The 120,629-nt window shown below is 42.1% G+C and overlaps 3 protein-coding genes and 1 long non-coding RNA gene across 10 annotated transcripts; 2 read left to right on the plus strand and 2 right to left on the minus strand.

The window, feature by feature from the left end:
• The first annotated feature begins 4,399 nt into the window (after positions 1-4,399).
• On the plus strand, positions 4,400-50,612 carry kirrel2 (kirre like nephrin family adhesion molecule 2). Of its 4 annotated transcripts, none has more exons than XM_086312135.1 (15): positions 4,400-4,537; positions 39,728-39,883; positions 40,512-40,661; positions 42,598-42,755; positions 44,213-44,363; positions 44,504-44,609; positions 44,854-45,002; positions 45,131-45,258; positions 46,462-46,588; positions 47,036-47,136; positions 47,815-48,013; positions 48,837-48,956; positions 49,149-49,258; positions 49,412-49,501; positions 49,619-50,612. In XM_086312135.1, the coding sequence occupies exons 2-15, from the start codon at positions 39,829-39,831 to the stop codon at positions 50,108-50,110; spliced, it is 2,136 nt and encodes a 711-aa protein (XP_086168261.1). In that variant the 5' UTR covers positions 4,400-4,537; positions 39,728-39,828; the 3' UTR covers positions 50,111-50,612. The 4 variants fall into 4 exon arrangements, with proteins under 4 accessions (XP_086168261.1, XP_086168258.1, XP_086168260.1 ...); XM_086312132.1 differs by lacking the exon at positions 4,400-4,537 and adding an exon at positions 18,265-18,886; XM_086312134.1 differs by lacking the exon at positions 4,400-4,537 and adding an exon at positions 18,265-18,886 and having other exon boundaries at positions 48,837-48,944.
• LOC147319462 (uncharacterized) lies at positions 22,175-24,168 on the minus strand. The gene is made up of 3 exons (XR_015131416.1): positions 23,902-24,168; positions 22,722-22,961; positions 22,175-22,494 (listed from the first exon to the last, which is right to left on the minus strand). It is a non-coding gene; the product is annotated as an uncharacterized LOC147319462 (long non-coding RNA).
• A 1,781-nt stretch (positions 50,613-52,393) lies between the features above and the next one.
• Positions 52,394-73,298, minus strand: st14 (ST14 transmembrane serine protease matriptase). 2 transcript variants are annotated; one of them, XM_086312137.1, is made up of 19 exons: positions 73,009-73,298; positions 65,792-65,936; positions 65,003-65,163; positions 63,292-63,362; positions 62,744-62,913; positions 62,019-62,054; positions 61,346-61,574; positions 59,699-59,838; positions 59,485-59,585; positions 59,028-59,137; positions 58,047-58,177; positions 57,504-57,608; positions 57,254-57,361; positions 56,761-56,874; positions 56,151-56,270; positions 55,516-55,696; positions 54,579-54,847; positions 54,048-54,184; positions 52,394-53,933 (listed from the first exon to the last, which is right to left on the minus strand). In XM_086312137.1, exons 1-19 carry the CDS (start codon positions 73,033-73,035, stop codon positions 53,772-53,774), a joined length of 2,517 nt encoding a protein of 838 aa, XP_086168263.1. In that variant the 5' UTR covers positions 73,036-73,298; the 3' UTR covers positions 52,394-53,771. The 2 variants fall into 2 exon arrangements, with proteins under 2 accessions (XP_086168263.1, XP_086168262.1); XM_086312136.1 differs by having other exon boundaries at positions 54,048-54,187; positions 73,009-73,297.
• A 2,150-nt stretch (positions 73,299-75,448) lies between these two features.
• aplp1 (amyloid beta (A4) precursor-like protein 1) lies at positions 75,449-113,887 on the plus strand. 3 transcript variants are annotated; one of them, XM_086312140.1, is made up of 17 exons: positions 75,449-75,715; positions 102,371-102,550; positions 103,913-104,042; positions 105,565-105,677; positions 106,058-106,251; positions 106,343-106,653; positions 108,322-108,449; positions 109,191-109,265; positions 109,354-109,512; positions 109,681-109,809; positions 110,368-110,467; positions 110,591-110,758; positions 110,856-110,879; positions 110,995-111,053; positions 111,164-111,226; positions 111,328-111,471; positions 113,088-113,887. In XM_086312140.1, the coding sequence occupies exons 1-17, from the start codon at positions 75,650-75,652 to the stop codon at positions 113,187-113,189; spliced, it is 2,145 nt and encodes a 714-aa protein (XP_086168266.1). In that variant the 5' UTR covers positions 75,449-75,649; the 3' UTR covers positions 113,190-113,887. The 3 variants fall into 3 exon arrangements, with proteins under 3 accessions (XP_086168266.1, XP_086168269.1, XP_086168268.1); XM_086312143.1 differs by having other exon boundaries at positions 110,995-111,047; XM_086312142.1 differs by having other exon boundaries at positions 75,450-75,715; positions 113,091-113,887.
• The last annotated feature ends 6,742 nt before the right edge of the window (positions 113,888-120,629 follow it).

Raw genomic sequence — 120,629 nt, forward strand, 5'->3', positions numbered from 1 at the left:
AATATTGCCTGAGCCGGGCCTTTTATCAGCTCAGTTGTACCTGTCTCAGGCTGAGGCCCACCCAGCCACCTTAAACTTTGGAGTATTACTGAGTGTTTATAATTACAGACACACACAAATAAATTAAATTAATGTCAAATTGCAGTGGAATAAGTTTCCTGTGCTAGTCCCTGTAACCGGGACATTGAACCAAATCAGGACCAAGGGCAAAATCTTTAAAAACAGTAAGAGCGAAGGTGCGGATGACTTCATTACCACCATCAATCACCCACGCTCACAGTGACTGTCAGATGTCACCTATTCTCATCTCATTCTTGTCATCTCCTCCCTGCTTGTCGGCTGACTAGCAAATAAGATAACTGGGAGGAAAAAAAAGTAATGTGCCATCTAACGTCACCTTTGAGTTCTGTGGGACGTGTTTTTGTGGCAGTTGTAGAGGGCAGGTTGTGGCGCCCTGACCCATAGTCTCTCCAAAAGGATAATGAGCCCCATGGCTGCCCAAATGAATGGCGTGGGTGGCCAAGGTTCAGCCTGTTTCCCTATAATGAGCTTCCGTCCTTTCAACAATAAGCCACAAGCCTTTTTTTTCCTGCGCTTTTTAATTCCTTCCATAAGAAATATAGACAAAAAGCAGAGTTCAAATATGTAAATAGCCTTGAGCATGATCATGCACACCATTGCGTGGAAAAGTGAGAGTAAACAATAAGAAATGCAACACCAGCTGACATTTTGAGGTCAGCGTCATTCCTCTCTTCATCTCTGGCTCCTCGGCATTCCTGATTAGTTGTAGTGGCTTTGAGGGGGTACAGTCTCACTGCTTGTCCGTGGAGCTAATTAAGAGCGACGCACAAAGCAACAAACAAAACAACATATCAGCTACATTAAATCTCTTCTGAAGGCGCTGAGCAGTACAAACATGCCACTCGCTCAACCTCCCACCCCCCACTCTCAGGTCGTGGTGTGCTTGGCGCTGAGGAGACAGAGAAAGTAGACAGTGCAATGATTTTGGCCATCAAACACATGTCATCTTCCCCGAGTGGGCAGGGAACAGAGGTGGCCGAGGGAGACAGTTTGTCAGCACACTATTGTGTGATGGGTGAATAAACGTAGTGTGTTTGCGTGCACGTGTGCGCTTGTGTGTGTGGCGGGGGCTGAGGGGACCAGATAAGCAGTAGACAGGAGGGAGAGGACAGTCACTCACAGTGCAGGGACTTTTCAAGTGCAAGTCTGTCAAGCATGGATTCCTGTGACAGCCACACTGAACTCCTGGTGAGCTACTATTTCCCCTTCCATGGTCAAGATTACAATGATTGTCCTGACTGCAAAGGCCACCCATAAAGTCACCGAACACAGATGTTTGGCAGTCTGGCTCAAATATCTCTGTCTCTGATGGTATAACATAAATGTGACCTGAGATCAACACATAGAGCTGCGTGAAGCTCACCTGGCTGTCCTGTGGTAAATTATGCAAGCATGCATTTGTGAAGTAAGAAAGTAACAAATGCTGAATTGGTTAATAGTACAAAGACAGAGAGATATTTCACCTGGTGTATTCTATGTCAGTAAAAGCTACTTCTGTTACTCTACAAGTTTGCACTTCGAGATGCAGCCGCAAAGGGATTTGGGTCCTGCTTTAAATGAACAGCTGACCTTTCAACTTGCCAAGCAAATGTGCAAATCGCTACACTATAGAGCCTCACGCATTTTCCCCACGTGTCTTCCGTAAACGAACAACTAACAGATTTATTGGAAACGTAGACTTCACTTGAAAACGTTCACTTGTCTTATGTGAGAGAAAATCATTATCAACCACAGAGGAGAGGACATAAAAGTGCTGAAGGCAGTTCCATTTTTGGGACATGAAGACGCATGTAGAACAGTGATTTTCATACCCTCGTGAATTTAAAACACCTCCCGGTTTCACTTTATTGTTCATTAATTAGCAGCAGAAGCAGGTGTGAACTTTGTCCAGCGGAATGAATAGCGAGTGGCGTTTGCTGCTGATGCAGAGGCATCGGTTTCCACCAAGCACTGCGGGGTCGAGGGAAGGTTTGGAACTTGGCCCTGCAGAGTCTCAAACAGCCCTATAATGACAGCTCTCAGCAAGAGTCTAATTTCATTGAGTCTTTGATGCGACCGCTAATGGCTGCTGACAGAAGCCCCTTTCAGACCTGTACTCGTTTCTGTTAATCCGATGGCATCTCAGTGTGTTGGCTCTCTGAGCACCACGGTGACTTTTTTTCTGCAAAAGTTGCGATGGTGCTCTTAGTAGGTCGGCCTCGGTAACTTTTGCATAAAACTTTCAACACGATGGAAGTCTAAACTGACTGCACGAGACTGGCATGGCACACGTCATCTGTTTAACTGTTAACACTTTACAATACAGCCCGCAACTAAGGGCATAATACAGATACTTAAAGGTACTAGAATAAGGGGGTAAAAAGTTGGGTTTTTATAGGAAACAAAGAAATAATTATACTGTAAGTAAATTTAAGAAATACCTAAGTACTTCTGTTTGGTTTGATTGGTTTGATTTGATTTATTGATTAGCATTCAAATATCTCAGTGAAGACAGAACAAAGATCTACCACAAAGCAAGAAAGCATGAGACAAGGCTAATCAAAAGGTATTGGCTGAAGCATTTGCTTATTACGCCAACCCTTTTAACAAAAGATCTTTTTGCATGCAGCTCCTGTACACAGGGCTCGAAGCAAATAATAAAACAAAGCAAAAACAAAACAAACAAACAAACAAACAAGAGAAAAAAAAACTTTCCACCTTAGATAAGTAACTACATCAAAGCAAAAGAATCAAGAGGGTTTTTTTTTTTTTGCTCTTTTCATTCTTGATTTATATATTTTTCTAATACTTTTTAAACATATTTTTAAACAAGGAAAATGAACTACACCTTTTTAAATCACTGTCATAACTATTCCACAGGTTAACTCCTCTAACAGAAACACATCTCTGCTTTATATTTGTCCTCATCTTGTTTTTTTTTAAAGAAATCTGTTCCCCTTAAGTCATATTGACTCTCTCTGACTTTGAACAGCTTCTGAATACTGGGGCAAAGCAAGTTATTTTGTGCTTTATACATTATCTGTGCCATTTTATATTCAACTAAATCATAAAATTTCAGGGTATTCAGATTAATAAACAAAATGTTAGTTGGTTCTATATAGTTTGATTGATTTATAATTCTTATAGCTCTTTTTTGTAACTTGAAAATAGGAAGAGTGTTCGTTTTATATGCATTACCCCATATCTCCAGACAGTAAGTCATATATGGAAGCAACAGAGTACAATAGAGTGTGTATAATGATTTTTTGTTCAGGACATGCTTTGTTTTATAGAGAATAGCAATGGTTTTTGACATTTTTGTTTTCACATGGTTTATATGAGACTTCCAACTCAGCTTATCATCAATTATCACTCCAAGAAATTTATTTTCGTACACTCTTTCAATTTCAATTCCATTAACCCTTATTTTAGATACATTTTCTGTAAGTAAGTTGTGCATAATTTCTCGGTAATTTAACAGAAAAACAAAAAATATTTCCCAATCTTAGATTTTAAGTACATTGTACTTTTCAGGGCACAAGCAGGCTGGAGTTGCCTATCCATCTCCAAGGAGAAATGCACGATACTGTAAGTAATTTTAAGTATAGTGTAAGTAAACAACTGCAGTTGAATAACAGAAAATCAATCATGCACATTAACAGAGTGTACTACCTTGAAATATTTGTAGGAAAAATATAATCAAATTGCAATTTGAAATGATGTAATTGTATTTTTCCACATTGAAATAGAAGTTATATTTAATTCCAGGGGAATTAAGTCTTTAGTTGCAGGCCATATTATAAAGTGTTACTTTGACCATTTCCGTCTGATGTATTTTGTTAATACTGTATTTTTGCTGTTACTAATCTAGGAGACAGAGCTCTCCGTTTGAGCTGCTACAGAGTGCTACAAACAGAGTGACATATACAAACACCCACAGACACTGCCCTTAGTGGCAATGGCACAGCAAACTAAATTTTCAAAATTGTTGCAATGCATTGGAGCTGGTGCAGACATAAATGCAGCATTAAAGGGAAGCCTGGACTAACATTAATATAATTGACCTGTGTCTGAATCAGAGGAAAAGAAAAGCTCACACCTGGCTTATGTCTTAATCTTTTTACAAACACAGGATATGTGGCTTCTAGGGGTGCAACGATACTCGTATCGATATTGAACCGTTTGATACAGTGCTTTCGGTTCGGTACGCATATGTATGAACAATACAAAATACATTTTTAATTTATTTTATCAACTTTCCTTCTGACGATGCTGTCTGTGTTGAGCGCTCAGTGGATCTGCGCTCGACAGTGCAGCCTAGGCGGAGTAGTCGAACGCAGATTCACTGAGCGCAGGGTAAGCTAGCGAGACAGAAGTTAAGCTCTCCTTGCAACATGGCAAATTGAACCTCCCCCACCCTCATTCAGATCTGGCGTTTGGAATTATTTTGGTTTTCATGTGACGTATGACCCTGAAGGTAAGCGTGTCATGGACTAAAGTAAAACAGTATGTTGGATGTGCCACGCAATGCTCAATTACATGGGTGGGAGCTAGTGTGTTAGCGCAGTTAGCTGTTAACGTGTTGGCCGTCCAGCCCCATGCACGGGTGATCTGCGGTAGCTCGTTAACGGAGATTTGCGTGTTGTGGCGTTAACTCATTTCAACGAGATTTACGCTGACAGCACTAGTGGGAACACAACAAATATGACTGCACATTTACACCGACATCATCCTAGTGCAAAGACAAGTGGAAGCAGACAAAAACAACAAACATGCATGCTACAAACTTTACCCGAGTCATTTAGTTAGACAGCCGTTAGCACATGATTCTCCTTATGGGGACCTGATATGTTTAATATGCTGCTGAGAATATAGCCCAGAAGAAGCGTATAGTATAGCTTTTATTTTGGAAAGAGACATTTCTCTGTAATAAACTCTCTTTTCCAAAGATGAGTGATTCCTCAATCAGATACAGGGCTCGCAAAATCGCCTGTCCAACATCCCGGGGCTAGCGATTTTTCCAGTCGGGCTACCAAAATCTATCTCTGCCCTGCCCGTTGGGCTATCATAGGAAGGAAAAATATATGTCAATGCTTTTGCATTCTTTCGGAAATGTAGCTGGGTAATTATGTCATTGGCATCGGTGAGCCACTGTCAATATGTGACATATTGAAATCGCATTTGAATTTGCGCTTGTTTTTTGCTTTCACTTTGCAATGTGCAACTGTGTATAGAGAGCGACAGCACTGATTGGTGAGTCATGATAATTTGCGCACCAATTCCTCTGACATCGTCTTATCAATCGTTAGCTTACTATGCAAACATGACAAGTGAAGTCTCCCGCAGCAAGCTTAAACATGTGAGAGGTTGATCACTCAGAGAATCACTGAGCGTTATGTGAGTGCGTGTGTAAAAGCAGCAGGTTATATATTGTAGAGGGTCAGGGCTGTTCGGGGTTCTGTTTGTACAGTTATGTTTTGTTTATGTTGCCATAGTGACGCCCTCTCGCTGCGACGGTGTGTCCTTCCGGGGTCAGAGGGCGCCCTGTGTGTTGTTGTTGCTGTGCTGTTGCCGCGCTTAGCAGTTAGCTAGCGGCAGTGTTCTTCTGCAGATGTCAATAAACGGCTGTGCTCCCTGGCTAGCACACGGGAAACAAGACCAAACGATACCTCCGTCTCCTCCTTGTCTGAGCTCGCCACATTGGTGTCAGACGTGGGATGATGGTGGTACCCCATGTTCTGACCCGAGTGACTTTTCCCCCGCCTGTCGTGACCGGCCGGTGCGCCAAAAGAAGGCACCTGGACAATTGCAGGACTTTGTGTGGGGTAATGGGGTCGTCGGGGACGACTGACCCCTTAGGTGGGGGCTATGTAGCGGGTCAGGGCTGTTCGGGGTTCTGTTTGTACAGTTATGTTTTGTTTATGTTGCCATAGTGACGGGTGACGCCCTCTCGCTGCGACGGTGTGTCCTTCCGGTGTCAGAGGGCGCCCTGTGTGTTGTTGTTGTTGCTGTGCTGTTGCCACGCTTAGCAGTTAGCTAGCGGCAGTGTTCTTCTGCAGATGTCAATAAACGGCTGTGCTCCCTGACTAGCTCACGGGACGCAAGACCAAACGACACCTCCGTCTCCTCCTTGTCTGAGCTCGCCACAATATTTTAGTTCTGCTGAGCCAAATAAGACAGGTCAGGGTGAAGAAGTGACAGCCAAAGAAAAGCTTACCACAAAACGAAAAAGTTATGACAAATCAGACTATAAGGCAAAAAGAAAGTGCAGCTTTATGGTTTCATGGACAAAAGAATTTCTGTGGCTGCAATATGACAAGCGAAATAACCAGGGCTGCTCATAAGTGGTCCGCAGGTGCGCATTCGCTGTCAAAATAAAAAACGCGCACAAGATGATAAGTTGCAAGGCGTGTTTGCATACATAAGATTTTCAGGAGGAGGACAGACATTTGTTTAGAACTCTTAAAGATGTCGAAGAAGCAAGCTCCTTTAAGCAATTACTGTGATGTTCCTCCACCTCCAAAGAAATGTCAGAAGGAGTCCAAACCACAAAAGAAGCACGTATTCTCGGAAAAGTAGTTGCAGGAGGTGAGCTGGCTTCAAACAAATGATGAACGCACAGAGATGTGGTGCGGAATGTGCCGTGAAAATTTAATAAATGACAAATTAAAAAGGCATGAACAATTTTTTTGTATCGAAAAAATATCAAACCGTGACACCAAAGTATCGAACCGAACCGAACCGTGAATTTTGTGTATTGTTGCACCCCTAGTGGCTTCATAAGTCTGTTTAAATAATGCTGTTATTTTATTCATTCATTTCATAGGTTAGTTGTTATTTAATGTTCCTCTCATCTTCATTGAGTTGGTTTGGAAAAAGCAACGTTTGCGTTATGAGATTGACCCTGTCGAGCGCACAAATTATAATGCAGGCAAACTTGAGTGCGTTCCAGGAAAAATTCTTGTTGCTGTTTAGGGCGTTTTCCAAAACAAGCTGACTTTGGTGAGTTGCAACTGAATACTTACGCAGTCTTGAAAGTGATAAGCAACTATCACTACTTCATAAGATGACCAGATTTCTCATCTGGACTTAAATCCAGTCAGATGTAGTCATAATCACAGGCAGGAGTATTTCCTCATACTCGGCTCTTTCTTTATTAAGAATAAATGTAATCTGACTTCTGATAATTTACTGAGTTCCCGTTAACGTGAATGAAGAAACGGAGCTTATTTGTCAGTGATCCAACAAAGATGACTCAAGCTAACAAAAGTTTTTATGTCACCATGTACTGTCATTGTTTCTTTGCCTTCAAGGTATCCAAAAGATACAGGGCTGTCTGACTTTGTGCTAGACATCTATGTTGTTTAAAAGTTGTGGCATCTGACACATCATGCTGCACGTCAGCCACAGAAAGCACAATCCATCACGGCATGCCTGGATCCATAAAAATGCAAACAGCCACGTGTTTGCATATTCAGACAAATATGGTAGTGGAGTGTTGCACACACCCTAATTCTCAGAGCAGGATGTTTGCTTATATCTTGCCTAGCCTACTTGAGCTGTGACCTGGTCAGCCAAACATAATATTTGCCATGTGGCAGTCAAAACAGGTTTGACTCTTCATTCGGGCTGTTCCATGCACATTGAGTTAACAGGTTTCAGGTGTAGTGAGGGCATGTCAACTGAAGAATGCAGTAATCAGTCATATTTCACTCCAGGCACGCTTGGGCTAAACCACAACCTACCGTCATCTTCCCTCTCCTCTACATTTCCTCTTTGCTTTGTCTGTGTCTCTTGAGCACATAGTGCGGGAAACGCTTAATGAATCAGACAAGCTGTTCACATGGACAATAATGAGCAGGTTTTGGTTGAGGGGAACCACAATTTCTGCTTTCCACTAAAGTGCTTGAGTTAGTGTTACAACAATAATGAATGGTACCATGGGGATCTCTGTTTAATATACTCTTATTAATAAGGCAGTACTGCACCAGACTTGCATACTGTACATTGGCAAATACAATCGCTATCTTGCTAAGATTTCCAGGAATACAAAGCTAAATCACTGTTTAGGAATTCCTCCTGACAGCCTAAATTAGATTATTCAGTGTAAACAATGAAAAAGAATATATGTAGCAATAAGCCACTTTAGAAGGCTTTGATGTATTCATGGATAATTTGCCATATCCCCCACCCCCCTGCAGTTGCCCTCAGGACAACGTTTAACTGATATAAATCAGCTTTACTGCAACTGGTCAAATTTTCCTTATTCACATCACAGAGCTTTCAAGTGATCATCTATCAGCAAAACTAATCTATTTTCCTCTCAAAAGGGGCCCTTTTTCATTTCAATTCATGGATCCACTTAATTTGAGCACGACCTTTTTTTTTAATACAACACATATTATGTGGAACAGTTGTACCCTTGAGCAATGTACTTTACCTGCATTTCACTGGTTCAAAGCTGCGCTTTGCAAATGGGTTCCAGAATTTAATAACACTAATATTTACATAAGGTCTCAATTGCTGCTAATTCTTTTATTCCCCATCACGTGTGACAATTCCTCACACTATTCTTTAGCTTTTGACAGACAGTAGAGTACAACCTTCGCCTGTAACCCCCTGCCACCCACCCACCATTGTAAAGTATAGTGTAATTAAGTCGCATTGGTAATTGGGGTGTGTCTTGACTAAGGCCTGGGTGGCAAGGGCATGATAAACTTCCTCTAAGGCCCTTATTTTCTAAAAACAGCTCTAATCATGGTGAGGATGTGGCCTTACGCACAGACTAACAGTGAAAGTACAGAGCACACAAGAGCTGAGGATGTGTTTAAGACAAGGATGAAAAATGCAATCAGGAAATACTGGAAGGAAGGCAACTGCAGAGAGCAAGTGGCCAGCTAATAATAGAGCTGATAACAGAGCAGTGTAACCCAAACAGTATGCAGACTAACTCCTCTAAATCTGGTCTTGCAGGAAAATGAGTTAATGATTTGCACGACTCTGGCAATCCCCATGAGCTGAAAATGCAGACGCAATGAAATATAACCAATATTTCATACATCTTAGGGGCCGACACCACCACTGCCACCACCCCCACCCCTGCTTTTAAATATGTAGCTTACAACAAGATTAGACGATTTGAATAACAGCTAATTCAGTTTTATATTGTAAAATGATCAAACACATTAAAGTTGTGTGATTTCAATGTGCGCAAATACATTTAGCATTTTGCTGTTTTCTAACCCCAGCAGTCTTCCAATGCAGCCTCCACTGAAAATCATCATTTGTTATTTCCTGCGCTAGGCGAGATCAGGGGACTAACAGGAAGGCTTTGTGGTAAATCAAACCTCCTTTTTTTTGTATCAAAACAACCTTTTCTTCATTCTCAAAAACAATCTGCTAGGCTGCTCTATCTCCCAAGCTGTCCCCAGTAACAGATGCTTATTCTTAGCCTATCGAGAAGAAACGAGGGGATCAGGTGAAAGAAACCAGTTCTCCCAGATGTGTCAAATCAAAACAAGGGCCGTGTTTGTAATGGCAGGGGTCTGGTTCTCTTCTTATGTAGTCTTTTCTGAGCGATCCAGTCTCTTATTCAATCAGGAAACAAGCAAATTTGATGTGCAGCTATATAGTTAACGTTGCAGTAGACAATCTCACGGAGATGTAGCTGAAATGTGTTTATTTACATGCCATATTTCATCAAGTTGATTTGCTAGTACTGACCTGTCTGTTGAAAACAGTGGGGGTGGTAGGCTCCTTTAGTCGGATGGAAAAGATCTATCGACCCTCAAGGCAGCTGAGGTGCACTGGTAGATCTTTAGCTCCCTTTCTTGGCCAGTCTTTAGGCCTGAACACAAGGGACCTTTGTGTTTCTCTCTCCTTTCGCTGGCAGCTGTGGGCTAAGCACTCATCCATAGATCTACACATTTGCAATTTTGAAGAAGTAGAAGCAACACCCATCATTTTCCCTCTCTTCTTCCTTTTTTTCTTACCCTTAATTCTAGAAATGTTGGAACGGTGAGCATAAATGGGGGGGAAGTTAATTACTTTACTGTGTTTTTACTTCTGACACACTGCTTCTCCTTTCCAAGAACAAGGAAAAAGACATAGAAGAATAGAAACAGTCAAGCAATGATGGACAGTGAGAGTTAATCAAATAATATGCTGAAATCCAATGGATTCACTTTACATTATATCTACAACGGATGTGAGTGGTTTTTACAATCCAGGGAAACTAAGATACATATTTTTGCTTACAGTGAGCAGAATTTGGTATTGATTTAGAGCATGTGGGCATTAACTTAAAGGCTTTTTAGGCTTAAGTGGAGGATGTATGGATGCCGTGGTATACTTTGTTTATATCTTCCCCCATATTTATACCGGACCGTGAAAGTACTTTGAACAAGTATGCCAAACCATTCCAGATGTTGTATTTGAAATCCTGTCATCTCTACTTAGTGTAAAAGTTCAGGGACTCCATTTAGAGTAAAAGCCCCCTTAAACAAGGCGGTTTTGCAGAGCATTTGGTGGGATCAGCAGTCTTTGATCCGCTCTTCCTCCTCCCTAGCTGTTGGCTCCCCTGACCTTTTTGCAAACCTGATGTGACGTTCATCTTTTTGGAGCGAAGACAATTTGACAAATAAGTGATGACCATCCACATTTTTAATTTAGGAGTATGATGAAAAATTAACCGTGGCCAACTCAAGACCTTGATTTTTAAACAGGTCCACCTGTCTTTCCTGCATTACCTTTTCCTCCCTCTTCACGAGACCTTCACCAGTCAGACATTTTGGGCCTGATCTGTATTGGACTTATGGAGAATTCCTCTGAGTAGACCGAGGATGAATCAGCCCTAACTGCAACGCACTTGATCTAAACAGAGTGACAAGCTGCAGTGTCATCTGTTATTAATTAATTCAATCAATGAAATCAAATAGAATGCTGTTTTAAATGGAAGATACACACTAAGGTGCATATCACATGGCTTCAGGAAGTATTGATACTTAAAGCCCAGGCATGCTGCAATAAAATGAGTCACTACCTGGCTTAAGACATTTTGGATCCAGTCTGACTCAAGCACTGCATTGAGTTTCTCAGTGGCAACAGGACCTCTAGTGAGCTCTATTCTCTGCCATCAATCTATTTCGCCTTGTCTCAGCTCTTCCTTTGCACCCCGCTTTTGCTCATCTTTTCCTCCAGTATCATTACCCCCACCCCGTCCCCTCCCCCTGCCCCATAACTAATCCTTAAAATGCCTCTCACATAAAATGTGGGTCTGGCATAAGGCTGCTAGGAACGGGGTGAGAGAGAGGAGATTGGAGGAAGATTCTCAAGTTGTAACAACCTCAGTGGCAAAAAGGATGCTCCGCAGACCCTGTTTCCTTTCCTCATTTGGGACTTATTCCATTATATTCCTTTGTCATCCCCTACTCAGCATAATAACTCCTGAAAGGTAGATAACTATTAATAGAGTTCGCACGGCACTGCAGTCATATGGATTGTCCCGCAGCGCTGTGACTAAGTAGAACTGATGTCTCCTGTGACAAGCGCTCATGTTGCTGTCATCCAGGACGTGCAGGCACTCTGCATACATTACTGACTGCTGGCTTCCCCCTCTCTGTCCCCCCTTTTTGGATGGCACCACAGCTGTCCCAAAGTGAATCCCAAATGAGAGGATCTGTCAGGGTTTGTTTGCTGCAGGCCTTGATTTGATGCTATTACTCTGCAGATGGAGAGGCTGGCTCGGTCTGCGGGAGCCGAGAGCTGCTGGTGGACACCGCTTGCCTCGGGCTTGGCCTGGTGGCACCGAAGCACATTTTGAACAAACAGAGCTGAAACTGATATGGAGAGTAAAACAGTTTTTAAGTCCCCCTAAAATAACAACCTCCTCTGATTCTACAACACACCCTCGTGTTTGTGTTCCATAGGCCAAATGACTAAATCTTTCTCTTATCTTTCTCTCATATTCCCCCTTCAGCCAGATGTTCCTCATTCATTTTTCTCAGACGCAGCTGCATGTGTAAATAATCCATGATTTCTCCTGTTGGACGAGTGGACTGGGGCGTATTGTGTGTCTGGTTAAGTAAGCAGTCTCTTCTTTTTGTACCCAGTGTGTGTGCTTGTTTTTTGACTTTAAAGCAACATTCTTAGCTTTTCATGGGTTCTGAGAGCAACAGACAGTCTGTGTCAAGACGATGAGGTCAATCTCAAGCCCTGACAGACCTTAAGCTGAAAGTGCTTTGCTACCTGTTCAAGGCAGATTTCCCACTGCCAGACCAGCGGAGGCTTGCCATATCACCCGTTTTTGTATAAGGCCCCCGGAGAATGTTTTTCTTCTCTGTGGCTACCATCAACTGCAACAACTGAGAGAAAGACTGACAGCCGACCCGCCGAGGAGGTGTGCAGGCAAGTCGACCAGAACAATAACAAAACTGGAGTCAGAGGCAGAAAGGGGGAGAGGACAGACCCTAATAATGGCCAGGCCGTGGCTTGACATGCTATGAAAAGTGACAGTGGACGAGTCATCCATTATTTATAGCAGTGCAGAGCTTGGTTATTTATTTTTTTTCAGCAGCATGAGCAGCAAGGGATCATGGCACAAAACAAGCAGCCAGTCGTGGCCTATTGATGTGATTGTCAGCAGACAGCGAGGCAAGTCCAGTGACGAGGGAACTGTGACTGCAGCCGTGGCCTCGTATGGACGGTGCGTCCAGGACGGGATTCACCTTGACTAATGCCGACTCTGTTTCCATCCCTCACGTTGTCATAGATACGTGGAGTCGGTGTCAACAGTAGGCTGCTCAAAACAATCCGGCTGCTTATGTTAAACTTGACATTTTAATTGCATAACGCAATGTTAAGTGCAGCATTAGAACATAAATGTATATGTTAGATTTTTATTGAGCTAAGTGCATTAATGCTTTGACAGCTTACGATGTATTCACTCCTCCGACCTACTGCGCAGCAACTCATTGTGGAATGGTCTCCAAATCATCGTGGGCTGTTGATAGGGCCAACAATCAACTGACACATTTATCAGTGAATGGCAGAATTGCTGATGTCAGTGTGAGACCGGAGTGACTAAATCTATGTGTATGGATTAGCAGATGTGTTCAATAGTTCTGTCCGGGCGACTGAATCACTATCGTTGTCTCAGCTATTTATCGGAGCTGAGCGGAGAGGAGTGTGCCTGGACTTGGCTTACGGCAGTAGAAATGAGGAGAGATGCCACGGACACCATCAGGGCTTTTCTGGCACACAAGAACGCGCCATGACATCAGGAACAGATGTTGCACATGGTGAGGCCCATCAAGGGACAACAACTCTGCATCAGTCTATGAATATTTTAGACAGCTTACTGCTGTACTTATCAGCGAAAACACACTCATGCCGGGCAAGGACCCAGCCGGTCTGATCTTAAATTCGGGCGATGCTGCAACGACTTTAGTGAAGAAGTGGGGGAAAAATGCACGATAGGTTGACGAAGTGCTGGCTTGCGAAAAGAGGACGAAGAAATTGTGCAAGCACGCATGAGATGGAAACAAAGCCCTCTTCATCCCGGGTCAAACAATGGCGATTCTGTCAAAGCTTTGCTGCTTATTTATCTAGTGTAATATCAGACCGTAGATCTTTTCAATATATGTGTAGATACTGAGGTCAACATCCACATTCCTGTAATCCACACCCTTTTCTAAGCACAGCATGGGCCAGAAGCCTCAACCTCTCCTTGACCCCTGAGGAAAAGAATCCCTCAACCTTATCCCCGGAGAGACTTTCATTACAGACAAAAACAGAATCCATGGGTGGCCAGAGTCATATTCTGATATTAGGGCAGAGGACATGGATTTGATATGAGCCTGGAAATAGTCCTGTAGACTTCAGAGTGAGCCCCGGGTTACATGTTGAGCTTTAATGGACCTCCTCCTGCTCATCAATCACGCGGAAGGAAAATGCTTAATTGCAGATTTCAGACCGATGCAGTAGCCTGACATCATCCTAGCGGAATGGGAGAGAGGAGACAGGTTTTGAATTGCTTGTGAGCCGTGCAGATGGATACCACTTCCTAGTAAAGGTAAATGTCCTCATGAATTATGAGCTTGTAGCGGCATTTAGAGTTATGGTTGACACAGATCAGCTCAACATTCAATATCACAATTACAGTAAGAGCTGGTGTAATGTTTCTCATATGGATAGTAGCATAAACCTTAGACCAGGAACTGAATCACTGCAATATGGACATACACCACAGTATATAGAGCAAGATGTTAATCGCTCTGTATTTCATGACTCAGGTAGGGGAAAATGATTAGTTTGTGTTTGAACTTTTCATATTTTTATAGAAAACGTTTTTATAGCACCAGCGCAATATGTGTTTTCATTGAAAACCACGCAGAGTTTTTCCAGAAGAACAGAAGATTTTGAAGCAAAACACAACTCGCATTCCTCGGCTTTCAGCTCGAGCCGCTCAGAGTTCAGTTTTGATAGAGAAATGTCTTCTTTTCCTCTGGTAGCAATGATGAGGATGATTTTTATTCTCCTTAATATTCATTCGAGATAAACAAATGTTTTGTGTCAGTATGAATGCATTTTCCCCCCACTTGAGCGTTAGCCACTCTCCAGCCAGACAAAAGAGAACGCAAGGGATTGTAATTTTAAAGTGCAACTCCATTCGCCATGACTGACATCTCTCTCTCTCTTTTTTTTAATTGACCCCAGGTCAAATAGGGACTGGGATAATATTTTGTTAAATTATTCTCATTTCCCTGTGAATCACATTTCCATATATCTCCACTTCATGCCTTATTTATTACCTCCCTACAATTACCATGCAAACGATGTCTTAACTGTCACCCCTTTCTCCCTCTGAACAGTTTAGTAAATATCAAACCATATTTATTATTAATAAACCCACAGCTGAAAACCCCCTTTTTATTTATAAATTATTCACAGGCTCAAAAGCTCGGGGAGCAAGGGCGCCCTCCATTTGATGCCACGGAGGCCAATATAATTAAGACTATTGGCTCGAACTGATGCTGATGCAAGTATCATCTGTTTTGCCCTCATCTATCTGTCCATCTGTGCGAGCCATAGGAAATCATACATTTCAATCACAGCAGCATGCCTGGTGACAGACTTTGCACAATGGATGTTGATTTTATTATCACAGCACAACTGGTGGAGACACCCTGCTGTTTTACAGCTCACCCTAACCCTGCCTTCAGTCACTCCATGACGGTTTAACACATGCTCACTATGGCCCAGCAAACACACACTATGTGTTGTGTGTGTGTGTTATTGATGAATGATTTCCTTTGATTATCCTTCCTATACTCAACCTGATTTGCACACTGACACAAGTACAATAACCAAGTATCTGTGTGTGTGTGTGTGTGTGTGTGTGTGTGTGTGTGTGTGTGTGTGTGTGTGTGTGTGTGTGTGTGTGTGTGTGTGTGTGTGTGTGTGTGTGTGCTCATTTACCCATGTGCTCAGTCACTCTAACCTGGGTTGGCTTCCCAGCTGTGCAAGCTGTTTTTTCCATCAACATGTGTTTACTGGCAGGGGACCCTTATGTTTGCATTACAGGGAGGCAATAAACAGGAAGGCCAGCCCCAGGGTTTTAAAACTACTGTTTGGGGAGGGGGGCACCCTCATGAGGCGTGAGCCCTAATCACCGCGTGGTTCACTGTTTAATTAAATGCAATGCTAAATGTCAAAAAGAGAGATTCTTATTTTTGCTGTTGATGCTTTTTTATTTCATTATTTATTTTATTTGTTTATTTATTTAGGAACACATCAACACATGCTGAAGTCCTCTGTGTCCAAGTCTGCACACTTTGATGAATTTTTCACAGTGTTATGGTGCTTCAACCACCTGGATGTGCTAACAGGGCACATGTATTTATGTGTCTGTGTGTGTGCACACTCACACATGTGTGTGTCTCTAAAGGGTGGATGTGTTAACATTAAATTCATTCTTTGCATGTGTGAAAGACTGATTAACCAGATGACTCCGAGGCCTATTATTTTGGTTAATCAATAGATCCTTGAATAACTAATGAACAACATCAAAGAACAAGCCTACAAACAGCCACAGGCAAGTGATAGACTGCAGTGTTTTCATCTCTTTATAGAAGCCTTAGCGTTTGTTGAAATATGATAATGATTCTGTTCTCTTCTGTTCTCTTTGGTGCCCACTACATGACGCTGAACAATAACTAACTGAAAAAACTTCCATGAACTTATGCTACCTGACTAACTAAAAATCCAGTTGTCATTGTAACTGAAATAATAGTGACACATGGCTGGGGTAAAAGTCATCAGTTGTGTGGGAGAAAGTGAGTACATAAAAGACAAAAGGCTCATCAACTAAACTAGTTTACTCTTCTGAAACAGCAGCTGATGGTTTCCGCTATTATTTCATCTGTGTTGGGGGTTTATGTGTCAAGTGATCATTATACAGATTGTCCAAACATCTTTAACTGATTCTTCATACCCATTCTCATTAACTTCTAAATATGTTTCATAATGGAAGGCAGGGATTGATTTGGGTGCTAAATTTGGCCCTTGTCTGACCAAAATAGGAGAGTTGCTGTGTAACTTCACTGAGAGGAAGGAAGATTTTGTGCATATTTAAAATGAAGCCAGTCTTTGGATTTTCCTTCTCACATTGAAATGTTGTCTGTGGCATATAAAGCATTACCATAGCTAATGAATAAATGACGAAGATACAGTTATTGTTTGAAGAAAAATTACATAAATTTGAGTTTAAATTCATTTACTGTAATTAACCACATTTTTTGGAAAGTTGAGTTCACTTTCACCAGCCAGGGTCGATTACTGCTAGACCTGCTGAATTAAGAAAACCCATGAATAGATCCTGTCTGGCGAGGTGAAGTGGCCAAAAGATGTCAGAAAGCAACACATGATGGCCAGTGAATGATGGTGAGAGTCGTTATCCATAAATGGAGAAAACCTGGAATGGTGGTGAACCTTCCCAGGAGTGACCAACCTACACAAATTACTCAAAGAAGGCCACAACAGAATCTAGAACAACATTTACAGAACTGCAGGCCTCATCTGCCTCAGAGTTCATGATTCACCAATAAGAAAGAGACTGAGCAAAAATGGCATCCATGGGAGAGTCCAAGGAGAAAATCACTGCTGACCAAAAAGAGCATAAAGACTCATCTCGCATTTGCAAAACAACATCTTGATCATCCACAAGGCCTTTGGGGAAACATTGTGTGGACTGACGAGACAAAAACTGAACTTTTTGAAAGGTTTGAGTCCCGTTACATCTGGCATAAAATTAAGACAGCATTTCATAAATTTCATACCAACAGTCAAACATGGTGGTGGTAGTGTGATGGTCAGAGACTGCTGAACAACTTGTTATAATTGATGAAACCATGAATTCTGCTCTAAACCAGAAAACCCTGAAGCAGGTTTTGGAGTGGCCTAGTCAAAGTCCAGACTTGCATCCAATGGAAATGATTTGGCATGACCTTAAGCAGGCTGTTCATGCTTGAAAATCCTCCAACGGGCTGAATTAAAACAATTCTGCAAAGAAGAGTGGGCCAAAATTCCTCCACAGTGGTGTGAAAGACTCATTGCCAGCTTACACGAACACTTGATTGAGGTTCTTGTTGCCAAGTGTGGCAGCACCAGTTATTAGGCTTAGGGGGCAATTACATTTTCACACAGAGCCAGGTGGGTTTTAATATTTCTTTTGCTTATGTCATGTAAGCATCATGTTAAAACTGCAGTTTGAATTTGCTAAGATTTGCTTTGTCTAATATCAAAATTTCTTTAACGATCTGAAACATTCAAACGTGACAAATATACAACAACAAAAAAACACACACACACACAAACTTTGAAATGAGGAAGGGGCAAGTGCTTTTGTGCTGTGTATGATTTGGAAAAAGAAACTAATGGCAACAGCAAGAATCTGCATTTTCCCCTACAGGACAGGGAGCACATTGCTTTTCCAGCATCCTATTCTGTGGATTCATATTATTCAAGCGTTTTTTCACCCAAAGCTGTTAGAGCAGTCATTTAACTGTGAATAAGTTTTTTAAATGCCCTCCTCGTGATGCCTGCTCAGCCAATCACAGTCCCTTAGGGGCGGGGGTCCCCCCCCCGGCAAGCATCTGAGGAAGAAGGGGCTCCTCAGGCTCAGCTTCTGCCAGATTTGGCTACCCAGTACCACCACCAGATGACTGTCAGTGCGCATTTCCAATTGGCAGGAGGGAGAGTAAACCGAGGAGACCGATCGGGGAAGAGTGTGTATGAGAGAGAGAGAGAAGCGGGAGTGAGTGTGTTATAGAGGGAACAGAGTGAGAGACTCCAGCGGAGGGGCGAGAGGTAACTTCACCGAGGTTATCACTGCGCACTGTCGAGGAGGAGTGATCGCTTTTTTTCGCGCAGCATGCTGAAGCAGGTTACAAAGTGGACTCTGGATGAACCTTCTGATTGAAACGCCCGATTCTCTAATGGACTGCTGGAGAGCACAGTGAGGCGAGAGCTGTGCCACAGTGGCAAGGAACGGAGACTGGGAAAGAAGCTGATGCAGAGGGGAAAGTTACCAACTGTGGAGATGTATTGCTAACTGCGAGTTTACTGACTGCTCGGACCATTCTGAGTCGTTTCTTTAAACTGGATGCTATTGTAGACGAATCTCCGGTGATCCCGAGCCCGGTGCCGCGGTGGACCATAACCAGCTCAGTCGCATAGACGGAGCGAGACTCTTTCCATAGAATACAATCAGCGGCAAGAGCAACTAAAATGTCTTCGTTATACCTCATCTTTTGCGTGATGGTCACAGGTAAGATACTCTTTTGTTTGCTATCATTTAACCACCCGGGTCCTTATTAACGGGGAAGGATGGACCGCGCTCCGTGCTGGCGCGCTGCGTCAAGCCATTCAGTGCGCTGCTGTAGTAGTGTGGGCATCTGATCTGCTGCAATGCTACATTTCACTGCTGTTAATTGCCGGTAAATGTTTAATTAGTTCTGAAAGAGTGATTACATCAGGAGGTTTCTCTGTCTGCGAGCAGTCCTTGATGAGAAATGGCACTGCGTAAGTGAGATTTGCAGTGATTTTTGCCCCCCTGATCTTATTCAAACATCGGAAGCCTGAGCGAAGTGAGCTTTCTTGTTTTGAATGGAAAGGCTCCGAATCATTGTACGAGGGTGCACAGACGGAAAGTTTCACTTATTTGATTTCTTAAATCTGGGGACCGGTTGCGCCTGACCGCAGTGTTTCTCCACACGCGAGTGTCTTTTAAATAAGATGCTTTTTTGTTGTTGTTGTTTTTTTTTTAACGAGGCTCGTCAAGAATGCGCATTTAAGCAGGTGATAACAGAACAATTAAAGCTGGGTATGAGACAGCTCATTGCAGCTCCCTGCATCTTTTTTTTTGCCCTGAAGTTGGCCGGTGTTGCACACGCTGCATTCCCTTAAACAAAAAGAAAAAGAATGGGGGAAAACACAAAAGCCAGAGGGGGTTTCTGCTGAGCTGACAGGATTGCGTCTAAAGTTTCTTTTCCTTTCATGTGGTGCGTAAACGGGCAAAAACGGACACGGTGTATCTTCCAACGGGGACTGCACGGTCTCCCGAGGACACGCATTTGAGATGGTAAGAGTGAGAGCGGGGAAGAGGGGGAGGCAGCGAGAAAGCAAAGGGGCAGAGAATGAGGGAGACACAAACTAGAGAGGGAGAGCATTTGTTTTTCTTGAGACGGGCAGACATAATGCACCTGTTTCCCCCCACCCTCTCTCTCCTACACAAACACCACCACCACCCCCTGTTGCTTTTTTATTGGCAGAACAGAGTTTATGAGTGATTATAACAAAGTCTGCTCATTGTGCCCCAGACCTTCCAGTATCGAGATTTCAAAATGCTTTAATTTTGAAGGAATTGTGAGGAGAAAGAATGTTTTTGATGCACGTCTTGTTTTGAAAATGCGACTTGTCAGCTTTTGTTTTCCCTCCACACTTCAACGTTGTAACTTATTATTAGTTATCCTGTAATAGAATTAACAGAACGATGCCGAAAACAGATGTGTTTTTAGGCTTAAATGCAATTATTACGAAACAAAAACAAACAAAAAAAAAAAGCAAGCAGGCTTTCTGAACAGCTGCTACAATTTATTTGACTCGTTTTGTGCTGCTCTTGTTGTAGAAAAGACGCTTTCGGCAATTAACACTGAGCAACTGTTGACTTATCAGCATTTTTCAGCGTCGATAAACTAGAGCGCGGTATTAACACTTTGGGATGAGGAAAAATAATAATTAAATTTGAATGCAAGAGAATAGACAACAACCTCGCACTAAACACAGATGTTTTCCAGGGTAAGTGGAGGAAGAGGATCGTGGGGAGGCAGAAAAGATAGCATAATGAAATTGAAATCCTTTAGGCTTTATTGTATTTTCACCTCAGACAGACTTTCACCAAAAGCCCAAGCATGCCCAATGGCCATGTGTTGTGCGTACATCTTTACCTTCAGCATGGTTTTGTCATCATTCAAGGCTCCGGGGAGGAATGTGAAACGAGTAAACCTCCACTCCCTGATAGACTAACAACAGCTGGATGAAAAGGAGCAGTAGCCAGACAGTGGCATATTTTCCGGACCCCAACACGCACACACTCACTCTCCCCCCTTTCACACTCAAGCACACAAATAATGAAAATGGTAACAGCTGCCCTAATTAGAACCTAAGAGACCCTAGACCTCATTTATTGTGTCAGTCTTATAAAGAGTCACAGATGCTCAAAATTCTTTGCACTCATAAATGTATTTTGTGGTATCCAAATTTGGCTCCAACACATGGCCTCACTTTGAAATTAATGTATGGCATATTGCATACATTTTGTAAGTATGTAGTCTGTACTACAACACAGATAATTTACTTTCCCGGATAGTCCCCTGGGCTCCCACAGGAATTGGATTCCACACTGAATCAGTATTCCGAGTAATCTTCAGTGAGCTCTTCTTTGGAACCTTTTGCTTTGGGTCGCTTGCGTCTCATCGGGCCAAGTTCAAAGGCTGTGAGCTAAGATTACAAGTTTCTCTCCATTCCTCTTAAGTCGTGTCGCCACTCATGTTTCACTATAGTGTGGCAGTGTGAAAATTTTCCACCTTGCTTCTTCTCACAGCATTTTTTTTTTATTTTTTACTTTTTGCCCGGTCGCAGAATGTGTGACTGTGGAACACGGGGACAGGAGAGCGTATCTGCTTAATGGGCCGCAGGCAGATGGGAGACTTTCACCGACGGTTGAAAGCCTGTTCGCATTCATACCTCATACAGACACAAACATAGAAATAAACTCAAGCAGAGAAAGTGATAAATGCAGCCCCAGCTCCCTCCTCCCCGCATTACCAGCCTGGGTTTTCCCATTACCAGATTTGTCTTTAAAATATAGAGTACAACGATGCTTGAGGATGCAGTGACAACATGGCCTGGGAGGTTTTGTTTTAGGGAGCTGCGCATATTTTATGAACTGCTGTTTTGCTGCTCTTTGAATTCTTTCGGAGGGGAGTCAGACTGAAGACAAAGTTGGGGGTGGAAGATGGAAGGAGAGTCTTAAAGGAGGCGTAAGACTTGGATGTGTCACCAGTGTCTTGATGATTAAGCGGACAAGCAGCGGGTAAACACAGAAGAAGACCGCTGAGCATTGTTAACCTTTCCCTGTCTTGTTAGTCTTGTCTCTGTCGCACAAACACACACAGAAACAAACCAATGCGCTCTCTTTCTGCCTCCGTTTTACCTCCTCTCCTTGTATCATGCGCCTTTCTTTTCTTTTCCTCTGTGATAAAAAAGATCGGAGATAAAGTAAGAGAGACTAAGTGCCAGAAAGTTTGGGGGTAAGAACTGTAGCCAGCCAGGGAGGAGTGTAAGATATGAGGTTCACCAAGTGCAGACACAGCAGAATCTGAATGCAGCTGACTCTTGAACAGAAGTGCCTTGCAAAATTTGTGAGACAAAGTCAGGGCAAAGATAGATAACATGTGGTCAACTCGACGTTCAGTCCGTGTTGCTCGTTTTTAACGCTGTATCTGAAATTTCTAGAAACTAAACACAAAACGAAAGATTCACATATGCTTTTTTTATATTTTAAACTTTATCCCAACATGTGCATTTTAAGAGTTTTGTCAAGATTACTGTAGGTGACTGGACTGGATGAATAGTTTTAGAGCAAGGCATCCAGTTTTTCTTTTTTACAAATGATGTGGTCATGCAAACACACACACGCACAGGCACACCCGAGCCGGCAGTAATGAATGTCCAAAATCTGCAAGAAAGACCTGTTATTTCCTTTCATCCTGAAGACCCGTCATGCACACGAGGCATTGTCTTTCTGCTCTTCTTCACATCCTCTGAGCCCCCCTTCCTGCACACTCACTTGCAGCATTTTTACGGAAGGAGAAACTGGAATGAGAAAGGAAACAATGGGGCTTCATAATGTTGCTCATCTCTAATCAGCTTTGCCATGTGGGTAAACACAGATAAAGAACTTGGCAGTGTGTCCCGAGGCTTTGTTATCAGCTGTTAGCAACTTAAGTGGATGTGCGCACTGGTATGGCTCAACACAGGAAGCCCAAGTAGCCAGGTAGCAAACTGTTGATGACATTTGGCTTCTTTGTTATTATTTTTACCTCGTCCCACCCATCCTCCTTTTGTCTTCACTCTCTCCTTGTGTCTGTCTCTGCACATCCTCAGCGTGTCTTCCTCTGAGGTGGTTTGAGGAGCCGGAAAGGATATGACAGGGAACAGGACAATGGGAGCTTCCTGCCATTTTCCTAGAGTCTTCTTCCCCAGTTGTGACTCTTCGGGGCTGTGTTGTGAGCATACACACGGGCGGGGGACGGCACAAATTTGTTGACTCTTTCATTCTTCTGTACAAACACAGTAATGGAAAGAATAGAGAGAGGAAGAAAGTGGGATTAATTCTGTGCATGTCATTAGAACAGGCCCCCAAGGGAAAGAGTTGAATTTATACAGTAGCAGCTATTTTAAGAAAGACTTGTATTGCATTTATCTCCTCCCTAAAAATGCAAGTGTCACTTCCTTTTGCAGAGATATATCGCCATTTCAAAAGACCTTAAGCCCAGAAACCAACATACAACAGATGCACTAGACCACACATTCATTTTTATTTTCCAATCAATTCTTGCCCTGCAAGACAAGAATTTCATATCTCCTGCCGAGACGCAGAAACCAACAGCAAATTGAAATTTATCTTCTGCGTTGCAGCAATATCTGTTCCTGTGTTATCTTCACCAGCCGCTTTCCTTAACCTTGTATTAAAGATAGCTTTATTGGAGTAGAATTCTGGCAGCTGGGAAGAGTTTCAGGAAAAAAAAAAAAGTTCAGTTGGGAATCCCATCAGACAACATTTATTTAGCACTACATGCAGATTTATTTTACTTCTATTTTTACTCTCTTTGCATAAACTATGATCGGCAGTGGCACTTGATTAGAAGGAGATGTGAAATATTCAGCAGAGTGCACTAGGGCTTCTATGGCGTGTGCACATCATCCAGAAATGAATCACAAGGATCTCACGGAAGCAACACCCTGAACACACTCGCGCACCCACAGAGGTCAAGGGCGCACGCTGGGGCTGTGGATGATGAGCCGAGATGAGTGTTTGGCATCTTCAGGGCTGTGTGCTCTTTCTGGAGCGATTAGTCAAAGTCCAACTGTCTAATTAATGATGCTCCAGCTCTCAGGACATGTCACCTCCTTAACCAGCTACGGGTGAAAAACACATTCAAGGAAACAAGAAACTGTCTGCCTGCTGCTCATTTTATTAGATATGGAAAGAGTGTGTACCCTTGTGGGAATAAATATTCCAACTACTTGTTCCTTGAAGAAGTCCATGCTCACTCCTTATTCTCATTTTCATCTCTTCACCCTGTCAGTTGAAACTGCCTGGAACGCCGTGGCTAATATTGTGTTGGTGACTCAACCATTAACCAAAATAGTGGGTTGGTTGTGGCTTGCCCTCGTCTTCCTCTGCACAATGATTGTCCTGTGCTGCTGCTGCTGCTGTTGTTCTTCCTATTGTTGGAAGAGACTGTGTGAAGGATTGGAGAAAGTGTAGCCATGTCTTTTATTTACATTTCTTCTGCAGAGAATTTCAGACAGGGCTGAGAAACTCTCGCTGGGAGGTCTGCGAGAGAAGGCAACCAATTTGCTATCAACTGAGGGATGTCAGTCAAAGCGTATTGATCAAGCCTTTAACTGCAGCTCCCTCAATGGCAAAACATGTTAATGTTATCGAGCTGTGTTGAGACGTGAGTAGCAGCGAAGTGTGTGTGTGGGTGGGTGGGAGGGAGGGTGTTTGGTAGAGGTGGGTGGCAGTTAACTGGTTGAGGGGTGTGTCTCTCCCTTTCTCTCTCCTGAAGTCTGCTTTTGGCGTAAGAAAGCTGATGCAAAAACAACAATGGGCTCAGCATGAGAATAGGGGGAGGAAGAGAAAGGGAGAGGAGGGAGGCAGAGGGGGTCAAAGGGATTTACTGCCAGGAGCCTAGAATTTCAGGTAATGGATATGCTTGTTTCAGTGGAAACCAAACCTGCTGTTTTTCTTTGAGCATGGCAGAGGTGAAAAAACAAAAAAAGAAAAGTTGTAACTGACTGCAAGTCCGAGGGGGATTAATAGCACCTCAGGCTAAACATTAGATCTCAAGTGTACACTTGAATGCAAAGAAAGTGATTGTGTGCATACCTGTGTTTGGGTGTGTGTGTGTGTGAGAGAGAGAGCTGGAGGTGGGCTGGGTGGGGGGAAGCAGGTGTGCGAGAGAGAAGTAAGGGAGGCGTATGCTGGAAAGAAGCTTTTCTGCCACATTCCTGCGAAGCAGCATCAGCGAGGAGGGCAAGAACACATGGCTAAGTGCTTCCCAAGCTGGCTGAGGTAAACCTAACACCCCTCCTGGAGGAAGCAGCCCAACCATTGTTCCAGCACATTGCACCCGTCTGACTGAGGCATCCTAGTGCTGTGCAGATCCCAGGGGGCTGGAAAGAGAACGAAGCAGAGGAGGAGGAGGAGAGGGACTGATTGTTCCCTGCTCAGACTATCCACAGATGGGGCTATGGCACAGGATGCTTGCTGTTTGCTTTAGAGTCCCAAGCGTTTGCTTTGCAGTCATGGTGTACAGAATGCTCTTGGGGATAGAGGAGAAGAGAGTTCTTGCGGAGACAACAGCAGGGGAAGGGAAAGAGACAAGGCAAGAGGGAGAGAAAGAAAGGTATAGGGGAAAAAAGGGAGCCTGCTTAATATGATGTCAGTGTGAATATAGTGTCATTGCCAAGAAGGGAAGACGGATGATACAGCCATACAGTGATCGGGTAGTTGGGCGAAAGAGTGCTCAAGTCCTCCCCTGTATCCAAACAGAGACATATAGAGCCGAAGATAATGGAGAAGGGAGGGAGAGTAAAGGGAGTGATTGAGGAAGAGGAAAAAAGGAAGGGATGAGATGCAGGGAACCCAGGCTGCATCCATCATGTGGTTTGGTGCAGAAGCCATTTGTACCTATTGTTCTCTATAATTTGTTTTCTCAGAGCCTGCAATGGGAGGGGTGAAGGGGAGACACAAAGCTATGGCAGCCATTTATTTTTGCACTAATTGCATAAGTGAGACAGCATAATTAGACATATAGCTAAACAGACAATAGGCCGAGATATTCGCAGACGGAGATAGACAGGGAGGTGTAGATAGATCCGAATAGATGAGAGGCCTGGCGCTCTCCATTTCAAATTCAAGAGTACGAGAGAACATGTTAAACGCAGTAAAGGGGATGGAGAGGGATAAAGGGAAAGGAAAAGGGAGAGTAAAGGAGGTGGGCATATAGAAGGGATGAAAGATAAGAGGGGGGGAGGGAGAGAAAAGCCCTCTTCACAGACTGCACTTTGAGGTGCGGCCCAGTGCTGCCGGAATAGTCACCTCATTTAATACACCTGCTCAGCGGGGAGGGGAGGGAAAAGTATAAGGAGGTGTTGTAAAGGAAAAGAGAGAAAGGGCACAAGAGAAGAGAGGGAAGAGGAAACAGATCTCATCTCAGATTCTTCAGATCAAAGGCAGAGAGTGGCTACAGAAGGCTGTTTGTTGTGGCTTGTTTGGGAGGGTCTCTGTCTCTGTGGGGTCATGGGTTCACCTGGTCTGCTATTTTGTTCAGGCAGCATTACGCTGCAGCACAGCCACACACCGAACGCCTTGCAGGCTACTTCATCACCTGAACGATTGTTTTTAAGAGACTTTTTTCTGTTCTTTTTTTCACGAAGCGATCAAGCAGGAGGAACACTGATTAGCAGATGGAGGCTGCCGGCTTCAGAGGACAGAGAAGTTAAAAATTTGTTAAAACTATCACAGTTTAGGAAGAAAAATAAAAGTAGCAATGTTTTCAGCTGACTGGACTGTGATTCCAGCAGATTTCGCTATGTTAGATTCTCTTTGTGTGCTAATGGAGTCGTGCATCTGCCAGGTCCTTGTGTAGGCGGTGCATGGGTGTGCTGAACATGTCATGTAGCCTTTTAGGACTGTAGTACAGGGAAAGATAAATAGGCCCTTAATGAAGCCGCACAATCACAGGCAAGTTAAAAAAACTAAGCGAAGATTGAGGGGCAGTCAGGCCTGATTGGAGGGCTATTGAAGCCGGTCAAGAGAAGCTCTTGCGTCGTCACACTATAGATTAGCCACTCACTCCACTATAGACCTCAGCCTAACTACCCTTCTTTCTCTAAAGCAGTCCTCTGACACTCTATAGTGGCTCAAGTCAACTCCATGATTGTTCTGGGGGAGTTCTTTAAAGGCCAATTTAAACTCAGTTCTTTGTTTAACTCCCCAGGAACTCAAGCTGGGACATATTGTATTGGCCGTGTGTGTTTGTGTGCGACTGAGTGTGTCTGTGCCCCTTTGTGGCTTAGATTTGGTGGTGTTTTTCTGTTTTTTGTGTGTCTGTGCGTGTGTGTGTGTGTGTGTGAGCCGTCTTTGAGCATGTGATGTTTAGTTAAAAAAGAAATGGGTGTATCTCGGAACTGGCAGAGACTAGTTTTGTGGGTGAAAGAGGGTGCATGAGAGAAATCAATGGCCCAATTCAACCTATTACAGCCATGACTGTTGCTGTAATGGTGTGGAAATGGACAGTAGTCATGTGGATCCCTTTTATATCTCCGGGCTTAGATCACAAGTGAAGCTGTGATTCATTTCCTCCCAGCTTTGATTTAAAAAAAAAAAAAAAGTACTCTGAGTATTTCAAAGAGTCCCTCACATGATGGTGAGAAAGAAAAAGAAATATCCCTTCGTTTTTGTGAAATGGTGGAAACCTCTTTTTCTGCCAGGTTTGCCGAAGGACAAACACAACACTGGGCTGCAATTTTTTTCCTCAACAAATAATGGCTCTTCCAAACTTCTCTCCTTTCAGCTGTTGCCTCTTTGATCCCAGGTAGCATGTTAACAAGCAATGCCTTCATGGAGTACCCTGAACATCAGTATGTGTATTCACATTAAGGTGTGAGAGTGTGTGCATGCGTTTGCACATGTATGGCTTCAAAGTTTGTGCGGATTTTCACACCAATTAACAAATTGCTTTATATGTTCGCTGAGGTGACGATAGCCTGTCTCCTGTGGGGTGCTGGATTATTTTTTTTTGCCCACTTCAGTGTTAACTCAAGGTGGGCTGAACCTTCTTTCACACTAACTCATTAATGATACCGGTCTAATTAGTGCCTGTGGCTCCAGACAGGGGGCCCCTGGAGGACACATCACCATTGTGAGCTGGCCTAATCAGGAGACCACTCAAAAGACCGAGGACCCACTGCACCAGTGAGAAAGTTCACACATATAGAGAGACCTGCCTGGACTCGCACTCAAATTAACGTGCTGGTTCACTGGGGTAGGAGAGTATAAAAAAAAAGTGGTTATATTTTCAGACTTCTGACCATTGAGGATAGGCTATTTGCTCATTCCCATTTAGCGCCCTCTCTCCCTCTGGTAGTGCTCCTCCTGAGGGCGATGCAGAAATATGATTTAGCTCTCCTTCATCTCTTCATCCCTCTTTTTCACTCCAGATAATTCAATCTGTTTAATATCAAATAATCTCTCACAATTTTTCACCTTTTTTTCACGTTTTAACCTTATCGCTCAAACAGCTACCTCAGGGAGCTGGGCCTCGTTCCACTGTGTTAAAAAAAAAAGGGGGGGGGGGGGGGGTGAGGATGGGGAGCAGAGAGGAAGAGGTAGCCCAGGAAAAGAAGGATGGCAAATAGCTCTCCAAGGAGTGCTTTTAAATGCCTCTGTTTGCCATTCTCATGGGCCATATGTGAAAGAGTGGGCAAATAGATTCAAAGATAGGAGAATACTAAAAAGGAGACAGCGATACCGGGAACGATAAAGGGAAAGACAGAAACAATCTACAAGAATTTAGTGGAGAGTAGGTGATGTGAGTTGTGGAACTTGAGGTTTGGGTCCCTAACTTGTGTCCCACAGCACTTAACATGCCCCTGGCCATCTCTCCTGGCAGTTAATTAGAATCCAATAAGGTTGCCGCCTGTTGGTCATTGTTCCTCCACTGTGTTTACCCTTTCCAGAGGCTCCATTCGCTGCTTAATCTGCCGAGAAGCTGAATGTCAATAGGTGAGGCCAAGACTCCAGAGCCCTGCGAGAGAGGGAGAGATGAAGCTAAAAGGAGGGGAAGGAATGAGAATCAGGGGGAGTGAGGGGAAGAGGTCATTATTCTCGTTCCCCTCAATATTGTTCTCTGACGTTCCATTTCTGTTGAAACCCCATCCAGCCTCCCCCCCATCTCTCTCTCTTGCATCTCCTCTCTTCTTCTATTCTTCTCACTTCTAATCCGTCCTCTTGATTGTTCTAAGCTGCTTTCAGCCCCTGGGAGGGTGGGGGGCTTTGGAGTCTGTTTTAATTAAGATTTAAAAGACGACTCCCTCAAGAAGGGAGATTTAAGAGCAGGATAGACTAAGCATAGTAAATAAGCAAAGGTAGGACAGATTGTAGAGATGTCTCAGCAAATATCAGAAATCAGTAAAAGGAGAATGTGAAAAAGCTATTATTTAACACGCGGGACACGCCCATACATTAATGCAAAAACAGGCAGACACTGAGGCATTTGGATGGATAAGCCAAATTGGATTTTTTTTTTTGTAATCACACGGCACAATCTATATAGATTGATCTAAACTTCCTGTGATTCATACCATATCCTGTGAGGGTGATATGGGATCAGTGGTAACCAGCAGGCAAGCCGAGGGAGTTATCTCCACACTCTATCCAATGATCGATCATCTCACACGATGGGCTTAAGAGCCTGTAACGCCTCACTTGTTTATCAGAACCTAGAACTAGAATGTTTTCCATAGATACAATGCATGAAAGGGAGGAGAGAGCTCAGGGGGGCATGTTTTAAAGCTAAAAATTTTTATTTGTAGCATAATCAGATATGGTTCGAAGCTAAACTGATTTTTCTTTGCATTACATTTGGGTATTAGTGTTGCACCTTGCAAACATAAGAGATACTCCAGATTAGCTTACTAGGTGCAGCCTGCAGGAGGCAGGAGACGAGACACCCGCTTGCCTGCTGTGTGTTCTTCTGACTGTTAACCGCACTATACTCACATCAGCTCAACTGGCCATCAAACAGACTTTACACCATCGATCTGGCGGGACCGTATAATGCTTCAACTTCACGGGACAGCTGCGTCCCTCGGATGCAGCGTCATCATCAGTGTCTAGAAAAGTTCTGAGGTGCAGTTGGATGCGTGAAAAGGCCGGGCACTTAACAGTCACATCACACCGTGACAAAAGGAGATTTCTCTCCAGAAGCCTGGCCACCAGAGATACCAGCTTTGCTTTACTTTTACCATGCAAACAGCGTGTTACAAAGTGTTATGCTGAGGAGCGGTGCGTGTCACTGCAGCCCAAGAGCAGGCATGCGTTACATGTTTGGTAAAACAGTCACATAACAGCGCATCTGCCTCAACTGCAAACTGCGCATTCTTAAGGGTGAGTAAAAGCAGCTAAGAAAACACACCCCAAGACAAAACACACAATGAAGTGTTTAACTTCATCAAACCACAGACTTCGGTGCAGCCGGTAAGGTGTTAAAGGCCAGGCTAGGGTCGAGAGCCTGACCCATGGCATTCTCTGCTGTGATACATCCCAACACACAGCCACCATATGTCCGGGTTTCACAGTCAATGAGCCAACCCACCCACTGTGACAAAGGCCCATTCACACCCAGTTGACTCTAAGGAAATCTGCAATGCCATGGTATGATTAGGACAGAATGCAGCACTGGCGCAGACCTCGGCCGTTAGAGAAAAACAATAGACTAGAACAAACGCAGAAATAAAAGGACTGTTAGGGAAGAAGGGGTACCTAGACAAAGAACTTTAAAAAGTACTTTGAGCGGATAAACGTAAGTATGATCTTGCCCTCAGCCTACTACAGCTCCATCACTTGCCTCCATCAAAGCCCCCTGAGACTCTCCCCGGCACACTCTGCCTCCGTCACTCACAACTCTCTTAATAAGGCCAGCAGTAAACGGCAAGAAAAATATGCAGGGATGAAAGATCCTTCTCTCATGTTCTCGCTTTGAGGATGTGTTTCCGGGTGTCAGGGGAAGGTGGAGAAATGCAGCTTTAGAGTAATGCTGCATTTTAATAGAAACAATAAACTGCTTATAAAATATTATTTTGTGTCCCATATCCTGTTGTGTGTAGCAACAGCTCTGGGAACTTTTTTTTTTTTGGGGGGGGGCAGACATGAAAAAGCCACCTAGGAGAAAACCTCATGCCAAAGAATAAAGAGTGCAGAGCTCCTGGGGGAGAGATATATCTCACATATATTCTTTCATCGCAGCGATTAATATCTAGGAAAAAAAGGTCAGACTTGAAACGGTCCAGTATATCACAGTTACATTTGGAGGCGGCATTTCATACATCAATCCCTGCTGTGATGTCTCATCAGCCTGGTCACACTGGGGAGACCCACACCGTAGATTATCAAAGATTGATGGGGTGTCCTAGTTAAAGATAGGGGAGGAGAGATGACTGGTTAGTGGCAGGAACTATACCGTGATCTTTTTCAGAGGTGATGATTGGAGGGCTCGCATGGCAATGCCCAGTGCAAACATCATCACCACATCTGACTTGTGTAGGGCTTTACCGCCGTAACCCAGAGACCTGACCACGGGGGAAACTTGCAGAGGTAGCAGTTTGGAGGAAGGAGGGGAGGGGGTCGCTGCTCCTATGCGAGGCATTGCTGTCTGACTCGGGAAGCTCAAATGAAGCTCTAAACTTTGCATTTCCTCCCTTCCACTTCCATCCTCATTATCATCCCCCTCTTTATCAGAAGACCCAACAAACTGACAGAACAAACAGGCAGATTATCCCAAATCCTTTTTCTCTCTCTCTCTCTAACACACAGCCTCAAAATCTCTTATCCACTGTTCACTGTCATACTACCCATTTCTTGTTCCGAGTGCTTGCTTAATAATTAATTGATTAATTAGTTCGCTCATTAATCATTTATTCATTAATCATGGCCTGATTTTTCTAGAGGAAGTGGTGCAATCTGAAAAAAAAAAACCCTGACTTCACATTTCACTCTAATTATGCTCCTTTTACTAATCAACGCTTAAGAAATGGAGTTTCAGGAAATTAGTTTTCCCCTTCCCTTCTTTTCCTCAGCACAAAGCAGAATGTATTGAGGTCGGCAGGTAACATCCCCCCCCACCCTCTCACTTTCTCGTGTTCTGGAAGCTCTTAGTCATCAGGAATTTTAAAGGAATGTTTCAAGTAACGGGCAATCTGATGAACAGAATATAAAATTGATGTTAAATTAAAACTCGCACTTTCATCTCCTCTGGATGAGGAAGAAAAAAAAAAAGAGTAGGAATTCTGGTCGCGGACTATCCTGAGACAGTGATTAATACGCGGCAATTTGAAGGCTGTTTGTAAGAACAGAGAGGTGGCAGCATTGTGAATCACACACTTATTCTCTTCACCGGATCCACGGGTCTCCCGGGAGAGGAGGTAATTTGTTTAATCGCTAAGAGTTATGTTCTCCGGACAGAGAGATGGGAAGATAGGATCGTTCAGAAATATGCTCCGCAACGTGGCGTGAGCGCGAGAGGGGGAGCGCAGAGAAATATTGTGAACAGGTTTAATTAGGAGTGTTTGTGTGCCTTTGTGTTCCTGTTGGATGCAGAGTTCACTACAGAGCTCAGCTGCTTTCTCTGAAGAGGCTCTTGTCAGCTGCTGACAAAAAAGAATTATGCATCAAATTAAAGAGAGCTCCACTGAAATGGAGGCAAGTCGGGCATTAACCTCTAAGCTTTAAAAAGCACACATATTAAGCAACACTAATGAGACTCTCACTGAGCTGCCTGTGTTTTATATTCAAACACACGCAAAAGTGCGGCTTTGACTTGCAGTGTGCCATTGCAGCTTCTCAATGAGGTTGTCTTTTTTATTTATCTCACCAGCAGCAAACACTGCGTAAGTGAACAATAGCGTAGATGGCCCCTTTACCGTAATAAGATGCACACATTTACAACATTACCACCCTCATTAAAAAATAATAATAATAAAGGGGAAAAAAAGTATTAATTATGAAACGCACTACTTCCTATCGCGAAGAGCCGAGGGGGTTTCCACTGGGCTCAATTAAGAAGAGCAGGCCGCAAATCCCTTGACTAAATTAATTGATACCCCAGAGCATTAGAGCCAGAGTCCCAGTACCGAATCTGTGCAGAGAATCCCTTTGTTTTCATTTCCACTGCATGTTTTTAAAGCAAGATATCGTGGCAATTTTCACATTATCTCTTCATTGTTTTATGGATTTTAATGTGTCATTTATTGATAGATTTGTTTTGTTTGCTTGTTTTATGGCGGCAGCTGAGATTGAAAAGATTTGCAATTTTTTTCCTACCCCCCCCCCCCGACTCCTGTCTCATCTTTGAGCTGCCTCACTGCCACATGTTGTGAACCGCTGCTATTTTATCCACCATGTCAGCTGTTATGCACACACTAAACCGCGGCTTTTGCAAGCAGCGCAAGAAGTTAATGATGTAAAAGCACAGTGAATTATATTGAAAGCCCTTCCATCCAAACACTGGCGAAAATTGTGGGGTGGGGCGGGGCGGGGGGGGGGGGGGGGGGGTAGACAGAGAGAGAAATTGGGATATGACAGAAAGAAAGAGAGAGAGAGAGAGCAAAGACCAAAGAGGGGGTTGGTGACGTGCGGGGGGGGGGGGGCCAGAGGAGGGCTGGAACTGTGACACAGATCCCGCCAGCAGCTGTCTTGTGTTGGAAACACCAGGGGGTAAGCAGGAGCGCAATGACAAGACTAGCTCAATCAACATCTTGTCAACATTGCTGGCTGATGTGTACAGACAATTTCATACCACTGCCACTGACTCCCTCCCCTTTTTCTCTCCTTTTTATATGGCTTTTTTATTTCCTGTCCTCCTGCCAGCCAGCCAGTCACTTACTATCTGTCTGTATGGAGTCAGCTCTCAGCTCCCCTAGCTCTCGGCTTCAGTGTAGGGGAGCTGTTTAAAAAAGCTGTGTTGGAATTATACTCAGAGAGATGCTTTTGCCCACTAGAAACCCTAAAGATATGGGCCTCTGACACTGAGTGCGCATCAATGTGCTCATGTGAGTGGCAAGTGTGAGAAGACAGTATAAGAATGAGTGTATTTATGGCACATTGTCGGGCACTGCAGCACACTGACTGTGCGAACCATTCATGTGCATTCACACGCTGACTATGTCACATCAGCACTCTTGGGTTCTTACCCAGCCTCCCCTTTTCTTCCCTCACTCCTTCCTCTCCCCGTATGCATACCACTCTATTACACTATCCACTGCATCTGTTAGCAGCTACCCAGGGAGAACCTCGGCTGCTGCTCACCCATGCGATCAGCCTCACTGCTGCCCTGATGTGTGCAGCGCCCTATTCCAGCAGGGGAAAAAACCTCATGGTGACAGCCTCGGAGACAGACTGATTACAGCATTCCATCAATCCCCTCTCAGGCTCCCTCCTTTGCAATTGGAAGCTGACAGGAGCCCACTTTTTCCATTTTTACCTTACCTCAGTTTTTTCTGATCTTTCTAAAATATAGTACCTCTTTTTTTTGCTCTTGTTCCCCCCCTACTCTGCTTTCTTGAGTGTTGTGTTGACAAGCTGACACAAACCCCTGTGATTTTCACACCAGGGATGCAGAGAGAGAGAGAAAAGGGACAGGGGAAGGGGATACAGGATAGAGTAGAGGAAGGGATGGGGAGGGAAAGTGCAAGGGAGAGTCTGGTAAGAGATGACAGCTGACACAGAGTCTGGAAAAGCAGAGTGGTGGCAGGAAGAGCGACGGAGAAAGCAAATCAACAATTAGTAGCACCTTATAGAACTCGCGAGGTTGGGGGGCTGGTAAGTATTGATTTCAGGTATCACGGTTCACTGAGTGTGGTCGTAAAGGTGATGAGCAGAGGAATGAGGGGATTGGGCTGGATTGTGAATGGATGCAGGGATGGGAGAGAATGCCCGCGGTTGGGGTTTCGGCAGAACACCAGGAGGGGGTTGGGTGGATGAGCGGGTCCACTCTCTAAAAAGGGGCCTAGGTCTGAGCCAAGATTTTCACAATGGAATAAAGGCTGAAAGGGGAGGCTAGGAGGATTAAACTCCAGCAAAACAGCTCTTAAAAAGCTGTTAGGCTGCAATTTGGGCACAAAAAAAGCAAAATGGGAGAGAAGATAGTGAGAGTGGGCGGTTGGGAGTGCAGATGAAATGCAATGTGGGAAAGAAAAGATGGAAGAGATGCTCGGTTACATTAAGGTAGGCTAGATGCAGACATCTGCAGAGGCACAGGGTGAAGCTGTTTGCAACAGTTAAAGAAAAATACAGAGGTGCTCACCCATATAGTGTGTGTGATGGGGCGGGTGGCCATACTGCCATGGGCTGGTGGGTGGTATCTGTTGTTAGCGTGTTTTAAGCCCCTTAGAAGTTCTGTGAGAGTCACGGAAATGAGCTTAGTAGCCAGATCAAACATAAGATGGGTGCCGTGTCCCCTTTGGGACATACTGTTTGGTTCAGCTACTACTCAGCATTACTCTCTGTTTATATGCACACACAAGCACACACACACACAGGAAAAGGAAGACAAAAGAGGCTGACTCAAAACAAAGGGATAATAATTCCATACAGAGAGAAATGGAGCTCCCATTTTCCAGCCCGATTTAGAAGCCTTATCTAGACAAGGCACAATGGATGGCATTTGGAGAAAGTGGTTGTTTATTCCAAGCTTGACACTTTTTTGCCAATTGCCTTGTTTTGTAATGTTTTTTGTCTGCTTTGCTTCCTCATTTTCTCATCTCTGGCTCTTATTGTGGGAAAACTCACACCAGCTGGGCTCGGGAGTCTTTGCCGTTAGCATAGGGCTGAAATGCAAGTAGATATCAGGTGCTATTTCTTTTTTTTCTTTTTTTTTAGCATTTTGAATTATTACTGCACAGAGCAAATTGTCCAGTCAAGTTGAGAGCACTTACATTTATAGACCCCACAGGACTGGATGTTGTACTCTTCGTACTGGATGGGAATGAGGACATGGCATAAAATCGGAACTAAAATAAGAACTCTTTGCAAACACTGCCATCAGCAGCTGAGTGTCATCGTAAAACATAGGAAAATGAACAGAGTGGAGTAGCTGATGTTATTTTAGTTTTCATTTGAAGGTTCCAACTTATGCACTTAAATTGACTTTTGTGCCCTCAGATGCTCAGATCATATATTTATTATTAAAGTTTTTTTTATTTTTAAAAAAATCTTGCTTCTGTAGCCCAGAGGGACTCCCTCATTGATAATGCATTTCTTATCCCCTAGCCTTCACCTTATCCATCACAATAAATGAATGCCTAATCCTAATGGCAGCGTTATACTTTCCACTTTACCAAGTACGAGAGTTATCTTGGGTCCTACTGGTGCAAATTCTGTCATGAGGGCTGAATGCAAGACTCCACAGGGGGTGTCCAAGCGTCCTTGAGTTTGTTGTGACCGCAGCGTGTCTACACAGAAACTACAGTACAGCAGCAACAACAACGCTTTCGGACCATGACACTCGTCTGGGTGTTCGCAGTTATCCACGTAACCTTAACTGATGCTATCCCTGAACCTAAAACCAAGTATTAAGCCTCAAAAAGCAGTCCATACCTCTGGGGACCTTGATTTTTGTTCCCACAGGTTTGTGTGCAGTCAGGTTAAAGTCCCCACCGGGATAAATGCACACGAGACACACTCACGTACATACGCACGCGCGCTCGCACACGCAGAATGACTACTTCAATCTATTTCTATCAAGGCAGATGTCCAGTGGAGGACGGATCATTGCCGACATCTGTCCATCCCTTCCTGATCCTTCCTGATGCGAGCGCATCCCCTATCAGTTCAGATGAAGGAGAGAGAGCAAGCAGTTCCAGGGTCAACGCAAAGCTCTTTAATAGGTTTCGCCCAAGTCGGGGAGGCTGTTTTGCACTTAACACCAACCATGTGACAGAAACAGCAAAGTCACTGTGTCAAAGTAACTGCTAAATGTGCCCTCCAGTGCCTGACAAGATGCTTACCCTATTAACGCAGCCCCAACCTCCACACTCATTCACACACTGAGATGAAACGGCAGACATAAACATACATAGCCCAAACACACACTCAGCGTCAGGCGGAAATGCACGCACACACAGACACACATAAACTTAGCCCCATGTGCATCCAGCGGTGTGAAATGATATTCCATTTTGAGAAATCCGGATTAAAATGTATCTGGCCAAATGTGTTTTTGACCTTGTTACTAGGGGACGGAAAAGCAGTCACGCGCACACATATACGCACAGCAAGGTGAGAAAGAGCGAATATTGCATTTTTGGTGTCAGTGTAACATTTAAGCACGCAACGTGTTGTATAACTAATCTACTCTGCACATATTTACCTGCGTAGCAATCGAGACAACGCGATAAATAAACTCACATCCTCTGCAGAAATGTTGGAATTTCAAGGGGATTCAAGTCTTTCTTTACGAATGCGATTCAACTGCAGCCAATAGACGAGCTCCCCATTTTTAGTCTGCTGAAAATCACCGAAAACTATTTGTGTGTTTTCGTTTGTGTACACGCATGTGTGTATGTGACACTGCAGCACACCAAGAACAAGCCTCCTCACACCCACAGCTCCCTACTTCTTCTGACTGCTTCTCCTCCACTACTTCTTTGTCTGGTTGCGTTCCTCCCTCTCTCCCCGTCAGAAATGTATTCATGTAATTAAGCTGCTAATACACCGTCAAAGAATTGTCTAATTCAGCAAGGAGGAATTAAAGGAATCTGGCATGAGTCATTAGCCAGTCGAGATGTTCTGTTGAGCATTTTCAATAAGGGATCTGGAGAGCAATGAATCACTCATATGGCGTGAAGACATTCTCTACAGCACATGCTCCGTACTCTATATTTGTACGGCTGCATATGCGTGAGTGTGTGTGCGTATGGTGTTAATTGCCATTTGTGAGCATGAGAAATTGTACGTGGGCGAGGTAAAGAGAAGCAATTCAATGCATGTAATCCATCTAAACAATCAACCAATGCAGTGAACTATTACCCATTGTAAACATTTAGATACTCTGGGCAAGATACTTAATTACAATCAATGTTTGTACTGTTGCAAGTACAAAGAGGAAAATCCCCCAACTCGCTTTGCAATGGGAGGAAAATGAAAACGCTCAATAGCTCATAACGGCAGAATGTAAGGGACAGGCGGGCAGACTGTTAAAACAGCATTTTTTTGAAGGTATGACTGGAAAATGCCAGCCTTCGGTAAATGCCTAATGGCCTTCACTCGAAGACGTTTCACTTCTTATTGACGCTCTCAAATTGGCCTCTTTTGATCCCCAGTGCGTGCCACACATACAGCAGTCTACCTGTTTGCACCCACAGCTCAATCGGCTTTTAAAGCTCTTTCATAAAAATGATGTACAGGGAGACGATACTGGAGAGCCGACATGCATTGTTCTCTGATCTTTCTTTTTTCTTCTTTTTTTACATCTCGACTCGATCTATTAACACCTCGTTTGGCCCAGATGGAGAGTAACAGACAATGGGAGCATGTGAAAATGGGTTTCGAGGCAGTTGTCGAGAGCCACAACGGTCTAAAGTGTTGAGCGCTCATGTTCCTGATGAGCTCACTGTTTGGCGGCTTTAATCGTTCTGTTGGATGACAGAGGCAGGAGGGTGCAAAGGGGTGAGGGAGGCGAAGGGTAGGGTGCAGTCCTGAGATGAAGTGGTTAATTGAGTGCAGGATAAACAGTGCCAACAACCACGGAAGCCCCTCAACACACCACCCCTTCAGAAAAGAAAAACTAGAAAGAATGGAGGGTAAAAGAAGGGGAGGATGGGGGGGGGGGGGGTAGAGAAAATCCCAGCTACCCTCTGGGGGGAAAGCTGCTATTGAAAAGCTATTAAACTTGCATTTAGCAGGATTGATTAGAAATGAAGAGGCCTATTAAAAGAGAGGGACAAGAGGACAATGGCGTGTCTCTGGCCGCCGTATGTTGCCCTCCTTTCAGTGGCTTTCTTCATGTTGGGAGGGAGGGGGGATCCTGTCTGTTTAAGCGTTCCCACCAAGAGAAGCAGTTCGGGGTGGGGGGAGTGGGGGCTTAGCACTGCCTGAATAGAACCCTCTTTATCTTCCACTGTCCCCCTTCCCTTCCATTCTCCACCGAGCAACAAAGAGAGGAGAATGAGGGAAGGTTTTTTAAGTCCTCTTCCCAGCTCACACAGACATCCTACTTAGATAACCAACCAACTGCCTTTCTCCCTCTCACCTCCTGCCTTCCCTTACGAATTAGTTCCCTCTGGAGTGCTGCCGTCTTCCCCCCCTGCCAGTGGGGTTTGTAATACACAATCTTAAGCATAGTGGCACAAACTGTAGGAGCTGCGAATCCGTATTCACGCTGTGTTTCTGCATGCGTGTGAAGGCAAGCCAGCCAATCCGGGGAGACTTTGACTTAAACACAGCAGCGAAACGGCGACAGCGGTGGCGGCAGTTGTCTCCGCTGACTTTCAGCAAGCTCGAATGAACGGGTCCCCAGGGAACTTTAATGGAGTTTTGATTGTTTAACATCCATTTTTACAAAAAGCACATTGAAGGAGTGGCTGCGTTTTCTCTCCACAAGCGTGTTTGCTTCATGTCAGTGAGCATGTAACCATATGGTCTTGGGAAAGAGTTAAATAAGTTACGAGTAACAGCTGACTCTTCCTCTTAGAAGACGCATTTGTAGTGGGGGAACAAATAATATTTTCACGCATGTCCATTTCTCCCACCAAGTGCTGTGGTAACAGGAGAGTAAGCTGAGCAGTTCGTGTCAGTCTGCTTTTTTTTAAATAGTTGCATTATTTCGTCAAAGCCCTTACAGAGAAAGTTTCACTTTCCTCGTCATGCGTCTCTGCTGGCACTGCAGAAATCTACTGTGATCACATTTTCTGAATTTAATACATCGAGATTTTATAGCCATATTGTGACTCCGTATGAATTTGCAGTTTGCCATCAAGGAAAAGGTCAATTTAAAGATTTTAGTTGTTCACGTTGTCTCCTTTTTATTTTTTCTTCCAGCAGCCACCCAAGCAGCCTACTTCTCCCAGCAGCCCCAGGACCAGGTGGTTGTATCCGGTCAGTCGGTGACCTTGCCTTGTGTCATCGTGGGTTACCGTGGAATGGTACAGTGGACCAAAGATGGCCTGGCACTGGGAGGAGAGAGAGATCTACCAGGTATTATCACTGGCTTCTTCTCTCCAGCCCCCTCCTTTTTCTTCTCCTGCCCTCTCTGTGTTTAGTGCTCTCTCTGTCTCTGTCTGTCCTGCTGCAATTAATGCCAGGCCTCATTAGAAATCAAGTCTCTCTCTGTCAACCTTTGGGGTTTTACACAAATGAATGGTGAGTGAACAATGTACTGCAGACAGGTCAGCTACTGCTGCACGCACCGAACTTTAATTTGTTGTTTAGCATTTTAACTCTTGTAAGAAGGTGGATAATCAATTGGCTTTTGCCACACATTGACATTTAAATGTGTGGCTGACTAGCATAAAGGCGAAGAAGCTTCCTCTTGACCTTAGCCACCCCATCTTCAGTGTGCCTGTATTTAAAGGACAGTCTTCCCATGCAGCAGCCTTCTCACGTGTTGCATCTCTAGGCTCACGCTGCTCTGCTAACACAACGGCTCAATGCCTGGCCCTGTGAGGTGCTGCTTGCTTTCATTTGTGTCTTAAAGAGCCTTGCCACGTTTCTTTTGGCTTTGTTCGGGACACAAGTCTGTTCATTTTATAGTCCTTTCATTATGTGTTTGTTGTTGGTTGGTTTGTTTGTCTCTGACTCTATTCTCTGTGCTGGCTTCACGCAGGCTGGACACGCTATTCCTTAATGGGCGACCCGCTATCAGGCGAGCACAGCTTGCAGATCGATTCAGCAGAGTTGGCGGATGACGCGGTGTATGAGTGTCAGGCTACACAGGCAGCGCTTCGCTCCCACCGTGCCAAGCTCACTGTACTAGGTAAGATACACAGCTCACGCATGATCCTCACAGTCGGCCCTTGTGCCAAGGCCTGCAGGCTGGCAGTGCATGGGAAAAATCAGGGGAGTGTCTTCATCGCAGAGCATAAAAGCTTGCAGACAACTACCCTAATAATACATGTTCATCCCCTGAAATGAATCACCTTCAAAACACAACATTAAATGTCTTAAACTTCATAGTTTGTTTGGGTTTGTTTTTTTTCAATCAGCGCTTATAGATAACGTTATCTGTACAGTTTCCAAGTGGAAAACATGCCTTGAAAGCATAATTCAAACCAAATAAGACTCAACCATGAGAAGAAGAGGAAAAAAAAAAGAAACGCCAGCATTCTTAGTCGCGATAATCAAGACTCTCGACGTCTAGGGTAATGTGATTGCTGCAGTCACAAATGACTTGCGTAGTCGCTTGAAAGTCTGCATAGTTAGCACATTTTATAGTGAGCCACAACATTTGTCAACCGCACGGCGGTTTTTACATTAACGTGATGTGAGTGATCTACTTCTTCACACAGACCTTCAGAGGTGGGGTGAGGTGGAGCGGAGTGGGTTAGGGATGGGGGAGTACGGGGAGGAGGAGGAGGGGGGCCGGATCTTTTGGGAATTGGAGTTGACATAGTACTGCTGGCATCTGGTGGCATGAAAAGGAATATCACTCTATAAATTAGCCCTGTCAATTGCCCATAAATGGACCTGCAAGGCAAGCATTTTTCATCAAGAAAGGAAAACTCAAAGGGAACAATTATAGAGATCTGTTGCTGCAGCTTATGTGAACATTTCTCCACAAAGACCCTGCTGTCACTGAATCCATCCGTTGCGTGGAGGTGTCTGTTCAAAGTCACTGAGGCAGAGTGACAAGTGGTGCAGATAGCGCAACAATGGGAGGGCAAATTGAGTGGTAGGTAGAAACATTTCAGTTAAATGAACAGAATCTGAGGACTCACCCGAGCTCATCTGCCCACCTTTATCTGTCTCGTGTCACCGCCAAAAGCTGCGCAGCGTAGCACAAAGCAGTGCGGTCGCCACATGCCCACACACATCCAGAGAGTGTGTGTGGAGGCAGTCATGAAAACTTGATAAAACTGCCTCTTCAACATTAAATGCACTCTCGAAAGACCAAGGCCAACACCGTGGCTGGTGCTTCATGAACATTATGTGCATTTCATAAACACATAAATGAAATCAGATGCATTGCTCATGTTTTTGTGTGGACATGAGGAGGGAGCGTGCGCCTAACTTGTGAGTGTATGTGTGTGTCTGTGTGTGCGTAAATCAATGTGGCCAGATGAGACCAAAGCAATCCTGCACAGTCAAAGGAGTCAACGGTGGGAGTGCAGTCAGGGGAATCGGCATGGAAATTAAAATCACCTAGCACTCGGATTCCATTAGTGTCCGTGCCGCGGCAGCGGAAGGACCTCTGACAATTCAGATACACACAGTGAAATTGGTTCGGTAGAGGGTGCAAGAAAGGCCAGCACAAACCCCATGTTTACGCCTTCCCTTATTGGTTGGGGAGATAGACGCCTTCATCAGGGGTGGCACGCTTGGCTTGACAGTGGTGCGTGCGAAACCATGCAAATAAATGAACAAATAAGCAATTCAGTTGAAACATCACTCTGCAACAGTAAGAGCAAATAGAGCAATAATGCTAGCCCCAAGAAAGGAAATAAATAAGTTTGAGTGTGTGTGTGCTTTTTTTTTCTTTCACCAAATGACAACAGCTCTCGGCCTTTTCTCCTGTCTGAAACTACACCTTGTTAAATAGACACTTGGCAATAAGAAGGTATTGTTATATATTGACGATGGGCTAAGAGCAACAGCAAGCTCAATATCAGTAATGCGTCTTTGCGGTTCTGCGCTCGCCCGGAGCTGCAATGAGTCTTTTTGTCTTGAGCTGTATGTTTGTTTCTGCATTACAGTTCCTCCCTCTGACCCTGTGGTGGAAGGCGGCCCCGTTGTACGTCTCAAGGCCCACACACCGCACAACCTCACCTGCAGAGCCTCGGGAGCCAAACCTGCTGCTGAAATCACCTGGTACAGAGATGGAGAAGTCATGGAAACTGCAATTTATTCCAAGGTACAGTGAGAACAGATCCGTGTTTTGCATTATCATTCAATCACCACACACCTACACAATATTACAAACTGTAACAGCGGGCAGAAATAAATGCAAAGCTATTCAAAAAACAGAAATATTTTCTCTCGGGGTATAATACTATCTTTTTCCTCATTTCTGTTTGGATGCTTTTTTCTCCATCTATCTTTCACGGTATCTCACACTTTCTTTTTCCATCGCCACCCTTTCCTCACAAGATTTGTTCTCTTACCCTCTGCAGTCCCCCTTCCGCATCCACTCATTCCTGACCCCCCCCCCCCCCCCCCTACCCACCCCACCCCTTCCACCCTAGCTTCTCTCCCCTCCCTACACCACCTCACCCCACACCACCTCAGCCCTCTTCACTCCCTCCCCTTTTTTTGCTCACTAATGCAGCCACACTACAGCATAACTGGAGCATGCCAAAGCTCAGACAGGCATGAGTGTTTCATACAGTAGAGTTTCTGCAAAGAAGAAATCACCCACAACAATTGTAAAAACACAATGGGGATGCGCCAGAGCGTAAACCAGCCGCGGCTGGGAAAGTGTCACATTTTTCATGCTCTCTGACCACGCTAAACGATGCTAAACGCCACATTTAAGGAGGCGAGAGCCCACAGTGAGGAGGGAAGGAAGCGGGCTACAGGGGGAGAGAGAGGAGATGAGATGAGATGTGAGGAATGTGGAGGAGAGGAATAGAAAGGGGTGGAGGGGAGTGAAGACAGAGCAAAGTGTTGTTAATAGCTTTGTGAAAATAAAAAAAAAGAAAGAACAAGAGAATTTCCAACGTTTAGGAGTGAAACTGGGGGTAGGCTGTGCTCTGTCCAAGTGAGGGCTGGCGACAGGGAGGGATGTGATTTGATCTAGCATAAAAATGCTTTTGGTGTGTCTGGCTTAGAAAATGGAAGACCTGTTCCATTGATCTGGCTGTCCAGGAAAAAGGTTCGGCTCACCCCTGCTCTTTTCCAATGATGTGTGACACCCCTCCCTCGCTGTCACCAACCAAAAAAAAAGGACACGCAGGCAGCTCAGCTTTCACTTTCTTTTTTGTTGTTGTTTTTTTTCTTATGTATGAGGAAGAGAGGAAGAAAGTGAGAGAGCAGTGAGCCATATCCTCAGAATCTGCACCTTTCCTCACTTAGGCGTATTGATTTCTGTGAGCAGTAAATAGATTTAAAAGATGATGACAAACAAGGAGCGCTGACTGGGAACACTCTCAGAAATGTGGGAACAGCACAATATCCCCTGCTGCATCATAAAATATATGATTTAAGTGCCATGCCAAGGAACAGGATGGCAATTTTTAATGCTTCACGCATGGAAAAAAATAAAATAAGACTGGCAGTGTGTAAATGGTGAAGTCGCTAATGACATGCAACTTTGTTGTGTGACGCTGAGCTGATTTTTACTCACCTCTTTGTTTTTGTCCTTCTTCATAGTCCCTAATGGAGGATAGGAAGAGGGAAACAGCTGTCAGTATGCTTCCAATCATTCCAGAGGACAGTGACACCGGACGCACCTACACCTGCAGGGTTGTTAACCCAGCTGCCCCTGCTGGACGACAGACATCAGTCACTATCAATGTCCAGCGTGAGTCCAGCATCCACCTGCCTACAAACACTCTGAAATTATCAACGTGCAGCATGCAGTCACCAGTGTTCTGTGGAGACCAATGAATGCTTTTGCAAAGTCATGCATGTCAGTGACATGAATGTTTCTGCTTCTCACAGACCCCCCTTCAGTGACTCTGTCAGTCCAGCCTCAGACTGTAACAGAGGGAGCCAAGGTTCTCTTCATCTGCTCTGCCTCAGCCAATCCTGAAATCACTGGATACAGGTATCTGTCTTTTCTGTGTCCACTCTAAACCTCTGCGTTGCACTGAGACATAAAAGCCTAATAAAATGAATTTTATAAGCTGCAAAAATGTTATAAACTGAGACAAAAAGATGCCAAGTAGACTCCGTGGATTAAATGGGCTGTTTGATTGGCACAAGCCACAAATCGGCTAACAGCCACTTTGATACGCATCGCACCGTTCCTTACCAGAACTAATGGAGCTGTGATCATTCATTTGTTCCAGGTGGTCGAAAGGAGGAGTCCCCATCTCCGAAGCAAATGGGGATAGCCTTGAGGTGACAGTGGACTACTCCTACTTCACAGACCCCGTCTCCTGTGAGGTGTCCAACTCTGTGGGCAGCACCAATGTCAGCACTCTGGTTGATGTCCAGTGTAAGTTTAACTGAAGGCAAACACTGTACGCGGTGTGGTCTGTGTTTTCAGATATTGAAGGTAGAGCAGCTTTTTTAAAAAAGTCTCTTACTGATTCTAACTGGCCGCCTGCATTGCTTCCCTTCTAGTTGGCCCCAGACTGCTGTCGGAGCCGAAGCCCATGACAGTGGATACAGGCATGGATGCAGCCTTCACTTGTGCGTGGACTGGAAACCCTCCTCTGACCCTGGCTTGGACCAAGCAAGGCTCCAGTGTGGTAAGGCAACAACAACAAAAGAAAAAGCCAGTCACCAGCATATTTTCTTGACGCTAAAGCTTCAGCACCACACCTCAGCACCATTCCTCCGGAGAGAAACATTCACACATGGCCTTGAGGCATGAATCCCTCACACTTTTTCCCACACTTCCTTTTTTCAGGCAGAAACTTCAACACCTCCTCTAACCACTCTCCCTGAGGGCTAAAGCCTCTGGCAGAAAACTGCCTGTCCTATGACAGATTCATAGAGCACCATCAGAGCACACGACACGTTGTCACAATCCCGACTTAATCAATCAGTCAATCAATCACTCATTCAAGGGGAGAATCACTACTTGTACTTGTAACTTTTAGAGCAGCATCTCCCACCTCTCGACAGCACAAAGGCCCAGCTAGGCTTGCGTATCTATCTCCTTAAAGTCAATTTTGCAGGTGGAACAAATGGGACACTTCCACCTTCACGTTACATCATGCTGGTAAAAGTGTTCTAGCGTGCACACCATTAGTGGGGGCATCCCATAGGAGATCTCTCTTGGCAACTAATGTAATTTCTGAAGCTATGCTGGAAAAAGCACCCCCGGTCAAGAATGCTGTGGGATGGCATAAGCAATGCTGTCATCTTAAAGAGAGAATGCTTTCAGCCACACTCAGGGAATGGTGCAGACATTTTTTCTAATCCACCCACTGCCACTGTCCCTCACACAGCCATGAGTAATAGATTAATTGGGTTACTCCATAAGCGTGGTGAAATTAAAAAAAATGTAGAGTGAGAGGGAGATGTGAAGATGGAGGGAGGGAGGAGGATGGCGCGGGGGTAAATGGATTAATCACAGCTTGATGGAATGACAGGATCAATGAGCTAAGGAGTGAGTGAGTGTAGCAGCTCCAAAGGCTAGGGCCCACTCACACATGCTTCGTTCTGTCCCCACTGTTTAATTGCAACAATCTCCACAGCAGCACGGTCACTCAGCGGTGGCTGGAGTGCTTAATGCTGTGATTAAAGCTCTTCACAATGAAATTAAACTCAAACCACCAGCATTTGTTACAATGGTCAGCCCACCTCTGTGCTGCCTGCACAGTGAGTGGGCCACTGATAAAGGTCCCACTTTGCTTTCGCCTGCCTCTTCTGCTCACAACCTTGTTCTTTCTGTCTCTTTCTGTCTCTAACATACTTCTCACTTGTCTCCCTGGATTTCTCACTAGGTGCTCAGTAATGGTAACACCTTGCAGCTGAAGGCTGTTACTCAGGAGGATGCTGGCACATACACCTGCAAGGCCATTGTACCCCGTATTGGAGTTGCAGAAAGAGATGTCACTCTAACTGTAAATGGTGAGAAGTTTCTTAAAGAACAAAAGAAAAAAATAAATCACTTAAGTATGTTTTTTTTTTATGTTAAATTTACTCCTCATTACTTTAAAAACCTATATATATTTTTTTCTTTTTACTCATTCAGTTGACAACTGCTGTGTCTAGTTACTTGTTTAGTTAAAACATTTTTTTTTAGTATTTTCAATAGTTTCAAACACCAAAGCAGAGTTTTCTCATGAAACATTTCAGAAAAAGAGCAAAGATTACAGAAAAGTCATGAGATTAATACATACCAGATTTATCTTTTGTGCCAATGGATGGGCCTGATATAGGAAATGGTTACTTAGTTATTCATCTATATTTCTATTTCTAACACCACTTTACTGTCTAGTTTTTTTGTATGCTTGCACTTGTACGTCTTTTTTAAAACTCTCTTTATTTCCTTCACTTTCTTTCATCTGCCCACAGGTCCACCTATCATCACAGCAGAGGCCACACAGCACGCTGTCAAACACTCCAAGGGCAAGCTGGAGTGCCGGGTGGGAAGCAGCCCCCCACCTGATAAGATTGTAAGTGATCCTCTTATTTGTGTTGTGTGTTGTCATTCACTAATGCTTATTAGCTCACACACTCAGTTTGTACATACTCCCCCTTCCTTACCCCGCCCACATAAGCAGCATCACTAACATGAGCTTTACCCCTAACCTCACCTCTACACCTTTGCACCAGCACATCTCCACCTCGCTTGCTAAAACAAAACATATACACAGACACTGACCGGAATGATTGTGGAGTTATCGGAGCTGCTGAAAGAATGGCTTCCTGCAGGTTTCAGCCAGACCACATTCAATTAGCGGCCCAAGAGGCATCAGTCGTCTGACCCTGTTGAACTGCTGAATGTACGCTGGGCTGAGAGAGGATAATTAGGGTGCGAGGAGAAGTGAGAGACAGGTGCCCAAAAAGTAGCCTTGTTTCCCAGTGTAGCTACCTAACCCTCCTTAGGCTTCACCTGCAGGGCAAACGTGGGAGGCAGCTTAAACATGAGTCCGTGAGTTGTGTCAGACACCGAGCACCTCAGAGGTCAGCAGGGAAAAAGCACAAGAGAGAGAGAGCCGGCGTTCACACAGCAGCAGGCAGGGATCTAAGGATAAACAGCCGTGCTGGCTTCTGCTTTGCTCACAGGTGAAGGATTCTTTATAGAACAATTCCTTACCCCCTGTTGTCTATTCTCTCACTCTTCTCCACAGGTGTGGACCTTTGGGGACATGAGCCTGTCCTCCGGCTCCTCCGGTCGTTACTCAGTGCAGACAGTAACCAGTGACCACGGAGTCGTGTCGTCTCTGGTGCTATCTGAGACTCTTTCACAAGATTTCCAGCTGCGCTACAACTGCACTGCTTGGAACCGCTTCGGCACAGGCACTGCCCTGGTCACGCTGAAGGAGCAAGGTACACACGGGCCAGAGTAATACTCCTGCACAGGAGTTATAGCGATAGTCTCGGTTCTTGCTGTGAAGATTGGGTAAAAGTAGTGCCCCCGTCTCGTGCTTATCTTAATTATGCTCTTCTAATCGATATGATTTAATCAGCAGATGGCTTCTTTAATGAATATGTTTGCCCCATAACATAGATATTGATTAGGGACAAAAGTCAATTAGAGGAAGCCACATGTGTTTGCAGCTGGGATCATAGTCTCTATCAATGTCTTATAGCCAAGCTCAGCATCTCAGGCTGCAGGCCCCTTAAGTGGTTTTAAAATTAAACAGCGGTGGTACGACTCCACTGATGCTAGGGGAAACCTTTGTTGCAGTAGACACCAAAAATGAGGTCCTCGCCAGTAATTTACATCAACGTAGCAGAGCAGGGTCTCCAGAGAAATGGGCAGCGCTATCTCCTGGAATCTCTAATCAGATTACTGTCTATTGCTTCATTGCATGTCAGGCCTTGTTACCCTTCTTTCAGAGAGATTAGAGACAATAGCCAGGCTGTGAGATGCTGGATTGCCCACATGAGCATATGTTACAGTCACTGTGAGAAGATCAGGGCTTACTGCAGATCAATTTATGGGCACTAGAGCATTTTTCAGATTAGCTAGGCAAGAAAAAAAAAAAGAGAACAGAATCTCTTCTGTTCCTTTCATTTGCTCCAATATGCACTTTCCTAGACACTTATGTTCTGCTATCTCTGATTTCATCCCTTCCCCATCTCTTGACAAACCATCGACCCTCACCCTCTTTGCCACGCATTTCTTCTGTTACCATTGTTCTTGCAGAAGCACTGCCGATGTTGATAATTGTAGGTGGGGCAGTAGGTGGCGGCTGTGTCCTGCTCATCTGTGTCATCACTCTGGTCTCCCTCTGCTGCAGGCACACAGGCAAAGGTGAGCTCAACGGTTAGTATGGGCAGGAGGGTCAACAGCCAATTCTTCAAATCGAACATAATAAAGTGCCTGCGAGCTGAAAATTGAAAAGATTATGTTCAATTTTGTGCCGTTTCACCTTGAGTTTGAATAGAAAGCTTCGTGTAAATTGGATTTACAAATCTTCCTCGCAATGTTGAGTGAATCTGTTCTCATTTCCCATAGGCAAAAGATGCACTCGTCTTTCCAAGAGTGACATCAGAGTTCAGATTGTTCACAGCGATCACAATGCTACACGCGGCAACGACGACGAGGAAGATGTCAAAGAACCCATGGTAGGTCTATTTTGTTCAGCTTCTCTGTATGTCAAACATCTCCATGGACTGTGAGAGAGAAATCAGTACTATTATAACGTAATGTTCAAACTTTCTTTTGTTCTTATTCTAGTAAGGTCTTGTTCATCCTAATAATTCTTGGTCTTCCCTCAGGCTCCAAACAGCAGCGAGTCTCCCGGGACATCGCGCACAGAACACAGCGACCTCCTGGAAGAGGAGGAGGACGAAAGATCGGACATCAAGGTAAAACTGAAAAACACTTCCTTGAAGAAACTCTCAAAATAGCAAGCATGCTTTTTTTCCACATGATACTGAACTGAAGTCAAATTGATGTTTTTTTTCCCTCTGTTTTTTTCAAAGGATCCTACCAATGGTTACTACAATGTTCGTGGCCACGACGACCGTCATATTCGCGGCAGCGGATTTTCTGAATACGTGCCCAATTCTCGGCCGGTCTACACTCCATCGCAGCTGCCCTCCCCCAGCCCCGTGTACGGTCAGCACGGCACCCAACCCCGTGCCTATGACTTCTCCCACCGATACGCAACCACCACAGTGAGCAGAACCTCATACGAACAGCAGCAAGCTGCCCAGCAGCAGCCTGCCCAGCAGGGGGGAGTTTATCCCACTGACCCCCTCTACAGTGGCACTGCTTACCTACCTGCTACTTATGGCCACGCCTTCACCAGTTATGTTAAGCCTGCTTCCTATGAGAAGGTGGATGCGTACGACCAATCAGATCAGGCCAGCAAGGTCTCGAGCTCATCTCGCTTCTCTTACGCCTCGTCACAAGTGTCCTCCCAGCAGTCCGACTATGGCCGGCCCTCGCAACGTATGCAGACTCATGTCTGATAGGGCCAAAAAAAAAAAAAAGAGTAAAGAAGCAGTGAGTAGATAACTATTTGTCACCACATGTGTGGGCGGACTAACATGAACTTTCTTTACTCGGACAGTCCTGCAAGGATTTGTTAGGACAGTATAAGAAGGGAGGCATGATTTCGGTTATGAATAACCAACCTGCGATGGACGGCAGCATCTACAGTAATGTGAACTTGTAGAGCTAGAAAATTAAGCAGATTGTGATGTTCAAGTCAAGCATATGATGAACATTACAGTGCGATACCTCACTAGGTTGTCTCTACATGATGACCACCCAAACTTGTGGAGATGTTCTGCGAGTTCGTGGGCCAACCAGAAAATAAATCAAATGCATCCCTTAAATTTGGGTGGCCAAAACGACTGGGGTAGCTGTTTACCTGCATTCCAGAGTTTACTTTGTGTCAACACTAATTGTAAACATAACCTCGTAAATACTTTGAAAGAAGACAGTACGAGCTAACACGTACAGTATTTGAGGGGGGGGGGGGGGGGGGTAAAAAGGTGTGAAGAACCTTTGTTGTCTGTCATTTTGATGTTTTCGTTGGCATGCGAAAGGAATTGTAAGCACATTTGTGTCTCTATCATCTACAAATGACTGAGCTATCCACAGAGACAGACATGAACTATTCTGCACAACAGGCTAGCTGCACTAACCAACAAGTGCTACAGGCACTCTATTGTAAGTGGAATACATCTGGACTGACCTGTGTTTCTGGAGCCTCTCGTGATAACCTTAACACGTTGGACACAAAGTGTTGTCTGCCAGTGGGGAGAGAAGAATGTGCATATTGCCTTCGTTTTAATGGAGGACTCTATGTTGTACTGACACGGACGAGTTAAGGCAGTGAAAACCCAAAGATGGTAACAAATTGTATAGGTAATAAAAATAGGGGCTGATGTTGAAAACTGTTGATCTACCCCTGCATCGTTTCCTGCTGTACTTTCTGATTGTAAAATCAAGGAGTAGGAACCAGAACAATCAAAAGTGGTCTTTTTTTTTTTTTTTTTTTTTGGAAAATGGTGGCAATCTTGAACTTGAAATAAACTTGAACGCAGAATCAACTTTGGCAGGCTTAGGTGGGGTAAGATGTGGAAGGCGGTCCTGACGGGGGACCACCCGCTCTCAAGTTTTACAACTCAACTCAATCAAATCGTCTCGCTATGTTTACAAGAAACAGTACTACCCTGAAACTGAGTATCTGTACAAATGGCTAAGTCCATACTTTCTCTCTGTTGCATGCAAATGATGTGTCTAGTGAAACTCTTCAGCGTTTATATTCATGTCCATTTCATGTTCGAGACATCGGTTACTGCACCTGACCTGGCCGCATTCCACTTCCTGGGCGTTTTTGGTGTGGACGCTTGTACTGCCATTTGTCTAAAAATATAAAGAAAGAAATGAAACGTTCCCAGGCAGCCTAATGAGCGAACAAATGTCACTTAAAGTGAGGAGGCAAACATCATCGCTTGTCTTTATTTTTCTATTTTGTATACGCCTTAAAGTACAGCGTGTAAGCTGCTCTACTGTAAAGTATCTTTATATACATATGTATCTATCTCAGTTTATTTTATTTGGTATTCACACATTTTCTTGTCTGAGTTGTTCATCATTCCTCTGAATGCAGTTACCATGCTTTGGAACACAACTAATTGCCATTTTGTTTGTTCATTCTTTTAATATTGTATTAAGAATTTTATTTGCTAAAAAAAAAAAAAGAGCTATTGTTGCTTGTACCTTTGTACACATATTTATATTTAAATAAAACCATTTCCGATAAAGAACACGGCTCGTGTGAATCCTCTGAGTTAATCAGTCTGGTGAGCTGCTTCATTGGGCATGGGGAACAGTGAAAAACAAAGCCTCCCATGTAGCAAAAATGATGAATACATAAATTAGCAGCACTGTCTATGTTGATTTTCCTATTTCCCCCAGTGGTGTGCTGCTTTTAATGAAGACAGATGAGATAGTAGAACCCCCACTGTATGTGTATCCACCTCCTGAAGCCAACGCGCCTATCTCGAAGGGTAACAGGATAGAGCTGCGACAAAGGTAGGTATTATTTGACAATATGAGTTCGCCCTGTCACCTTTGTTCCCCAGGTAGGCCCGCTGCTCACGACAGGGAGGAGAAGAACACGCTCATTACAAGTCTACTGTGAGAAGGGACAAAGTCTCACAAGGCCTGCATTCATTATGCACAACATAATACAAAACAAGGCCCCATCAAAGACAAATGATACAGGTAATGTAATTAGGTGCAGAGGAATCAGATAAAAGATGTTTATTATCATGACTCATATAAAAATAGATACAAACGCACACACACACACACAGAATAAAAGGTCCATTATCCAAGTCACAGTTTGTATACAATGCTTATGAAAATATCTTCTAAAATTTGTAGCCTCTCCCAACTTTCTACATACATATTTTGAAAAAAAAAAAAAAATACACATTAACATATGTATATAACCCTGCCAATTGTTTATTCTAATATTTCCTCCCCTTCAATAAATAATCCTTGGAAAATTCTAGTTCTTATCCTGAGTGTAACAGTTGCGTTAGAATAAACCATCGGGTCAGATATGTTGCTTAAGGTGAAGTTGGGTCGTGATCAAACAGAGGAAGCTCTCACGGTGAAGAATGGATTGCATTGCTCTTGCAACTAGTGAAAACCGCACTGATTTACACTCAGGCTGTGTGATTGAAGACCCCAGTCGCCCTGAGCTTAACTGCAGACATGTGCAAAAGCCAGCAAGACCTAAACACCACCCTCTGCCCTTCTCTTGAGTATGAGATTTTGCCTAATCATTCACCGGCAGGGCCCTCTATAAATAACAAATAAACTGATCTGGGTTGCTACAACTTTTTATGAATCACTCCAGTCTAACTCTTCAATGCTCATGCTAGTGTTTTTCCTATTTTCAGACTGCTGACTACAAACCGGTGTACTTTATTGCTGGCCATTTTCCAAAGCAAACTGTGGGCTTTTAGATTGATTACTGCATTTTCTACCTTCAAGGCAGTTTTTGGTTTTCATTCATTTTAGTAGGATATGAAAATTCCCCTACCTGGATTTTTGTTCTTGTGTTATTTGTTTTTATTGTAGCTATTGTTTTTTTGTTTTTAAAGAAACTTCTGCCATTACATAAAACCATAAATTTATAGCCACTTACCGCATGAGCTTACTGGCAATATTTACTGCAGCAAGAGGATGAAAGCATCTCACAAAAGAGGAGAAAAAAAAAAAAAAAAAAAAATCACATTAAAAACTTTAAAATACAACCACTTTCCAGAGTATGATAATGTACTCAGAAACACTCTGAATCCCTTAAAACAGTCACACTGGACAAAAAGAGTGAAAAAAATAATTCACAAACTATATATTTCATATTTCTCTCTGTATTTACCGCTTAAAGAGGTCATGAATTGATGGGGGTAACTATGCTCATTGTGCTAATGATCGTCTTTAAAAATTACATAAAATACCATGCCTGAAGTCAAGTAGCTGATGCGAGTAGCTTTGTTCTGATCAGAATAACATGTTTAGTCTGATGGTTTTTTTTAAAGCACTGATGACCTTGAGCAACAGGATGGGTTAACTCTGCAACCCAGCCTGTTCCCCACACAAACATCAAATATTTGTCTCCCGTTTAATCCATTCTCTGAGCTTGGTGACGCGCGTGTAGACACCAGGCTTGTTCCGACGAGCGCAGCCCTCTCCCCAGCTCACAATGCCCGCCTGGAACCACTTCCCGCTCTCTTCGAAGCACGCCAGGGGGCCTCCAGAGTCACCCTGGTGATCACGGTTGGAGGAGAATGGTTGTTAGACTGCATTTGGATGCGATCTGCCCACATCAACAAATTGGGGTTTTTTCCATGCCTTTAGGAAATGTGCACACAATCTCACCTGGCATGCGTCAACTCCTCCAGACAAGTATCCACTGCAGAGCATCCTGGAGGTGACTTGGCCTTCTGTGACCACGTCACACACGGAGTCATTGATGATTTTCACTAATGCTTTCTGTAAAATCTGTGCAGCTTGACCTGCTAGAGTACGACAAAGGGATCAGTACTGTGTCACATGACCTTGCCTTCCAGTGCTGTCATAAAAAAGGTATAAACCAATGACTGTTTTCTACAGTAACTGGTTAACGGGGTAGATTAATGTTAGCTAATGAAGGTTTAAGAGGTGACACAGGAGAGCCGGTGTCTGTGTTAATACATGTATAGGGAATAAAGTAGATTAGAGAAAGGGATACAGGAAGAAGTGCAAGAGGAGTATGTCGTGATTGGAGAGATTAGGAAACGGTATGGACAGTGAATGGAATGTAAAGAACAGAGTGGGTCACCAAAAAATAAATACATAAATGATTTTTTTTTTAAATTAAATTTAAAATGACTACAGTTGTTCAGAGAATCACCATTACACTTATAATACCTCCTTCTCGGAGAGCGCCCCAGCCTGTGACCCAGCAGGACATGCCTGCTGGGAAAACATGGGAGGAATCGGGTAGGCAGATGGGTTGTATGGTATTGGCAAATTGCAGAGGTTCACTGAGCTCCAGCAGAGCAATGTCATAGTCAAATGTCATTTGATTGTAAAGCGGGTGGGGGATGATTCTCTTCAATTTGCGGGACTGCACGTTGTCATGGCTGTATTGGTTCTGCATGCCACTGTAGGACAGCCAGCTGGATGGATTGTTGCTCCTGCGGTAGTACAGTATCATGGAGGAAAGTTTGACATTTTTATATATTTAGGTATAAAATAGGGAAGAAATATGAGTAAGCATGGCATAATCTAATGTAATCCATTACAACAGCCCTGCAACAACATTTAAGACTTTAATCACTGCTGTTGGTTCTGTCAGCTCGACCAAAATAAATAAATTTAAAAAAAAAAAACAAGTCTTGAACTGAAAGCAAAAAACATCTCACATTTTTTGGTGTCACACAAAAATGACCAGACCTGTCTTACACGCTAAACAAAAACTTTTTATTTAAAACTTCACAAATGCAGCTCCTGCTACACTCATGCTTAGTTTTGCATTTAACTTTTAGATTGGATTAAGAAATTATTCAAAAAATAAAATGTGTAGAACTGTTAGGAATACTAAATGCTTTGTATGGCAAATATGTGAAAATAAACCCATCTCAAGCTCAGTCATAATTCAATTGTCTCAGTCTGAACAGTATGCTTAGTGCACCACCTATAGGGCACTCTGATTAAAACATTCCCAGGATACCACCACCACCACCACCACCACCAAGATTCCTTCTGCAATTTTTTGCCGAACTCTGGGTTTTTTTCTGCACACTTTGTATGTTACACAGAGAGAACTACAGTTGTGTATGAGTGCTACGGATCTGTGACTTACTCTGAGTTGCTGGTGACAAAACAGTGAGCGGCCGAAAGAAGCCACGTGTTAGAGATGATTGAGGCACCACAAGTCGGTCCGTGGGTTGAGAAGTGAAGGCTAACCTGCCAAGGCCACTCCCCTAGCTCAGCATTCTGCCCTCCTACGATGCGATTCAGCTTGTAAGGCCTGGTGCCACAATCTGTAATTTGACAGAAAATATAACAGAGGCAGAGAGGAAGCAAGAGAGAAAAATCAGAAACTGAGATTAAGTTAAAGCCATCATGATGCCAAACCTGGCTTCAAATGTAATAATGACTCTTTGGAATCTTAATAAAAGGCATACATGCGTATTAGCCGATCCAAAAAACAAAACAAAAAAGAAAAGAAATTAAATTAATAAATACAGACAAAGCCTGAGGCTGAAATGTAGGTAAAAAAAAACCCAAAAAAGTTCAGAGATAACAAGAGCTGCTTTCAAAGAATGAAATAAAAGCAGTCGAGGCCTGGGGCTCTTTTCTAACAGACAGCCAACATGCAGCTCAGCCCAGCCTCTCCAATCTAACCTGAATGGCAGTGAAGAGATTAGGACCACTCACAGCAATTTTTAAAAACCCAAATCTCACAAGGGGTGAAGCAATTAAAGCACGTCTTACCACAAATGGTCTCATCAGAGTTATCAGAGCAGTCCTGGACGCGGTCACATTCGGCATTCACCTTGTTGATACAAACTCCGCTCTTACACTTGAAGCTATAGTCAGTGCATATACTCGTATCTGTAGTGGGGTGGAGACACGTCCCAAAATCAAAACACGCTTTAACCAGTAAAACAGTATGCAATCAGAGAGGCTTCAAAGTGACGCTTGAATACACAATGCAGAGTGATTGAGGAGCTGATTGCATTGATTGGACATATTGATTGGGGTTCAGGTCTAATATCCCTCTTTATTCACAGAAGTGAGAATCAAAAGGAAATGCAAGGGTGCCCCCTGTGTGTGTCTGAGTGAGCGAAAGGGAAGCTGATAAAGAGCGAAGTACAGAGTAGGAGGGAATGAAACAAAAAGAAACACAAAGCTAACATAAAATGTTTCGGGTTAAGAATCAGGTCTTCAGAGAAACGTCTTTGTTAAACTGCTATAACTGCTGAGCTGTGGATCAAGGTTCATTATTTAATGGTTTGTGTAAGATGCTTAAAAACAAACAACCCAAATAAATCATTAATGTTGGCGGGATTTTTAAGGGAAGAGAATAACAGAAGACACTCACCAGTTTTACAACCAACCTCATCGCTCCCATCTTTGCAGTCTTGCTTATCATCACACTGAACACTCTGTGGCAGACAAACCCCGTTCCCACACTGGAACTCATTTTGGGCACAACCTTGAGGCAATAGAACACAAGGTGAAGAAATTGCAATAAAATTTTAAAATAAATAAATAAATAAAAACTTGAACAAAAGACAATCCAATGAGTTCTAGAAGGACATTAGTGGTGCAGCCACAGGAGCCATTAAAATCTGCCTCCAGAGTTCTCGCATGTATTGTATATGATTAAGCATCTGACAGGACGCTGAGCAGACTGGGCAAGGCTTCAAACAAACTCCATTCTAGATAGAATAATGAGCGTACACAGCCAAGTCGTCACTGGCCGTAGTAGTAGGGGTGATGGACTTTTAATGTTAACACAATTAGCACAGCAAATAGGCTAAATAGGGTTTTTGCATTTCCTGAACAGTCCTCTAAGAGGTGGGAATACTTACCGCATATTTTCTCATCACTTCCATCCCCACAGTCGTTGACATGATCACACACCCAGAGTTTCGGTTTACACATGCCATTACTGCAAGCGAACTGGTCCTTATTGCAATCTGAAACAACAGAAATTTCAACAATTCATCTTAAGAAGATGTATACATGAATGATTGGGAAATTCACAAATAAGGATGCCAAAAGAAGTAGTTCTGAGGAATAAAGGTAGGAAAAGCGGGGCAGGGATAAAGGCGAACTTACTGCACTGCCTCTCATCGCTCATGTCACCACAGTCGTTCCAGCCATCACACTTCAATTTCTGGTCGATGCACAGGCCATTGGTGCAGGCAAACCGGTCAGGGCAAGCTTATCCCATAACACATAGAAAACATGGGTGGGTGGGGGGGTATAGTGGCAAATTGAGCAAAACAGAGTTATGCATTTTCACAAGACGAGTCATGCTGCCAATGCTTGCCCCTGTTGATCAGAGCAATTATAAATTCATTTTAGTCAAACTTGGAGACAACAAAGAGTGGAGAGTATTGAAAGTGACGTGCTCCTGACTGACAGTGACAAATAAAAGGGAGTCAGTAAATAAGCTCTTCAGTGATTAGACTCGCTCTTGAGTTTCCCTGCCACAGATGAGAAAGCATCAACAATGAACAGCTCCGTTTGACTACCAGTCAGTTACCATCTAACAACATGGTTACTGTGCAGTCTCACAGCCGTCACCATCACTTTGTGACAGACATTTCACTCATAACACAACATGTTGTGTAAATTTAGTTGAGAGACAAGACTTACGGTTTGAAGGATCATAGGAACTGTACTCTGCACTGAAGCCTTTGTCAGTGTGAGACCTATCAGAGTGGAAATTAACCACTAGAACGTTGGTGTCAGAGGTCAAAGACAGCGATGCAACTTCTCCACAATACCTGGAACACAAAAGCAAAATTCAGTTTAAGTTTTGGATAGGGTTATGGCAGCTTTGGTGAAAAAGTAATTGCTCAGATTCTGAAGAGGCAGCACAAGACAGAAAAGTTGTAAACAAACCAGTTTACTGTAAATAAACAAGGAAAATACACAAGGCAGTCAAAGCAGACCAGGAAGTAAGGAAACAGCTTTGTTAACAGATATATACATATGCGTAGATATAGTACATATATCAGCCAACATTAGTATTAACCTGACTGGTATTGGCCTATTAGCAAATAAAATTACTTCTCCACGACCATCACTGTTAATCACTGATCACAAAATCTCATAGGTTTGAAATTATAGGAACAAAACAGCACATGGACAAATTGACCTTCTATATGCCATGAAGGAATCCCAGAAAGGCTTTTTTTTTTTGAAAAACATATTTAGCTGATATTTTTAGATGAAAATACTGCCAATAATTACAACTCCTGCAACTAAAAATGAAAAATACCACATTTCATATGGGACGTAAAACCAACTGTTGTGGATGAAAGTCGCATGTTGGATCCCATCCTCCAATACAACCTCATCTTTATTAGGTTCTTATCTCTCCTCACGTGATAAAGCTATAAAAACCACATGATTCTAACTGGTCAGAGGTAATTATGCTATTGGTGCATCATGATGTCATAGGTTGATAGGATACACACCAAATGTGAACCTGTTAATACCACATTTTAGTTTTCACATTCTAATAATATTTCGCTGTGGCCTTGGCACAATGAGGAAAAGACAGAAACAAAAAGGTATCAGAATCAACTTTGTGTTATTTTGGACATCAATATGAGGAACTGAATATCTTACTTGTTTCCCATAATTTCCACATAGTCTTTGTGACATAAACGCGTGTCCACTCCAGGCTCTTTCATGCGAAACATGGTGAACCTCAGCCGTACTTTGCTCCCAGGAGCGACCTGTAATACAAAAGAATAGCTGATTGTCTTTTTTTTTTCCTCCCTTCACACACAGAACTAAGATACACACCAAGCCACAGCTATCATGGAACTGAGCGCGCGCACACGCACACACTACATGCACACCAACAAACTCAACCGAACACACAAAACACTGCAGCCCAGCTAGAACTGCAGTAGAAACAGCAGTCTGACAGATGAAGATAGAAGAGGTACTGAGCAGTAGTGCTGCCTCAGCATCTCTCTCATGGCAGGCTAAGCATGGTGAAGGAGGAGGAGCAGGGGGTGTGTGGGGGGGTAAAGGTTCAAGCAGAGGAGGGGCTGGGGAAAGGCAGAGTGGTACATACCGTGATGGTCCACTTGCAGTCTTTAGCAGGAGGATAAAAGCTTGGGTAAAGTGGGGAAGTGAAGTTTCCCTGTTTTTGAGAAAGGCTGCCACCACACGTAACTGAAATGAACATGTCATACATTTAGATTCTTACAGAACATACTGGAGTTTGTCATGGATTTACGTGTAAAGGTAACATCTTGGCACATCTAGATGCATGTCTGCTTTTTTACCATCAGCCTTGGGGATCACACTGTACGCAGCTTGGAAGCCAGGCTTCTGAGCATCAGTCTCAGCTATAAAGTTAATCAGCATGATGTTGTTAGATGACACAACCTCCAGAGGGTTAGAAGGAGGCCTCTGACCACACTTCCTGTGAACCAAGGAGAAGCGGTAAAGCAGCAAGGTAAACAAAATTGATTATGATTATGGAAACCAAAAAACAGTCTGAAAACAGGAAAGACAACCATGAAGCCAAGTCATGTGTCTGATGCATTTACTGACTGGAGATTACGTGCTCCAACTAAGAGAGGGCAAACGTAACTGTATGCATTTTTAGCCAGAAGCACTAAAACACCGATACAGCAAACAGATTTAAAATGCTTCATAGAAAAAAATAATAATAATAATTTGAGAAGAAATCAATAGATAAGCAGAGGGAAGTGGAGAAAGAGAAAATGAAGCAGAGAGATGGACAGAAATTGCTTAGGCCGACTTTCAAAGTCAAACAATGGGAACATTAGCAAAAAAGTTTTAGCATGGCTCTGCTGGCAGCAGAGCCACGGAGGTGTGAATGACGCTGCAAGAGCAGCAATACATCTACCCTCAGTAGAATAATGTCATTACAGAGTATTATATTATGGCTCTCATAAACCTCATGTCACCTTGGATAAAGCTGATCACTCAATAGTATTATAAAAATTGTATGCATCACTTGGTAACACGCATGTGTTTGGCAGTGGTTTCTGGGTTTGAAATTGCCTGCAGCTACAACTGATGTTGCATTCAGGAGCTTGTAGTTTCAGAATCATATCCATCCCACTGATCACAAAGTGCAATTACAGACAGTGCTGTAGCAGGATTCAGGGTGGCACCTTTCACACGTTTGAAAGGAGAGGTCCCTTTTGAGCCAACTCAATCTCACCAAGGTCTCAGAAGTTGACAATAAACGGGACATATAGCACTAAAGGCTTTCAGAGCCCCCAAAAAATGTAATCAAAAATCCAGTGAAAGGATTGGAGTGGAACATGTTCCACCTACATCAAGAAAATATTTGTTCAGATATCCTTTTGCAACCTTTAAGTCAAACATAAAGTAACCAGTTCTCTTCTGTGAATCTCTTTGATCATCGGGACTAAAAAGACAAATGTTGGTAGAAATCCTCTTACCAAGGTTTACAGCAATACTACAGTTTACCTGATGTACTGTAGAAACAAAAGCTCAATTAACTGGTTTACTTTTTGTCACCTTATCTCTATTAGTCATGACATAATGTGGTCCTGAAGATACACAGCATAGTGGGAACTACTACAAACGCAGTTTTTGGTAGTTTAGCAGGCAAATACACAGGTGTGTCTGTGGAAAAATGCACAGCAGACCTCTATGAAAAGTGCACAATTGACCACCTTTTATACTAATGGGCTGAAAAGCCAACATGTTGATAGGTGTTATGGCTTATTTGATATCATACTCGATATTTGATCACATTTTTTGTATTTTTTTAAATAATGGAATTTCTTTCACAGGGAATACGGCAGTAACAACAAAAAGACATTTAGCTAGTAAATGGCATAGTGGTATTATCCTTTAATTTCCTTTAATAAAGAATCATTATTCATACTCCTACCACAAGCCTTCTGGATATTTACACCACTACTTACTTTGTAATGGCCTGAGAATCGTCTGGACTCAAAGAGTCATAGATGTAGACAAAGTCGTCTGAGCAGTCATCCTCAATGTAGAAATAAAGGAAATTGACAACTATAACGTTTTCCTTCGAGGCTCGGATTTGCCACTGACACCGTGACTTGGGGGGGTAGCCCGTGGGGTACCCTGGAGATGAAAAATTCTGGGGATTTGTGTCAGCTTCCAGACGGTAGAAACAATCATCTGTGAATGAGAACACTGGTTAAATCAGAGTGTGCAGGGACATGTGGCACTAGGAAACAGCCAAAAGAAAACATAATCATCATCATGGCCTGTAGTGACTTTGTAAAACACATTTACACAAATATTGTAAATAAATGAATAGACTTTTGCCTGAAGAAATAAGTCATCAGTAGTTAGTTCTATACCGTCACTTGATGTTAACGTGAGGACGGCAATTACGGTAATGCGAAATAATACATCTGAACGTTAGAACCCATCAGACGGAGTCAAAGAAAAGTGTCTCACTCTTGCCTGATACTCAGTTCTCAATCTCTGACTATAGCAGCAGCACATGTACAGTACAGGATAGACCAGTCATTCGTTACAGACTGGCAGGAGCGTGAGCATCAAGCCAGCTGGAAAATTACAACTGCGAGTGATTGAAATGGGACATGCAGTACTCACTGGCTCTTGGGTCCCTGGCCATACGAGAATCCGTGACTAGAGACAGAGAGAGGGGGTGGGTGACAGAGAAACAGAAGGAAAGGTAAGAATGGGTCACTAAAGTTGGGAGGCTGATAGAATTTGATGCATGAGCCTAAAATATTTGGGTTGCACATTTTCTGTTCCATTTCCCTGCGGTTAAGGGAACCGGTGATGGTGTGTAGCTCTTTCTGCTCCATCTCACCTTGCCCTACAGCAGCAACTCATACATCTCTGTCTAACTATCTGGGACAGCAACATCAAATCATACCCACAGAAATCATTTTAAAAGGAGGACTGAAACCACTGAGTCACAGGGCCAACACTTGGCTGGTGGCCAGGATGTGGACAAATGCAACGTGAATGCTGAGAAGACAGAAGGAAGAAAAATGGCTGTCTCGAGTGAGGCCAGGCCCCAGCTAATATCATTAGAGGATCCAAACAGCATAAAATGTGCAATCTCAGATGCAGCACAAGCTGAGAGGTCTGGCTTATCAGTTATCATCTTATCAGCACAACTCAAAGCAAGCCCCTGTAATATAAATACAAAGCACACAGAATACCAATTTGGAAAGCATACAACAATAACGCTATTCTGATCTGTATTCACAAAGCTTTATCTTTCTTGATTTTTAAAAATCAAATACTAAAACCAACTAGGGCAATACGTCTTGTGACCCCCCCCACCAGACCCTGGTGTTACATACGTGAGGCAGTGACTTGACTGATCTTGACATCAGGGGCACTTGCCAAGCGGCTTTGCCTAATGCCACTCTCCAGTGCATCCAAGATCCGCTCCTCTGAAACGTCCGGTATCATCTCCAGGTCGCTGTGTGGAATGTTGAACTGAGACCAGTAGTAGGCTTTCACGCCCTCGCTGGTGTAAGCAGACAAATGGAAATGGAATCAAAGAAACAGACTTGAGCATTCAAGAGGTCACAAAAACCTAAACAGCTAAATACCAAAAGCTAAAATAGCTAATATTATTAGTTACTGCTACTAGCCACTGATTCATATATTACTACTGTGGAATACTACAAGCATAGCTCCAGGCGGTATTAACCAATTAGACCACATTGAATCCTGTAATGCTAGCAAAAACAAAAACCTCTGTGCAAAACAATCATTTTCTTCCTTCAAGATTTAGTGCATCTTTTTTTCTTTTTTGGACATCAAACCTAAACAAGCACTGTAGCGGACTGTTCACTACTAAAAAAAAAAAAAAAAATAGAAGAACTCAGGATCACAACAGTACCTGAATGCAGTGACTACAGATTTGGTGTAGTATTTTTCAAGGATTGGATCTCTCTTTAAATAGTTCCCCAGCTGTGGAGAGACAATGTATTCCACTTAATATTCATAAGATCTCTGCATGTGTTCATACTCAACATATAAATAGCATAGTAGTTAGTATAATAGTTAGTGATAAGAGCTGAAACAAAAGCTTAATTTGCCTTCTTTTTATAAATTATATGTGACTGAAAGCAGCACAAAGACAGACCAGAAATATTTTGGTCTTTCTGAAAACTACAGTCATTTTTTTTTAAAAACGAATCAGAAGGTTTTTGGTTCAATCCCTGGCTGCGCCCAGTCTGTGTGCCAAATAACCTAGGGTGAGATACTTTTCCCAAGTTTCTCTCCGATCCACCCATCGGCGTATGAATGTATGCGATGTTAGACAGAAAGCACTTACTCAGGAAAAAGCATAGAAAAAAAGTGCTTGTATGAATTGGTGTGAATGGCTGAATGAGGCAAGTTGTATAAAGCGCTTTGAGTGCTCAGGTAGAGTAGAAAAGTGCTATATAAGTATAGGTCCATTTACTGTTTTGAATCAGATACTGAAAAAAAACATGCTAGAAAGTTAAGCTGAAAAAATGTCTAGTGGAGGATTTCACATCTATTAGAGCTTAATCATTATTTATTTATCTATTTTAACAGCAGACTGGAGTTTTTTAGAAGCAAGAATGGGGAGAAAAATTAGTTCAACAAAACCAAAAACCAGACTTGATTAAGTAGCGAAAATGACTTGGGTCAGAAAAACGCTGCATTCTCCAAGTCAGAGCTCATTTAAGATGGACTGAAGGGAAGTGGAATTGCACAGACAAATCAAAATTGGGGAATTTTTCTTGAAGTACCTGTACACAACATCATGTAATATTTTTCAGTAGACTGAAACTAAAACAAAGGGAGGCTCTGAACAGCTGGAATCCAATATCAAGCAAGAATTAGCAAACACTTGCTTTCTAAACTACAGCATCCTCAGGACACTCGGTGTGCTGGTAAAAAGAGAGATGATGCAATACAGTGGTAAATGTGATTGGGTATCTTTAAAAAAGAAAAACAAAACATGTTGCTTGCATCAAATTCAAAATGTGTGTAGATTTTCTTAAATATTCTTACTTACAGCATGCAATGCTGTCTTTGTTCTTGTTTTTAGATTAAATATAAGGGTTCAGTGATATGGAAATGAGTGCATTATATATTGTCTAGATTTTACTCGGCATCCTTTCCAACTTTTTTTGGAAGCAGGGGTGCGCATCGCAAAGCTTTCATCCAATTGTCTAGTCATCTAATATTCTTGTCCAGCACTTCCACTCTAATTCTCATCTAACACCCTCACTTATGTAGCTTTCAGTGAGCAAGTGTGCGCTTGATGGGTTTGAGGGAGGGCTTTTTGTTATCAACATTCTCCTAAGTGGTGCTGCAAACATCTCCACTGCCTCCAATAATAGGAGATGCTGTTGAGGGAATTACTCAGGGAATGCACGGAGTTTTATTCCACCCACACAAATGTGCCCTTTAGCGCTTTCTGTGCACTGGGATGGACATATTTAAAAAAGCATTTCCTCAATGGCAAACAACATTCAGTGCTAATCCTTAAGAAGAGCACTCAAAACTCTGCTCTAAATAGTTAACAATAACAATGCACATGACAGAAAGGGAACAAAACAGGGTGTCAGACTTACAACTGTCTCCAATTTTTCTGCCAGAGCCTGGAATTCTGGGCTGTTGGTGTCCTCCAGGTTTTGGTCATAAGGTTGATTAACCAGCGTCATACGCCCGCTAAAAACCGGTACTGATTGACGGAGCTGCTTACTGAGGGCGGCATCTGAATCAGCATCTTTAACTTGGAAGAGAAGCAGATGAGAGTTAAGTGTTTGATCAACAAAATGGGATGAGATGGTTGCTTCTGATGAAAGGGGAAAGTTTTCAACAGGCCTTCAAGCACAAGCTGAGACTGTACAGTGCAATCTTATGCTGTGACGACAGTTTGCTTCTCAGGCCAATTAAAACAGTCAGTTAAATCAAGACGGTGTTTATCAAGACTTCAGAAGCCTTTTTATCAGGCTCCGTATGTGTAAATGACAAGAAAGCTGCGCCATGGTCTCTGTGACATTTTTCTCCTTTGCGTTATTAAAAAGAACGTCAGAGCTGTCAAACAGGCTAACACTAATGGGAAATTACAAAACCCAAACAAGCCACTCTTGCACTCACATTCAAAGAGCTGTGCTTTCACAGCAAGTGTAAATGATCTACTTCTCTGTTTATCATGCTCTAAAAGGTTTGGCAGTAAGCAATGTTAACAACGCAACTATCCATTTACATTCTGTCAAAGACAACTCTGATTTTCGGACAGATTGTCTGCACACAATGTCCAGCAATTGTCTTCATCTTGAATTTATCAAGCATTTCAAAGCACGCACGCCAAGCACCCACCCTGGACAGCATATTCAAAGAAAGCTTTTAATACTCACAGACAAAAAACCAAATGAGGAAAGCTGCGACGGCTGAAAGGATGAGAAGTGCCACAACAACACCAATCACGATGCCAGTCTTGCTCTTTGGTGGTGCCTTCTCTTTTTGGGTTAAAAAGTCGATCCGCTCATGTTTGCTGTGACCCTGATGCAGAAAGAGAACAAAAAACACAGTGAGCAAACAGAAAGGAAGCCACATTGTCAGTGCAGACAACATTTACACCGCGAGCTACAGAGAAATATTTAGTTTTTCCTAAACCTTCCTAAATAGTGACCAAAATTCACCGGTAAGAAGTGGGTCTTTAAAACAGACTGTAGAGAAGATGGGCATAGCCTCTGGGTCTGAAAAATGAAGCCAATGTATCCTAATGGCCAGCTAGTTCTCTCTGGTCAGCAGTATAGAAATCTATTAGAGAATTAGTGTACTGCTCATTTGATTGATACTTTAATAAAGGTTTTCCTAATTAGCTTATGGTCTTTATTGTTAGTTAGTTTCATAAAAACTACTTGTTGACATTATAAATAATGGTGCCATTTAGAGGATGATGTCATTTAGGGTGTGGCACTGTGTGTAGTGCCTATAGTGTTTAATGGTAGATTTTTCACTGCACAAGTCAAATCTCTGTATGTAATGTACAGACTACCATGATCAATACATGTTTTTGACTTTTGCGTGGAGTGGTATTGTGGTGGGGCATGGCCTGCAGTGCCGTGCAGGGAAGGCGGACGCACCTGCACGGAACTGGGTCCTGCAGTATTGTTGTTGTCGTCCGTGTGTGCGGCTGGCAGCGAGAGAGAGCTGCAGCCAACTGTGTGTATACAGCAAATAAACGATGCTGCAAAGCATGAAGGTGCACCCAGGTCTGCTGTGGGTTTGTTATGGGTACAAATTATTTTTGCCTCTCGCTATTATCTTCTCCATCTATGGTTCAAACCTACCATTTCTATGAAATTTTGAAATGTAGATTCAAAGTGATTTTTATACTTTTAATTACAGAAACAACTTTGCAAACTCATTATTCCCACAACAGAAGTGAAAAGCACATCTGTGAGTTCTTCAAGCTTTACTTTTTAAACTTCACATGTTTCATTGGCTGTCATGAAGAAATGAGCTCCCTGTATACAAGGTAGAAAAAACTGTTTTATTCCAAGTAATATGTTGCTGCAATGCAGCAGTTACGTGTGTTGTGAAACACTTTGGACTACTTTCCAGGAGTGACAAATTCAGACAGGTGACTTGTTTTTACACAACACTGACAAAACCAGTTTAGTAACTGTGCCTTTTTTATTCACGCAGCAGCACACACGCTTACATTCAGAAATTCAGCATGATAACCAAGATAAAGAAATCATAATATGGACATGTGCTTCAGGGTGTGTGTGTGCGCCGATACTGTATGAAAGTCTGTTACCAATCTCGCTCAAGTGGGTGGACAGAGAGAAAGGTTTTAGGCCTGTTAGTAATCAACACACAATGAATTCAGTGCCAGTAGCCCCTGAGTGAAGAAGCCAGAGTGCCATTAGGGATGGAGAATCACTTTGGTATTAAATCAATTTGTCAGATGTGCTGCCCCTTAAGATGGGGGCTCAATTACATGAGTCTAGATGATAACTCATGGCAATTAAGGCCTATTCTTGCCCAGCTAGGGCTTCCACACATGCTTTCTAATTGGAATCTGGAACAGCAATCATGGGCTAAAATGAGGGGAATCATTAGATATGGGGTCAGCAAGTGCTCCAGGGTCTCTCCTTATTAGTCACCCTGATCATAGCCCAATAAAACTATTACATACTTTTCACCATATTCTATTCTTCGCTAGAAGAAGGAAATACTCTCTCATTCTGAATATGCAGCATTTTTTTTTAAATACCAACTCAGTGAGCTATGCCACCCTAAATGACTGTAGGCCATCAGTCAACACTGAACTATGAAGATGTTGGCAGAAACTAATGTAGCCTAGTTGATGTGCAGGTTTACAGCGTATACCTGCTAAGAAAGCTCTGGCATTTAAATATGCCTGCTTAAAAATGCACAAGCATACTTAACAACACAGCCTTGCAATAGAACTTCAACCTTCAAAGACACAAGCACTGAAGCTTCTGTGTGAGCATACCACACAAGAGTGAGAGCGCAACCGTTACAGGGCTCGTTATTGTTGGCATCTGGTGGTAACCAACTACGGCAACACCTCAAGGCTGTGGATATAAACAGAAAAGAAAAAAAACAAAAACAAAATAGGACAGACACAAGTGTAGAAGTATTGAAGGAAGTTACCTGTTTCCACAGCAACAGGAGATGACTCATAGTAACGAAATGGATCTTTAGCTAGCTAGCTTAGCTCAATGGTTCTCAAATGTTGCCATCTGGAACATGTAGCAGGGCTTTAGAGACCCGTACTTCCAGTTTTACAAACGGTTTTTAATCCAGCAGCCATAACTAAAGTCAATTCTCAGTTTTCCAGCATCATTCCAGCTGCTCCAAGGCACAGTAAGAGCCCCTCTACAAAGTTTTATTTTTCATTTTTAAGGCATTTAAGTGGGTTTTTGTGGCATGTATGGTTTTAAAGTACTTTAAACTCTTGCACGATTTTAACCTCTCAAGCACATTGAAATCTTTATACATTGGCTTTTCTATATCATTACATAGAAGTTTTTATTTATTGGACAAACTCCATTACACTACTGGCTTCAAACTTAAAAAGCTGTTAATGGTTAACAAGAAAACAACTTTCTTTTATTAAAAAGAGACAACAAATGTCATTGTATGTGCTATATGCAATGGCAATAAAGGTAGAGAAGGAAGAGAAGAGAGAGATTTAGGGGGAGATTTGAGTGGTATGTACCAATTGCCCCATCTTTACAACCAAAGAAGGAGGAGCACAAAACACACACACACACACACACACACACACACACACACAAAAACAACACTACAGTATGAATAAGAAGAAGAGGAGGGGTTATCAGACAGATGCATCATCTTGTCGCAGTTCAAAAGAAGCACTTGCCAAACAATTGAAGAAGCAAACACCTTTTAGCAAAGCGCAGTCTTTTTTTTTTCCTTTAGCCCCAAATTAACTTTAAAGCAGTGCAGTCATCTAATGAAGATCTAAACCATTGCCCCCAGTGTTTCAAGTTTCATGACTTTGGAGCTGCATATGGTGTGTTGCTCAAGGACAGGTTGTCTACACCTACACCAAACTCCATTACACCACTGGCTTCAAACTTAAAAAGTTGTTAATGGTTAACAAGAAATCAATCTGGTTCACCACATGGGTGCAGTAGTCACTGAGCGCGTCTTTGTCGTCTAACCAGTCTTACAAGCAGGAAAGTTCAACCATGAGGTGTGGCCTCAAAGCTTACCTGTGAGCTTTTACTGTGTTTTTTTTAGTATATTCAAAAGCAGTTTCTTATACTTTGAGATACTACCATTTCACTTGATTGTTTTTTTAAAGGACTCTATACATCTTCATTTTTGACATAATCGTTTATCTAATGACTATAATAATAAATTGCTAAGAAAGACAAAGACAAATGTTACGCAATTTGCGGTAGTCAACCACCACTAGTGAAGAAGGAACACAGAACTGACACAGTTGACATTTAAGCCACAGCCAAAGGGAACTGCTAAGTGCTTACAGATGGTGTCGTTTAGATGATGACATGCAAAGCCATATATATATACATACATATACATATAAATAAAAATAAAACTTGTGGTACCATAACAAATCTAAACGTCTGACATTAAAAACATTTTTTAAAGTACTACGCGTTTCCAGATACACACTTATACACACCCACTGATCCTTTAAGACTCTTAGACGGGTGTGAACAAAATTTGAGCAACATGCAAGCTGCCATGTTTCTACACCAGTGTTTGCTCACATAGGTGCCACCTGGTATTCTGTGCAATCCTATCAGATATTTAAAAGAAAAAAAACAAGGACAGCGACGCCTTTGTTCTGTTCTTTTAACTCAAGTGTAGCCCTGTGCATTTCTTAGACGTGGACTTTCTGAAGTTTTTGGGGGGCTGCAGAGTCACAGCTCCACAATGATACAAAGCTCACAAGAGGCCAAGTATTGTACTGCCATACCATTGTTAGACTACTGAGGGACAATTTATATATCAAAATCAATAGACTAAAATCCAGAAATTTTTCTTCTTTATTTTTCCCTTGCGCAGCCCTAGAGGCTACATTACACACACAATGCAGATCCATTGCGTTATGATAGCAGCAGCTAATACAGCCTCTAGCTAATCGCCTCGGGCAGAGACGAGGACAGGCTGGCCACTTGTTTTTAACTCCAGACACCCAGACTTTTCTCTGTAAAACTAGTGTGCAGTCTCACTAGATGGTGACCTAAGTGACATCAATTAATGCAGATTTTTTACCGAGCTCCCTCTGGAGCCACAGCAGGCTTTATGCAGCTTGTTAAACATATGCAGTAGTTAACCTTAAAATCCATAAACACGCTTCTGTCTAAAAATGATGGCTTTACCTTATATGCCTTTGGTACGGCAACCACTAGAGCCAATCAGCACAATACAGACTGCAGCGATGTCATTAAGTTTTAGTGAGCAGACGCCTACACACATTTCTCACCTGACAATAGCTCCAAGCATACAGTGGGAAAAATGTTGAACCAGGCAGAAGGTTGGGAACAGATAATTCAACAAATCATCCCTTACTGCATCTTACCCAGTGCTGAGGGAAGAACAATACATCAGGTCGTGCCCACTGGCACATTCTGTACCCAAAGATGCAGACGCTGGCTAAAGCTGAATTATGCAATAAAGTCTGTCAGGCTGAACATTACTGACCGCATTTAAGACAGTGTAAGATTTAAGCCGTCTCCAGTTTTGTCAGCGTTAACAGGGATGTACCACTCGGTGAAGTCAACATAAGATTTGACATCATCACCGCGTTCCCGTCACGTTTGTTGCTAAGTTTTAACATGGCGGATTTGAAATGTAGGCCGAAACAGAGAGGAAAAGGCAGCACGGCCTTGCTTGAAGAATTATTTACCAACTCTGCTGAGTCACCACACAAACAGCAGGCAGAGTGCATTAATCACAGTATTCCCATTTGATCCAGTATCTAAGATCGACTTCATTGTGAGTAATCAAATCTTTAAAAAAAAGAAAAAAGAACTTGGGGAAACTATGCAACAAGTTTCGTTCAAGCAACAGTCTGTCATAGCTTTAAGATTAAAAAGGTAAGGTGTGGCAGTCAGCTCTGTGGCTCTGCATTTAAAAGATTTCTTCTTGGGTTTAATGCACCCATCGATCTATCTATCCCCAACTCTGTCCTTGAGCATGTATACATGTCAGAGAGGTTCTGAGTTACTTGAGTATGTTTTTACACCACATCGGAAAAGGAAATAGGTCAGGCAGTGAGGTGGTGGTAAATATAGTAACGATAAGAGGCCACATGTGACAATGTAGTAATTCTGCAGTTGCAAATGAACTACAAGCACACATTTACAATAACTGATTTTGATTTATCACATTTCAATATGCACACTTTTAAATTTAGAAACATTAAAAGCTTTTGTAGATTTCAAATTTTGCCACAACTTTAAGAAACCCTAAAGGACTGGATGCATTTTTTACCATCTTTATGATCAAGGCTGGACAACTACTGAACGTGTTCATACAGATGTGCGCAGGTTTACTATCTACAACAACTTCTTGTGCTATATAGCATTTGATTTTGAGTCTTGTAGATATGCGTAACATTTCAGAATTCATATAAAAGGTAGTATTTTTCTGTGTCTTAGTAGAAGTCAGAGATTGAGTCACAAAACACTCTTCCACTTACTTGGGTCAAATGCTATGTATTGAGAGCATCCTCAACCTACACGATGGTACTGGAGATATTTCAACACATTATTAGTTAGCTCTTTCTTAATGTCTTTCAATATATAGTTCCTGTTATTTATTCACACTACACCACACAGTGAACTTGCTTGGAAGTTTGAACGTTTCTCACTAAGCTGAGAAGTTGAAGTGCTAGTAGTTTTAAGCAGCACTGACCAAAGCCTTGAAACCATTAATGAATCCCTTTGCTAAGAGAAATTCACCTTTGGCTGTCTGTCACTTTTCTTTCCACCCACATGATGCACTGCTAATGCACAGAGTCTTAAACAAGACTGAATTACCGTATGAAATAAGTAGAATGGTATGGACATTTAAATAATGTATGCATGTTCCTGGAAAATTTGACCTGTAGGTTGGGCAAAGAACGCTCTCGGCAGTTTTCTCATCCTATTAGCACTGAACATGCAAGCCTGAGTAAATATTGTTCAGTAAAAAGCTTTTAATGCCAACAATAATAACTTTATTGTCAAAACTGAAGTCCTGCTCATCCACCAGCCTCCATTCTCCAAAAGCCACACCACACCTTTTTGCTGGGAAATCACTGGAAATGTGACGCTGCTCTGGATATTAGAATAGTTTCTTAGAAATGTGTGTGCTTCTAAGAGAAAATCTCAGGGCCTCTCTGCCAGCACAGGCTACCCAGGTTTCTGGATTGGGGGCAATCTACAGTTTAGATTTTTTTAATTCAAAGATGTAAATGACATTCAGTCAAACTTCTAGTAACAGACTGTCTGAGACCATCTCAGTTTCACTTCCTCTTACTGCAGGAACAGAAAACAACTCTTCTCAGGTGGTAACCGGAAATAGCTCACAGGCTTAATAATTAATCATTAATAGTTGATCTGATATGATAAACCTGCCTAAAAGATGCAACTTTGATTTGTAAAAAGCTGAAAAGCTGTTTGTTTGCCTTAATAACATGTCAAACACTTCAAACTTTTGGACACTTTGTCCAAAATAAAAAACGGAGAAGGACCCATTTTTCTACTCAAGAAGTCTCAGTTTATCCATTCATTATGATGAGGGCACATCACGTCGCAAGGTGGGCGAAGCCTAGAAACAAGAGTCATTTAAGACTAGATTTAGCAGAATCGCTGTCAGGTGCTAAATATACGAGGATCAAGGGTTACATTTTGCAGAGATGTATTAGTGCCTCTTCTTGTCGTGGACACGGCCCACAAAGAGCCTGTCAGCAGCAGATCTAACTTCAGAAGATCTGTGCGACTGTGAGCGTGTCCAAACAGGAAACGCCGAGGTAATGCTGATACCCAAGACTTAATAAATAAATAAATAAATAAATAAAGACTCGCATATCAAGTTGTACAAAACTTACATCTTTGTCATATCTGGCGGAATGCATCTTCAAAGAAGGATCCAAGAGAAGTCCCACGGGATCGAGACAACCCTTTTTGTTTTCTGTAGCTTGTTAGTTTGTTCTCCTTCACAAAAATTCAGCAGAGGTTCGGACCTTGAAGCTGTAGTGTTCAGTAAAAAGTAAATAAGTAAATCTTGTAGCTTCTTGACGACGAATCAAAGCTTCAGCACTCACTTCCTGAGTCGTCGAGGGCTGGGAATGCTGAAACACCTGAAACCGACTTTTTTTCCTCACACGCCTATAACACAAGCCACGCCCCCAAACACCTGTAGGTCCTGTCCCCACCCAAAAAAGAAAGCCCACCTGAGGTAGAGCAATTTAACTTATAACTGCCCCTATATGCTGTACAAACTAACATTTTGTTAAACCAGCTGCTTTTCTGTTTGGGGACTTACTGTAAGAGGAAGCTTTTATTTCTTTATTTTCAAGACATGTGTTCCCCCTGCTGACCATTTAGGGAGGTTGCTGCCAAGTATTAAAAAAATCTAAAGATTTTGCATAAAAAGCTTGTACCATTATGCATTCATGTGGACTGTTTACAGAGTATAAACTCTGTTGCATTATTTCAAAATATAGTATGTTCGTTTTTGTACTACACTCAGCATACAGGCTTTCATTTAGAATGAATGAACTGAGGTTTTTATTTTTGTGATGTTTTATCATTTTGACAGCAATACTTTGATGTTTAATAACTCTATTTGTTTACTGATTAAATTATTTTAGTACTTAGCCACTCCTGTTGCAACAAAAACAGCAGCAGCAGCAGCAACAACAACAACAACAACAACAACAACAACAACAACAACAATAATAATAATAATAATAATAATAATAATAATAATAATAATAATAGCAAGTACAAAAATTCAAGACCTTTACTACGACCTTTGCAGTAACAACATGGACATGAATGGCACTGACTGAATAGGTCTGGCAATCCTCCAAAGATCCTTTAGTGTTGTCAGGAATGCTTTGCTTACATAAATGATCAGTGAGGTTCAGGTCAGGTAAATGATTAGGAAAGACCACGGGAGCCAGCACTGCTTACTCTTCTTTGGTCTTAAGGTAGCTTGAGCTCACTATCCTGCACGAGGCATTTCTCTGAATGGAGGAGAGCGTGTAAACCCCTACCAGATTTTATAATAATAAAATCCCACCACCACCTTTTGGTGTGCCACATCATTATTTGGCAAATAAATTTGGCATTATTTGACAAATTAATTTGTCTCAGACAATTTATTGTAATCCAGCCATCTTAAAAAACCCCAAAACAACTTTTTTTCTCACTGGCCTGCTAATAATATTGTGTTGTTAATTGCTGGTACATACACGTGGTTTTTAGATTTGTACTTCCTTCCTGAGGAAGAAAATACAAATACGTATTAGGTGATGATCTTTTGATAAGACCTTTGCTGCTTTAACTCTTGAGCGTGAGGTTGCTTCTTTGTTTCTCAGTGGACTGATCTTCTGATGGTGCTCTCACTCTTGGTCAACCTTTGGATACTACTGTTTGCTTTTCACAAACCAGGGTGTTTAGACCTTTAAGGGTATTGCAGCAAGAAAGTCCTGGGTTTGAATCCACCAGCTGGGGCCTTTCTGTGTGGGCTTTGTATGTGCCTGCCTGGATTTTCTTAAGGTACTCCAGTTTTCTCTTAAGACATACACATTAGATTAAGTGGTGATTGTAATGTGCCCCTAGATGTGAATGTGAGTGTCAGTGGTTGCCTGGATGGATGGTGGGAGGGATGGATGCTTCCTGTCATGGTGTGATGGCGAGAAAGACCTTCTTTACTCAGGCTAACAATATGACTTCTGAAACTGACATTTCCCACTGTCACAGTGCTGCTTAGCAACAATGTGTTGCTGAGGCAGACTTATAGCAGTGGAACAATAGCTGCAAATGTATTATTAAGAGTGCTCATATCCACTTAAATGTCCTCCAAAAGTATGTTTCCATTGAAGGAATGTGATTTAAAGAAAAGTGACAGTTAGCTCAAGATCAGTGAATGTATATTTGCTTGTAAATTACTGGTAACATATGAATGCAATAACTAATAAATACATTTTTAAAAATCATTGTAAATAAATTTGCATGCAGTTGAATCAGTTAACCAGGCGCCTTAAGAGTTATTCAGTGAATCACCTGCAAGGTTACTCTCTACATGACAAGTCAGCTTGCTTTGTTTTCAACTGAAACAGCAGTAGGACCACAGGTTAAGACATGAACTACGTGAATTCCCCCCCCAACACTCTCACTCACACTCACACATACTTTAAATGTGACACAGAAAGTGCATTTTCAGCTCATCCCCACCAGATGTCTCTCTGCACTAAGCCACAGCGAGGACGCCAGGACTAGCCTGTGTGATAAATACCCGCAGAAACAGGGCTTGGTTCTGTCAGACTTCATCCACATAAAAGCCCAGGCTGCCATTGGAGAACCCGACGGAAAGACGAGCGAACAGGAGGAAGACGCAGGAGATATATAGGAAAGGCAGTGTCCATCACTTCAGCCGATGTAACCAGACAGCTTATGCTGGACTCAGTTATTATATAGCAGCAACTTCGTCATAAAAAAGAGGCAGAGGAAGGCGAGAAAATGGGACATACTGCAATACCTATATTGATGGCTGTATTGTCATTATGCGTGCGGAAAAACGTCGAGGTAAGAGCAAAACAGTCGGAGTCTTTTATCTCTGCCAGCTGAATTTTTGTTTGTTTGTTTGTTTTGTTCACTGAATGGCGAAGAGGACAAAATGTATTTTTAATATTATTATCATTCGCTCTCTCATTCAGCTGCTGTTCTCTCCGGGATTGCTCATAATCATCTGGGGCAGGTTTAATTTGTAAATGCACCGTCCTGTGTCAACAAGAGTAATGACACGCATCGCCCACGAAAATGCAGTGATAGTGAAAACGTTTGACATGCAGATACTGATATATGATGTAAATGAAAGCCCACACTGAGGAGAGTGTCCGTGAACATGGTTTACAGTATATTTGGCTCGCTGCGTCAAGCCTGGGCCTGCACTGATATGATGAATGTTACAGGCCCTTTTTTTCTTCTTCTTCTTCTTCTTCTTCTTCTTCTTCTTCTTCTTCCTTTTTTTTTTTTTTTTTTTTTCTTGCTTCTGTGGAAGGATGGAGATTAAATCCCATCTCATTTCACCCCATCTGGCGCTGTCAGAGAAGCAAATCAGCTCGCATCCGTCCTTTAGAGAAGTGGTGCAGCTCTTGAGCAGGATGGAGCCATCATGCATATTCAATTGGTGTTCTGTTGTACATTTGGTCTTCATGGAAGAATACTGAATTGATTAAAAACTCCCTGCTGAAGAGTCAGGAATTAGATTTGCTGTCAGATTTGCACTGAGGCGTCTTTGGGAGTGTGATACTGAGAAATCCATCTTAATGACATATATGGGGTCATTCTATTGGCATATGTACCTGCCCATAGTTAGGGGGTGAACACTGAAAGTCTCTTGTACAGAATGAAAGATCAATGGGCCACCAGGTACTCCAACCCCCTCTCCGGCTGATCGTGACTTACAGCCGACCCTCAGCTTAATGGACTTGACCTTTATTTCTCAATAACTCCTCAGCCACCCATCACGAGGCATGAATTCAAGTTGGAGGATGTGCTCTAGGTTATTGTTGGAGGTGTGTGAGTATGGGAGGGATATGAGGAGGAAGAGGGGGGAGGAGAAAGGGGGATGGATGAGTCATGACATCCCAGCTCGAGCTGTGGTTTAGGTGAAACACTCCTCTTCTAATAAAGAGTGATTGCATTCACCTCTAACATCTGAGGTGATACATGGAGGACCCTGAATGCAGGTTGAGACAGATCTTGAGGTAGTTTGTGAAATGTTTATTCATTAATCATCATCCTCAGTGAATCAGTAGCAGTCATAAAGCCTCTCCTTTCATTCTGAAATGATTTCACTTCTGTAAGAGCTTTAGTGGGATTACTGCTATACCGAGGAACAGGCTTTAGCTTCATACAAGGAGACCTGCTCGTGAAGGTTTACAGGGAAGATTACACATTGAGAGGGTTGACTGGCTGGATTACACTGTGGTATTAGTCCTAATAAAACTGTCAGCCTCCCTTAATTCACTTAACATGAATACAGTTCAAACATGAATAGTGCAAAATTGTTTTGATCTCTCTGTTATTGCATGCCATTTAAACAGAGCATGTTAACTTGAAAATGGAAATTTCAGACTCTACTGTGTATTCATATGGCCTTTAACTGGAACTCAAACACATATTCAGCATTATCCTGTGTAGCGAACCCCCCCCCCCCCCCCGAATGAAGGATGACACTTTACTGATGACGTTTTGAAGGTTTAATGGCAGTAAACCATCAATCTCACCGTAAGAGCTGGGGATGTATACACAGAAACAGCGTGTAAGCAAAATAATCCACACTCTTACAATCGTAAACCTTATAACATGAAGTTCGTTTCAACGTAACATTTAACAAATGTAGCGACTGTCACAAAAACATCTAAACGTCTCCTTATTTACATCATAACCATAGCTTGTGCCTCTATCAAGGGGGCTGCTAATGACAAAAGAAATCACCATAGGCTCCGTTAAGCCATCACTTTTCTAAACTCCCGCGACTGCTGCTGAAAACTGTGCCAAAAACTGTTTTACAGGAAATCGTCCCATCAAAATAAAAGCTTCTACACACGGACAGGAAGTTGGTAGTAGAAAACAGGAATGAGTGCCAAAATAAGGTGCAAAGAAAGGCATTCAGGGTTATTTACACTCCCACCAAAATTACGAATAATTGGTTTACATAAGAACCAAAATGAATAATTTTCCCAAACAAAATAACCCATGTAGGAGTTACCTTAGGAACTTTCTAACAACAATACAAGTTTTTGTACTGGACGCTCAACAACTGATAGTTTAGTAGAGCGTTGACCTTTATTATTGAGTCTCTTTTCTCCAAGTGAGATCTTTACCCTTCGCACAAGTCCATCTTTTCCACTGACAGTCTCTACAACTCTTGCAAGTCTCCATTCCCCTCTGGGTGCCAGTTCATCCATTTCCAACACAACATCACCTACTTTTAGATTCCTCTTTGGTGAGTGCCACTTTTGCCTTGAAATGATGTTGTGAATGTATTCTCGTCTCCAGCGGCTCCAGAACTGCTCTGCAAGGAACTGCACGCGGCGCCACCTCTTCTTGCTGTACAGGTCCTCATTTGAAAAGGCACCAGGTGGGGGCAACGGTGCATTGGATTTCATGTGCAGCAGATGATTGGGCGTGAGCGGTTCCAGGCTGTTGGGGCTATTCAAGTTATCTATAGTCAAGGGTCTGCTATTGACTATAGCCATGGCTTCGTAGAATAACGTCCGTAATGAAGCATCATTGAGTCTGTCGTGAGCCAGTGACAGAGTGGTATTCAGCACACTTCTGACAGTCTTTATCTGACGTTCCCACACTCCCCCTGCATGACTAGCATGGGGTGCGTTCATCACAAAGTCACATTGTTTTTCAGTCAAGTATGTAGTTAGTCTCTGAGTGTCTAGCTCATTTAAAGCTGCTTTAAACTCATTCTGAGCACCAACAAAGTTCGTTCCCTGGTCACATTGGATGTGTCGAACTGCACCTCTGATTGAAATGAAACATCTTAATGCATTAATAAATGCATCAGTAGACAAGTCCTCTAAGAACTCGATGTGAATGGCACGAGAACAAAAGCAAGTAAATAAGAGTCCATACCGTTTGTGTTGTTTTCTTCCCTCTGTTGTCACAAATGGACCAAAACAGTCCATGCCGCAGTGTGTGAAGGGAGGAGAGGGCTCTAAGCGATGTGGAGGTAGGTCACTCATCCTCTGACCCTCTGGAGCTTTGCGGAGTCTGCGGCAGATCACACATTGTCGGATGAATGAGGCAACTGTTTTACTCATTCCAGGAATCCAGTAGCCACTGGATCTGATTTCATTTATGGTGAATCCCTTTCCTTGGTGTTTTACTTTGTTATGAAAGTGAGATATTATGAGTTTGGCTGCACAATGTTCTTTTGGGATCACGATCGGGTGTTTGAAGGTGTCACTCGTTGCATGCTGGAGTCTCCCTCCCACCTTGAGGAGACCATCTGTATCCATGAAAATGTCCAGTTTAAACAGTTTGTTATGATGTGGGAGCTGTTCTCCTTTCTTCAGCTGTTTTATTTCCTGTTCATACGCTTGACTTTGTACATGTCGAATGATCACAAGTTCAGCATTTTTCTGCTCACTCACTGTAGCTGATGCATTTGACTTGATGTGTCTAGCCCTTCTTATGAGACGTGCTACAGCCTTAATTGCTTTGGACCAGGAGGGGAACTTACTTAGACATTCAGCAAGACTTACAGTGTCTGTGACTTTAGTTAACATTGTCTGTACTTTTCTGACTTCTGGATCTCCTCCCAGCTCGACAGGTTGTGCTGTGGGCAGTTCATTTTTGTAGTTCTCATTCTTGTTCAACCTTCTCCTTAAGTGTTCCAGTCTGATCTCTGCAAGCCTTCTGTTGTCTGGTAAGTTTGGCCTTTGCTTGAATGGAAGAGGCATCTCACAGTATCCTTGTTCATTTTTCTTTATCCCTTCCTTAAGTTTATCCAGAAAAACGACATCCTCTTGTGAGACCGTTTTGTCACATGCCTTTGTGTCCTTGAAATCTGATTCAAGAACATTGATCATGTCCATTGGTGTTACAGCAGGCATTTCCTTTACCATGACCCTATGGCACAGACTTGTTTCAGTTTCATTTGACTCTGATGAGCCACCAACAATGCTCCACCCTAGGTCTGTCTGTATGGCAAATGGCTCATTGTCTTTTCCGAGTAGAACCTGTTTTGGAGCTAGAGTTCTGGGACAGTTAAATCCAATGAGTAGTCCAACATCACAACTCAGGAGAGGGGGTGTCTGATCAGCGATCTCTGACAGATGGGGCCATTGCCTTGCAGTTTCATTTGTGGGTATGTTGTCATAGTTAAATGGGATGTAGTCCTTTGTGTAGGAGGGTGGAAGGTCGATGTGAACATCTGAATTATAACCTCTCACACGTAACCCTGCTACTCTCTGGCTTTTGACTGTCATGTGAACTCCCAGCATCGTGGTTAGTTTTAGCTTAACTGGATGGGATGCTGCTTGTAACTGGTTAGTTACCTCCTCACTGACAAATGTGTTGTCACTTTGTGTGTCTAATAAAGCGTACACAAGCTGCTCTTTAGATGGACTCTGAGTAGTGGAAACCCACACAGGAACAATCATGGAGGTACTACCTGATTGACCCACCTTAGTAACATTCAGAGCTGTGGCTGCCATGGTGTCATTTTCTGTGGTTGAAGCGACGTTTGTAGAGCTCTGAGGCCTTTCATTTGCCATGTGACTCTCATTGTGCAAACAGGTGGGGTGTCGTCCTTTGCAAGTGTCACATTTGTGGCGATGACGACAGTCTCTGGCATTGTGGCCCACCTTTAAGCACCCGTAGCACAGTTTATTTTCCTTCACAAATGTCCGTTTGTGGTCTAGTGACTTCTCTGAGAAGCTTGGGCACTTTGACAACTGATGACTTTCATCTTTGCAGAACATGCAGGCCACCTTTAACCTTGTGTCATTTGACTTAGTTTTTTCTCCTTGTACTGTGGCTTGTGTAGTGAAGACTTGAGTCACAGATCTGTTTGGTTTGGTCTCCCTTACGTATCTTTTCTCCAAGGATGAGCTGCTTGAGTAGAGTGCATATGAAGAAGTCACAGGATTACATGCAATTTCTGCCTCGAGTGCTACAAACTCTGCAAAATCCTTGAAAGAGGGAAAATCTTTGCCTTTCATGAGAGCAACTGTGACTTGACGGTTCCAACGCGTTGCAAGCCATTCTGGAATCTTTTGCAATACCTTTTGGTTTTCCTCACAGTCACTTAGTATCTCTAAGCCCTTTACATGTGGTGTTGCTTGCAGACAAGTTGTGAGAAAATCAGAAAAGGCTCGTAGACCTTCTGCATCTTTTGAGTGGATTTTAGGCCACTTTGACAGTTTGTCTCTGAATGCCTTTTGAACAACAAATGGCTGACCATAGCGTTGGTCAAGTCTTTTCCATGCATCTTTGTATGCCTCTTCATCACTGCGGTAGAACGTGCCCTCAAGACACTTAAGAGCAGGACCAGTGATATACCTTTTTAACAAATGCAGTTTTTCAGCTGGAGATATACCTTTGTGGCCCACCAGTGAGATGAAGGAAGCCTTTCATTCGATGTAGGTGATGGGATCTCCGCTGAACACAATGGGCACAGGCACTGGAATTCTGCTTACTGCTATGCTGTCTTGAATAGCTTTAGCCAGCTGCAATACGTCTGTGGGAGGCGATGGAGTGACAATTTGTGAGTGCAGTTGTTGTAGAGGATTATTGACAGGGATGGATGCATATTGTTCCACATGTGGGTGATATGAACCTGTAGAGAGCTCTGAGGCTGGTTGTGCAAAGCTTTGGTTGATAACAGACATCCCATTGCTCTGTAACATTAGCTGACTGTCCATATCAACTTTTAACTCCTTGTCATAAATCTCTAATTTTGCACGTGCTGCTTGCCTTTCCTTTTCTGCTTGTAAACGTTCTAGTTCAGACCTTTGTGCATCCAATTCCCTCCTGTGTTTCTCTTCCATTTCTCTTATTTTTTGTTTTTGTTTTATTTCCTCTTGTGTGATTTTATACTGAGCTTCTTTTGCAGCTAATTCTGCAACAGCATCGATTCTTTTAGCTGCAATGCTTGCTTCAGATTGGTAACTTGACTGTGATGCAGTACCAAATATGGACTTAGCATGTTCATAAGCTAAGAGCTGATGGAGGCGCTGCCTTTCTCTATCTGCATCATACTCATCTATAGCTGCTAAACGCTCAGATATGATTTTCATAATGTCCTTTGTCACTGATTCACAAGAGTCCATTTTGCGCCTTATGACATGGGATGGTTCATTACGCTCTCTATATTCACTGTATGCTTTTGTCATATCATTTACTGTCCTTTCAATATCATCAGCCATTTCTGCTAACCGTGAATCTGATAAATCACTTTTCAGGTCTTCTCTGTATACTCTGACCTGGCCTTTCCAATGTTCATAAATGGTTAGCAGTTTCTTCTCTCTTTTATTCTGTTCATCTCTTTGATATAAGAGCATTTTCTCCGTGGGCACACTGGGCCGTTCTGATCGCCTTGGGAACGTTTCATTAGCTGTTTCATCAGCTTCGCATGTCAATTCCTTTCGTTGTTCCTTTTCGTTTAACTGACCTCCTTCTATATTTTCCATTTTGAGAGCAATTGCTTGTTACCGGACCGCTGCTGTAGCTTGCTGCTCCGTGCCGTGCCGTGCCGTTCCGATCGCAGGAAGCTCTCTCTCTCTCTCGCTGCTCTCGGAGGTAAGCTCTTACTGTAGCGAACCCCCCCCCCCCCCCGAATGAAGGATGACACTTTACTGATGACGTTTTGAAGGTTTAATGGCAGTAAACCATCAATCTCACCGTAAGAGCTGGGGATGTATACACAGAAACAGCGTGTAAGCAAAATAATCCACACTCTTACAATCGTAAACCTTATAACATGAAGCTCGTTTTAACGTAACATTTAACAAATGTAGCGACTGTCACAAAAACATCTAAACGTCTCCTTATTTACATCATAACCATAGCTTGTGCCTCTATCAAGGGGGCTGCTAATGACAAAAGAAATCACCATAGGCTCCGTTAAGCCATCACTTTTCTAAACTCCCGCGACTGCTGCTGAAAACTGCGCCAAAAACTGTTTTACAGGAAATCGTCCCATCAAAATAAAAACTTCTACACACGGACAGGAAGTTGGTAGTAGAAAACAGGAATGAGTGCCAAAATAAGGTGCAAAGAAAGGCATTCAGGGTTATTTACATCCTGTGTTCTTGCTGTGAGTGCACAGACATTTTTATGCCAGACAGTCACATGTATCGTATGTCCAATGAGAGCTTCCCTGCTCTCTCAGCTTTAATAGCACTCACCTGTAGAAGCACTGAAAACATTAGCAAATTGACATACAAAGCAGTTTTCCCCATGACGCAAAAGGTCAGAGAAACAACCCCTTTGTTGCACCCTGTGAACTTGTGCAATGCTGTCTGACCTTAATGAAATGCAGAAGATTTTTTGGTTTGTTACGAGCATTTCCCATTTTAATAAGACTGGGAAATATAGATAACTTACATTACTTTTGCTCAAATGTCATTAGAACTGTAGTGATTTCTGCTTGGCACCTATATTGAATTTGAGTGAGATTTTGCACAAATATGTAGATCTTTTATTAATTTCTCACATCATTTTCCAGTTATTTTATTATACTTTTTCTAACATTCCTTTTATTTTCCATTATTTTAAATGGATGTTTTCTTAATGGACTATTTATTTGGCCTTCAAAATATATCAGGAAGAAAGATGCGGGTTGTGATTTCATGTTCAGACTGCTTATCCTGTCCAAACCAGTACTTCAACACCTGAAGGTATTCTACATGAATACAAGTGTGAGAGAACCAAAAAACATACCTATATGAAAAGCTGGAACTGATACATCTTCGGATTACACAATATTTTTTCTTTGGATTTGACGATAACTAGGATAGGGGTGGGATACGCTCCAGCCCACCTACGGCCCTTAATTGGATAGGTGGAAGAGGATGGATGGGTGATTTTTATTCCTGAGAATAGAAACATTTCATGGCTAAAATTTCCCATTGAGAATAATTCTTGGTTACTGCATTAATTTCCATAATCTAATCCTGTCAATTAAAAAACAAGAAGATTTTGTTTGATGATTTGCAGCATTACCCATAATGCTTTAAGAGGACCAGAGATGTTAATGAAACAACTGCCCTGTAGAAATGGCTGCACAAAACCTGCACAGTGGACAAATTTCTATCCATTTGCAGTTTGTTGTTACACAAAGCGCTCATACAGTGATTGTGCTCTTCTGTAGCCATATTTCTTTTCTAAAGACCACTGTAGGATCTACAGGTATGCTCAGTTTTAGATAAATAACTGCAGTGCAAACCTCTGCCTGAGCTCTCCAGCACAGAGAGTCTCGAGGACAGACCCAGAAACAAATGTGCTGTTTGGAAAGATTGTGTAGGAAAGATTTAAGCATAAAGAGGGAAAACAAGGAGAGAGTAGGAAAATATCATGATGCAGCTGCGTGCAGGCAGGAAAGGGACCCAGAAGCAGACCTCACAGAGGCGAAAATTCAAAGTCAAAAAACAGCTTTATTGCTGGAAGGGAAAACGTTACAAAGAACTACACTTGAAATCATAACTAAACATACAGAGAGGCACACAGGGAAATGCAGCCATGAATGAGGGAGATCGCCACAACAAGCACAGGAAGAAACAGACGCTAAATACAAAAGGGATAACAAGGGAAGTGAGGACACATGAGAAACACAGCTGGCACGAATAACCATAACGAGACAGGGCAAGCAAGACTGAACAGAATGAACATGAAAACACTGGACTTTCACAATAAAACAGGAAACATGATGCAGGAGTGGAGGAGAGGCTGACGAGAGGGAGCGAGGGAACACGAGAGAGAGCAGAAGTGATGGGCTGGGGAAACTTGGATAAACATGGAATAAACCACAAGAAGGGGAAAGAAGACACAAGAACACACATAAACACAAACACAGAGGGAGACACAAAGGGCAAAGACACGAGGGGAGATTCAACAAACAAAACTAACAAAACTAAACAGAACAACCCAGGCCCTTACAGAATAATGCTTAGAAATAACAAGGAAGACTTAACATTACACAAAATGACAAAAAACAGAGAGACTAAAACCGCTCGGTCACCGACCCCGGACCGTGACAGGAAATTATGTGGAGAAGATAAAAGGCAGGAAGATTTAAAAAATACATTTTAGTGAGCCTGAATGTCAAATTAATTCAGTCAAAGTAATTCAAAAAGTTGCTGTGCAACCTGCCCACTCCACGCTGCCACCACCACCACATCAGGAATAGCAGTTTCAGGCCATACAGATGCAACGACCTCCCACTCCCATCTGCCTTTCAGTGTAGTAACACAAGAGGATTTGTTTAAAACAACAAACAAAAAAAACAGAAAAAGAAAGATAAGGACAACCAGATCTCTCTCTCTCTTTCTCTCTCTCATCCACACACACACACACACACACACACACACACACACAGCCCTACACTCACTTAATTAATTTTAGAGCCAAGAGATAATCGTATTTCACTAATGGATTCCTGTGTGCTTGCTTTTCTCTGCTATATCCGTGTGCCAGTGGGCATTAAAACGTACCATTTTGTTGTATCACATGTTTTTTCCCTGTTCTCCGTATCTCGCTTCCTTTCCAAGTTTTTGAGGTGCACCACACACACTTGCGCGCACACACACACAGACACGCGCGCACACACACAAACACACACAGTTCCAGGATTAGATCTTGCAGAGTCATTGCGAAACAAAAGCTGTACTGTACCGGGGGAAAGGGACCGCTGTAAAAGTGCCTCAGCAGTAGAGTCCTTACCAGAGTTGATAAACGAATGCATGACATTAATGCACCCTTTGGGCAATTGTTGCAACCCATCTCAGCGGAACAGTGCCGTATGTTTAATACTGTTGGGAGGTTTTATTCTCGTTCTTGCTGCCAGTTGTTTTGAGTGCCTGGGTAGAAATTAAAAAAGTGTACATTTGTGTATGCCCGGGGCGTAGAGTTCATCCAGATTTCGTGCAGAAAATAAATTCACATTAATTGCACATTTGCAAAACACCCTCCCCAATAGGTTTGGGGAACCTCTGCCAAATCCCACTCAAGATGATTCATCTTGTTTTCTGGCTTCTCTGAAAACGTTCAAATTATAGGTCTCGGTTAGAAAATGGAGTCATTCCCAAATTAAAGTTTATTAATAATTTGCTCAGGAGGCTTGTCATTTAGTGCCATCCCTTATAGCCTGTCATGATGTGCTGCATTTGATGAGTTAATTTCTCTGGATTCTCAGACTGTGCAGCCCCTTTTTTTAGGCTATGTGTAATCAAAGAATAAGATTTAAAAAGAATGTAGATTAAAGCTGCTCCCAGTTTCCTCAAGATTACTTTACTTTTCATCATCCACCTACTGACTGCCACATAAAACACACACACACACATATACATGTATATATATAGAGAGAGAGAGGGGGAGAGAGCATGTGAGAGAGAGATTCATGGGGCAATTTCAAGCTTGAAGCACTTCACTTATGACTTTCTGCACCTGTGTCTGTACCAGCTGAAGCCCAGATGGGACTGTGCATTTTTGATGTGTGCAGTGGAAGATTTGTGTTTGCACATCATAAGTTTGTCCAGTGTCACCTACAGGGATTGAGAGACTAGATGATGACATCCAGCTCTGCCTCCTCTCTGGAGTCTTGCAGGAGAGAGATATCGCTGCTGCCCGAGGTTTTCACATCCTTCATAACTGCCTCAGTAAGCCTAATGGGGTTGTATTTCTGTGGAAAAGTTTAACGCCGGGGCAAAGCGTGCCGTTTAGCCTTGCCGCAGCCAGTGGGAGGCTTCGGCGGAGCCCCCCTGAAAAACATCTGCAGTGTAGAGATAACACTTGTCCTCCATGTTCGGGAGGAAAAACAGAGAGAGAGAGAGAGAGAGAGAGAGAGAGAGGGCACAGTGAAAGAGACTGAGGGCTGGTGAAGTGAGAGAGAGTGAGAGAGAGACAGGGGATTGCCCTGGCATGGCGAGAGTGGAAGTGATGTGGAGCATGTAGAGTGTTGTGTGGGTTGCAGGGTGGAGTGCATGCTGTGCTGTGGAGGAAACAATCCTTGTTCCTGCTCAGCCTCAGCAGCTGGTAGAAAAAAACTATGTCAGGAGTGAAGCTATAAGTTGTATGAAAACATGACTGCAAAGTCTAATTTAATAACGAGGCTGGATGCGCGGTGTGAGAGTGTGCAGAGTTGTTGGGTCCACTATGACCCATCGAAACAGTAATAATAGTTACAAAAAAAAGAGGAACAGAAACAGTTCTGGAGGACATTCGATGAACTTTTGTTGCTCTGTCATCTCTCTTAGACGGACAAAAAGCTAATTTCAGACACTTTCCTCCAAGTTGAACAAAGATGGGTAGAAATCACTTGCTAACAAATAGGTCACACAGTTGTACTGACGGGAGGCTGAGAGGCACAAACGTGGACGTACACACTAAAGATGGCACACTGCACAAGCTGCATCAATTATTGAAGGCCATGAAAAGGTCTGGGCTCTCGCTTGTCGACACGGCTATGGCAGTTGTCACGCCGCCTCTTAGCAGTCAGAAGGCAGACCCCACCCCCTCTCGCTTCATGCTACCTGGTTTTTGTGTACCCTGCTACTTCCCCTCCATCCAGCTCCCCATCCACCTCTACATAATACAAAGGAAAATCCCCACGCCTGTCTCCTCCTTGGCTCTGCCCCCCTCGTCCTTCCTTTCTCTCTCTGTCCCTGCCTCCTCTGTTCTCCGCCGCCACATCCCAAGGGCACTCCTTACCCCTCCCCTACTCAGACACTGCCTCTCCATCTGCCTCTCCATCTGCCTCGGCAGCTCTTAGTAGCCAGTGACATCTTTTCACTTTTCATGTGTGTACTTTGATTGTTCCTGAATAATTCATGCTGCTCCTCACCCCTAGCTTTATTTTCCCTTTCCCCTGCACCTCCATGATTTTGGAGAATTTTTTCCAAGATCTGATGCCGCATTCCTTTTCCCACTGAACGCCTCATCTGTCGACACTGAGAACTAAATTAAAAACTACTGAGGCAATGTGACTTCCATTCCCGGTGGACACATATAACTTATAATGTCAGAATTCATCCCCTTTAAAAGTGAGGTCAAATTTCAACCGTTGTCAATAGATGGCGAATAGCCAATCAAAAATGATTAATTGTGTCCCATGTGGCGTGATGTCAGCAGCTCTCCACTGAATACAGATGCACAGTATAGTAATTGGTCTGCCCAGCAGAAGTCTCTTGTATCTGATATCTCCAAACAAATGTGTAAGGGTAGAATTTGCTGCTTTCACTGCCGTCTGTGGTACATTAACAGACCAACTGCAAATGGTAGTTGCAATACTCAAAATCGCTTCAATTTAAATCAGTTTAATTTATAACAACAAAACACAACAGCTGCCCCAACATGCTTTATATTATAAGGTAAAGACCCTAAAAAAATCCCATCAGATAACCCCCTATGAGCAAGAACTTTGTGAGAGTGGGAAGGAAAAACTCCCTTTTAACAGGAAGAAACCTCCAGCACAGGTGGAGCCATCTGCCACGACCGGCTGGGGGTGAGGGGATCTACACAATGATGTGTTTTTCATGCTTTGAAATTGATACCATCAAAGTCTGATTCTTCTAACGCCTTCAGTGTCAAATGTTTTGGAGCTTTAGAATTGCAGCAAGACACAAAGGGTTATTTGTCTTCTTCATGAATTTGCATTGACATCTTTTACCCCCTTTACTTCACTTTTTACATCAGATTTTAATGCATTTTGCACAGGCTAAATGATCAAAGAGAGTGGCATGCAGAGCTGAAAGATTAAAACAGCTCAGTTATGTTTTAATAATGTTTCTATGACACTAAAAGAGGAATAAATTACAACACAAACAGCCTGTCAGCCAAACTGTTATTTTAAACATTGATATATGCCCAATATTTCACACTGGGTTCATCTTTGATATCATATAAACAAGTCTGGAGGCTAAGAGAGTATTTTGAGTCTCTCTTTTCATCATGAGTGTCTATTGTACTTACACTTAGTAGTAAGATACCTGGAAAATTTCAAGGGCTAGTTTGTGCGAAAATGTTACACTGATGATGAAAAGAGACACTCAAAATAGATACTTAGCCCCCAAAACGAGGATCAGCAGGCCTTTGTTTACCTTAAATTCATGTTGTGATTCATAGGATGTAAATGTGAGGATACAATTTCAGGAAACAGGAAGCACCTACAATCTGTGTGAGCATGATCCCCAAGTAGCATCCATAGGTGCGGTTAGTTTTCCGGCTGTTTTTGCAGTCAGTTCATGTCCACATCAAAGTAAGTGGAGATGAGATAAATAGTTACCCCCCCCCCATTCTTATGCCTAAGCAAGAAAGTCCCAGAAATACATATTGTGTGCAGTGAGTCACAAAAACCTCCTCTTGTCTCTGTGCTCTCTTTGTAGATACTTCTTTTGTCTTTTTCACCAAGTAAATCTAGCTCATAATGTTCCCACTGCATTTCCCTGTGCCTGTTTTACACCGTGTACACAGATGGGTTGTGCTGGTTTTTCAGACAACTAAAGAGGATAAAGAAAATCAGGCGCTTCTTTGGCTGCAGTTAATTGTAAGATTCAGCCACATTATGTCATTCTTTTCTGAGCTCAGGGTCATTCAGTTGCCATGGCCAAGCTGTGCCAGTTAACAGCCAATACTTTTACAAGTTTAGGCTGTCAAATTGGATACTTCACACGCTTCTGATTCTGGCTTGGGGGAAAAAAAACCATAATGTGAGGGATCTATTTGTACAAATTGTCTCAATGATTAAATCATTTTCTCTTCAATTGGGGAGGTTGTGGAGACTTTATATCCAGAGGAAATGAGATAACACTAATATTTAATCTACTGCAGACTACACAGCCAGCACACATTATCTTACCAGAGTGGGCCAGTTTAAAAACACCAGAGTCAAAGCAAGACAGGACATGCCAGCCTGACAAGATCTCACTTATCATTAGTATGTTGTCATTTGATTTATGAAACTGTGCTTTATAGTTCCTGAACTAATTAAACCAGCCTACAGGTGACGGTATGACAATCGGATGAGTCAGATTCATAACTCATCATTTCCTTTGAAATACTCTGGGTGAGTACAACTGAAGGAAGTCATGTAAAGACAGACAGCTGCTGATCTTGATTAAAGTAAAATGGAAAGCTCATCAGGCGTGACCCAGAAGAAGAGAAAATTACATATTCAGCTACTGATTCACCAACAGTGAAGGATCATAAAAAAGGTGAAAACAGCAAAAGAATACTAGTCCACACAGTTAACAGTTAACATGTTTTATTGTTTATTCTATTATTGTGTTGTCTGTATTTATAATAATCGATAGTCATTAACAAGTAATTATTATATACTCTTTTTACATGTTTCATTTGGGTGCCAAAAAAAGTACAATACAAGGGAGACCTTCAGTTTATTGCTGCAGTATGTAGTGGAATCAATCAACAGGCAGTGACGAGAGAAAGCTAACTAACGATTAAGCCAACAATCATCGACCTGAGGAAGACAGAAAGTTGAAGCTAACATATGCTGACTCTTTTATGTGAGAAGGAACGTGAGATAGAGGCAGATTCTTAATGAAGAGAAGAGAGGAGAGAGAGAGAGCGTGCTAGAGATGCTTGAAATTCAGTAGGGAACCAGTTGCTACGGTAACAGGGAAGGTAACTGGCTCCTGTAGGTGGTGTTACCATGACAACCACCCTCAGTGGCCAAGTGATGCTGAGAGAGAGAATGTGGAGAAGAAGCCTAAAAAAAGTGTTTACGTGTTTGATGAGACAGATGAAGGGGACGTCAAGTGAGCGGAAGCTGATGTAAAATGTGGGAGAGCGACACCTTCCACGCTGCTGCAGGCTTTCATCCACTTCCCTGGGTTTGCTTTCTTTGTGTAAGCGGCCTGACGAGTCAGCACGAGCTGACCCAGCCTTAGCTGCTTGTCCTGCTGTTCATTAACAGAGCACCTGAACACTTTGAACAGCAGGCCAACCGTGCTGTATGAGAGACCTGGGAAGAGGAGGCTATTCCCTCAATATGCTTTTGCAGCTGCGGGGGTCACGCTAGCCGTGCTGGGCTCTTTTATCGGCACTCGTGAGCATTCTGACCTCTTACTGGGAGTTAAAAGACCAGTTTGTCCTCACTGTGGTGATACCACATGTCTCTGAATGAAAGCACAGAATCAACATGGTGTGAAGTAGGCTGTTTTATACATACTGTTACAATTATTGTGGCATACAGTATATTATCTTTTGTGTTGGGGTGTCCACTTTTAAAAAAATATACACTTTTGCTTTCCGTCATTGGCCACATCTCTAACTTAATATACATATATACTATATATACATATATATAGTAATAATAATGATATTGATATATACATGCAGCACATACTACTCTTCCACACTTTGGGCTCGCGTAACCTATAGCACATAACCTCAAAGCCTCATTTGCATGAGGTGCATCTGCTGGACAGGCTCTCAGGGGAGCTGGCACAGTGATGAGAATTGTGCATGTGCATAAATAAAGAGACACAGGCAAAAAAGATGTATGAATGTTTTAACCTCTCATTTTCTAACCCTGCGCCTCTTTCTCCTTCTCCTTTATGCCGCCTATCTCTCAGTGCAGGATATTATTATTGCTTTACCATTATACAGCTACACTCAGCACACTACATATAGGCGAACTGCTTCAATTCACAATTTCCTAATGGCTTCTAAAAACATTCATCTTGAAACACGAATTGTGTTTTCTGCCACTGTTTAATGCTTTTCATGCAGTTTTATTCATTTTTTGCCATGCAAGCATCAGAAAATCTGTTTGCCCAAATTTTTTGCAATAAGTAAAAAACAGTTATGTGCAGCACTCACAACAAGGACAGATGACATGCAGATCCAATGGAGAATGCAGAGGAAGAAAGAATCCAGATCTGCTGCAAAGACAACAGAGTGAAAGACACAGAGGAATAAGCAAAAAGTGCAAGTAAAAGATAAGAAGCAGGCAAGAGGAAGACTCAGATCTTACTGATCCCAGCCGCCTGCTGCTTTGGATGGCACTATGGAAAGACAGCCTGTCCTTAAGTGGATCAATTATTGCAGTCTTTTAACCTAAACATGCCCTCATTTAGGCTTCGAGATTTCCCTAATCTACTTAAAAGATGCTCAAGGGCACGATGATGTTGCTTTAAGACTTCCAGCCTTGTCTCGCCTGCACAAATACAGGCGAGACTCGGCTGTAAAACTCAGCTATCGTCTACATGTATGTCATGTGTCTTAAACTGAAAACCGTCCTACCCCATAATATCCATGCTCAATTGACAATTTGGTTTCAGGGTGGATTGCCAGTTTTAGAAAGACAGTTTAAAGCATGCCCATCGCTGTGTTTTGATCCCAGCTTATCAGTCTTGCTTATGTGCTATTAGAACTAAAATGCAGTATTTAACTACAATGGAAAAAGATGTAACAATAGCTTGTTGTAATAGAAAACAGTTGTCTTAATAAGTCTGGTGTACAATACATTTTAGCAGTGCCAATAAACAATATTCTTTAAGGCACGAAAGTGTTTACTAATAGGAATTTGAATCACTGAGTCCCAGACATTACTCAAGCCTTTTGAATGTGTTTACAGCATAAATACAGATTTGGAAAGCTACGTTGCATTGTGTCAATCTCAATCTGCCTAAGGAAAATCCACTATTCAGTGTCAATTGTGTTGACATTAGGATGATTCAGACAGACCTGCAGCGCTCAAATCTCTACTAAGCTGCTGATTCCTTCAATCCCCCGAGGTACTTCTTCAGCTTGAAATTGCATCTGCAGGCGCACAGTGTTTGGCATTAAAATCCTGGCATTCCCCTGTTGTTTTTGCTTGACTGTGAAGGAGGTTCAGCTGTGTTACATAACATCAGAAATTCATCACCGCTAAGACAAAACCATTTCAGCTTGGCTGTGCTAGAGGAACAGAATCTTGCAGGCACATAATGTTTCCGGACTCTCTCTTGTTTTTGGCTGGATTTGTGAAACGTTATTACGCAGTTGTTTCCCTCCCACATATCTGCAGGAGGTGGTTGCATAGAAAGGCTTGTGAAAATGACCAGCGATGCTTTGTGTTTTTTGTGTTTTTTTTTGTCTTTTCTGAAGAAGAAAAAAAACATGCACAGTGTGGCGTCATTATGGTGCGTGACTCAGATAAGGCATTTGTTGAAACGTGGGTGGAACTGAGAGGCACATTTGTATAGCTGCTCTATGCAACGCAAGTATCGCAATCACTCGTCTCAGTCTGAATATAGCTAAATACTGCCTTTCCATTGAAGTGGGGACACCACCCCAAATTTATTTTACCTCTGCGGGAGTTTCGTTTTGTGTTATATAGTCGACATTTCTTTTCACCAAGTTTTACAGCCGATAAGAAGGCTATGTAGGAAAACAAGCAAAACGCTTGCTGAAAATATAGCTGCGAGATTATGCATAAATGCATAATGGAAGGACAATAAAGGTGCCGCTTTAAGGAGGTTAAGGATATTGTAGGACATTTAGATGGGATATTCATCTTGAAAAAGTAAAGTGAGTCCTTGTTTTTCTGGCTTGGTCTCGTGCTGCTATTGTATATGTGGGAGGTCTGTATCCAGTTAAATACGTGGAGGATGACAATGTGGCTTTTTACAGAAGACAAAATTCAAAATCTTTCCTATGGCCCAGTTGCAGAAGTCTGAAGCATGTGGGGTTTTCCCAGGGCTTTTCAGAGGGCTTAGGTGATGTCTGGGTCAGGGGTTGGTGGTTGGAATTTTATGGAGGAAAATTTTAACTTACCAACACTTTTTTTTGTGTTGTTTCTGACTTTGATTTGTGCCATGTTTTTGAGCTAAAGCTTGCAATATGTATTGTACTTACAAACAATATTCAATTTATTTCACTGACTAACATGCTTGAGATTTAATATTAAAAAGATGTTGAAATCCACGCCAGTTGAGCAATTAAAGCAATATTAATCTGAGAAGTAAAATTGGATGGATGCTAAGAATTTCTAGCTGGTGTAGCCTGTTATGTAACATAAACTCTTGGTATATGAAAAAAGGATGCTCTTATGCATTTGCATGGCTTATGTATATAGGCTTAGATAATATTTACAGGGCATCAGTTCAGTTTTTATGTATGTGCATAATCCTATGGACTGCCTCTGCTGGTAACCTAATTCATTTTGTGTAAGGCACTCCGTGAAACACATACGCTTTGGAAACTAACAATGGCAGGGAAGATCCTTGAGTGCTGGTTGGATATAGGCTATCATCTTTTATTAAACATCTTTGCTTCTAAATAACCTCAGTCATAAAATGACATGCGCTGCCAGCCTCGAGCTCTGTGGAGTGTCTTGCAGTGATGCCAGCTGACGTGTCCTGTATTTTTAAGCTATACTTGAAATTAAATCAAATATTGGGAGCTGACTTTGGCTGCTGTTCCAGACCTAGATGAACCCTGGTGATTATAGGGCCATCTGCTCCCAGTGTGCCCAGCTGGAGGCTGGACCACTGTAATCTGAACTGATGTAGCCTGTGATGTTTGCACATCTCTAAAACCAAAAGCCTCTCTCATAATTTTTTTTCTTATATCGAAATAAAGCATTCAGTTTATTATCCCATAAGTAACATTGCAGCAATGTGTGGTTTACAGTAGGAAGCTAAAGGAAAAAAACACAATGCAATATGTTCCGCTCTGCCCATCAGTCTCCTCTGAATTGAAAATTAATGGCTTCAATTAGCCATTAGCTAGAGATGTATAATAATGAGTCAATATGCAGAGCTAACCTGCTTTATCCCCCGTTGTCCCTTTTGCATCATGAGAGTCTGGCTTACCCTCTTATAACTACATGCAACACCAGGAAGAGGCCTGATGGAGCCTATGAATAATTAAGCAACATGATTACAATGATGAATGCCCCTAAATCTATCTGGCCATTTAGCACTAGTCTAGGGAGGGAGGCCAAACAGCGGAGTGTCACGCATTGTGTGAAAGCTGTTAGGGAGGGAGAGGGGAGACAAAAGGGACATCAGGAAGAGGGAGGTGGATCAGCCTGTAGAGGAGGCAGAGGAAGAGAGGGGGAAAAAAAGGAAAATGGAGAAAGAGTGAGTGAAGGAGGGGCTCAGAAGCAGGAAGACACCCACTATTAAGCCATCTGTGCTGCAGAAAAGCACAAAGACGAGGGCCTGTGCGTGTGTGTGTGTGTGTGTGTGTATTTCATAAATGTATGGGTTACTCATGTAAGGCTTATTCACACGGGGTGTGGGCGAGTCCTCCACACGAGTTATTGGTTGTTGGATGGTGTTACACTAATCAAGAACGATCCTAGCTAATCAGGCTTTTCACATAGTTTGCCTAAAGTTTGGTACCTTTTATGTATCCTGACATAATCAAATCTTCAATGACTTAAAGTTGTATTGACAGCAAATATGTATTGTGCAAGTTTTGCTGCCTGGAACTTTTACAAAAGCTAAGATGATGCCAGAACTGCTAATATAGGTCCATAATCATTTACTAACTACCTGTTAAATCATTTTTATGGCACATATTTAGCGCTTACATTTCTTTATTAAGTGATACATGTTTCTTTTTATTATTTACATTTTGTCATTTGTGACGTTTAAATAGATTGACCAATATCCCACTGATGTCATTATCAAGGTGTCGTCACAAGATACTATAATAGAGATTGCAGCATAGTAGAAGAGAATTAGTAAGGACGAGCTCCTCAGGGCTCTGATGTCTGTAGTTAATTATCAGTAGTTAACTAAACTCTCAGTATATCCCAGAGAGAGTTGATTTACACATACACAACAACGCATGATAACCACACATGTACATGCACATTGTGTACCTCTAATAACTGAGAGGAGTTATTGAATAAATAAACTACAGTCACACAAAACATGGTGACATGAAAGCAGTAATAAATGTAAAAGTGAGTTTTGATATCAAAGCAAAGTTCTTCCCAGCTCTTCAGCATTCGAATTACTACGACCAGTTGGGTTGGTTCTTCAAACTACAGTCTAACAGCGGCTTGTAGAAAGTGATAAATGATGGGTGGGCTTCTCCCCTCTGTCTCTTCTGCTCTGGCTTGCCTGCAAAGGCCAGGGAATTGCATCATTACAGAGGATGAAGTCATCCTGCAACATAAGGGTGGAACAGGTGCTGAAAATTTAATTAGAGAAGGATGGGAGATGCTGGTGGAACATGTAAATACACTGCCCAAACTCGCCCCCGACAGACAACTCAGTTTATGTTTATGTTCAGCATACACCAGATCATATCTGTTATTTTGTGCTCATAACATAATTTCCTCTACTGGAAAGGCATCTGCTAAAGTGTAATCACACATTATTATATCCGAGCAAAATTTTCCACTGCGTCTGGTCCAAGTGGATGTGCACTCGTCTCTCTGGGAGCTTTTAGTTTTTCTTGTGATGCTTTTTTTTGCTGTGGAGGTACACCCGTGATTACAAAGTGGCACAGTCAGTATGCAGTGCATATGGAGAAGGAGAGCAGAGGAATAATAATAAAATACCAAGAGAGCTAACATAGGCAAAGAATACGGGGAAAAGGCAGAAAGCCAATCGACGTTTCCTGGCTTTATATCACCAGGTTGTTATTAATGATGCAGCATCCCCTGCAGTGGGGAGCTGTCAGGTTTCTGGGCTGTCGGCCTGTTCAGCCTCATCAGCACAAGGACATGATATGTGGAGCTCAGGATGTTTGAACAGCACTTCCTCAACAACTTGTGAACCCCTCACTCTCCCCCGCATGCTTGCAGACTGTACTGTACGGAGATGCTTCAGTACACCACGGCATTTTCTCCCCGAGACATGGCGGGCGGCTCTGCAACCTGTCTGTTACTGGAGAAGTGTCACTGTTGACAGATTGTGATGCATTATTGGGAAGCCAGCTGGATCGCTGCGTTCAGAGTGTTCATGGTCACAATACAACAGGGGTAGCACTCTGAAGTCTAATTGGCTTTAAAAGGGGAATAACATACCAGGAACGCACTAAAAAATCTTGTACTGCATGTTGGGAATTATAGCCATAATTTGTAGGCATAAAACATTGATGGAAATGCTTAATCAAAGCACAAGAGTGTGATTAATTAATTGTAGCAAAAGCTATTTTTAACTGAATGAAAGCCTGATCCTTCACATTGTCTATTTAAGTGATATAGCCAGTGAGTACAGCATTTTGATGAAAACACTTAGTGTTTGAATATTTGAAAACATTACTTACCTACTTCAGTTAAATTACAGTTAAAAACTCTTTAAAGCTCGTTTGAATTTTTAAAAATAATGCCTTTTAATACTAAGACATGGCTGAAGTCTACCAGCTCTGTAAGCTTCTACAGAAACACAGCAGTGCTTAGTGGTGAACTCTACTCACAACTTTGACAATGGGTATGTGTGAGTTCTGGACATGTTTAATGTTTAGCCCGAACATATCAGCAGAAGAAGAGTCACGTGATCATCAAAGCCTCTTTAATCTAGAGAACAGTGCTCTCAGCAGAAGCTCTGTTGCGTGTGCGTTGGTATGCCCATGACCCTGGATTACGTGGCTAACAAAATGGATGAATGTTAGCATGCATCTTTTCCCGGAACCTGTCAAGAAAGTGTTGTGCAACTGAAATTCACAAGGCAGATTTTGCACTTGCTTAAGTTACCAATTTCATTTTTTGGTAAGGTCAAATCAATTCAAAGTGCTTCAAGTGCTGCTGAATTTCACTCAATTTTTCCACCAGATGACCCTATAGTAAGAATACTACATATTAAACACTAGAAACATAGTTCTGTTCTTAAATATTAAGTATAATTAGGCCAAGTATAAATATGTGGTTGATGGATGGATGTTGATGGCATAAAAATAATTTCCTTTAAAACTTTACAGCTTACTGAATTTGGCCCACAATGAAGTTCCAAACAAATTGAAAACCTTTCACTATCAAATGGCCAGCCACTGCAGCTGTTCTCACACTCAAATATAAACTTTCTTCCATATCTCACATGCTTGGTGTCATGGTTCCTGGGCCTTTGACCCAGTGTTTTCAATTTCTTCTTGTTTTGTTTATTTTCCACATGTCTATGTTTCCTGTTTCACCACGCCAGCTTTCTGTCTGTGCGCATCATGTCTAGTTCTACCTCCTATGTCTTATTAGTCAGATTATGTTCAGCTGTGTACTGACCGGTCATTAGCCTGTGTATTTAAATCCTTAGTTTCCTCCAGTTCATTGTCTTGTCATCGTCGATCCCGCATGTGTGTTCCAGTTCAGTAATTCAACCAGTCTTTCCGGTCAATCAGCTATACTTCTCATGTTGTGTTCATCCGTTCATCACAATAAACACCAGCCTTAACCAACCCGTGGGTGTTGCATTTGGGTCCTCTCTTCCTCACATCCACACAGCGACGCCTGACACTCGGCAGGTGAAACTACAGGCTGCTGCAAGCTTCAACAGGTTCAAGCAAGCCACATCAGCTTTCAGCAGTCAGTTTCTCTATGAACTGCCCATTCTAGTCTCGAGTCAGAATGCTATTTACGTGAACAAGTGAACAACATGTGCGCTCAAGTATGGCTGCATGGTAGTATATATGTCAGGATTAGTTTCTGCCATAGCAATAAAGTTGCATTATGAGCACATAAATAAAGCAAATGAACGTCCCATGTTTTCCAAATATGGACACTCAGCAGCAATATTCACTGCAGTTAAAGACTGTGTTGAACTGGGGTATGACACATAAGAGCTGCCACGATCAGATTCATAGACAGCCTCGGCAAATGTATTTCTGAGATTGTTAAGTATTGAATTAAGTGATTTTCCATTTCCATTTCTTTAAAAAAAAAAAAAAAGTGGAATACCATAAAATATATTTATGCCCCCCAACTAATGCTTCTTAAAAGCATTTTTACCATTTTGGAAAGAATAAATAGATGTGATGCATGTTGATGACAGTTCCTGTTATTGCTGTAATAATACAATGGCACAAAAACAGTGAAACAAAGACATTACGTGGTATTCACGCAGCAGGGTAAAATGGGCCTCGTAGCTTATGTGATTTCAGCCGCTGATTGATGTTTATGTGATGTTGTTGATGATTATAGTGGTGAAAAGAATGTGGAGAAGAAGAATGCTTCTACTTGTCGCTTTCAACAATTAAGGCTTCTGCTTCTTTGTGGAGCAGCAGACCAGAAGTGTACACACTGTAGATCGTACAGTTGTATTGGTTATAAGGGAATGTCTAATCTAGTCCTGCATCTGACTAGAGATTGGAAGTGCAGACTTGTGAGGCTCGAGGTCAGGGCCTCAGGCTCCTGATGGACTGCTATTGATTGGGGGAACGTGGCGATACAGTTGCAGTCGCTGAGCATTGATTTTCTGCAAGTGCAGTAGTGGAGAGCAGACAGAATGAGAGAGCTGGACCAGAGGGAGCTGCCAGGTTATCTTCTCAAATATCCGGAAGTTTTTTTTTTTTCTTTCTTTCTTTTTCGTTGTGGCACTGACCTTCCCTGACTCAAAGAGATATATCTATTTAGACATTAGCTCAGCAGCTCCTCTAGACAGATTGTTTCAGCAACTTCAGCAGTCTTCCCCTCTGCTTATCTTACAGTACACTTAACCAATTAAACGATCCAATTCAGCTCTGTCAGTAACAAGCAACAGTTGGCTTTTAAGCAGGTATAATATTTAATAATGTTGAGCTGCAATAAAAGAGTTTTAACCTAAACATGTTATACTACTGAATATAATTCTGTTCACATAACCAACTATCCAGCTAGAATTGCAGGGGGTTGGAGCCTATCCAAGCTGCTATCAGGGGAGAGCTTTGATAGACTCCAGAGAGGCTGTCAGTCCATCGCAGGGCTCATACATTGGTGGGACAGACCATTCCCATCCACAATTACAGCAAATTTAGAATAATCAGTTACCCTAACAAGAAAGTCTTTGACATGTGGGAGTAAATCACCCAGAGACAAACCACTCATGACTTTCATGCTTAGTCCTAGCTGACCATCAGATGTAAACACAGAGCCCTGTTGCTGTTAGTTGATGGTTTAAACCCATATTTGGATGCAGATAGTACCAGTTCTCATGTGTTTAAACTGTGTGGAATCGTGTTGCCTTTCTTTTTAAATTTTGCACATATTTTAAATTCCAAAAAGCTCCTGCGTTCAATCATCTCTTCTTTTAAGAGGAGTTATATCTTTTCTCTTGTGTGACATTGAATTTAATATGCTAAACAATTCAAGGCCTTCTTTAGTTTATTATTTGTTTCATAGCTTTTGGTTGATAGCAGCTCTGGACTTCCGGCAGGCCAACTAGTTTAGTGTTGTTGTGTTGCCATCAAGCAACATGCACTATATGGTCATCAAACTCATCAATACTCTGCTGGCTCAATAACTGCAGAGTTAAACAAACCACCTCTTGCATTAATATCAGCACAAAAACTGTGCTCTGGAGTTTTTTGTTTTGACACAATCCTTTGCGTTACGCAGTGACTTTCACCAGAAAATCATCTCCGTTTCCAGTGCAGTTTAAGACAGTCGTTAAATGACAGTTTTCCACAGCATCACATCTCTTTTGGGGTTGTGTAAATCAAGACGTTTCGAAATTTGGAACCCCTGCCTTTTAAGCAGCCATTGTTTCCATTTGTTTATCTTCGCTACCGTTATTAACTGGTTGTGACTTGCAGGTACCCGAAACTTGTTTGATGGGTAAATTATCCCAATGAATATGTCAGCAAGTGCTGACAGCTAAAAACGCTAGAACGTCATTCTTTCAGAGAGTCAGTTTTGCAGCATTGAAAAAAAAAAAAGCTAATCAGGGAGAAAGTACTTTTATGAAATGACTATAGAAAATTACAGACTTTAAATCACAACTGCCACTTATGAGCATTATGTTAACAGCCTATGACCCTGGAAGTAGTTTAGATTTTAGAAAGAGATACTTGTGCTGATTGTGTCATCTCAGGCATATCTCTCTAAGAGATATTCATATAATGTAAATGAATAAACATAAATCAATTTCTAAAGAGGTCTATAAAGTCATTCACAAATCTTAAAAAAAAACTGCTCTGGGAAATGGGGAGCGGTAATGAAAAGTAGATGCGTAATTTGTTAGAAATCTGCTAAGACATGCAGAAACACAAACCCTGCCCAGCATAATTATAATGCACAGACTGCTCAGGGCTTATTATATTTATTGTACATTTACTCAGAGAGGTTTATATATTTATTTTACCCAGTATGAATTTTAATTAGGACTTCAAACACTTTAGCTCCATTTGGCCAAAGCAGGGCTTTGATCAGGCGTCACTCTCCCATATTTTTTCTCCTCTATTTCTTCCCTTTGGGCAACTTCCTTCTAATTGGCTCAGCGTCGCTCATCTTGTCTGTCGTCAGTGGGCCTGTCTCTCTCTCTGTCAGCACAGATGAAAGCATATGAGCTGTATACAGACTCTGGGGTGTGGGATCCCTTTTTTGTGGAGTTTCGTGGTTAGACAATAAATAACATTGCATGTTGTCTCTGTGAATGTTCAATTGTTACTAAGAAACCTGCATCCTTTTACTTTACATGGCCTGCAGGAGTCTTTGAATATGTTCTGTAAATGTGTCGTTTTCTCCAGCAGACATGATTCAGGGATCCAGCTGAACATGAAGCATACACTGTATTTCTTCACTTTTACTTTAAGGCTCCCTTCACTTATGTTTTCTTAAAAAGAAGTCTGTGTTTGTTCATTTTTAGACCCTTTTCCTCTCTCCCTAAACCCTCCTCTTCTTTATTCCTCCCTGGACTCTCTCTGTGTCTGTCCTGTGTGTTAATGTAGTGAAGTGGTGCATCGGTCAATGAGCTTGTATTAACACCTGACTCCCTGCCCTAGCTGCTGTTTGTTCCTCTACTGGGGTCCCATGGGCCCTCCCCACAGGCAGAGGCAACATATCCCACAATCAATAGCAACATCCTAGAAGGCCACAGATGAGGGGAAGGAGAAGAGAGAGGGGAAGCAGTCTTTTACGTGCTCTTGTATGGGTTTTTTTTTTTTTTTTTTTTTTGTAACAGACCCCCCACCTTCTTCTACCAGCCCTTCCTTGTTTCCTCAGATGTCAGTGGTGTCAGCAGACAGGGAGCACTGGCCCACCATCTCACAGTTGGGCATTTAATTTGTTCCTTCATTTATTTTGGGGCATTTCAAGAGTGACGGTTCTATGGTTCTATCTTTTCTGAATTTTAGGTTTTCTCGTAAAGCGAGCGGTGTGCAGACTTCTACATTAGTCTCTTCTCACTTCCTCCACATTTTCCCCTTTCTCTTTCGATCTCTCGCTCACTCTGTCTTGCACTCAGGCTTACACTCTTGGTCTATAATGTCGGAGAGTGCTAGAGTGCATTTAGGAATTATCTGTGGTCTCTCCACCATGGATCAGCTTCAGACAGAATATTCTCAGCTTCTGTGTTTATATTAACTCCTCATCTGTCTTGCCCCCGCCCCTCCCCTTTTGCTTTCTAGGCTTTGGCCATGGCTGAGGTGAACAGGCCAGTCCCCCAGGTGGCCGAGCCGCAGATTGCCATGTTCTGTGGCCGTCAGCTCCTGCACATGAACACACAGACTGGCCAGTGGGAACCGGATCCTCAGGGCCGCCAGAGCTGCTTCAAAGAGCCCAGCCAAATCCAGTCCTACTGTCAGGAGGTAGGAAGCAAAACTTTGCAGGGGGATTGAAATTCAGCGAATGGAAACTAAACAGCTCTGATGAAGACCAGACTAGAACAGCAGCATTATGAAATTGCTGGTTTAGGAATACTATTTCATGATCTCAGCAAAAATGAATAAATAAATAAAAAACAAACTGTATAAAACAAAGGGAGTCAAGTAAAATTTCACATTCTTTTTCTCTAATTTGATTTGTCTAACACATGTCCTATCAAACCTATATATTCACAAATATATAGTGGAGTGATGGCGGTCTGTTGGAATATTACAATATTTCACCTGGCCAACCATCTACCTTTCTGTCCTCTTGTTACCTGCTACTGTATGCGTACTCTTTAGCATCTGCTGTAAAGTTATTAGTGGTACACATGCTCTCCACACACTCCTTAGGCTGACATTATGATAGAAAAGGCAGCCAGGCACCATCTGGAGGCCAAAGCAGATGCAGCAGCTACAGACAGCAGCAGCCATGAGCTTGAATGGACAGTAATCCGATTAGCTGACATATTATGCATTTGAAATGGCTTTTACACAAAGCCCTCGTTTTCCTTGATATTTGTGAGGAAAGCATTTTAGTGTGTATTCAGACTGCAGGCTACAGCCATATTTCTTTCGCTTATTAAATCTCATTATGTGCTTGTGCTTCAAATCATTGGCCTAAATTGAAAATGGAAATAGTCCAGTGTCAAATTAGAAATATTAAAAGACAAGAATGGCCATTGAAATTATTATATCTAATGTGGCTTTAGACTAATGCCCCTACACGGCTCCATGAAGTTAAAATATATATATATATATATATATATATATATATATATATATATATATATATATATATATATATATATATATATATATATATATATATATATATATATATATATATATATATATATATATATATATATATTCCAACAGACCGCCATCACTCCACTATATATTTGTGAATATATAGGTTTGATAGGACATGTGTTAGACAAATCAATATATATATATATATATATATATATATATATATATATATATATATATATATATATATATATATATATATATATATATATATATATATATATATATATATATATATATATATATATATATATATATATATATATATATATATATATATATATATAGCATGGCTCTCCCTTGTTAGTCTTCTCCCCACTGATACTGCTCTCCCTCCTCTTCTTCCCTGATCCTGCTGCTTCTGCTCTGCCCCAAATTTACCAATTTTACCCCTATCTGCTCTTCCTTTTGTCTTAATTCCCTCTGTTTTGCCCATCTACCTATTTGTTTCTGTGTCTCCGTTATCTCTGCATGTACCTATACACTCAGATGTACCCAGGGCTCTCAATATCCCATATAGAGGAGTCCAAAAGACCAGTCACCATCCCTGCCTGGTGTAAGAAAGGTTGGGGGCACTGCCAGACACGCCTGTTCATAGTCCTGCCCTACCGCTGCCTGGGTAAGAACAACACAAATCACTCTAACACAATAACAAAAATAACCAATTGATGTATTTTTTAAACAATAGAGTATATTTCACATATTCCTATGATGATTGTGCTTCATGTTTGGTTGTGTTGGGTTTTTTTTCTAATTAGCTTTTAATGTGCAATTTAAAAGCTAATTGTCTAAATTAAACTGTGAAGGCTGTGATCCTGATTAGTTTTGTTTTGTTTTATTCTGGGTAAAAAAAAATAATAATAAGTGAATGTGTCCACACATATGTAACTAATACACAAGACAACAAGATAAACACAGCATGTTTAATTTATAGTTCAAATACCAGCATTTTCATGTCTCCCATCACTTCACGTTTGTAAATGCATTACTATTAGAAGTGTAGTTAGGCAGCACTTAAAAACTGGACTGTGAGGCAGAAAAGACTTGCAGATAAACAGGTTAAGCATGCTATTGGCCACTAGGTGGCCAAATAGGCTAACGATGGATGAGTGACTAAATGAAATGTAATGAACAGTAAGTCAGTCTGGATTAATTAAAAACTTACATGTTCATGCATCTTACTGTGAAACCTGCTATAGCTTGTTTGATATCTACAGCAGTGCCTTTCATATGGGTTTTTCCTCATGCATGAGCTTAAATGAAGAGTAATGATAACAGTAAGAGATTAAAAGGAAACAGGGGTGTAGACTGTGTAAACTGTTCATTTCTGCTCGGTTTATTAAGAAAGGCTGTTAATATTCTGCATTTATGATCTCTGAAATAAATATTTTACATTCATTTTAAGCAAAGTACATTTTTTCTGTGTTCTTGATTTGCTACTGTAACTGCATTTTATCTGTCTAACGTGGTCGCTCATTATACATTTATGCTCTTTCGGTTGTTACTGGTGCACCGGTCTTCATTTAAGACTTCCAATTCACTGTCCTTCCTCTGATCTGTGTAATCTATGCAACGCACATCTGGTGTTCATGCACACAAGGCATCATGATAAGGTTCATCGGACTTGATACAAAAGAAAAGAAAATACCTGATTTAAATATAGCTGATCACAGCCTTGTGGTCATCTACTCTTGCACCTCTGGACCACCACACGCAACTCCTTGTTCTGTAGATTTGTACACCCCACCATGAAAAAAAATGGTGTGAGACGATGGTCCTGATTGGGCTTTTGAGCTTTTGACATAATGCACCACCTTTGGGCTTAGAAACTTAGAGACTTTTCAACTGAAAACTGTTGTTTCGTCTCTTGATCGTAGACCAAAACCATGCTCTCATCAATAGTGATGGCGTACATAAGTATGAGTAACTGCTCATACTTACATACATTATGTTTTGGGGGTTTTTAAAAAAACATTTTTTTTTATTAGGTGGAGTCCCTAAACTTTGTGTACACGCTTGCATTTAGTGTCTGCTATAGCCTGTCCGTGTTTGATATGTATTGATAAATCTATTCAAATAAGAATCTCAACTGTTATCATAGTCCTACTGCTTGACATACCTTTTTTTCTCTCCTGCTGCAGAGGGCGAGTACGTAAGCGAGGCCTTGCTCGTGCCCAACCGATGCCGTTTTCTCCACAAGGAGCAGATGGATGTCTGCGAGAGTTTCATGTACTGGCACAACATTGCTAAGGAGGTGTGGAACAGACTACTGTAGACCAATTTAAAAATTGCACAATGAAGACATGAGAGGTCAATCATTTTAAAGAAGATGAGAAATCTTTATGTGACTGACACATTCTGTAATCATTCAGCCGGCACACAATTAAAAACACTAATACAGCCAGCTAGCTCTGACTGTATTACAGTCAGAGCTAGCTGGCTATTAGTGGTCTTTGTGGTGTATTGTTCTTGATGTCATACTTCGTCAGAACTCCCACTAGAGATGATTTTCTGGCAGAGAGAGGTGCCACACTCCTTCATTTCTGTCATGAACGACGTATTTTTGACACTGTGTTGAAACACTGTGACACTATGTATTTGCTTCTGAATACACTCGAAATTTGACTGTGTTAGGAGTGCACTTCAGACAATCTGGAGCTCCACAGCTACGGGTTGCTGTTGCCATGCGGGGACCATTACCGGGGTGTTGAATACGTGTGCTGCCCGGGGCGCGGAAGTTCTGGTGATAAAGGAGAGGCAGAAGAAAGAGACGTCCCTGCTGGTCCTAAGACACTTGCATTCCAGACGAGTGGAAAACTCAGCTCTGTGTAAGATGATTCAGCTTGACCATGCAGACATGTTGTAGGTTGAGGCTGTGGTTTGTGTGAAATATTTATAGTCACCCATTTTTCCACACAGAACCAAAGTGACAGCACCCACTCCGAGCCCCTTTCCTGAAATAGATCTTGATGATGATTTGGAATTTGAAGATAATGAAGTGGTAGAAGACGAAGACGAGGACGAGGAGCAGGAGGAAGAGGAGGAGGAAGAAGTTGATGAGGATGAGGCAGAAGGAGAGGAGGAAGAAGAGGAAATGGCCACGAAGGATACAGAGTATGAATACCCTATCGACTCGGGTCCCTACCAAACATCGGACTACTTGGACACCTTCTACTATGAGAAAAGCCAAAAACCCACCACCTCTTCTCCTCTGATGAAGGGAGACAGCTGTAAGTCTGCCTCACTGTTTCTGTTCATCTTTCTATTGCTGAGAGAGAGAGAAAAAAATCATGCCCCGCTCATGGTTTAGTAACTGTTGTTACCAAAAATGTCAACTAGGTTCTCTGCCATTTCCAGACACATACGGACTCACCAGTGCGCCTCATGCTTGGATGTAGGAAATCTACACCACAGACATGCACACATGTCGGTTTCATGCTCTACTTTTCTGTAGCTCAGCTCAGTTCATGAAATGAGTGTGTGTGTGTGTGTGTGTGTGTCTGTGTGTGTGTCTGCGTGTGTGTGTGTGTGTGTGTGTGTGTGTCTGCGTGTGTGTGTGTGTCTGCGTGTGTGTGTGTGTGTGTGTGTCTGCGTGTGTGTCTGTGTGTGTGTGTGTGTGCGTGTGTGTGTGCGTGTGTGTGTGTGTGTGTGTGTGTCTGCGTGTGTGTCTGCGTGTGTGTCTGTGTGTGTCTGCGTGTGTGTGTGTGTGTGTGTGTGTGTGTGTGTGCGTGCGTGTGTGTGTGCGTGTGTGTCTGCGTGTGCGTGTGTGTGTGTGTGTGTGTGTCTGCGTGTGTGTCTGTGTGTGTGTGCGTGTGTGTGTGTGTGCGTGTGTGTGTGTGTGTGTGTGTGTGTCTGCGTGTGTGTGTGTCACATCAGTCTGGTGCATAGCACAGCAAGACCTCAGCAGGGTTCACTATGGGGCGTGCAATAAATGGAGCAATTGACCACTTCACTCTAAATTTCAGAGCAGTAAATATTGATAGTACTCATTATGTGTGGGAAACACAGTAAACAATGAAAAACCAAAACTGGTTGATCATTTTTAGTCATATTTGTGTTGGGTGATGTTATGGTGTTGTCAGTGGTTTATTTTTACTCAAAATATTTTTAACCTTCACCCCATCAGTATGTTTATCTTATACTGGACTATGAGTACTACAAACTGTGGTCTCTGGGAGTAAACAACTGCAGGAAACGTTAAAATGTAAACTGCAAAGGCAGGTTTTATACAAGATTTAAAAAATTAAAAGAAATAAATTACAGCACATAAAGAAAATATATAATTTTAAAAAATGTAAATGAATTGTAATTATTATTTTATTGTATTTAAATCAAATTAATTAAATTTGACAAATAGGTTTTAAATAAGAAAAAAACTTGTCAGGTACAACAAACTAGCATAATTATGTGGTTAGGGATTAAACCGTTTAAACTCTGTGACTGTATATTTACACTTTTTTTTTTTTTTTTACAGTTTTTTCTTTTACTTTCTGCTCATTTCAAGTAAAGGAAGCTATAAAAAAACATGAGAAAAAAATGAAGTTAAATCCAGTGGCTTAGTATTACTTGTTACCACTAGAAGTATTAATCCTAACCTTGTGTTAGATATACTGAATATATATTAATTTCATTAAAAGACGTGGTGTAACTTCCAGTCCAACCAAGCTGAGGTCAAATACTCAATCTGGGCCTCCAAGCTTAAAAAAAAATGTTATCACAAACAAATTATGAAATAGCTTGAACTCAAACATATCTACTCCAAGTTTTTTAAACATTGCTTCTTTCTTGATGGTGTTGCTCTGTGACCTGTACTGTCCTTTTTAATTGCAAGATAATTTCGCTTTGGCTCTTGCAGCCTACGTGACAGTAACAACCTGTTTCCTGTCTTTCCCATCTAGTGACTACAGCTAGGCCCACAGATGGTGTCGATGTTTATTTTGAGAAGCCAGTAGACGACACTGAGCATGCCAACTTCCTTCGTGCCAAAACAGACCTGGAGGAACGCAGAATGAAGCGCATCAATGAGGTAAATTTCACAGGGCTAAGAGCAGGCTAATGGCATCTTGGCTGGCAGGTCACACTTTTGACAGGTGATTCATTAATCTGGAATGAGATTTGCTCATCCGTTGCTCTTGTCTTCTAATCTTATTCTGAAAATGACAGTACAGTAGGCCTGTCCATGTTCAACCTCCATACAGGGGAGCTGATACTGAAAGACATTACTTAAATAGCTTCCAAGAAAATGTCCATTAGGGCTGGGTTTAAGATTTTATCGTGCGATGTGGAAATGACAAAATGTGTGAATGACAAAATTAGAAGATGTTACTCTGACGATCCTGTGACAACAAGATTTTCAAGTTGTTTTCTTACATTTCTTCACAAAACAAAGATTAAAGAAGAAAATAACTGAAGTTATTTTCTTCTTTAATCGGATATTCTTTGGATATTTGACCGGCATCTTTGGTCATGATGATAAGAAAGCTGTCACACAACTTCAAGATTGTTTTTTTTTTTTATTTGGGTTTTCTTTGTGGTATTGCATAGCACCACTGCAGTGTTTTCTTTGTTATAAATGCAGTCAGACCATGTTGTTGAACTGATGCCTAAACCCCAAAAAGAAAACCTAGTTAGCAAATACGATAGCTGTATCTACAAGTCCTATCAGTTTTGAAGTGACAAAAGATGGTGTCTTTTGTTCTCCGAGTTTCATGAGAAGACTGTCTCCGTCACACACTCTGGACACATTCTGTGTGTTTGAATCCCTCAGATCATGAAGGAATGGGCAGAGGCAGACAACCAGTCAAAAAATCTGCCAAGGTCAGAGAGACAGGACCTGAATGAGGTAAGCAGGCATTTATCAAACCCGCTTTACTGACTTACAGTTGCAGTATCCCAGATAAAATGAATAATTATGGTCTTTTCTCTACCAGCATTTCCAGTCTGTGCTGCAGACGCTGGAGGAGCAAGTTGCTGGAGAGAGACAGAGACTTGTGGAGACTCATCTTGCCCGGGTTGAGGCCATTCTCAACAACAACCGCCGCCTGGCCCTGGAGAACTATTTGACAGCTGTACAGTCTGATCCCCCTCAGGTAAAACTACCCTGGAGTACAGAGGAGGAGAGAAGACAGAGATAAACAATTGCAGATATCTTGTCGATCTGTCTATATTTATACCCGGCAGCAAATTAGAAGAGCCTTTGTCTCATTTTCTGGTATTTTACTTCTCACTCTTATCTGCTGCTGAACTGTGTCTTCCAGCCAGAGCGTGTGCTGCAGGCGCTGAAGCGCTACATGGCTGCAGAGCAGAAGGACCGCAGACACACATTGAGACATTACCAGCATATTGTGGCGGTTGACCCCCAGAAGGCTGAGCAGATGAAATTCCAGGTGTGTGTGTGAGAGCGTGTGAGGTATTTGGATGAGGTGAGCACACACCTGTGCTCTGCACACGTGAGTCTCTTGTCTGCTGACCCTGAAACACACAGAAAACAGAGAACTCAACGATGTGAGGCAGCTACAAATCCTCTTTTCATTCAACTAAAAGCAAAGCCAGTCTTATGTGACACCAAAATATTTACAATCTGGCAGCACTTTTCATTTTAATTCAGTAATAACATTTAAAAATGAACAGGTAATAATTATGTTATTGCACACTGTTAACAGTGGGTGTATTTGGTTAAAGCTAAGACTCATATTTTTGCTGTAGGGTGCTAGGGGATCAGAAACATATCCTAATAAAGAGAAAATACACTAAAGCATACCAGTAGCATATTAATATTTTGGAGGCTATACAGTAACCTGCTAAAATACACAAAAACAGGGACGATATCAGTAATAATTTGGATTACAAATGTAATATTTTAGGCTAATATCGCCCCTTTGTAACTCACATTTTAAGCTCTTTTGGTCAGAAGCATGAGCAGAATCAATTTGTATTTCCTGCAGGTGTACACACACCTTCATGTGATTGAGGAGAGAATGAACCAGAGTCTTGCCCTGCTTTACAAGGATCCTACACTGGCTGAGGAACTGCACAGTGACATTCGTAAGTTATACTGCCCTGACAGAGATTTTCGCATCTATGGCTTCTGTTCTGTGTTGTTGTTGTTGTTGTTGTTGTTTTAATGCTTTTAAAATCTGTGTTGATGACTTTGCGTCTCATTCACAGAGGAGCTGGTCAGAGCAGAGCGAGGTGACATCAGTGAGCTGATGACCACCTCCTTCTCTGAGACCCGCACGACTGAGGAGCTTCTGCCTGCTGACAGCGAGGAGGAGAAGGATGATGAAGAAGAAGAGGAGAGAGCCTTCCAGAACAGGCCCTATCCCCCTCGCATTGGTACACAGTCCCTGTTAATCATATGCACTTAAGCAAAATTTGACATCCAGGTTGCTCTCGTTAATGATGCTTTTTTCCCCCCTGATTTTCTCCATAGAGCTGCAGCCTAACAGCAAGAACGGTAAGATAGGGTTTCCTATTGTTTTAATACTGAATTTTCCTCTTTTGTATGAATTGTAGTATGTTTTGAGTTACACTTCTCATAGCTAAACATGTTGCTGCACTTTTGTCTGCAGATGATGAATATGATTACACTACATCTGAGAGAGGGCCTACTTATGAATATGAGGTAAAGGTAAGATTGTAGCCAGTCTAAAAGGCTTTTCATATCTTTGATAGACTTATGTGTGTGTAAAGGTTCTGTTTTCTGTGACCCAAAATTTTGCTTACCCTTGCTGCTCTTAGATCAACACCTCTGCAGAGCTCAAGCAGGCGATCAGACCTAATGAGATCGCTAGAGATGAACTGGTAAGAGTATATGCATTATAATTTCCTTTAAGCCAGAAAACCAATTTCTTGCCTTGATGTGTGTCTTGTGTTTATTGGCACATATTTCTGTCTTTCCACAGCAGCCTGATGCTTTGGAGACATTCAACCGTGGTGCCATGGTGGGCCTGCTGGTCGTAGCTGTGGCTATCGCCATGGTGATGGTAATAAGCCTGCTGCTCGTGCGCAGGAAGCCATACGGCACTATCAGCCATGGCATTGTTGAGGTACGACCCCAGCTAGACCATTCATTTAAGTGAAGTTCCTATGAACATGCAATTCATACTTGACCTTAAAACACTTTACTTCTACATATTAAAGGTGTTTAAACTCTTTTTAAAGACTCTTTTTAAATTTTACATTCTGATATTTAGCTGTGAAGATCATAGCAACTCACTGGAAGCATGGATGTCAATCCAAACATTTCAGGAAAGCATTATTCTTGCCAAAATGTAAAGTATGGTAACTTCCTGTGTGCTAAAATATGCAAGCGGTTGCTATTATTATTCATATTAAAAGGTTCTTGTTAACATAAAATGTATATTCAGCACATTGAACAATGTAACAACACTGCATAGATTAAGCACACTGAGAATTAGAGATTCTAACTCATAGGTGTCAAACTCTGGCCTGCGGACCAAACGCGAAGCCATACCAAATTGTTATTAGAGCTGGCTTACTGGTATTATACAGCTAATATACCGTGGCTCAGGGGGTTGGGAAGCGCATCTGTAACCGGAAGGTCGCCGTTTCGATCCCCGGGCTCTCTGTCCTGGTCGTTGTGTCCTTGGGCAAGACACTTCACCTACTGCCTACTGGTGTTGGCCAGAGGGGCCGATGGCGCGATATGGCAGCCTCGCTTCTGTCAGTCTGCCCCAGGGCAGCTGTGGCTACAACTGTAGCTTGCCTCCACCAGTGTGTGAATGTGAGAGTGGATGAATAGTGGCATTGTAAAGCGCTTTGGGTGCCATGAAAAGCGCTATATAAATCCAATCCATTATTGTTAATATATATATTGTTTAGTATTAAGCTTTGCTTGTTCCATATTCAGTTTTTCAGCAAAACGTGTTTGAGTCCATAAGAAGAGATTCATTCTTAAATCTGGAGGAAGATTTTTTTTCCAATAAATATTAATGTTAGCCCGCGACCTTGTTCCAGTTTTGAATTTTGGCCCACTGTGTATTTGAGTTTGACACCCCTCTTCTAACTGGTGATGGGCAGCTAGCTCCAGCTACACGTACAACAAGTCTTTCTATTGAGCTCGCACTAAGATCAATAACAGTACTGTTACTTTAAGATCCATATAATGATTATTATCAAGTTTTGAAATGTTTTTCAAAGTTCAGAATCTGGGCTAGACCTCAAACAGTATCCTTCCTGTCATACAGTGCGTCACTAAATGTCTTCCTGTCCTTCTTGCCTGTGTATTCAATGTTTCTAAAGCATGTAACCTCAGCATTGCTGATTCATTTGCAAATTTAAGCTGCAAACAATGTGAAAAGTTTCCAAACTTTTTTTTTTTACTGACTGTAACTGCAATCTAAGATGCCATCTATCATGTTATCATAAAATCATGCTGTTCAAAGCATCCCAGGTTTACCAACTTTTCTTAAAGACCGTGCTGTATCATCAGTATTATCCAAGTAGCTCTTGTGAGTTTCCAAGTATAAAAACTGTGTTGAATCCATCATAAAAACATTAAATTATAGTGGACCTCATCCTCTCATTCTGTCATTCTGTCACATCTAGCCCACAGTTTAGTTATATCTCAGGTCATGGTGTGATCATTGCTTCTGACTTTGTCTTTAGTGTGTTATGACTCAGGGTCTTGTGTGTCTCTCAGCAGGTTGACCCGATGCTCACGCCAGAAGAACGACAGCTCAACAAAATGCAAAACCATGGCTACGAAAACCCCACCTACAAATTCTTTGAACAGATGAACTGAAGCATCGGGGCAGCCAGCAAGTCATGCCTGACCACACGTTGTGTCCCTCGACTCTTCCCAACAGTGATGTCCCAGCTACACTCCCTATGTTGGATTTATGATATGTCGCAAATGTAAAGTAACTGAATAAGTACGGGGTTACATCCCAAACCCATTGCAAATGACCCGACAACAACCAATCATCCGATTCATCACCTATAATACTCCTTCGGCTTAGAGTCTGAGGATGTTTCTTTGCATTAGCAGTGTCACAACATTTCATAATCCTAAAACCATTCACCTCCTCCCAGTGGCATGACTTGACCTACTGCTCCTCGTGAGAAGCTGAATTTGAACGGTGCATAATGCTTTATAGTATTTATTTTCAGTAGTAGTGTCTCTGTTCAGATTGTACCACAGTTAGATGTGATGTATCTGTGTAGATGAGTGTGAGTGACAGCTGAGTTTAAACATGGCATAAATCCCGATTTAAGTAAGAGTTAGTGATAAAAACAAAAAAATATCCAGCGTATTCTCAAACTTACCTCCATGAGCTACTGTTTCATCGCACAGTGCAAAGTACGACTACATTAGGCAAGAATGGCGAGGTGTTAACTTTGAATGTGTGAGACATCAGGCTTTGATTTGAAACACAGAAATAGGCCACACTAATCGATACAGAGCTATGTGCTGGTGGTACAAAAGAAAATGTTTTTTTTTTTTAAAAAAACAACAAAAAAAACACCAAATATTTAATTTAGCTTATTTAGTCAGTGAATGAGTTTGTTTTATTTGTTCTGCTATCTAAAGAACTGTAAAACAGAATAATCAGAAGTCCGTTATTTTGATGAAAGCATGACAACTTGGTGTATGATGCTGCAGTATTTATTTGTGTTGTTCCTGTCATTGCTTTTGAAAAGTCGGAAATGTCACAGTTCAAAATGGACACTGTAAATAACGTAAGAAGTACATACTGCTAGATGTAGACATTTCTATGATTAATTTGCATTGATGTAATGGAATAATACATAAAAATAGTACATTGTGCTGTTATGAGAAGGAGAAACACTTTCCTAACATGGCTGATTGAAAACGGACTGTTGTAAAAACCAGCACAAGACAACGACACAGCAACTACTTTCTGAATGTATTTAAGGTAGATGTTGAGGCTCCATCTTCTTTTCGGTACTGCATCATTCCCTTAGAAAACCTTAGTAGGAGTAGTTAACTTCAGCACCTCCAACAGACTACATGCCTGATGCCCTTTCTCATCACCTTGTGTAGCAGCCTGTTCATCGTCACATCTTTTGGCAGGTTTGAATTAGAGCGGAGCGGCTTAACAGTTAGACGTATCGTACCGCACAGAGCAGTGAGTGGAAAGAGGGCACAGCTATAGTAATGTGAAGTGTCAGCGTGTGCAGTAACTCCCAAAAAACTGACCACACTCTGGCATGATAGTCGTACTGTTTAACACCTTTGAACACTACAACATTTGAGCATTAGTAATCTAGTATAGACGCTGTACTAAAGTTCCTATCATCATCAAGAAGCTTTTTCACTAAATGATTCATGGTAGTTTGTCATATTTATGAACAACATAGTACACCATATAGGTACTACGAAAAGGGACTGCCCCCCCCCCCCCCCTTTTTTTTCTGATTAATTGTTAAGTGCTTAGTGTATCGATTTGATTTCATTTAGCAACATCGTGTCAGATCGTCTAGGTTAAAAAGGTCACGTTGTGGGATGTTGCTTTTGATTCATCAGTCTTTAACTATGTGCGACATAGTACAGATAATCAGTACCAAAATCAGGTTAGAGTTTATTTGTTTATTTCTGGGTGACATTTACTGTAAAAACAAAAAACAAAGACAGCAAGAAAGAAAACACTGCAAAAACTCAAAATCTTACCAAGTATATTTGTCTTATTTCTAGTCAAAATTATCCCATTACACTTAAAATAAGACACAATCAGCTACAGGGCAACATTTCAGTAAGCTAAAGGAACTTGTTTCAAGACAGTGAATCTTGAAACTAGAGAAAAACTAGAGATTTTTCACTTGTTCCACTGGCAGATTTTTTCACTTATTTTAAGCTAAAATATCTTGTATTAAGTGAAAAAATCTGCCAGTGGAACAAGTGAAAAATCTCTAGTTTTTCTCTAGTTTCAAGATTCACTGTCTTGAAACAAGTTCCTTTAGCTTACTGAAATGTTGCCCTGTAGCTGATTGTGTCTTATTTTAAGTGTAATGAGATAATTTTGACTAGAAATAAGACAAATATACTTGGTAAGATTTTGAGTTTTTGCAGTGAAGCGGCTTTTGTTCACTGTAACGAACGTTAGATTTGTTTTTGTGTGAAGCTTGTTTTGAAATAAGCGAGAGATTTTGACTATTGGACTATCCAGTCTTCTGTTCCTTCTTGTTAGGTGCGTTCATTGCAGGTTGCGGTCGTGTTATGACAGGTAAAGAGAAGTCATAGCTCCTGTATAATTTGTACAGCTACGTTAGTGAATGAAAACATTGTACGTTCGCAGTTTAAGTCAGTTGATCTTGTAATGATACTACTGAAACCATAGATGAGAATAAGCTTGCCTGTGTTTCCCAAACCACTGAAGGTTTCCTACCAGCATTTAGCAGACTTAGAACGGTGTATACTGTAGTTCCTCAAATCACATTTGTACTTCTGTCCTCTGTCGAATTCTAGACTTCTTTGTTGGTCTGTCCCCCTTACTTCCCAATGAACTATAAACAATGTTATTGAAATTTTAATTGCTGCATTATTGCCTTTTACAATGCTGTGTTTTGGATGTAATGATTCTGTATTTTTTATTTGTATGTAATAATCATTTGGATCAAGGGTCATGCTTTTCACGTGTAATTTTAGAAGCTTGGACAAGAAACACTGACAAGTAAATGTGAACTACAGACAGACACATTGCCTCTGCCTAATTGACAAGGGGTGGCACTAAGCACAAGATGAGCCAAATTGATCCAATTGTGTACAGATTGCTAAATGTTAGACGCCGATCCCGTCTGTCTGGTTTCAATTACACTGCAGGATTTTAGGGGTGTTGATAGCAATGTTGGTCTTCATTTTCATTAAGAGTTTTAACCAAAGACATGATCCATAAATAATGAGACAGATCATCAAATTTGGCAAAATGTTTTCCTGTGTAACTGTACTGCAAGCAATCTGACAAACTGAAACTGGTGAAGCTAATTAACAGTCTAATAAAAATGAGTGACCCATAAAATATTGTCTCTGCTTTTTAAATGTGTTTATCGTGGGGCGATCGTGGCTCAAGAGTTGGGAGTTCGCCTTGTAATCGGAAGGTTGCCGGTTCGAGCCCCGGCTCGGACAGTCTCAGTCGTTGTGTCCTTGGGCACGACACTTCACCCATTGCCTACTGGTGATGGTCAGAGGGCCCGGTGGCGCCAGTGTCCGGCAGCCCCGCCTCTGTCAGTGCGCCCCAGGGTGGCTGTGGCTAGAATGTAGCTTGCCATCACCAGTGTGTGAATGTATGGGTGGATGACTGGATATGTAAAGCGCTTTGGGTTCCTTAGGGACTAGTAAAGCGCTATATAAATACAGACCATTTACCATTTACATGCGTGTTTCTCTGTCTATACAATGTACCAGGGTCAAACAGATGGCCTACAGGGTTGATGGCTCTGAAAAAAATGGTGGATTTTTCATTTTGTTTTGAACCAGGAAGCATTGTAAAGCATGACTTTAATGACAAAGCACACCATGAGAGCTGTCCAAAGACATTACTTATTGCATAGCCTACCACACTGAGCTAAGATCAGTGATGATGCATTTCTTTGGTTAACTACATTAACATTTCTTTGTAATCTGGGTCTTCATCATCTTTTATCTGAAAAGATGTTACTCACACTAAAAGAGAGAGTACATATATATATATATATATATAAGTTTTATATGCAGTGCTTGTGCTGGTCCAGCGCAAAAGCACAACAGTAGTGAGTTAGACATAGACAGCACTCCTCTTTACCACAATCGCATGAAAGGAAATTCACTGTCATGCTCCTCACGAAGGCAAAATGAATATTGAATTTTGATCACCTTGTAACTTGTGCAATACAACCTATGATGTAAAAGCCACAGTCAAAGGGGGGAAATCTGGCTTACTCACACTGGAAAATTAGCTTCTTTTCTTTTTTTCTACTACAGGCTCGTTTTTCTTGGGAAAGAGAAACCTAACGTAAAATCGGTTTACACTGTTTCTTTTGCTAATTAACAGTATGTTAGTTTCATTAGTGAATTGCCTGTTTTTCTTAACTTAAAGGTGCAAGTTTTCAACGTCCTGCTCACTTGTGTGCCACGCATTGATGTAATATTTGGTAGTAAGACTTTCTGCATGATAAAAATCTTAACCAAGGTTAAGATAAGGTTTTCTCTCAGCTTTCAGTATGGAGTTTCAGTGACTCCTAAAGCCACACTGTCACTTCTGTGAAGCCAAAATTGCAGTTCACTTCCTTTGTCAGGAAAAGCTACGATGATACCATCATTTCTTTAACCTCTAAAAACAAAACTGTTTCAACAAATACACTTGAGCTCAGCTTTAGATGACTTTTGTATGGGGTGTCAGAGTGGAAAACTTTTACCTTGCATTGCAGTTCTAGACATATACAGTACATACAGTTCTAATTACCCATTCATTCTAATGGGTATTTAGTACGTTAGTAGCTTACTGGTATTTTCCTTTGAAATGAATGTCATGCAATGAGTAATGCTATACTGTAAATGCGCTGTGTGTGTTTTTCTTTTTTTTTTATGCCTGCTTTTTTTTTAAAAAAATTTAATTTTAAAGTTGCCTTGACACAGTTCTCAAGTAGCTATTCACCTGAGAGTCACCAGCGTGGGCAGGTCTCACATTTCCTTCACCCACAAATTACAAAGAAGTGTCAAGCCCCAGCCCCTGTCTTTACACAGGTTCACTTCTTCCAAACCACAACACTGACGGGTAGTCCTGCTTACCCAGATTACTGTGAAAACTCTGTGTGGCTGTACAGTGACAGTTTGCCATTGATGCTTCCAACACACATAACTCATCTTGGTAGTGGTTCCTCTGAAGTCAACTGCTCACATACCGCTACTGTGGTAATGTACGACAACTCATATTAAACCAGACTTTAATCAAGTTGCATTCTGAGTGTGCTTTTTGTTTAGTTCAGTAACGCTTTGATTCATTCAACAAAACAACAACATGAAACTCCTTAAAATGCAGAGATTAAAAGCCTCCGTAGGTGGATCAAAGATGTTACTGCATGAAATGCGCATTTGACCAAATAAAAGATAAATCTCATTTTTATCATATGACACGTGGGCGGTGGACGCACTAATGTGGAATGTGCAGATGAGCGCAAGTACCCCACACGGTTAGACACCTCGGTGAGTCAGCACTGATGATGGGTAAAGTGTCTGATGGTGATTGTCAACTGACGGCGGGTGGGACAGCAGGTGTTGAGGAGTGGGGTGTTAGGGGGGCCTGAGAGTCTTGAGATTACTGGTAGGTGAAGCCCTTTGCATCAGTTCTGGCTTTTTCTTCCTATATAGTGCAAGGTGACATTTAAGCATTGGTATATTGCTAATTTCACTGAGAGGAATCGATGAGATCAGACTGTCCAGTGGTTTGAGCAACATTTGACAATAACTGCACAAACAAGGGTGTGAAGAATAGCCCCCAAATGTCACCGACTTTCTTGTAAGCATGCACACAGCACGATACCTATACGTGATTAAGCTACCACGAATGGTCAGATATCGTATATTACATCGCGGAATTGTAACGTATGGCAGTAATGCACTAATAACTGCGAGAAAACCTCTTAAATAAAAAAAGTAAGCTGAAAAAAAAACAAACCCACACAAAATGACAGTTTCTAGTTTTTTCCCTTCTTAATGCAACAACCTGTCAAACCTGTGATCACAGCCATTACAGGAAACCACCTTGTGGTTCACACTTTATGCATGTCCCTTTATCATATAGGTGAGAAGCATTTATGACGAATACTACTTAATCTTAAGTGCTTTATATTTGGAATTAAGTTCTATGTAAATGATGAACTCTTGAAAATTATTGGGAAAAGCAGTTTGCGCACTGTATTCACCACATAGGAAATGTTCACATATCCAAAACATGCTGCCAAAGTCAAAATGGAAAAAAAAGCAAAAAAAACCCCCCCCAAAGTTAACTTAAAATTCTCTAAGATCATGCATGATCGTGCATGTGGAGAAACAAAATCACTTTTTATGTGTCGCCTTTTTAATTCTGCAACTCTGAACAGAGTCAAGTTGGGGGTTTTTTTTTAATACGCTATTCATTTCTTTTTTGTCTTAATATGCAAACAGAAACCTTGCAGAGAAAAAATTCTTGAGCAAGATCTTATCTCTGCTTAAAACAAACTACTCACCACAAACCAAAATATAGCATTCGATACAACACATTAGGTGGTGTTTATTGTAATATATAAGAAGTAGTAATCGTGTCAATTTATATCCCTCATGACAACTGGACATTGCAAGAACAATAAGGGCAGGAACAGTGTTCTTTATAGAAACTTAAAAGCCATGCACAACAATGTATTAATACAACAGAAATAGCAAATGATAGCAATCGCACTATGATTCCTCTACGAGACTTGAGTTAAAAAATCAATATCAAAACAGCTTGATTTATACAGCTCATATGAGACAATTGGGATTCTTTGGCAGGTTTTAACAATACAGTGCACAATGGGAAAAATCTGATCCATGTGTTTCTAAATAAATGTAATTGACAAGGTCAGTAATCCAGTCAGCATTTAAATCAAAGATTAGTTCTGAAGGTGTTGAGGTAAATACGAAATGCATGTAGTTATAATAAGCTGATAGTCAAATAAAAGTAATGGCGTTTTTACTGTGTAATATAACGTGTTAGATTTACTTTAAACAGTAGGTCGAACAAAGTGTTGTTGTTGTTTTCTGCATTTCCAAGAGCAACTTCCTGAATGTAAAGAAAATGCAGAAAAAAAAGTTTCCTGCTGAGGTTTTTACCTCAAGTGGTGCTATGGAGCTGTTTTTCAACAAATGGGCACTTCCATTGCCTGTTTTGGGTGTGTGTATTAGTACATAAAGGCCAGTGAGGCCTTGCAAGTCCCCACCGATGCCTTTTCTAATATTTCACTGAAAAACAGGTGGTAGAAACATACTGACATGTGCAGAAATGTGCTAAATCTGTTTTCTAGTAAACAGAGCATTAACAATTTGATTTGAAAAAGAAAGTGCACTCTAAGTTCTATAGTTTTACATGCAAGGACATAATTAAAAAAGCCTACAACCTCAGATGAACAAGACAAGAACACATGAAATAAAGCACTGTGCCATCATTTATTTAAAAAAGAAAAAATCAGAATCAGTGAATCAAAAACTGAGAACACTTTGTGATTCACTAGC

This window comes from Aulonocara sp. 'chitande type north' Nkhata Bay, linkage group LG11, assembly GCF_057382095.1.
Source record: "Aulonocara sp. 'chitande type north' Nkhata Bay isolate Kocher_YH1m ecotype deep benthic linkage group LG11, A_spYH_male_GT1.1, whole genome shotgun sequence".
NCBI lineage: Eukaryota > Metazoa > Chordata > Actinopteri > Cichliformes > Cichlidae > Aulonocara > Aulonocara sp. 'chitande type north' Nkhata Bay.

What these genes read in the sequence shown, in the direction of transcription:
- kirrel2 (XM_086312132.1), top strand. Translation starts at nt 18,847, where the DNA reads ATGTCTTCGTTATACCTCATCTTTTGCGTGATGGTCACAG. An exon ending in GCCCCCCACCTGATAAGATT is followed by an intron (nt 47,137 to 47,814) that starts GTAAGTGATCCT and finishes TCTTCTCCACAG; the next exon opens with GTGTGGACCTTTGGGGACAT. An exon ending in ACGAAAGATCGGACATCAAG is followed by an intron (nt 49,502 to 49,618) that starts GTAAAACTGAAA and finishes TTTTTTTCAAAG; the next exon opens with GATCCTACCAATGGTTACTA.
- st14 (XM_086312136.1), bottom strand. Translation starts at nt 73,035, where the DNA reads ATGCATTCCGCCAGATATGACAAAGAT. An exon ending in TTTGTCACCAGCAACTCAGA is followed by an intron (nt 54,848 to 55,515) that starts GTAAGTCACAGA and finishes GTACTACCGCAG; the next exon opens with GAGCAACAATCCATCCAGCT. An exon ending in GGGCGCTCTCCGAGAAGGAG is followed by an intron (nt 54,188 to 54,578) that starts GTATTATAAGTG and finishes GTCGTACTCTAG; the next exon opens with CAGGTCAAGCTGCACAGATT.
- aplp1 (XM_086312140.1), top strand. Translation starts at nt 75,650, where the DNA reads ATGGGACATACTGCAATACCTATATTGATGGCTGTATTGTCATTATGC. An exon ending in TCCAGTCCTACTGTCAGGAG is followed by an intron (nt 102,551 to 103,912) that starts GTAGGAAGCAAA and finishes CTATACACTCAG; the next exon opens with ATGTACCCAGGGCTCTCAAT. An exon ending in GGCACAACATTGCTAAGGAG is followed by an intron (nt 105,678 to 106,057) that starts GTGTGGAACAGA and finishes TGACTGTGTTAG; the next exon opens with GAGTGCACTTCAGACAATCT.